The following is a 144,179-nucleotide window of genomic DNA, read 5'->3' as shown; positions in this document are numbered from 1 at the left end:
TGGATCGTAATATGCGCTGTAAATAATAAGGTCTGGATAAACGTCTCAACTATATCCGAATGGAACATAGTACGGATAATTATTAAATGTTCGTGCTTGTGGAAATCTGTGTCACTTGTAAAGCACTGTTTTATAATAATTTCATCTGTATTATGTTTTATTGGAGATATCAGTGGTTACCGTATCAATTGATCTTGCGTAGCCGTACTGAGATTCCTTAGGTTTATACCGGTAGCATCGGTAAAAGCACCGCCAAATCCAATAATTCTTTGATATGTCTTCTTTCTGTTTATGACTAAGGTTACATTGGAAGATGAATCGTGAGAATCACGTCCACTGAACTTCGCTGTCGACATTTTCATCCTGAGTCCCTCCTTGTTTGTTACATACCAGTAGAAAGTTCCACTTTCCGGAAGTTTGGGTTGATTGTCGTTCGGCGTATCATCGCAATAAGTTGAATTACAAATGCAAGCGACTAAGTCGTTACCGACAAAATAAGGTGCGCACTCTTTCGTGTTACCTATAATTCACAAAGTTGCTGTAGAACATGTAGATTTTGTATACGCAGATGGAACAGAATTATTTACCTTTGCCGAGAAAAAAGGCAACAACAAGGAACGGTATCCACATGCTTGAAACGTTCGGTGTTCAAAGTTGAATCGATTCGATGGCTAACTTGTTATATAGCTCCGACAACGTGAGTTTTAGAATGAGGCAAGGGTATTTCGACGGTTCGTTGTCACTTTTATCACAGATATCTACTATGTCACGATCGTGTCAAGTGCAAAATGTTTAACTTGTGTCTAACATATTGTTAGATTACCGTTTACATTTCAAGACTAATTCCATTGTTTTCGATTGAGATTCTTCAAACGGATATTTTAGTTCAAATGTTTATAAAGTAAATGTCATAATGAACTACGTGTTTAAAAAGGTTCACACGCACACGCACACGCACACGCACACGCACACGCACACGCACACGCACACGCACACGCACACGCACACGCACACGCACACACACACACACACACACACACACACTGTATTGTGTAAAAGTATAGATTTATGTAATGACAGAGGCCTATAAATGGTTGATTCATACTTGTCAAGATAACTCCTAGTAAATTACAGTAAATATATGACGACTAAAGTGTTATACGTTTCTGGTTGTATATTCATAACAAGTGTTCATAATGGTCAACAGGAAACATGTTCGTTTGCCAAGTTTTCGAACTCGTTTAAATATTTGCGGATGTACTGCACTGTGCTTGAACACGCGAAGAAATAATTACATATGTATACCTATTTGTAAATGTTTCTTCGGATCTCTATCTGTTGATAACTAAATTGACTCCGTGTTTAATATTACGAATTTAAGCTTTGTGAATCATGCCCGACCAGGGTTCTCGATAGCGGTTGTTTATACACACATGTTCTTGTATTATGCAACAAAGGTAAAAAATTGTGTCGTGAATGCCTTGTTATAGCAAACTACGAATTGCTTTGGCAAACACTTTTATCTGCAGAAAGTTTTTATGCTTGGAGAGAAATGAAGGAATATCTTTCTGCTTGATCCCATGGGCATGAAAGAACTTTCGGATATTCCAAGACGAAGTATATTGTATTATGATTTACCGATCACCTCATATTATTATAAACATGATGAACAAAAGAATACAAAATTTTCTTTTAACGATAGTAAAAAATAATAACGACTAAAAGACATTTATGTTGTATATAGTAAGTATGGGGTAAAGCCGGGTACCCGGTTGTGCCCCACATGAGGTAATTTACTAAACATTACATATTTACATTTCAGCATGCGATAAAATGACGGGTAAAACGTCAAAATACTGCGCAAAGACTGTAGAATATAATTCGGCACTTACCGTCACAGATTCTTCAAATGTAAGTGGAATAACAAAGCCAATTCACCAGTACAACATTGAAACGTTTCTAGTCGAAATTTTTCAATTCCTCTAAATGTAAAATTACGACGACGTACTTTGCTCTATGGTTGATCTCATAATGTAGTGAGGTCCACCCGAGTCTAACACCATACGCCATACGTCGGCTGGATCTCGTAGTTTTTATTTTAGAAAAACAAACGTACCCGGTTTTACTTGCTGCACACGTCTGATTTATTGTTACAGGTGACGTTATAGCTTCGTGGATTATATAATACATGGGTATTTTATAGTCAGTATACGAAGGTGTTCATCGATTGCGGGGACAATTCCAGGCTAAGGGTATCTTTGTTATCCTTCTGTACGTCCCTCAAAAGCACTTTATGTGCAACCTTATCTCTGTAATGAAAGATGAAATTTTAATCGCGAGAGAAATTAACGGGATACTGTAATATAAACATCTCCACGTAATAAATCCTACATACTTGTTGTACAGCACGATAGTAGTCTTATTCGAAGGTGCGACGAATGCTACGCCGTGGATAGAGTCGGTGGTACCGCCGATGTCAACGCGGTAAGAACCCGTATCCACGAATCCACTGACATGATTGAGAGCATAATACATAGGTTGCTTGTAAAATTCATCCGTGTCCGCATTGACAAGAATAGGTGAATCAACGTTATTCCCAATCCAAGTTGGTCCACCTTTTAGGTCAAGAGCTAGATTCCAGTCGTTCCATCCGACATACCAGTTGTTCATATACTTAAATTAAAGTATTTTTTTTTATTAGCGATTGTTTATTTAATATTGTCGCGAAGGTAAACAAGGTAATTTAATTTACTTCTATTATGCTCAGCATATATATTTCTCCTCGCTCCCACGACCCTGGATCAACCTTTATCAAACTTTGGCTACCTGTACGAATGTACATCGTTTTTGTTATTGAAATCGATAAGAAATGCGGTGAAAAGTATAAGTGTTCAATCGAAACTTACTCCCGAAAAAATAACAAAACTTTAACGAATCAATCGAATTATGGCTGTTTACTACAAACTTAAATGTACGTGAGTGTGAGTTATGAAGATTCATCTCTCGAAACGCTTACCTATGCATGCTTCTGTCATCAGGAGAAATTTATCCGCTCCTGCTGTGTACTCCCTTGCCTTTTCATTTAAAAACACTAAGTATATATACCACGGTATATAAATTCTTTGATCATCCAATGCCAAAATTATTGTATCTTTATGGTCCGATTTGGCTAGAGTTGGTCCCAAGTAGTCAGCAATGAATATGGCCATACTCTCAGGAGACCATCCCATATTGTTCAGGGGGTCAAACGGTACTAAAGCATCGGCTGGTTCGTTACCCGTCGAAACAGCCCAAATCTTGAGACCGTACTTCTTATATGCATCCAAAAATTTCAACAGATAATCGCAATAGAGTTGGTAGTATTGCTTTTTCAAGAAACCTAATCAAACATTAAACATTACAAGAATTTTTGCCTACAGAAGGACTTGGTGCCACTAAATGATTGTGTGGAATGTATTGCAACTGATCGTGAGTTGGTCTGATCATTGGATACCGCACTTTAATACAGATTTACCACCAAATCCGTTGAGTTTGTTGTCCGTTTTCATCCACGCTGGAGCTGACCAAGCAGCACTGAACAATTTTACGGAAGGATTTAATTCGAGAGCTTTCTTCACGAAAGGTATTTTATATTGGTAATCCTCTGGCGCGAGTGCGAAGTGTTCTAATGAAGTGTCGTTCGAAGTGTCGTCGTACGTGTAAGGTCTCGTTGAGAAATCAGTTCCTCCGATTGGTATCCGACCCAAAGTATACCCACTTCCTGTCTTTGGATCGTAATACGTCCTGTAAGTATGACAATCCCTTAACTAAGCATTATTTTATGTAAACTAAGATATTGTAAACTTAAAAATGATTATGTTCTGTAGAAATTTTACATAAACACATCGGAATCGTTGCGCTGTGTCATGAAACTTATTATTGTTAATCAGCTGATTCGGAATATCTTTGAGATATTTGGTACATACGACAATCACGTTGTTGAAACGTAACGATTCTTACTCTAGAATACTATCGATTACCTCATCAAATTCTCTTGAGCACCCGGGCTGAGCTTCTTTATGTTTATACCAGTAGAATCGGTAAAGGCGCCTCCAAAGCCAAGAATCTGTTGATACTTTTTAGTACTGTTGACGACTATGGTTATATTGCATGCCGGATTCTCTTTATAATTTTGAAACTCTACCGTTGCCCTCTTCAGTCTGAACCCCTCTTTGTTTGAAATATACCAGTTTGAAGACCCATCTGTAGGGACTTCGGAATGATTTTCCGGTAAACCATCGCAGTACGTTGCGTTACAAACGCATACGATTCTGTCGGGTCCTAAACTACGAGGTACGCAATCGTTGGCATTGCCTGTGAACAACGACAACTTTTATGACATCTGCAAGGTACGTCCATGACTCGAGAGTCATTCAGAAGAATTGTAATGAGAACATTCAAATTTACTTTCGATGACAAACAAGGTTACAACAAGAAATGCCCGCCACATGTTCCAAAAGTTCTTCGTTGGTACCGTTCGTTAACTGTGCAACCAGTTTACCGGAGGAAGTTATATAGACGGATATCTGTGTACTTTGGTCGATAGTAGGACTACATAATTCATACATGATTGTTGATAAGGCTTCCATTGCATTTGAAATTAGTTTCATCCTTTACCCATTCGGAAAAACCTTGGTTGTAAAGGGGACGCTAAAGCTGCCTTGCTAGGAAAAAGGCTTTGTCACCATATTGATAATGAATTAATTGGTATAAAGATGCAAACTAGAACATGAACGTCACGTATAGTTATGTTTCGTTGTGCGTAGATACGACGCGTCTTCTAACGAGTGTTATATCAGAATTAGCGTATCGAAACTAAACCGATTGATACGTCGACGATACAATTTACCGACCAAAACCGATCAAATACTCCAACTTCTGATGTGATTATATGTACATATTCTCTGATGACGATTTAAATTCTATAGTCCAGTTGAATTAGACTTCAAAACCCCCATTTTAAAAAGTAACTCTAATTAGTAATGTGTTTACGTGAAATTGTTCGCAAGGTCATTAGAAATGAAATGTATACGTTGAGACTCGTGAATTGTCGGGGAACATTGTTAACAAAATTCGAAAAGGTTCGAAAAACACGTTTTTCACGTGCAGAAGAAAACGTAATGATTTTCGAGAAAAAAAGGTCAAATAGAAAATGTAGGTATTAGAAATACTTATAAAGTGAGATATAGTACGTTAAAATCGATCCACATGTTAAGTTGCAAAAGAATTTAAACTATCTAAGCAGCATATATGCTTAATAAACCAAATACATAAATTAAAAACATAAAAAATCAAAAAAGTAAACATTTCGGGTTTACGTTAACTTTTTCTACAAATTTGGTCACGTTATTTGTTAATACTTTGTCGAGGTATTCCAAATTTAAAAAAATCATCGCTCTACGTTCATGTATTTCAGAGAAATCCTAAGTTTTTACAATTCCACCAGATATAATGCGCAAGGTCAATTTCAGGGTCTCGAGCTCGTTCACACGGCGAGCATTCCCCATTCCACTCTTGCGCGTTGCCTCATTCGCATACCGAAATTTTGTTGATCTTTATCCGAAAAGTCTCTAAATGGATTAATTCGAAAATTAATGAATAGCTAATTCAACTCTTCATCCAGACTTCGTCCAAATTTCTACTTTTAATGTTAAAAATTGACGCTACAGTGATTTTTCAAAGAAGAAAAATTATCTCACTTCTTAGTTAACTCCTCGGAGATCGTACGTTCGTCGCAATCGCATATGCGGTCGTTAAGGACACTGTCGTATATCGATCAAAGCACACGTCCGTTATTTCACCGCAAAATTTTCATTTAATTCAATTCAAATTTTCAAGCACATTGCAAAAAACGAAAGTGTGTAGCGGGCCTTATCGACCTAGTTAACGGACCATTGGTCATTTGTTCTTTCACGATCTGTTTGTCAGCTCTCGATCCAAACAAAGCATTTAACGTTCACGCACACGATACGTGCCTATATCTGGTGACTCGAGCGACGACCTCTTGAAAGTTGTTGCACTTATTCTTTCTTACATTTATTATCCATTCCTAAACAATTGAAATCCAAAATAAGGTGTTCGATTGCAGGTTTATCTGCGGTTGCCTTTTAATTAAGCGAAACGAAGGAATTGCGTAATTAGGATTTATTATTAAAATCTATACTAGACTATTCTAGTATAGATATTATCCCCACATCGCGAGGAACATTCTCAGTTTTTATAAAGTATAGTATTCATAGATTGTGCAGGTAATTCCACGTGAAAAGAACCCTTCTTCAAATCCTGGATTATCACATTCGTCGATATATTCCTCCTGCGGCAAAAAAATAAAGTGCAATTGAAAAGATCTGCGTATGCAGTGAAGTAACTTTTAAAAAGATTAAATATTAGCATAAGAGACCCATAAGAGATTCTAAGAATGCGAGAGCCTCTACTTTCAATAAGCGACAATTAATGCGATCAATAAAGTCTTTTATACGTAGTAATTGAATGTGATAAGCATTACTTGTTGTAAAGAACGACAACGATTTCGTTCGACGGTGTTATGAAAGCGTTGGCTTTAATATCGTTGTCATCGGTGATACAAATCCTGGTAGAGCCTCGGTGAATGAATCTACCGAAATGTTTCAAGGCGTGATACATGGGTTGCTTATAAAACTCATCAGTTTCTGCGTTCACAATAATGGGCGAGTCAACAGCATTATTAATCCAGTTTGGTCCTCCAGTTTTGTCTAGAGCTATGTTCCAATCGATCCATCCGACAGTCCAATGCCTTGTGTACTGAGGAAAGAGTATCATTTACTTTCAGTTGTACGCGTAATGTAATATAATTATTCTATAATCGGAAGGGTGGATAGGCAAGGCAGTGTTACCGTACTTCTATTATGCTTAAAAAGTACTTTTCTCCTCGAGGCCACGATCCTACGTCAACTCGTGGGGGGTCATCCGGGGTTCCTGTATAAATCAAGTGAAAGCGTTACTTGATCGATTTTATTCAAGTGTGTACGTATTTGTTTGAGTTTATATGGATACAGGATAAAGTTTCTGTTTCTTTTCAAAGACAGCGTAGACTCGACGTACAAACCAAACTTCCTATATTTCTCTCACGAAGCAAAGTTTAGAAACACGTTGCATCGCTTCGTTTGTAAGTAATATATATCGATATTATAGAAGCAACAAAGATTTTCGCCAAGCATACCTGTACATGCCTCGGTCATGAGAATGAATTTGTCTGGAAATGCATCGTGGGTTTCATCTAATACCTTTGCCGGTGCTATCGCATCGGTGTACCAATGTACAGTCGTGCCCGTGATGTATTTTTTCGCCTGTTCATTAGAAAACAACTCTTTGACGTACCACGGAAAGTAAACCCTTTGGTCCTCAACACCTAGAATCATTGTATTGTTATGCTTCGATGCGGCCAAACTAGGACCAAGGAATTTCGCAACCCAATTTGCCACAGTTCCAGGCGTCCATGCCATGGAGTTAACAGGGTCTTGAGGATCGATGGCATTTCCTGGCTCGTTGCCAGTTGAAATCGCCCACATATCAAGACCATTCTTTTCATACTCATTCAGGAATTTCAGGATATAATTCGTATAAACTTGATAGTATTCGTTTTTCAAGAAACCTAATGGATTGTCGGAAGAACGTTAAAAATAATTTCGGTTAGAGTGGACAAGTTGTACTTAACGATGTAATATTGTAGATATATATTATATTTACCACATCCATTGAATTTGTCGTCAGTCCTCATCCATGGCGGTGCAGTCCAGGGGACACCAAACAATTTCAATTCAGGATTAAATTCAAGAGCTTTACGTATGTACGGTATCTTATAATCGTAATCTTCTTTCGCGAGTGAAAAGTGTTCTAGCGATACGTCGTTTTCTACATCGTCATACGTGTACGGTCTCGTTGAAAAATCAGTGCCGCCGATTGGTACGCGACCTAACGTGTATCCGCTTCCTCTTTTCGGATGGAAATACGCTCTACGATAAATAGAATCTCCTTACTCGTGTGACCTTAAGTACTCTGGTTATGCACGTACGTTATACATAGGTAGGATCTCTGTTACTGTTTGCGATATAATTACCGAATTAGTTGATCCTGAGTAGGCTTGCTGAGCTTGCTTATCTGGATGCCAGCAGAATCGGTAAAGGCACCACCGAAACCGAAGATCGTTTGATATTTTTTCGTGCTATTTACGGTCAAAGTCACGGAGGAGGCGAAGGGGGAACGTCTATTCTCACTGAACTGCCCTTCTGTCATGTTCAATCGTAGTCCGGTTTTCGTTGAGACATACCAATAAAAATTCCCTTCTGGCGGCACTTTCGGGTCATTGTCGAGTGTTTCGTCGCAATGGGTAGCATTGCAGACGCATACGAATTTGTCGGTTCCGAAGCTGCGAAGAACGCAACCGTTGGCATTACCTGTGAACAACGATAACTGTAGTGACATCAGCAAGTTACATCGATGACTCGAGAGTCATTCAGAAGAACTTTAATCTTTTCACTGCGGCGCACTCTCGCACGGAATCATCAATATTGTATACGGTCCGATATGCGCACGTCAGTCGTTAAAAAAAAAGACCTAAATTCTATGTTAGATCAGTTTAGGAAAACGGTAAATGTGTTGTAGTAAGAAAAATTTTGATGTCGTATATGTATACATATGTATACGCCTTTCGTATACAGGTTGTCCCAAAACCATGGGGCAATCCGTAACACGGATATTCTTAATACAAATACAAATTGAAAATTTTTTACCGTTTTGTAATCTGAACCTCTATGTTCGAGATATTAGCAGTTAAACGAACACGACTTAGCCGTTAACGAAAAGTCAAGAAGCAGAGGCCAATGACTTGGGTCGTGCGCTTCTTGACTGTGTCTATGCGTACCTGCGAGTTTGTTTAACTGCTGATATTTCGAAAATGGAGATTCAGATCACAAAATGGTAAAGGACTCTGTGATTTGTATTTTTTGACATTGATAAATCAGCGAGGGCGTATACATATATGTATATACATGTATACGCATTTCGTAGTCGAAGGGTTAATGAGAACAATAAAATTTACTTTTGACGACAAACAAGGTAACAACAAGAAATGCCAGCCACATGTTCCAAATGTCCTTCGTTAACTGCACCACCGGTAACTGTACAACAGTTTACCGATGGAAAATATATAGACGGATATCTGTCTACTTTAGACAAGGGCAGGGATAACATAATTGATACTTTGGTACATGATTAACGGTAAGGCTTAACGTTGTATTTGAAATGAGTTTCATCCTTTCCTCATTCTGTAGACGTGGTGAATATCATACGAATAACGCCAGGCGAATCTTTTAAATTCCTCTGATTCTGAGTGACGGGAAAGCTTTGGTTGTAAAGGGGTCGCTAAAGCTGCCTTGCTGACAAAAAGGTTTTTAACTATGTTCAGAATAAATTAACCAGTATAAAGATGCGAACTAAAACATGAACGTCACGTATAGTTATGTTTCACTTTGTATAGATACGATGTGTCTTCTAATAAGTTTTATATCAGTATCAGCGAATCGAAACTAAACCGATTGATATAATATGCCGACCAAAACCGATCAAACACCCTAAAGTCTGATGTAATTCTATAAGATCCTAAATTCCTAAAAAGTACATGTTCGTCAATGCAAATTGGGTTGCTTAGACAGGACCTAGTATAGACTGGTTTAATGTACCCAAGTTAGCCCATCGTGAATTTCCGAAATTACGTATCTTGAAAGACGAGGCCACACGTAATATCACGGTGTCTATGCAATCGATACAACAAGTAAATATATTAGAATTTGTTGTAAATAATGAATATTAATTTGTTAAGATTACATACTAAATATACTTAATAAGTGTGTAAACGTAAAAATAAATATTCATTATTTGCAACCTGGCAGCAGGGCGTGGTTCCCGCTGACCTATAATAGAGTGATAGAATTACAATAACAGTAGACTCACGTTAAGGTAGCGCCCGTTAAAATAGCGTTAGGAACAGGTGTATTAACCAAAGATGTATTTAAACCAAGTCATTACTCCTGTATTAACAAGCTGAGTATACAAACAACAGATACGATTCGATGTGAAAGACTTTGCAACAAGGGAGAGTTGTTGATGGAATGTTGTCTCGAGCAGAAAAGGAAAACCTGATAACGAGGCGGTGACGCTGGGAGCACGATTCATTACTAATATCGATCACACATCTTTTGTGTTACGTTTTAGATATGTTTAGACATGCGAGAAGTAATTACACTATTTTACATTTATACAATTATTATAATTAATATGTACTCTTAGCAAATAGGTATTCATAATTTGCAACAGAATTGATTTAGATTAATTTACGATTATTACCAACAAATATATATTTTTGAGACCATGACATTAACATTATAAAAAATTATATTTTTACCAACATGCTCTACTAAACGTTAATTGATTCAAAAGTGTTCTAATTAGATGCTAAAAAGCTTTCACGTGGAACATATTGTCCAAGTTGGGTGATTTTATTACCAATGCATCGATCTATTGCAATGTTGTAGCGCGACCCTTTTGCACGAATGATAAATATATTTCTTCATTCTATACGCATATTAGTGCTGCATACCATTGACATTCGAAACAAGGTTGAAGCTTATCGGGGGTGGATTTTCAATTAAGCGAAACAGAACAATTGCCTAATTGGAATTTATTATTGAAATCTATACTGCAAGTTATACGAAGTAAAATTGTACACATTGAACTGTTGGTGCATTGCAATGAACAGTTTTAATTTTTATAAATTATAGTATTCATAGATTGTGCAGGTAATTCCACGCGAAGAGAACCCTTCTTTGGATCCTGAATATTCACGTTCGTCGATATACGTCTCCTGCGGCAAAAAAATAAAAAGTGCAATTGAAAAGATCTGCGTATGCAGTGAAGTAACTTTTAAAAAGATTAAACGTTAGCATAAGAGACCCATAAGAGATTCTAAGAATGCGAGAGTCTCTACTTTCAATAAACGACAATTAATGCGATCAATAAAGTCTTTTATACGTAATAATTGAATGTGATAAGCATTACTTGTTGTAAAGAACGACAACGATTTCGTTCGACGGTGTTATGAAAGCGTTGGCTTTAACATTGTTGTCATCGGTGATAAAAATCCTGCTAGAGCCTCGGTCAATGAATCTACTGAAATGTTTCAAGGCGTGATACATGGGTTGCTTATAAAATTCATCAGTTTCTGCGTTCACAATAATGGGCGAGTCAACGAAATTTTTAATCCAATTTGGTCCTCCAGTGCTGTCTAGAGCTATGTTCCAATCGATCCATCCGACCGTCCAATGCCTTGTGTACTGAGGAAAGAGCATCATTTACTTTTAGTTCTACGCGCAAGATAATTATTCTATAATCGGAAGGGTGGATTAGCAAAGCAGTGTTACCGTACTTCTATTATGCTTAAAAAGTACTTTTCTCCTCTAGGCCACGATCCTTTATCAACTCGTGGGGGGTCCAGTTGGGTTCCTGTATAAACCAAATGAAAGCGTTACTGCGAGGTCGATTTTGTTCAAGCGTGCACGCATTTATTTGAGCCTGCATGAATACAGGATAAGGTTCCTGTTTTCATGAATCTAAAGAAAGATTTTCGTCGAGCGTACCTGTACATGCCTCGGTCATGAGAATGAATTTGTCTGGAAACGCATCGTGTGTTTCATCCAATACCTTTGCCGGGGATATGAAGTCAGTATACCAATGTACAGCTGTGCCCGCGATGTATTTTTTCGCCTGTTCATTGGACAACACATGTTTGACGAACCACGGTAAGAAAATCCTTTGGTCGTCGAGAGTTAGAATCTTTGTATTATTGTGCTCCGATGCGGCCAAACTGGGACCAAGGAATTTTGCAACCCAATTTGCCACAGTTCCGGACGTCCATCCCAGGGTGTTAAGATGATCGAAAGGTAAGTAGGCATTTATTGGCTCGTTGCCAGTTGAAATCGCCCATATATCAATACCGTTCTTTTTATATTCATCCAGGAATTTCAAGATATAATTCGCATAAAGTTGATAGTATTCCTTTTTCAAGAAACCTAACGGATTGTCGGAAGAACGTTAAAAATTATTTCGGTTAGAGGGAATACGTTTTGCTTAACGAGGTACTATTGTGGGTATTATATTTACCAAATCCATTGATTTTGTCGTTAGTCTTCATCCATGTCGGAGGTGACCAGGCGGCGCTGACCAATTTCAATTCAGGATTAAATTCAAGAGCTTTACGTATGTACGGTATCTTATAATCGTAATCATCTTTCGCGAGTGAAAAGTGTTCTAGCGATACGTCGTTTTCTTCATCGTCGTACGTGTACGGTCTTGTTGAAAAATCAGTGCCCCCGATTGGTACGCGACCTAACGTGTATCCGCTTCCGCTTTTCGGATGGAAATACGCTCTACGATAAATAGAATCTCCTTATTCGTGTGACCTTGAGTACTTTGGTTATGCATGTAAGTTGTAGGTTGGATGTCTGTTACTGTTTGTGATATAATTACCGAATTAGTTGATCCTGAGTAGGCTTGCTGAGCTTGCTTATCTGGATGCCAGCAGAATCCGTAAAGGCACCACCGAAACCGAAGATCGTTTGATACTTTTTCGTGCTATTTACGGTCAAAGTCACGGTGGTAGCGAAGGGGGGACGTGTATTCTCGCTGAACTGCCCTTCCGTCATGCTCAATCGTAGTCCGGTTTTCGTTGAGACATACCAATAAAAATGCCCTTCTGGCGGCACTTTCGGGTCATTGTCGAGTGTTTCGTCGCAATAGGTAGCATTGCAAACGCATACGATTTTGTCGGTTCCGAAGCTGCGAGGAACGCAGTCCTTCGCCTGACCTGCAAGTAACACAAAACGTTATTATTTTTGAATGTTACATTTGTCAATTAATTTGTAACTTATTTTGTCTGTGTTACCATTACCTGCAGCTGTAAAGAGGCCAATTACCAGCAGCGCCTTCCACATAATCCGACAGCTCATCAGTCGTAGCTGTAATTAAACTTACAATTAGTCGTATCAGATTGATTGGTATCAAGACATAGCTTATATGTGGATCCATATTGTGTACTTTGTGATATCGCATAGTAAACAACATGTGTCGTTAAGCACCGTTCGGAGTAGTGACGCTTTTCATTCGTAATGTATCAGTGATATATACTATACATACATAAGGTTTATTGATTATTTCAACAGAGTAGCTGATTCTCAACCGTTATACTCATTTGTGTGTAAAGAATTGACAATAGTTAAATCATCTGCAGTACAGTATTTACGGTACTGTCATTTAGTTTCTCGCTATTCTTGTAAGAGTATTATTAAACCTGAAACCTCACCCGAGTGTGATTTTTGAGACTCGAAACTCTTACACGATTTATATGTCAAAGTAACGCGTCAATGTTCTCAGTCCAGTATTCGAGATACATTTTAACTCAGTCTTACTTATTCGGTGATACACCAAGCACGTTTTTCAGTGGATATTTTTGTACCTGGAAAATGCTTTCCCGAGTTCCTTTCTACATTTATATTCTCTGCTCCGAATCGTGTACGAGTCAAGCGCTATTTTAAGTTGAAACAGACGATGATATTATGATGCAAAGATGTACCGGTGGAAGATGGCAGTGTGGTATTAAATACGCTATCTATTCCCACCTCAATGACACAACGCAATGCAACGCCCAATAATTTTGCAGATGCATGTTTACACCACTCCAAACTGCTTTGTTAATTGTATTGCATTGATGTGATCGAGATGTTAATGAACAACACTAGTCAACATTGTCCCATTTATTGAATTAGCAACAAGAAGAGACTCGCCCGAACCTAGTTATCGAATGCGTACAATGATAGTCAGGATCGAAAGAAATTTTGAGAAATTCGGAGAAGACGCATAGGCCGGAACTTGTAAAGTAATGGGACAGATTGGAAAAATAAGAGTTGCAAAAACATAATGAAATGGATGGAATGAACGTGGTAGCAGTTTTGTAGCCGCTATAACATAATTATACACTTTTTGGCACTTTCACTTTGCTAAGTAGATATTTACGAAAATATTCAGCGACGTCATTTTTCAACTGAATTATTTAACCTTCGTTGCCAGGAAGACACGATAAGTAACTAATTAGAAACAGGTCTATCTGCATATCTTGAATAACAGCTGCCAATGTATAACTTGTATTATATAAATTGGGTACACGGTTAAACGTTTCGCTCCAAGGTTACGTTTCGAACGAGATGAAACCGATATAGCGCGGTAAACGTCGAAACGAACGACGACGCCTCGACCATGACGAGAAAAAGGAAGATATTGATGATCGAAATTTCTCGAGTACCGTTGATAATCCGATCTGACTTATTGTTAGTAGCCGTAACTTTAGTAGCGTTCACGCGAACCGTCGGAAGTCGCGACAAGTGAATACGAAAGGGAAACATTTTAAATGGGATGACGCCACGGGTAAGGCTGTCAAGCTGACAAACAGGCTGTAAGATGCTACTAAAGTATCCGTACGCAAACAGGTTTCGCATCGCACACCTGTATATCCCTTCGAAAAGTAACGATTATTTCGTAACAACGCTTCACATATTAAGTATTCTATAGCATTTTCGAAAATGACCTTCCGATGCACACAACAAATTACTTTTACGAACATACTGAAGATTTCGATGCGAGTAATATGGAATGGGAACATAAGGCCGACAAGGTAATACCTGCGCTTGAGCATCTGTGCACTCGACAGTTATTCTCGATTTTCGGACTTTTTCATTCGCGAACTATGTATCAGTTGGCAAGTTAATATCTTTTATGTGACCACAATCAATGCTGTCTCTGCAGCTTTTTCTCTCGAATGACGCTATCCTATCAATTCTGTCCACGTCAATTGTTTCGATTTCCATAATAGTCAACGGGATGAAGCTCGAATAAAAGGGGGTCGTTGAGTAGGAGTTTCGTTTTAGAAGCAGTTTTAACGATTTTCAGTAAATCTCGCCTTATACACGAACAGTATGCCGTGCCAGTCCTTTGTTTGGAAGAGCAATGCGATAGAAATATGTATAATATAGAGTACCTACGGAATACTGGTATATTGAAAGGAAATAAGAATAGGTCGCAAATCGGACGGATTATCGTCTCGTTTTCTTTATACAATACATGACACGACCATTTGACATTCATAACTTCTTTCTCTGTAAAAGGAGATGAAAACCATCCCGAATTAATTAAAATAGTAGAGAGACGAAACCGCATAATTGCATCGGTAAGTATATTTTATTTAGTCATTTGACGGTCGCGGTGAACGATATTATGGTCGGCGCGAAGATGTTTCATGTAAGTCGCAGATGGAATGAACGATACGTACGCAAGTTAGGCAGCTGCGTTTAAAGATACGATCGATTTAAATAGCGTCATAAAATTTACATTTCGTCGCAAGTATCGACAAAATTATCGAGACTCAAACAATATTCTCGAATAACAGCAAGGGCAACGAGTCTTGCAGTATTTTCGTCGGCAGTTAGTCGTGGCATGTGTTTTTAATTGTTTTCGTTACCTATATGTATAATATTTCAATAGTTCAGTCTATCCATTCCAATTCCCCCGAGTCAAACACGTATAAATTATTGCGGAAAGCGTCGCTTGTATTTGAATTTTCAAATATTTAAATTCGACTGATTAGAATGTTTGGTTTATCTGGTTAGCAACAAGGATGATAAGTATGCAAAATTAATTTGGATTATGCATTCAGTTTTTTCTTTGTTTTTAACCGCGAGACCGTCTCGTTGAAAATCCATAACTTCTTCAGTTAAAAAACCTGTAAAGTCGTCTAATTGTAAGACGCAAGGAAATATCCTTTCCATCGAATCGAGAAAATAGTTTGTTTTTCGCGTCGATAGGTATTATTGGTTGAATTTAACGAGTCGTGGCTAAGGAAACGTAGGTAGTGTGGCGACTAGGATGTGGTCTGTATCGTTAGATAAATCGGGGAGCAAGATCGCGAGGACAGTCCAGCAGGGTGACTCGTTCCCTCTCGGAAGCGGTGGCGTGAACGGACAGAAAAATCCCGTCGAAATTACTTGCCTCGGGGTCCGAGAAAGTGGTAGGGAGCTTTTATGCGCGCGTTAAACAGATTGTTCCGGGATGCGGACAGTTCGATAAGTGGATACGATACGAACACGGAGGATCCGTGGGCTTTAATAAATCAAAGAGAGTCACTCTCCGATGTGCGAGTACAGGACAGAGGGGCGTTACGAGTTAGGTACGAATCGAGTGATATGATGCGTGAAAAAGGCCGAATTTCCGGGATTGCTGCTGCCCTCGTCGAGAAAAAACGGATCGTCGTTCGACGTAGTGCGCGTAAACACTACCGATAAAATTATTCCTTGCGAAACTGGCTACAGGTTACGAACCGAGAGAAAATTTCGTTCTCGCTCTGCATTAATTCCGGTCGAGTCTCTCTATTTTCTGTACGTTGTGATTCTACCAAATAAAAAGACTGAACGAGGTGGTGAAGTCTATTCGTTGAGAAGAAACGCGTTGAATGTGTATCAAGATTCCGGGCGAACGAACAAACAGAAAAATCTAACATGGATCGACTGCAAACACGCAGAGAACTTCTCGTCGAAATGTGAATCAGAAAAGTCCGCGTGGCATTCGACTGTCAATGGCACGTCGAGTCATTTGTTCACCTAGCTGGCACCGTCGAAGAATCGTGTTGACGTTCTATTAAATCCTACGTGCCCGATAAAAATGCATAGAGTTTAAAGGGAACTTGGAACACGCGCCTGGTCGTCATAGGTGAATGTAACGTCACGGAACGGACTAGCTTTTATTCCGGTGAAATTTCGGTGAAAACATCATCGTTTCGTCTCGTCTACATATACGTATGTAGGTACCTACCTGCTAAAAGGAACTGTTGCAATTGATCATTCGTTTTAATACAACGAGTGTACATTTCACTTATATTTGTTCCTTCGAAAAATTCACATTTCTCGATTTTTTATGCATTTAAAGAAAAAATAATTCTTTGAATGCACATTGATTTGTTTAACGGTTATTATCCGATTATTACTCCAGTCTTTGGCCACCAGAAATCGTTCGTACCGTTCTGATTGTTCACATGTACATATATACCTATCTATGTATGTACATGTATACTCTTTACGAAATGTTAAATATAACGGATAACTCGAAAGGCATAAAGACCGGCATTTGTATATTCTTGACACTGGCTAAACTATTTCTTTGGACATTTCATTCTTTGCGTATGGTCTTTTTGTAAGTTTCTGTTTTGATTTGTTTTCGTTTACCCCTTTTTATCGTTATCGATAACATCGAAATGATATAAAAAATATGGTTTTCCATGCACATACATCTCATTAATTCGTCGCGATAAGCGATAAAGACAGATCGTGAAAAGGAAAGTTTAATCTCGTATAGTTTGTCGCACGGTGTGCCAGACAACATCGTGTAGTTATGTAAATCGATGACGAAACTTTTTAATGAAAATTTGTAATCTCGAATTTTCTAAGAACTTTAAACTTTCGTGATGCGATGAAAATGTTAATCGGACGATGTCTCAGCGTTCCAGTGAAACGTCGAGTATCTAATGCGGTTGTCGTTTGCATTCGAATGTTCCTTTTCCTTTTCATCGTCTCGCTTTAGTTTTAACGTACGATATCCGTCTGTCCAGAAGCTGGATAATCAGATGTATTTATTTTCTGCCGTCTTGGAATACATTTTTAAGTCGATATGCAAATCGAAAACTTACTACCCTTCCTTGTAAATTGTGCAGTCACCAACCTAGTAAACGTAATTTTGTAATGTTCCGAATCTCCTAATAGGTATTTAATTTTAATCGCAAAATAAAAACGAAGGGACTGATGAACAGCAAATGTGGTCAGGCCATGTGTTATGAACTATCCGCGATATGTAGATGAAAGATCGCCGGTGTTCGTAAGAATAAGTGATACTATTTAGCTGGACCAAATTAAATTCAACCAAGATAAATGACGGTGTTACGCTAGCCTTGCTGCTGCAAGCGTGTGAAATGTAAATTATTTGAAATTAAGGTGCAGACCGGCGGTCAGGTTTCCGTTAAATGTATAAATACGCGCGGTCGGGTTCCAGCGCGAGTAATTCTCTCTTCAATGTCGTGTTGCTCGTCACGGTGGTATTTTTCATTAACTATCATCGCGCTAACAATTTTTCTTATTGATTGACCAATCACTATTAAGATTATGAAATTTTTATTTTTCGATCATTTTTTTAGTTGATCGATATAGTACAGGAAAGTAAGGAGAGGGACAGGCCACACAAATTATTATTAGATTTAGGACAGAGATCCCGCGCTTCGTAAGTTCAACGGGAAAAGTGTATTCCGCTGTTTGTTAATGTGGCATACGACGATCTCTCATTTGCTGCAATGATAAGAATGATTTAGTAGCAGTTTTCGCAAAACGTATAACAGTTGTGCTAAGAACAGAACAGCCAACTGTATTACGCAAAGGAACAAAATGAAAAACCAAAAAGGAAAGGAAATTCAGTTCTTATATTTGAAATACCCAATGTAGGCTAAAACTTGAGTCGCCAAGTTAATATAAAGCGAATCTCGAGTCACCGGGTCTGTAGAAAGTGTATCGTGTAAACGCGTATTCGGGTTTAATATACCTAAAAAAAAATGCTGGCTGCTGGAAACTATGCGCTATTCTCTGAACTGTTCCTTCGTTGTAGTCGGAACAGTTCTTTTTATTAAGTAAAGTTCGGCACACTGGAGGAACTCATTATCCGTGTAACCCGCGGCGTCGAAGGAGAATTTAATTTTGAGATCGTTATCCTTAGCAATTTACTCGGAACACTAAAAAATCTCGTTGTTGCCGCGTGTTCTGGTCATTTCGAACGAGACTCTATTCGAACGGATTTGCATAGTTTTATGAACGAAGCTAATGGGTTCAGCCTCGTAATTCATCCATTCGTTCAACGTTCATCCGCATATTGATTTTGCACGACACACACACACTCACATATACACATATTACACGCATAGTGGCCGGTTTTTCCCATTAATTTACTCGTTATGCAGAAAACAGATCCTATCCATCAATTTCATTTCATTCGCTTTTATATGACATACTTCGGAATTAATCGAGTTTTATAAAAATCCTCTGTTGCATTCTTTATTACGGTCGATTATTCGGCAAGTTTATCGAGTACCTGTAAGGTTTTATATAAATAATGCGCTCATCACTAGCTTGTAATACTTCTAAATTAGTATACATACCTATATTATATATATACACACACATATACCTAAATACATATGTAGATATATGCCATCGAATTCCACTGCCATCCGGTGGGTTTCCGTAGAGCTTTGTAATATTTTCTAGTCACGCGCGCGATATCCATGAACTTTAAAAAGTGGCGGCCTCGTGCTTACGGAATATTAAACCCATTCATATTTACCCTGTGACTAGATACAGTAGGCACGTAATAACGCACTGTCCCTTTTTTCCCCTCCCGGCCAGAAGTTATCGTCCCTTCCTGTTCGTTTCGCGTATTCAAAGTAAGACGGCATTATTTCACGACTTCCGATATTCGGATTCATTGCCGGCTGGCCCGTACTACGGCCATTTTTGATTCGGACTTATGAATATGAATTGCATCAATTACAAGGAACGTGGCTCAAGCTATTGCCCATGGGATCTGTTTAAAAAGCAATGTGCATGCGATATGTATTACGTTGTAGACGCGATCATTCGGTAATACCACTTGAAAAACCTTATTATATCTTGGTTAGATTTTTGAAACGCCCAAAGAATACTCTCGATGATTATACGGTCGGATCATTCTCACCGGCTTGCGTAGATTTTAATAATATTACATATTCAAATTAGATAAGATCGATAGTATCGCGTTCGAGGTTACGTGTTACATGGGAAATCGATACTCGACGCGTGAGTAATGCATCAGCTTCATTCCGTTCGGTCTTGTCAGGAAGCGTTAAAGCTCCTTAGACACTTTGAGTGCCTCTTTCTCCGAGTTCTCCGAGTTTACATCCGAACTCACTTTGGAACCGTTCGACGTCTCTAACGCGTCCTTTTCGTTCAGCTTTAGCATGCACCAACTTCCGCTACCTACGCGACTCTATTAAACTTGTTCGGCCGGAACTTTATAAATATCGATGCATCGTAGGATGGGTTTCCTTAGTTGCTTCGATCCCCTGGATCTTCTGGAAGATTTAAAAACTGGTCTCTGGACTCGTCACTCGTGTTCGAACGAGGAGACAATTGAAATGTGGAAATTATCAAGAATGCAAATACGTGCGAAGCAGAACTTAGTAAAAGATGTTTTTAGACACTGAAAATTATTCTGGATCGTAGTCGTAAGCCAGTTTTGACTGGTTTGGATCGGTGAAAATGAACTTCTCTTTTTCTCAATTCCCGTTACGCGTTCTGCATCTATTTTTCCTGCATCTATCTATTATTTATCTAGCGAATCGAAGATAAACATTTCTTGCGCGTCTCTAGCGAAGCGTAATAAAAACCAATCTCTGTTATTCTGATTTTCGTTTCAGCAAGCGACCAAACAAAGTTTATCGCCGAGTGAAATTTATCAATAGCTGTTCGAATCGCGATAACACAAGAAATTTACCATCGCTATACAAAATGATAATTGTGCCGGTGATTATGAAAGTGGTGGAAAGTTATATATTTTTTCGTTCTAAAGATTCTTTCATAAGATTGAAGTATAATCGATGTAATATGAAATGACAGAAATTAATATTTTTGCTGTTTTGACTTAAACCACTTTCATAATCACCGGTACAATTGACGTGTGATTTACCATGTTTATAAATTTTATGTTCCGAATGTATATAGAAGATCTTGGAGTGTAATCGGAGATCGTTTCTGGATGGATATCAATTGGAACTAGTAGAAAAATGTAATGTAACATTTTGTAGCGACGACCAGTATATTATCTCGAAGGCGGATAAGAGGGACGTAATGTACCTCGGTATACACGCGTGTATGTACGTATGTACAGTGTATGTATGTAGGACCAGGGAACGGTATCAACAGCTATGTACCGTTCTACCTCTCGATCTCTCTGCTCCAACTTTTCGTAATGGATGCAGGACGCATCTATCATCCCTCGTCATCAACGTCAAAATCCAGAATTCTGGCCAAACAGAGCAGCCATTGGTTCGCCACTGAATACCGACTACCGAATACAAAAGAGCAGCCAACGAATAGCAGATATGTAGTATGTTCAACTGCTTGCCGTGCCTTTATATTCATGGGATCCGCGTGCCCATACGCGTGCACGCCCTCGTATCAACACACTCCATCGTGACCGCGAATTTTCATTTTCCGGATTTCTACGTTAATTAATGTAGGATAGGGTGGTTGTGCGTGCCTGCAGTCTCTAGAATAAGTTGAATGTTTTGTATGAACGATGAATGCCTGGAATTGAGCGGATGTTTAGACTAATAGATATCGATGTTGGCGCCGAATGTCTGTAGACTGCGTCGTGAGAATTTGGGCGCCTCGCACTCTGGGTGTCTGTGTGTGTGACTGTGGGTAACCTTTGTGAGGGATATGGTTGGGAGGCAGTCGTTGGAGAAGAGTCGTTGGAGAAAAGTCGAGTTGAGAGAACGCACTTAGAGAGTCGACCGGTGAGATTGAGAGCAGAGAGTAGCGTGGAAAATAATTTGTTGCGTTAAACTATTAGTATTGTGTGTGTTGTTTTATTTCATTTTACCGTTCTTTTATCTTATTTAATAAACCATATATATTTCTACTGGAAATCCCATTTAATTTTCTACATTAACCATTGATATACTAGTGTGCAATCTTTTAATAAACACTCATACAAGGTCGGAAATACGATAACAACATTTTATACGCTATGAGAACGCTCGCATTGTCGTCGGACTTTAAACTTAGGAAATTTTTCTTGTTTTTGTAATATTTTGTACAGGACAAGAACGCATTTTTCACACGTTCTGCGATTTAGTCGATTTCCCGAGAACAATCCGTTCGTTACAGGCCGACGCGTTTCTTGCATCTATTCCGCCACAGCCTACGTACAAGTTTTGTAAAATAGTGGAAAATATACATTGACGATTTCACACGTCGACGAACGAATTTTTGCGGAATTTTATCGCAATGTCCACGAGGTATGCGCAAAAATACAGCATGCAAATCAGGCACGTTGGAGGCATTCGCATTAGCTAATTAACTAAAAAAAAAAATTCCTCTTTTGAAGTTTCTCGAGTTTTGAATTTGCCAGCAACTAATTCATGAACTTTTTCAATTAGGATGTTAAAACAGCAAAGAAACGTTGCATCGTGAAATCGAAAGTATGGGAAACGATTTTGTTTGTTCCCATCAATTCTAATTCAGTTTAAGACGCAGAAAAGTAAGTATTCCAGAGTAGTTTAGCTATCTGGTTCGCAACCGACGATAGACCCTGCGAGTCGTATGTTGCCAAAAGTTTGAGTACTTCGGCGAATATCTGAAATTATATTTAATTTTATCGAACGAGTATAATTTCTCTTCCTGTACAGTATGAACCACATAACTCATGAGTATTTACTACTTTTGTTTTTATCATTGATGAACTTGTCGCATTTTTTGAGATGGTAAACGATGTATAGAATGTGCAGAAAGTCATTTAAACTAATAACGTCAAAAAATATTTAATTATTTTTTTAACCGTGAAAGTGTTGTTAATAGGCGCGAATAAGTTATGTGGTTTTCTTTGTACAGTAAAAAGTCAATTTCTAGAATGCGTACGTTTGAAAAGTCGAGCGGAGTCTGTGGTGATGCCGTAACAGCTGTTGAACCACGGTTCGATTGGGGGGCTGCTTCATTGCTCGTCAGCTACTCCATCGCGTTGCAGTTAACCAGAGTATCAGTAAGCGAGGGAGACGCATAAAAAGCACGAAGAATAGAAATTTGTCATGAACATATTTTTACCGAAACAATTAGTCAAATCGTGGTAGAATAATTATTGCATGTATTTAAATAGTATCTATAGAATGGCGAAGCAAAGCATTCCTTGAAACAAGCAAACGTACCGAACTATGTGTGTTTCGGTAAAAATGTATTGAATATCGACAAGAATGTTCGATTTAGTGTATTAAGATACCTACCGTTGTGACTGTGACGAAACACAGAAGTATGATGATCGTGAGACATCGCTGTTGCATTTTTCTACGTAACTTGCTGCAATTCTTCAGTCGACTCGTATGCCTTTTACGGTGATTATTACCGGTGGGTATTTGTCTTTTATAGAGAGTCCGTTATCTAGCTTCCAACATTATCGCTGGTAATTGGAGTGTGCGAAGGTAATACGTAACGAGAACTTTGTGCCACTAATCGAAAAAGAATGGAAAGGTAAGGTTTGCGTATGCAAAAGCGTTATCTACAAGCGCATCGTTCAATGCCTCCGGTAATGGTGGTAATTGTGTTAATTTGCTGACAGGTCATTGACGCAATCCGACGAAAGGATATCTTCAACCAAGACGTGCGTTCGACACAATTTTTTGGAGCGATCTTGATCCTCTCGGCGGATCCGTTAATTAGTCTTTTTTGTCTCGTAAATTTTTTATTGCTTTTCTCTACCCAAATAATAGTAATACCAACACATCCGTTTTATATCGTAACACGCATGGCGTAAAAGCACGTAGCGGTCTGTCGAGACTTGCGAGAAATCTGTCGAGAGTAATGAACCAGCGTGAAACGAACGAACGTTTCGACGAAAAACTCTTATCCCGACTCGACCGAAAAGACTGTGAAAACGTTTTACTCTAGAGAGTGTATCGTTTCGCGGTTTCCCTGTAAGTCGAAAATAAAGCGCGAGATCGAGACGGATGAGAAGAAGATATATTCTCGTAATCGGTTGGGAGTAATTATCGCAAAGTAATTGGATTACCTTTGGAAAGGTTGGTCCGGCGGGCGTGTAACTGGGGCGTACAGAGGAAACGTATTGGCGTAAGTGGCGTAATGCCGGGGGTAGGACGGCTGGCGCGCGTGAAAACAAACCACCGGTAATGATCGAAGTTTGTCGCGAGGCCACTCGAGGTAATGGCGAGTGGTTAGACGAGCGCGTGGTCAAACGCAACCCTTTGCCTCGGCAACCCTCGGCAACCATCGGGATTACATCGAGATCCGAATGGTATGGAAAGCAAATTGTTGAAGCGGACGCTACATTTGACTCTCCTTCAAACTTCCTCGCGCGAGAATGGAATATCCTTCGGGTCTCCCGATTGTTTCCCTCTTAATTCCCGACCTCTTATTTTATCGACCAGTCTTCGTAACTTCTCCATAATTCACCGTTTATCAAACCACTCAGAAAAAGCTCGATCAAAATCGACGATCGAATCGGTCCGTGGAGATTGAAATACGTTTTTCAATTGTGAGAGTGTATAATGTGGTTAGATCGGTCGCTAGTTTGCAGATACAATTGGGGACAAAGTAAAGAAATGCTTGTGAATACGTGATGTGGCACGCATCGGTGAGTAGATATACATATGTACATACATATATGTATTATACATATGTATGTATAACGTAGAAGCCGGTTTAGCGTTATAAGAGGGATGCAATATTTTAGGAATTTCAATACGGCACTCATCTCTTAAAGTGCAAAGTTTCACTTGCCAGTGTCAGTCAACAGAGAACTCTGCCGTGTTGTCTCTGCAGTCTGCATGCATTTTGTATTTACAGTGTTACTCGATGAGCAACGTGTCGCAAGATCGTTTCACATACATGGAGTGTTCTAGAGATCGATAAGTTCGTATATCCTGGAAAATACGTTTAATTGGACAAACTTAACGTGTAAAAGTTAAAAAGGATCGAGGAAAGTATTAAAATTAGTTTAGTACTCCCGTGCTTTTATTTTCTGTAAAAAAACTCGCCATTAAATGTATGCCGATTAAAAACTTGTTTGGAAAATGAACGAGTAACGGTATTGTAGTTTGTCCCGCGAACGAGAACAATCGAACCACCGCGAATAATTAATAAACGTAATACGAACGGGCAAGACGAATATAGGTATTGTGCGAGAGACTTGTACTTTACTACCAAGTTTTACGGCTTAATTTGCCTTCGTTGCCGCAAGGAGAGATAATAAGAGTAATGTTCCTTGATTATAGAGCGCGCTGTGGTATCGCTTTGTTACCGTCTCGCAAGGGTAACATGAAAACTCTAGTCCGCTTCCTGCGTAACTTATCGAAATCAAGGTGGTCATACTTCCACTGGAAGAACACTTAATGCAGTTCTAATCTGTAAGGTATATTTTTTGAAGTGTGGGCCACTGGCACAGGCCTACTTAAGATCGAAGACAACGCGTAGAAGTCGTTGATTTATCAGTCTTTTCGACTACCATTTTTCAGTCTTGCTTTCTCTATGTTATTGCAAATGAATTTGTTTCGATGGCTCTTCGCGTATTCCACAGAATGTTGTTCCATTTTCATCCAAATTTAACACGAATTTTTCTCCCGAAAGTCGTCCGAATTGGAAGATGCAGTTTCGCGTTCAAGTGAAATATTATGCACATATTTATGTATAAGAGAAATGTTAATGAGCTAATGAGCGACTCGCGGAATCGAATGTTACTAGTGTTTCGGAAAATTTATGCGGGCAGTTGAGAAATTGGTAATGCGCCCGCGAAACTTTGTTCGGTATTGCTGCTTTAGTTCTAGTTTCGCATAATCGAAGCCAAAAAATTCGTAGAACATAGTTTTCAAGCGTTTGACTCACGTTTATTGTAAAAATAAAATATTCTAGTCGGACGATATCACTGTGCGATGGTATCGTAGTTAAATTGAAGATGAGTAGTAAAAGTAACGTTCCTCAATTGCTTCACGACAGACGGATCTGTACAGTAATAGAATATTAACGAGTCTAATCATCGTATCGTGGGTTGCGATATGAAGTCAGCGCGACGATAACGTTTTACAGCGAACTGGAAAATTACATATCCGTGAGATTTACATAAAAACGGTGTTCTCCGTAAACGTAAGCTTTTCAGGGTACGGCGTAGTTGCTTGCAATGTCGCGAATATAAAGGCTTCTGCGTGAAACAACATTGAGGGCTGAAAACATGTCGCAAGTCGAATACGTGGCCAGTGTTAATTAAATTCTCGTTAGACAGATATCTTTGCGCAGTACAGTTTTTTAGTCCAGGCTGGTTAGCTAGATTCAAGCCATGATATGTCATGGATAATAAATTACCGAATAAGAGGGTTGCTCTGTCGCGTGGTTTTTTTCTAATGTAGCAATAAGTGTTGATTTTTATATTCGTACTGACAGGAATATTCTACCTCATAGTAATAGCGATATCTTTTTATGTGCACAATTATCGTCATGAGTCATAACTGATGACGTAGATACGACGCTCATACCAAATAGTTATGTACATGTAGGTACATATTGTATTTATATAGAGTAGTTTAAAGGAAAACGAAATGCGTCGATACGGTTCCTACCAGCGGTAAAAACTAGTTACCGTACAAAGATAAATTCCAATATCTGCAATCAAATATGATATACAGATTTGGAAGTGGTGACTAAGCAGGCCACTTGGTAGGTGCAATAAATTACAACAATATCTCGAAAGCTAATATTTGTATACGCTTAAATATGGATGCATCAAAACTGATGGAAAATATCGAAAGTTGGAAATCGAATTTGAATAATGAAATAACGCATATTATAGGTAATTACGCGAAGGTATTGACTTGCAAGAACGCCATACTAATTACACCATTGATTTGCCTTGGCACTAGAAGCGGATCGTCCACAGACGAAGTAGAGAGAGACGCGTTGCTTTGGCGAAATTTGCGTTTTCCTCTGGATTCTATTGTTCGTTAAAAGTCATTGAATAGCTATTCAGTTAACCAAATTGTCGGATGTTACGCTGCCTGGGAACCGGTAAAAAAGCTTTTGCTCGCCGCATGTTATTTTATTATACTCGTTGAATGGCGCTTGATTGATCGCCTTGTCGCGTCGCGTCGTGTCGCGTGGCGTGGTGTGGCATGGTGTAGTATGGTGTGTTTTCCCCACACACTCTTTTTGAAGTAGCGACTGACACGCGTGCCATGACATGTCTCCCTGAAGCAATTGGATCTTTCGGTTGTTCGGGACTTTAGTTTTGCCATGACCAAAATTTGCCGTTAACCACCGCTGCGAATGAAAACTTGCTGTTTAACCGTTGTTAAAGAGAACAGATGTGTAGCAGGACATGATAGACGGAAATGGTTGTATTAGGAGATCAAAGACTGAGCGTGTAGACTATGCTTCGGTTAAATGTACAAAGCTTTTCTCGGCAGGTGAACAACAAATGGGTTGTCGTAAGGGCACGGTGGCGTTAAAAGAGTCAGGTTGCAGAGTTTCGTCGTTTCGATGTCGTGCACGAAGCACGAAGAAATCCCGGAAGAAGGTTTGTCGGACGGAAGGTTCGATCCTCGGCCAGACAGTTTATAAGCTTGTAACAATCGGCACCGAGGGATTTGAAGTTTGCCCGTTTCGTAGGTAATGGCCGGTCCGACGCGTTCTTACCCTCGCACATTTCCCCTTCGGGAGGGTTATCGTCTCGACAGAGTTTCTTTTTTATTTTCTTCACTAGTATGCACAAAATATCGTAGTATTCGCACGGAACGTTTCAACTACCTTACGAACAAAGGATTCATTGAGCGTGTACCGAACGTATTTATGCGTTAACAGTGAGATTTTCTTGTAATTATCTATTGACGGATTAACTTTATACATTTTATGAGTTACACACAGTTTAAAATATGATGATCTCTACGCGTAATATATTTCACCTAGTACAGTTTATCAAAAATATTAGTGTGGGAACCAAAATTAATATTCGATTTGAAAGTAATAGAAACAATGTTTACAAGGGTTCTTCGAATCAAACTTTTATTTTTATTAGTACATTGTTTTCATATCATCGTTATCCTTTGTTATCGTGTGATTAAGTTTTTAATAAAATACCATAGTGAAAAATCAATTTTTCTGCGACCTTTCCTACATAAATGTCACCGATGTATAAAATTCGACGAAACGACTATAAGCTCGATGGTGATAATAATGAAAAGTGTCAGTACGATAAAAAAATAATGCAAAAATAGAAATATGAATAAAAAGTAACGAGGGTAGGTAATAATGGGAATAACAATATACGAGAAATGAAACGAAACGAAACGAAACGAAACGAAATGGTGTGTGTCGATATGTTTTTGGTAAATTCTCTTTTTTATTGCAGCCATTACTTAATATTTCATTGACGTTTCCCATTGCAAGCAATTTTGGCATTTTCTATTATATTTGTTGAAAAGGAAAGAGAGTTTTTTGTGAGAATATTTTGGTATACGTATGATGCGACATATGTAGTACTTGTACACAAAAACAAATATAATATAACTATTCTACATGTGCACCACTAAAACGTGACCACATGACCACATGTTTTCGTGTATTGAAGGGGAATCGTAGGATGTAAAATGCATCCACGCTGGCAAATAGTACGATACTGTCTCACAGTAAACTTTAGTTACTATAAATGCATTTTATGATGCGGACATGCAGATTTTCTTGCTACGTGGAAAAAAGAGGACAAACCAATCATGAAAACGGAAGGAAGGAATGTCGCTTTTCATTCATCACCGACCAGTGTGTTAATTTTGCGAGGTCGTATGCCATTGTGTATTTCATAATTCGCTTAGCTTGTATAGAGTATCTTACATTATATCAGAATGACGATAACATCGTTTGCCTTTTAGAACTTGAATCGGGTAGCACATTCATTATTATTTTTACGATATAAATTACGATCAAGATTCATTTAATTTGCATCACCCTCGATTTGTAGCTGTTCCTGGATCAAAAAGGATCGCAAAGGCTATGTTACGTATCAGAGATACGTAAATAATAATCCAAACGGCGCTCAAAGATCGCAAGGCACTTGCTTTAGTTTGCGTGAAAGAGAGCATTCGATGCGGTAACCGAAAGACGTTCGAAAATTTCTTGGATAAAGTTTCAGGCGACGCAGCGTTAACTGTATCGTAGGGTTAGTCGAATCTTCGAACATTCGAATTCAGAGACACGGTGTGGACTGGAGGATTCCGCTAAACTTGACCCGAACGATCCATTTTAATCGAAGTACTCGGTACTGGGGTGAAAATAACTGTTCTTTTCGAGACAAGTTACTTCGCTTCTATTCCTCTCATCTTCTTCGGCCCCCTTCCCTCTTTCTTCCTGTTTCTAATTGAAAGACGGAACGCGGCCATTGATTACGACGACATTCAGGTTTCGTGTGTTCGAAGAGTTACGGTCACCAGTGCGCCCAGCTGTAAATTTTCCCTCGGAATTGAATTTTCGTTCGCGTTCAATGATTCGATTTAGTCCGATGAATTTTAATTTTTTCGTTAAAGCTGCATAAGAATATATCCCGCAGTAGAAACAGGTAATGTAAGACAACAGGCTGTCCTTTTTTGAACCGAATAATAATTCCTGTGACATATCCGCAAACAACAACACAGGTTGCAAAAGTTAATGGAATCGCATTGTCAAAGTGAATCGGCTAACGACAGATTTTTATGACACTTGCATCCAGAGACGAATCGGCAGGAAATTGATTTGACAATAACGCCGGCTATCTCTGTCGTTGACGTGGAAGTAGAATCGCGATCTGGGAATTGAAATCGTCAGAGGAGCAGGGAAAAAGAATCGTACCAGACTATCGAGGAATCGGTGGTGTCGAATGGTGGAAGACATTCGTTCGCGGAGTCGTCTGCTATCGCCATTCCGCAGATCGGGACATTCGTCTTCGGTCCGTGTTGGAGGACGTTTCTATTTCCTCGGCAACTACAACCCCTTGGGTAGCTACTACATCGTGGCGTTGCTCGTTGTCTCGCGCGCGCTCTTTTCAACCTATTTACATTCTATCTACACAAGCTTTCTATCTCTCTCGCGTAACAGCTGAAATCTTCTTTGCCGCGAGAAATTGTAAAAAAAATCGTAAGCATGGTAACTGGATCAAGTGGGTACAGTTAGGAATTTTGACGACAAGACTGGAGGGAACGAGTTCGCTCTTGCGTTCACCAGCCTAATAACTTTACCTTTTTCCGTTGCTGGTCACGTTGGAGATTCGCGAGGAAAGTTACTGGGAAGCGAGGAGAATTTTCGCGCGTACGAGTTAAATCTTGTTGGTAGCGAGGTTAGGATTCGATGACGCGTTGAGTCTAAAGGATGGCCGGTCGAGAGGTTTCCCGTAGGGCCGCACGGCCCTAGAGCCGTTAAAACAACTGGACGGCACATAACGGGGGAGTTAGGTGAAGGTAGGCCTGATCCACCGAGGAAAAAAAATCTCGTCACCGAACTCTGCCACGTCTGCTTGTACGCCGAGCACGTTTTTCACCTTCTACGGGACGAGAGTGAGTTTCGCGGATCCCGAGTGCTCCGATTCATAAAAATTTATGAGAAAAATGAATTGCTCGACAGTCCCATTCCGGAATTCCGTAACGGATATTTATAAGAATCCCTCTAGGTTCTCGCTAATAATAATCTTTCTTATCGTAGTTTCCGTCGACAATAAATATGTCACGAAGCCGATTCTACGTGAGATGTATAAATCTATTCGTAAGACGAAAGTGAAAATAAATGTTATTCGTGCCCGTATTGTGGGGAAACTCCATCTCTGATACGATAATCTAACCAGTTTTACCTATGTATGTATTACAAACGATTTTATTTAAAAATTAATAACGGTCGGCAGTACGAAAAGGGAAATTATTCCTGCCATCTTTTATTAGGTTCCACTATTAGATGGATGGATTAGTGTGTTTTGCAACTATGTACCATCTTGGATACTTCTTCCCCATAATCCATTCCAACGAGTCTCAAAAACACCCTGACGTAAATCTTGTGGAATTATTCGTAGCTTTGCTTCCAGTTTTTACGTCTTCCAACGTAATACGGAGCTCAAGTAATGGAACTCCTACATATTCCACCATTCGTATTTTATCGTTTAAAAATCGGTGGATACTCTTTTACAAAATTTGTTCATTGGAATTGCTATCGGGGAATCCCACCATGTTTCAATTTGATCTATCTACCTACAATGGATATCGTTTCCACCGACAACGATGAAAAAGAATTATAAAAGAACCATTGCGTTGCTATGGCGTAGGTTCTTCGCTTCATTTAAAGGTATGTACCTACTTGAAAATGTTGATTCGCTCGTTTCAGATGTATGAATCCATACATTTATCACTGCTCAATGAAATCCCGTGTAAGTATAAAGCGAGTTGGGGTGGTTCGACATGATCCGATCAGATTCGACGTTGTTTGAGAATTTTATGATCCGTGAGATATTCGAGGTTCAATCTTTTCTAATAATGTCTGCTTTTTCATTCGTTATCCATGAATTTATTATTAGGATTCTCGTGTTCATGCGAGATCACCGATTCCAGTAACTTTTTCGTATCGCCTTCATTTCCAAAGTTATTCGGACCCATTCTTTTTTGGTCGGTGGATCGGGCTGGTATCCCGGCGTCGTCAAATAGACCATCTGACGGTTTTTACAGTCTCCAGACTAGTTACAGAAGCGACGAAGCGCTGCCACGGAAAATTTATGTCACGGCTAGTGTAGCTCCGCCGTCTCCGCTTGTGAAATATTCATGCGCCTAGGTGAGAAGGTTTAACACTTGACTGCCGAAAAAGTATTCTTGCGTTTTTGGGTAGACGCAAATTCATCCGCTATAAACACGTGTCACTAATCGACGGATATGTTTGTTGACAAATGATAAGGTGTGTGCTCTCTTTTGTACGTATACAATTCGGACGTAATAATAAATTCAATCAAAAACGCATGAATTAAATCGCAATGAATATCTTCGGAATTGTGTTATTCGGTATTGCAAATATCAGTGATATCGATCTGTACTGAATTACTTCGGGAAAGAGGGGATCTAATTAGCAAGATGTCGTTGTAAATACGTAGAACTTGTCTACTTAGTGTTCAGCGAGAGGCCAGCTTACGTATTCTGTTGACCTACATATATGTATGTGCATGTACGTCCATAGCTGTTTTGGCACGTTCGGTATCGCTTCGTGTAATGCACTTTAAGCGTCCTGCACCTGATGTTTCAACGTCTCCTTACCCACAGTCAACGTAAATATCTCTGTACCATTAATAGTATCCGCATCCAGAGCGGAATAGGAATTACTCCCCTGTATTTCACATTTGATTCGGTTTTTTCTTTTTCATTGATCGCAAATAAATCGTAAATTACATTCAGTTAAAATTCGATTACTTTTTATATCTCGATGAAACTTGTCGTTTCCGCCGTAAGAACGATAACGCGACAAAGCGAGGCAGTTCTATACGGGCAATTGTATGGAGCAAGGATTGTATTGATTCCTGATAATGCGTGGAGCGAGTGAAACGTTTCCAACGGTCATAGTCTGCTTAAAGAAAGACGTTAATTAAAATGCAAACTGTATGAAAAAGCCCTATCGGTATGATCAGGCTTTCGTTCATTTTGATAAATTTGATTTCGCAATAAAACTGAGTGCAGTTCCGGTTTTCGAACTCTATTTCAAATATTAATCCATGGCTGGTCTCTGTGGTATACTGGTTTTAAGATATATGACAAACGCATCCTCGTATCAACTTTTATCGAAATTAAATGGGATTTTATTTGCAGAAGTAACGTCGTGTCGGGAATAAATTTTCAATGCATTTCCATAAATGTAAATATTGTGGAATGATTAAGAATAATCCGATGGTAACAAAGACAATTGAAAATGTATGCTGCAGCGAATGCGAAACATCGTCTGGTTCTTATGCAGGTACTCTCTTTATTCCGGTAAAAGAAAATTGAGCAAAGCTCACCTCTTCGCAACTGTATATATAGTATATATCTAGCTAGCTTATACCAGCGTCCGTTTTACCGAGTAACCGGGCGTACTTCATAAATTTTGTTCCTTTTTAGACGAGCAAGTTCCTTGATCTTACGAGTCGTAGGGACGAGCTTTATTGTAGGACCGTGTGATGTATGTATAGGCTTCCGATATCAGGGCCGACTGACTGTAGAGACTGTACTGCTCCTCAGAAACTTTCGAGATTGTTAAACGAAAGTATCATCAAATTTACGGGCTTACCCCGCGTTCCTAAATTTGTCATTCATTTAGATTCTGTAGAAATTTGCGGTTTCATTGCTCAACGTTCTGGAACGTGATTCGAAAAACTTTGTTGTTTAATTGAAATATTTCTAATGCTTGTAATATCCATCAAGTTGCTTTCTATCATCGGTAGGAGGACTGGCCGTCTCGTTTTGAATCGGTAAAAGAGGGCAGAGAGAAAGGGAGGGGATAATAAAAAAGCGATTGCCGAAAGTTCGACGAGCGAAATCTATCACGCGCGGAACAATGGTCGTCAAATGAGATGGCGAGGGCAATTGACCGAATCCTGATGGTTTGTGCATCCTGCTCTCGTTGTCTGTCTTTCTCCGCCTCTAGGTTTGTCTCTTTCTCTATTTACTCTAACCTACGTGATCTCTGCAACGCAAACTGCATAGAATGCACAAACTCGCTAGAAAATAGGCACTGTCGTCAAACGGTCAAACGGACCACCAAAACCCTTTTTTTTCCTCTTCCCTGTTCGCCAATGGGATTTCCGATTGACACTTTCCATTCGCTGCGCGGTACATTGAATGTAGAAAAGTTTTACCCGATATGGTCAAGCATAGGTCCATTACGTTGCTGCTTCTGTTTATGTTTTGCGATTGTGTAACATTGTGTACGATTTCATGGCATATCGTCAGTTTTGTTTCGATGTTCAGTCTGTTTATATAGATTCTGATGCGAGAATTAAAGTCGTCCAACCAAGGGAGAGAGAGAGAGAGAGGGAGGAACGTAAGGGAGATAAATCAAGTTTCGTTTGGATGGACAACTGGAAGTTTTCGGCTCGGCTACTGAGTACAGTTATTTCCTGTGTCCGTGGCGAACGACGTCGTACGACAAAGCTGTTACTGCACGGTACCTACAGCAATACCGTAAATACGATACTAGCTTGGACAACCGTTCGAATCTCAAGCAATTCTCCCTTTGGCATTCTCCCGATGCAGCTTTTACGGTCATCTGATGGCAATCTCATCATAATTGGGTCATACAGTGTCCTTCTTGCGCCATTCGAATCATTGTCGTTCACCTTACACCGATACTACGTTACGATCGGTTATCCGAAAATTTGAAAACGTGTCATACCTACAACTGATACGGCGTTACCATTGGAAGCGGCGAGTGTGTCCTCAGGAATGCGCAGCTGGTTCCACGGTGTGGGAACGTGAGTACGCAGCGAGACCGCGAGAGCATATAAAATTCTGCGCGGAGAAAAGTACGATCCTCCGCTTTTTTCCGTGAAATTATTCTCGCGGCGGAGCAGCTGATTTATTGGGACATAAATTACGTTAATGCATACTTTTTCGTTTCACGGGGAAAATTTAAGTAAATGAGGGAGTTTCGCTGCCAAGGAGGGGCAAGGAGATAAAGAACTGAACGAAATTAACGTCGACGAGTATCAGTTGCGACGACGAAGATGGATTCGAACGTTTCACAGAATACGTGTATCATTTCGTATATTCTGTATCTACGCGTGGCAATTCAATTCGTAGGAAATAACAACCAGCGAGTTTAAAGCGAATTACTTGGTTGGCTTTCCACGAAGGAAATCATCCAATAATTACAGAACATTTAATTGTCATCTATGTAGAATTTAATACAACAATGATTCACGAATGAGTACAATTGCAAAATACAAAATTCACGAGTAACAGTAAAAATATGCCCGTGGAAAGTACCTACACACATATACGCGACAACGCAGCAGTACGTTAAGTATGCTAATGAGTTTCAACGCATAGGCTACCAATAGTCATCAATTATTCTGAATAATGACATGCAAATAGGACGAGGCGGAGGCAATTAATGTCACTATTTGCACAGGCTTATCCTTGGTGCATAGAACGCAATAGCACAGAGCGGCTCTACATGTATATTTGTCGATCATAGGTAACTATAAGCGGCCGACAAACGTGTGATACTGATCCTCTGTTTATAATGTAGTTTGTATGGTTGCATTATACTCCGTGTCGTTCCAAACATCCTCGTTTGTGGTTCAATGGAAATTCGTTATTCACTGACGATTGACGCGCTCATTGTAATTATTGACAGTGCATCCTGTAAAGGAATATCGCTCCAATCATTTGCACACGTATTTTCTAAAGGACAGTAAGCACCCTGCACATGTACGCGTGAGACATTTCTTCTTTGAAATTTTGGAATGAAGGTAAATAGAATTTTTACATGGATTAATATTATATAATTTTGATTTAGTTGACTGCTAAATGTCTCTAGAATCGTATATACATACTATGATATCTATAGCGTACTCCAACCTACTTATTTGTATTGCAGTGTACGATAGTCGCATAATCGCAGAAGACGAGCGTTCCGTTTGATGACTTCCACGTGTAATATTAGGTGACTCAAGTCCCTGGTTCGAAGCTACGGAAATTTTCGTTATCAATTTCAATACCGACACTTACTTGTACAATAATCGTCGATACACGAATTTATTATACTCTGCATCGGCTAATTTGAATATTTACTATTGTTTCCATTTCATGTTCCCCCAACGCGATCACACAGCTATTACACTTTTAGATACATTTTCAGTTTTGTACTTCGATGTTCTAAATTAACCGAATGTAGCGCAACTTAAGGTTGTGGCGCTACTAGATAGGACTATTATAAGTCGAAGTTTAAGGTGTTCTTTGATGAAAATTTTACGAGTTACACAGAATATTCGACTCTGTTCGCGAAATTGTTATCGAGGAGTGCAGTTGAGCAGATATTTTAAACGAGTACCGTCCCTACGCCCTTAAAAGTTCTTTTGACCACTTGTTAACGAACTTCCCGATAGGTAGCACGATATATGGGTGGCGTAGGTACATATACAGCAGACATATAGATCCGTACGTATGCTTGGCGCATATAATAGCCTACCTAATCAAAAGTTTTCACGATGCACGAGGGCAATGGCAGGTATCCGGGAACGGTGTAAGATCTCGCAACCCATTGTCAGTCGATTCGCTTCCCTGATCTCGTTTGTTCGCAGCTGGAAAAACTCTTTCAATTTCAATCGTGAATTACGGCCGGCCGCATTCGGTACGTGCTTGCGATTCCGTAATGTGGCAACCTCGGAGAATGTAACTAAAGAACCGATCGAACACGGAACTTTACCCTTCACCGCTGCTGAAATTGAATTATACGGGTAATCGGAAAGTTAGAACTCCGCGGTCCACTTTCTGGCATAACAACCAGATCGAATATTTTTTGCTATTTAAGTCGATTCGAAGGTTCCTCCATAATTACTTGTTTACTGATATATATTGTATATATATATATATATATATAATTATGTATACTACTATATCTAATTAGTTGTACCGATATATATTGTATATGTATGTATGCAGGGCAGATTGGAATCCGCAGTACCTTGACGGAGGCAATGCCATCTCCGATCTACAACGTCATAGAATCAACATCGACGAAGGGGAGTACGATGTAATAAAGTAGTTCCGGTTCGACAGAAACGTTGGATGCATCCGTTTGCCGCGGGATGCAGGTGTGTACATGTATTCCGACCGTATGTATCCGTGTATCTCAGACTACTCGTTGCTAATGAAAAAACTTTCTTTCGCAAAAAAATCTGCGCCGAAGGGACTCACGGAACGAAGCGTGTCCATTTATTTCGTGCCAAGGGTGTTATGTGGCCGGGCCGGAACTTGTGCCGCGAAACACATCCGCCGAGCACCCGTGTACGGGTGGCTTTTTTAATATTTGGACCACCAGCCACTTGGATTTCAAACGATGACCGACGCGGTAGGCCATTTTCAACCCGAATCTAGGATAGGCCGCGTAAAAAAGTCCGAAAGTTTTAACACCTCGCCGAAAAGGAAGAACTTCCCGCGTAAAACAAGTGACCTGGTTTTCGGTGGCTAATTACGCGCTGGATTCGGTATGACGTTTCGCCGATAGACTTCCCGAACCTCGTCATCTATTATTTTCATGTGATTTTCTCATCCGGTTTCGAGTCATTGCGCGTCAAAATGTGTCGTTTTACAATTAATATCGATGCCCCTTATTTAGCAGGAATTTCTGTGCGTTTCCTGTTTCATTTAAACGAGCCTAACTGTGGCAGCCTGATGCCTAACCATAATCTAAGCAATGGAAAGTCTGAGTGTTGGAGGAAGCGTAATTCAGGGGAGCTCAGAAACTCGTTGTTATTATGCATACGGATCTCGTGTCAGGATTTTAAGGACCGTGGCAAGCTCGTGCTCCCGCTATGCATTCTGTTCCCCCTTGGAATTTGCCGCAGCCACCCTTCTTACGTGTCGGCCGACGCGACGCGATCTAGGTAGGTACCTACATACACGACGACACAAACAACCACGCCAGCCACCATACGATAAATACACGTCTTCCCGCTTTTGCACATTTCATTCCAGTCTAACATTCTCTCTGATTACTAATGAGACTAGGTTTATCGTGTCGAGAGACTATTTCAGTTCTAGCATCTCATTCTTGACATCGACCAATGTTTCTTCGACCGACAAATCAATTACCTATACATTGAGGAGAGGCAGAAATCGTTAATGTAATAAAACAAACGCAATTACTTTGCCGAAATGTGGTAAGAGATTTCTGCGGTAGGTACACGAGAAAGGGCTTTTCGACGACACTCGGAGGATACGCAGGTGTCGGTACAGTCTTTCTATGAGTGCACTTCATTCGTTTCTCGAGTGTTTTCGTACTCGCGTGTAATCCTTAATTGGGGACGCATGCCGATGCAAAAACTCCACGGCACCTGCCATTCCGTTAGGGGGATTCTGTGACGATGTTCCCTTGAGCGATGTCGTCTGTCTTGTTTCCTGGGGAACCTAACCCAGACCTATGAATTCGTTAAAAAGTGATACTCGAAAGAGGCCGACTTCGTTAGACCGAAACAGAGTACCTATGCTTAAAAAACCGTGACTCATTACAGCGCGTGGAAGTTATGTAAACGTATATATGTATACCTATACTTATGTATAGGTACGTAGGTACGCATGTAGACTCGTAGAAGCTACGTGAAGATAAAACAATACGATAATAAAGAACGATATGGAATTTCCATGTAGGTAAAATAATACAGGTGGTAATTAAGAGTAACATATACATTTTCCTACTCTGCAGGTAATGCCGTAATTTCTGAGGATAGAATGTAATGCGGCGGAAGGAAAGACGACAGAAAAGTGACACACGTCTAAAACGGACACTAGCTCCTTGGAGTAAAGCTGAAAAGATTCGTGCTGCGAACAAAGTTAATAACCCCAAATTATCGGACATGTATGTACACATTACAAAGTCACGACACGAAGTTCCCTCTGTTTAACGCCCGTTAACGAAACTATCCGAAAAAATTGCTGTGCAGAGAATCGTATAAATAACGCCGAATGGCCCAATATTTTTCAAACTTTTATGGAATAAAGACTTTTTCTTTGGACTGAAACTGAACGTAACTTCATAAATTGTATGCTCGTTGGGAGAAAAATGGACGTACTTTATTACAACGACGAAAGAACCTTTTATAGTGTAAGATTGGCTTCGGTGAATGAGGTTTCATCCTTGCAGTGAATTTTCCTCGAATCTGCGTGATCGAGACCGATGATTTAAATTTCACTGTAATTGAAAGGAACTGGACTTTCCTAGGAGGCAAAAATTTTGCATTTAAATTCTGCTTATGTACGCGGGAAGACCGATAGAATTTCGACCGCGGTTAAATAAATTTCAAAGGAATTTCATTTGCGATTCGGTTAAGAATTTTTACGTATAACCTTATCAGATATCCGTTGCGGAGAACTCTTGAATTGAATTTAAAATGTATCGCGTACCTACGTCTCTGTTCACACTATCGGTTCGTTGAATTTACTCGTCGTTCATATAGGTATGTATACATGTAATTCCTTTTTAAATACGTAGGTATTACGCGTGCATTAAGGTCCCTTTTTACTACTGCAATGTTTGCCGAGTAGACTTGACGCTTGTAGTCATTATAATCATTAGTTGCATTCGTATTCTTCACAAATTACGACCATTTTGAAATAGCTCGTATATTATTAAGGTAATTAGAGAGCATTAAGTTGCGACGTATTGTTTCTGATGAAACTTTCTTTGCAAGATTTAATTCACAAGTGTTAATGTTGTTCCCTTATCACCGACTTTAATACGTCATTAATATAACTAAATGACATCGTTATCCAATCATTATACGCTTGAGTTTTCATTGGCGATAAATAGCGGTACCGTTGCAGTAGTTGACGTACCTCAAAAGTCAGACACGCGTTTTGGTCTCTTTCCGTCGTTGATCTTCATCTCGAAAAGTATTTGTTCTTTTTCATTGGTTAGTGAGAATTTTTATCGGCTCTCGATTATGCAAGAAATACTTGAAAACCTCTTCTCTCTTTGAGACCTGTATTCGAAAACGTTTCCCGTAAAATGCTCATGAAACATTTAACAACACAACGACCCCTCCGTTACGTTTGCCGTTAGAGAAGGGACGAGCTACAAAGTCAAGAATGAAAAATGAAGGCACTTGAAACTTTCATGATCAGAATGATAGGTATACGGTGATGACGGTTCCAATTTTTAAAAAAACTAGATCGATTTAGGATCCGAAAATAACTAGTTTCTGTGCAGTGGGGAATATAGCAAGTCCAATTAACCGTTTTACTGTGGCAGCAGGTAAAATAGTGAAATTACATTAGCTAGTTATTTATTATGAATTTCTTTCTCCTCGTTTTTCCATCCAGGCTAAAGTCCTCCCAAATGTAAAGCATTCTTTTGTTCCAGGTAGTAAAAGAGAGGCTGAAGCTTTTCCTCGTTCTCGGGAGAATTGAATGTCGTCGTGATACCGACCTTTTAATTCCTCGATCAAGCTTAGACGAAAGAGCAGTCGTTAAAAGGGCGCCCGCTTTTGATGCCTGCAAAGAATTGCTCCACCATATAAAATACCCGCACACATTATGGTTGGATATTAAACGCGAATCGAAGCAAAAAGATGCTGTTTTTGTACTTCGTAATCGATTTCCAATTTATGTCCTGTTTAACTTCGATGGTGACTCAATAAGTATACCTACTAACCCAACATTCTCATTGTCAGTTGGTTACTCGGTTTTCTCGTTTCCTTTGCTACATCGGTAAATTAAATTAATGTAATGGTTATATACACAAAAGACTATGAACTTGGAGAAAATGATGAGAAATGTAGTTAGTGGGCTGATAGTTAGGTTCTCGGAGGCGAAGTGTGGAAGACATAATGAAAGAAGTAAAAACGGAAGACACACGATCTCGATAATGGGAAAACCGCAAAAAATGGTTTCAGTGGTAGTTTCAGGTGGTGGTTGTCTCGTTGAGCGAGACATGTCCCCTGCATATGCCAGAGGCTTGCACGACTCTGTAATTAGAGAGCAGAAATCTCGACGAAAATCGTTGACGTTGACGTGCCAGTCATTTTGTTATCTCTATCCTGAATCACTATCTTCATCTTTCTATACATATATCTCTTGTGTACGAATTGTCAGAATTCGGTTTTTCTATTCTGCTTAGAACATATCAATGGTCTGATTCGATGACGAAGACAGAGAATCGAATTACCGTCGGATGAACGTTAACGTATATCACGGGCGGAAGGATTAACGAACGGTGGACAGGATGGACGCGAAGGTTCGGAAGAAACGCAATCTCGAGAGCATAAGATACATGGCATTTATTCGCGTCAGTTAGTGGATGCAATAGCTGATCTGACGTAAACTGCGCCCATGTCCCGTTAACCACGGTTGGTCGAACAACCCGCAACGATCGGTCTTTGGACGCACACCACCGCACGCAAACGGACACGGAACATTGACAATTTTCGTGTACGTGCCCCTTCGACATTTGTCAAGAATGATCCCTCCAGACGTATTATCCGAACAACGCACAAACCAACTTTGTCGATACACCTAGTCTTTTTTTTTTTGTTTCTCCACATTCAATCCTTTTCTAAATTGCTTGCAGTTTTTATAGGAATCAAAGGATAAGAAGTTTTATTGGGGCAGAAGAGTGATCGATCGTCGAAAGAAAGTAGAGAATGAAGATGCAGGATAAAGTATTACAAAAGTATTTTTACGCAAGGATAAAAGTAATAAAATAGATTGTTCGAAATCAAAAGAACTCTACGGTACATTTAATCTTTAATTATTCGCACCCAGTTTTGTTCAAAATTACTCGAATATGATCTTGTAGGAACCCAATATATGTTTCTTTACTCTCATAAAGAAGATCTAATTAGGAAGCTATACGGACAGATTACGATAATGGGTAGGTAGGAATCACACATTTATGAAGGTATCGAAATTATAATGACGCCATGCGAGTAACTAAAGGATAATAATCTGTACATACAATCGTAGAGTCTTGTAGGGTTGCGTGATATAATTTTCCATGTGATATTTCTTTCATTCGAGTTTAACTATGAAAGAAGGTCTGAAACCTCGAATAAATCTTCGGAGCGCTTTAAAACCCAAAGACTGTTTCATTCTGTTCCCAGTTCTGCCATGTCTTCTTCGTTTTTCTCTGTACATCGTGGATTCAGCTTCGATTCTGTGGAGTCTAATCCCGTGGGATCGATATCATATCGAACTTTCGGAACAGCCCGACATCCATGCATTTTAACGTTTCCTTGACACTTTGCAATCCACCGCAGACGAAAATTGCATTTGTGTTTCTCTACTCTTATTTCCCGACAGGCGATAACGGTGTTCCTACGAAAACGTGCATGCAAGATTTTTTCAACGATACGGAGTAACGATTAAAAGAATTTATGATTGTCGGCGAAATGACTTTCTTTCAGTTACATACATATTGTACATCGGCGATTTGTTCCATTGCGCGTCGAGCGGTTTGAGTCTAATTTCGAACAAGGATTTGGGCCGCCACACAGGACGACACGGTCCCCGGTTGAAACTTATATCATAAATTTAATTTTAGTTCGATCGCGCCGTGCCATGAATTCCGATGATGTGCACCATTGCGCTTTTTAAAGTGTAACGCATCGATGGGGATTGAATCTCGCGAGACCTTGCGAGCGTTGAATCGCAATTGGTATGTTGCTTCTAGAATTACAATTTCCTTGTCAATTTCTTACTTACCGAACAATCAATATATGTGTTCACTTTTGACAGGACTTCGTTCGATATAATCAAACACGTCAACCAAGAATATATAGGTACACCAAAGCAGGTTAGAAAACTTTTTTAAAGATATATTCTTTTTTAAACCTGGTTATTAAATGTCGGTGAATTTTCTGCGAGTAATACCCGTTTTGGGAATAGATTCTGCGGCAACGAGGAGTATGCAATCAGACCACAGATAATGCAAGGTCTGTGGAAGGAAACGGATAGCAAAATACAACAAGCTAAAAATCACAATTTCTGCTTCATTCATTATGCCCGCTTCGAGAGGAGACCCTGGCAATGGTCCTGGATCGATTCGTTTGGGAAGCCGACTGATCCGTCGACTCGGAAGCCAGGCCTTCTTTACCAGTGCGCATCGAATTACCTTTTACATAATACGAGCAGCTGCCTTTCTCCTTTGGCCAAGTCACGGAAACGACAGACACCTTTGACGTGCTACGGACGCTACGGTACATCGGAAATGATGCGGTTTCCTCTAGGCCGACGTCGTTTGCAATCTTAGACCATCTTCCAGCCTTCGCTTTTGACGATTCTTTCCCGACATTCGCGGAATCGTCGTATTCTTTCGCGAATCAGAAAATCGTTCACAAAAGTTGTCTTTGAAAAATCTTATTATACACATATCCGTGAATTTTCAAACAACAGCGGGATGATCCTTTGATATCCAACCGAGACACACGATTCGTTAATCGACGAAGTTGGCATCAAAATGTACTACACGTCTTGTCCCTGCATGTGTGTAAAAGTTCGCCATACGCGTAGCCGCGAGACAGACTGGAGAGTTCGGGATTTGTGGTCTACTGCATTGAGTTCGTGTTACGTGTTTCGCGTCGAATGAAAATGTATGTAAAGTGTCAATGGGTAACCGCAAATTCATCGTAGATTCGTGCATGCAGTATACTCAAACGGAACTTATTCGTGTTCATTTAACAGAAAATCTCACTAGTTTCACTTTAATGCTCGAATGTTTCCTTCATATCCCGCATTCTTTGCATAAAAGCATAATGTATGCAAAGTCTGGTCACCGAGCTTCGAAAAGTAACATCATACGGTTTTTTTGTTCAACAGCCCAATACCATAGTCGCGCGAGCATTTTATGCACACGTAATAGATCTTCTTGAGACACCAAGCGCGCGAAAAATTCCGGAACTCCTTTTGCATCTTACGCGTGTTGGCTTACTTGTGTTACAAGTTGACGAGCACCGATTTACAGTTAAATGGATTTTGAGTCGTTCGCCGTCGCTTGCTTCGGAACAGCATCTACCGTTTCCAACGCGGTTCCCATACTCCTTCTATTCGAAAACGGACAACAAAAAGCAGCCGCATATCTTGAGAATCGTCGGGACTGAAAGCTACTCGGTTTCCTCGTGTACGACTGCTACAAGACGTGGCTTTCGATGAAAAGCTTTCCGTACTACTTATTCTTCCGAAGACGAAGAAGAAGAAAAAGTGGGAGAGGAAGAAGGAGTAGAAGGAGAAGAAGGAGAAGAAGAAGAAGAAAGGGAACAATAAGAAGAAGTCCTCTCGTTTCTCTTCCCTTGGTCTTCAAAGGACCAAGTTAGACGAAATACTTTAATAGAGCCACGTGACGCTACTCCGAGAGAAACGACGAAAAGGGAAGCTCGGTGCTTTATGCCGATTATTACGAGGAAGCTATTAGACTCCTAACGCCCGAGGGAGTGCACCACTTTCGAGGCCCATACTGGCCATTGTCTGCGTGTCAGCAACGCCGAGCGGAAAATCAAATTTGCTAGCGAAAATTCAGCAGCTCGTTGTTAACACGCGGTACAAAGTTCCTTTTAAAACTTGTACCTACGTTACGGATGCAGCCGTTTTCACTTTATTCTCCTTAGTCTTTTACGTTCTAACGTTTCATGAAAATGTCGTCGTTAGAACAATTGTTACAGAGATCGTTGAATTCAAGCAGCGCATTGAATTTTCCATAATTGCGAATATATATGTAGGTATTCGATTTAATTACCGTAGGAGCTATTTCTAAATTCCGAAATACATTGGCATACACGGTGTATAGTTCGTATGTTCTAAGCAATTTTAACCATGAAAGTTAGCCATCGGAGCGTGCATTGTTCGGCTTTATCCGAGGAAGTCGAGCGGTCTAACGTAAATGGTCGATGTTAAAGTTTCCATCGATAGATTGGTATTTATAGCTGACCCGTATTTCATTTAACCGAAACTGGCAGCGCTTTGTCGACAGAGCGACGGCTCAATGAAGTCTCATCTGGATACCTTTGTTCCTACCGGAAGGCAATAGCGTAAGGCGTAAGGGGTATAAAGAGACACGACGAGCGAACGATGTCCGAGATAATCTCTTAATTGCTTTCTACTCCCAATTATATTCTTGAAACAAACCGTGTCATACATCTTTATCGCCTTCTTCGCAGTTACATCCTTGTTAGCAGCTGCTTGTTAAGTAGTTGTAATGTACCGCTAATTGGTCCCTTGATGTCGTTGGTGATAATTGCGATTATTAATTGTAGCTAATCGCAGAAATTGACATCGATACCAATAGCCGCCTAAAATTATCCCGGTTAGTCCGTCATTAGTTCGCTGCTTATAATCGTTAAAAGAATTCAATCTTGAAATAAGAATACTTAGTTTATTCTTTTAAAGGTTTTTTCTTTACCGTGATGGAGTTCAGACGCAGTTGTGAGAGTGTCATAGTTAAGCGAGGAATGTAGGGTTCGCGAAGAGGAGCAGGAAGAAGCAAAGTGAAAGGTAATTTATAAACTCGAATGAGTTCGCGAGCGAGACCGGTGAGTTTATTTATTCGTTGTTGCAAAAGTGCGAGAACCGAATGGTAAGCGCAGCGTTAGCTGTGAACTTCGTCACTGCGTAACATCAGCTTCTTCTGCTCGCGCCCCGATTATTTATGAAGCTACCAGCAGTTGGAAAGTTAACGACTTGCGGAATGAAAGGCTGGGATGACGAAGAAAAATTCAAATCTTCGGAATTTGTTGGAAAATCCGGTGCTTGAGCATAATTTATAATGGAAGATAGATGGTGCGCTGTAGATGGTGCGCTTTTTAATTACATTTTAATACGGTGTCGAATAAATGGGAAGGTGTTCCCGCTTATGCAAAGTAGTGCGAATATCATTAAAGAGATGCATTGTTTAGAGATTTTGCTCGATCGATGCCAAAGAAACAGGGAAGCAGTTTTTACAGAACAAACGCAATTATAATTCTTTCCTGTCCCAGTTTTTCGAAGGTATAAAAAGAAAGAAGCCTTTGCATCTGCCTCGTCGTTCTAAGTTCGTCTCTGTCAATGAAGCTCACAATCGGTAAAATTCATCATACGATTAGAATTATCAGTTGTACATCGCTTGCGACGCCTTGCTAGAGTTCTATAGACAGCATAGAAATGATCGTTAGTTGAAAACAACATTCTTCATTGAAATTGAATTGAACTATTCAACATAGGATCATCGATTCACAATAGTATTGATCTCCTCCGATGCTTATGCAGCGTATACATATATCTTGTATACCGCGGCAATATTGTGCAGCTGTCTCGCGGAAGATTAGAGCAGCAAACTCGAAGGAAGATGCATGTGTATGGGCGTCGTAACCGGACACAACTATGCGTGCAAACTTCCGAGGCACAATGTCCAGCTAACTATGCATCGAATGACGCGAACTGTGCAATGTTTGCTCCAATATAGCGACAGCAGCAATTGCGAACTGCAAATCGTCGTCGACGAAATCAGATTAGAAGAGGGGTTTGCTCCGAGTGCTGGAATCTAGCGATTCAACTTCCGAAGTAATCGGAACGTTGCGTTGCTGCGAACATCTACATATGTATATTCACAATATTTCTCTAATTGTGAAACTGTCATTTCGCCATAGGTGCTTCAACACGTAACTAATGAATTATACATGTATACTTTTTCAGACTACAAACGACGTATAATAAAACATTGTGGAATTCATTCTTCCCAATAAGAAGAAGGACATTAAATTTATGAATCCCTTAAAAGTCTCGTCAGTTTCCGTAACATACATATTACCCCTTGCATCTATGAATAGCTGTATCGAATGTGGGATTGAAATTCGATTAATGGCGTGTTACAGGGAAAATCTATAAAACACGAGAAAGGAACACGAGCACCGAGTAATGAAAAGTGAAGGGATTTATGAAGGTTCCAAGGTACGTGGTTACACAGAGGGTGCAGTGCTAGATTATGTAAGTATGGATGATGTTTTTAAAGAAAATTGTTAAATACGTTCGTGGCTAGTGATTAAGAAACTGGGTGTGTGCAGAAATATCGGCACTGGAAATGAGAATGATCGCAGCGAGGCAGATCTCTGGACGTAAAGGGTCACATTCCGCAGCGGGGCATCTCTTTGTTTCGTTAATCTCACCCGTGGACCGTAGATAAAGCCGAGGTCGGTAGTTCTAAACTCGCCCGCTGCTTGGTGCTCGGGGCCGTTATGTCAAACCGTAGCGACAAGAGAGAGGAGAGAGTTATATTGTACTTATTGTTACATAGTTGTCGTATACGTGTAGTAACGAGAGAGGTGTGGTGAGGTGAGGTGAGACGAGGCGTGGTGAGGCATGACGAAGCGAGGCGAGGCGTGATGAGGGGAAGCATACAAGCTTAGGACCTTGTTACGCCCTCGGCAACCTATTCAAACTTCTCACCCCTTTCGACGAACGTGCGAGCTCGGCCGCGCACCAATCATCAGTTGCCGCTCTTTTTCTTTTCTCCACAGCCAAGACTCACCTTCTTTGTCGTGGATTTGACTTTGACTTTAGCCGTCTTATTAAGCCTGTTCGGACATCCTGTGCCGTACTCGTGCGACCTCCTCGAGCTACCATAAAAGTTACGTCATGTTTCAACGCATTCCCTTCCTCATTTTCTGCTCTGCCCCTTTCCGCGAGCTTCGTTATGAACCTATTTACACAGCTATCTCAGTCTCGTTACAACCGTTTCTTTAGCTTCTAGTGGTCGTAACTTCATTACAATGGTGGTATGTATTAATATTGTTAATGTCTGGCAGCTTGTAAGTTGCAATTGTAACTTTGAAGAGGAAAGAGTTCTTCTACTGGAATAACTTGTCGCGTACAATGGTTGTTAATCAGTGATCTTGATGGATCTGAACAAAAGTGTATACGTAATAGGTGTATCTTCGTGTTATGTGAATCAGTTGTGTCTTCCGTGTAAAAGGTTTTCCTACATCTCGATATGCAACAATTTGTGCAACTAGGACAGTAGTACGTTCGTAAGTACAATCAGCAAAAGCAATGGCGATGTTATCCCGTCTTTCAAAATGAACAAAGGCACCTTGATAGAAATTCTTTTAAAGTTACCGATAAGGCATAAAACAGATGTGTGTTGTCGTTTAATTATGTGTTTCTATACTGCTTTCGTTAACCGATAAAAATTGAGGTTGATCCATCTTCGCGTTCTTTAATCGGTATAAGAATACATATAGTTAAATGCTGAATATTAGTCAAGATGCATTAGGTATAATTTGTATATTGTATGAAAAATCGTTCACGTTCCTATTGTAAACGACTCGATTTATTGCTGTTCTACGTTACTATTAGTTCACTCTGGTTGCGTAGGAAGAGCAATTTCCTTCTTACAGTTAGCCGGGTTTCAAGTCGATAGATAGTCGCGCCCGCTCGGTCGTAACTTCGTTTCGAGGGAAATATCTGGATAAAACTGTCGGGGAGAAACTTCGTAGTGCTTTTGCATGCTTCAGGAGCCTCTTAATGGTCGCTAAGAAGAGCTTATTGAAAGAAAGTTACCTCGTTTAAATCCAATCCCTTTAGTTCGCCGCATTCATCGCGCATGCATGAACCTACCTTCAATGAAATTCGTCGCCGACTTACTATTACCGGTAGTCCGGTTACCAAAAGCTGTATATTTTAGTTGTCCTGCAACTCGCATCACTTCCACATGTTTTTGTTCCCGAAACTGATTCTTTTTGTATCGCTGACCGAATTCGATGAATAGCTGAAGAAATAGCTCGTTATAGGAATGGGAATGCACTGTATGTACAAAATTAGCTAATTAAATCGATCGGTAAATACTTGGAAAGTAGAATTCAAACGTCGAGTGACATTCGATTTGATAAAAGGATCAAAGTATACGGTAAACTTTGGATCAGTTCGAGAAAAGATTCTAAATCTCTCTCAATATTTATCCTGTCATAGTTGTAGAACATACGTATATGACTAAGTAGAAGAGAATATATAACTAATGCCTCGAGAGACGGACATAGACGCCCAGCGGAGGTAATTTATTCAGCAAACATTTACACTCGACGTACAGTGCCTTAAATCTCGGTGCGTAGCTGGCAAATCCCACTTTCATTTATTTACGTGTCTCCTATCGGATTGAATAAATCATACGAACTTTATCTATGTTGCATAAATTCCACGAAAATCCCTCTATTCTATTGAATTGATATATTAATGTCACCATTCATCGAAGTGTTTGCATTGAGTGAATCGGACAAAATATATTTTTAAATAAGCATATTTGGAGATGAGACATCGAGTGTAAAGTAAGTATAATTCGAAAACGTCGACGGACTGATGATACTTTTAATGAATATAAATTGTGAAATTGAAATTGCGCCAGTACAGTTTCGTAAAGTATATCTCAGTTCAGTCGGCAGAGATGAAACAGCGTATACATATAGGCATCTACTTCAAACAGCTCTCATACAATTTGGGATTATTATTGAGGATCGCAGACTCAGATATTTCACATTTAAAACGAATAGGATGTCGTTCCTCGCGAATCGTTTTATTCTCCGCATTTCCTTGATTAATTTAGCGGCAGTTACCGTCACTAAGTATTCTGTATTCTTTGGGAAAGCAAGGCAGAAACGTTGCAAACACGACGAAAAGGAAAAGTAAGGAGGGAAGTTTGTTCCTTCGGTTGTTTGCCGAAAACGTCGGTCTCTCCATGAATTGAATTGTGAAAGTTACGTTTCAAACAGTCGTAGAGATATGTAAACGTACCCACGACAACAGCCGTTTTCAGAATTATCTTATTTGAAAAGTCAAACACGATACGGTAAAAGTTTTCCGCAAAATGGTAATGCAAACGCCTCGTTTTAAACAACTGTTTATATCTTTTATCTACACCGGATGCTTATGCGGAGTTCTAATCGTTATTTTCTACGTATATTTCGTCCATGGCCGTCAACAGAGATAATATATCGTCAGAAATCTCACATTCATGATAACGGATAAGCTCGCCGTTAAAAGTAACAGAGCGAATGAAGAGTTCATCGATTCCACGTCGTAATCCAGTACTTAACCAGGGATGCTCGTTGCACGATGGAAAAACGATGCTGCGTTCCGTGTCACGGAGACCATTACGCGGAAAGTGTATTCGAAGGTAGCTAATAGATCAAGGGAAATGGGTTAAAGCGGCGAAAAAGAATAGAGTGGTATCCGGCGTCAATGCCCGGGGGCTCACGGTCGATAGATCACGCATCTAAGTGTACTAAATGTCTCTTTCTCCCGTTCGTTGGTTATTATGCGGCAAATTGCAGCCGGTTTTTCGTCCAGGACACATTTATCAAGTCCGACGTCATGGCCAGCAGGCATGTACATAGCGCGTCACGCTTGGAGAACAGAGATGGTCACATTTGAGCTCTCGTGCGCGTGCGCGCACGCGTTATTGTTTCCGTGCCGAAATATGTGTATACCTAGTTCGGCTTGTTTTCCATCGACGAGCAAATCCCATCGAGGTAGTGCTATTCGTACCTCAGTGAGGCCAGGTATAACATCGCACATGCGCTTGTGCTTGACGCGATTAGGTTTATTCTTACCATCGTTAACGTTTCACCTATTGCTAGATTACTTTCAAGGCGAATAGTTCTTACATAAAATCAAGCTCATAACACGATTGATAAAAGATTAAGTAATAGTCAACAACACGAAAAGAAGATATCGCTAATAATAACTTGATACTTTAAATCAATAGTACTAGGAATGTTTCTCTTTTTAATTAAATCAGATAAATGGGAACACTTATGCTTTCGCAGAGAAGGGAACATAAATTTGTTTAAGGCATACGGACGTAACTGCTTTACAGCAGCTATTTAAATAAAAAGTATTGGATCCCAATTTTGTGGTAACAACACACAGTCCAAGTAAATATTCAACGAATGATTGCAATTACTTACCTTCGAGGTGTAGGAATCTTGCTCCATGGCCTATGGATTACTCGTGCTGGTAAAATACACAAAAATAGCAGCTCGATGGACTTTTGAACACTGATACGATAGCGTCTCCAGTGATTGATAACTAACGGTGCACTTAATAAGAATGTAATCGTACATTCTATTTTTTATGAGGTAGTTCAGGAATATATCGGGAACAGAACTGACTTCCTTGTCATACTTGAATTCAGCTTTGCGCACCGTACTGCGCAGATAAAGTTCCAAGAGGTCAGAGTTCTGTGCTGAATGTTCTGTATACATATAAGGCTTGGTCCACACTTGAATGCAAGTACATACATATGTACACTGGATGGGAATGGAAGACGCATCCACATGTGCGTTCACGATCTTACTCAACGTATACATACTTAAACTTCGATACTTATATAGAAATTGATGTTTGAAGTGATTCAAGTAAATTTGAAGCATGAAAACTTAAATTCCTTTTATTTTTGATCCTGGGCTCCGTCCCGGTTTTTCTTGAACCGAAAAGATATTTGGAAAGAAGAATTCGGAAAGATACATGTATTCAAATACATGTATTTAAATTCAACATTCGCTTTAATCGGAATTCGTCCTACGAACACAGTGACCCTTCCGGGAGAGACAGAGAATTTTATATTACTTAAGGAACTCGAGCACGCTTCTCTTAAATATTTTCTCCGAAGACGGTACTAATGAGAGGAACAGTTACATTCCTTGGCGTGTAGTCTGGGATACAGAATAGTACCTATACCGTCTTGTTTTTGTCTTTTCCCCGTTAACAGAAGTGACACGAGGAAATCTCGTGAGACGCTGGCTTAACGATAGAGAAAGTTGTCTGAAACACGTGATACTGGCGATTCAAAGTGAAACAGAAAAGGTACAGCTACAAGAATAATTGCCATCTCGTTTGTTTTCTCGGTTCTTAAAATGGGATCATTACAAAGTAGTGCTTACTTTCGTGGCGAAGAACGAGGAGAAGAAGACTGGAGGGTAAAGACGGGGAAGGGGAGGTGGAGAGTATGTTTTTCTCACGTAATTAGCCACTTCGAGTAAGAACCGGCTCTGGATACGAAAGGAAATGGTTCTGTTGGGAACATGAAAAAGATGATTTTGCTGAAAAAGGCATAATAATTAATCTTACCGTTTTTTGCCCACACAGACAATTTTTGTTTTCGAAAATCTTACTTCTGGTTCAACAATCACGGCGAAAGAAACGCAATAGATTGGATAGGAGAAGCATTGCAATGCAACTCACTAATTTTCCTATTGTGTCATCTAAATGGAATAAGGTTCATCTTTGTTGCAATTAGCGTGCAAAGCAGATTATTAATTCGATAAAAATACCGATGCATCGAAAGAAAGTGACTTATAATCTACACAATATGTAGCAACGAATGGTGCTGTGTATGTACTATATGTATACGGGCAAAAACGTTCGAAAGTTTTCAACTATGAACGTTGGTTCCGGAAACTCTCATTACCACGGTACCGATGAACTGATCACGTGTTTCAAATACGTGACCACAATTTAAACTCTGTAACGTCGAAACTTTGTCGAATCGGACAAATCTGAGGAATTTACCCAAGAACTCTATACCCGTCCTATGTATAACTGCAGAGGGGAACGAAATTACCGGGCTGGACCTTGATTAGCGATTCGTATTCTTGGCATCCGCATTCATCGATAGTAAAATTTTATGTTTCAATTTTGATGTCCATGTATTCAAAGCTTAGGAACGCTTACATACATCAAAGTTTAAAATTTTCCACTTCGAATTATGCCAATGACTTCTCATCCTGTAATTGTTGAAATCTAATTCAATCGGAATAGAAACATAGAAAAATTAGAGCGAAGCTAGTAAAACGATGGAATTGTTTTCAATAGAAATTATTCTGAAATGTTGCCTCTCTTGAACTCACAAAAGATTTTGCGTTCCGTTCGACAAGGTAAATGTTAACCCAACAATTTATAAGGAGCAAATATGAAAAAAAAAGGGACATAAAATATCATTGTACCTGCGACAATGCAGACATCACGCGAGATGGAAACTTTACCAGACGGGTTTGAATTCGTGTACGTTAGGTGGAAGTAGAGCAACAGAGCACGAAGTAGAGCAGTTCCCCCAGAAAAATAGTTCTCAAAGAAGAATCTACGTAATACATGACTTTGCTTTAAATTGCACAAAGGTCCCTTTAGCGATATAACATTTGGCGCGGGTACGGTGTTCTCTTCGGCGCTGCAATCTGTAATACAGTACGTTTCTCTTTGAAAAATACCTACAAAGGGGGCACATCTGAATAAAATTTTTGGCCGTGAGCACGACAATACGTGACATTCTGCACCACTGATTACACGTGTACAACCTGCAACAAGGATACACAAATGTCACATAAAAAATTACGTTTTGTCATACATACATATATCTCAAATAAATGCAATAACTCGATGTCATTTAGCGAGAAAAGTATTACGAGGATAAAAGCGTTCATACTGAAATGAGAAAATGAAATATAATTTAGTTTACTGTTCTTGATTCTAATGTCACTGAAAATCTTGGACTGATTGCAGCGCATAGTTATTAACCAACTTGCAAATTGCTTCTATCCAGTTTCCGACGTGTATTGGACGGCGATACACGCGAGTAAATTATTATTCAGATGCGATTATATGTACAGTAAAGTGCTCTATACCGAACGGCGATCGTTTCCTCAAACAGACGAGAGGATAATTCCATTACACATACAGCATACTAACGCCATAAAGTTTCGCTCTACAATGCTATCGATAAAAATTATTCTCGACTATGTGCTTATCTTTTATTTACGGCCTATATATGTATTATATATCCTTGTTGCCCCCAAAATGTCGATGGAGGTGTTCATTTTGAATCAGTAGGTACACTCTATGAATTCTTCGACATTTTATGAATGTCAGAGTTTGGGAATCCTCTCGCGAAGCAACTGCGAATGGATATTTTGGTCGCATGCGGTTCACGACGAAAGTGATATTCGAAAGCGTTCGACGGAGAAGGGAGAAACGAAGAGAGCACTTGAAGCGAAGCATAGAGAAACGAGGCTGCGCCACTTTTCGCAACACCATGAACTTAACCGAGAAACTTCGTAACTTGTTTCTTCGTTGAGAATGCATCGTGCAAGATCCAGAAACCCCGGCATACAAGGTACGAAAGTACTGCAACGTTTCCAAACAAGATTACCTTGTAATAAGATTTATACAGCTGTGCGTCTATTCCTGTTACATATACAGCGCAATGCGCCGCAGTTACTTTCGTGTGGGAGCCCGGCGAATTTCCATAATACGGTGCATCGCGTAACGTTTTTCTTTTCGGTGTTAATTGCATCGCGCTAATGAATTCATGCGAATCGCGCGACGACATCGCATCAACGGCCGTTTCCCGTTTCTCGTTTACACGTTACGATGAGTAGGTCGGTCCGTCTGAACTTTCAGCTTCGCGAATCTAGTTTACAGGGTAAACTCTGTCGCAAACTTCCTAACTCATTTCTTCTTCGAGAGCACGTGATTGGGTAACAGGTTTACGGAAGGCAGAACAAGAACGCACGACATTCTAATAAATATTGTGTTTGCTCGTAGGTATCGAGTACTTTGGAAAACACTTTAAATCGGATTAATTAACTTTGAAGCCATCAACGCAAACGTCGTGCTTACGGGACGTGTAATGTTTGATTCGACTAAACATAGTTCAATCCATGTTGAAATTGCTTTTTCTGAAACAAGGCATAGGGTTTTTATACGAATGGGGATATCTCGTAGTTTGGATAGTCGGTTAAAAGGATGATCGAACGCAGGCAGATTACCATTAGAAAAATGAAATAGCCACATCGAACATTATCCTATTTTCGTTACCGTTAAAAATTTCGTGCATTGAGAAAATTCGTAGGATCGCGAAAGTTTTCATGGTGAACACGAATTATTCGTAATCATGAACGTTCTTTCAAGAATCGATTTATCATCAGCACGCAGATACTTTTTAACTTTCTTGTCAACCGTATCTATTTTCTAATCATTTTAAGTATTTCAGATAAAAAAGAATATATTCGCTGATATTTCTACGCTCTTTCCCAAGTAAAATTTTCGAATAATAAACGGATTAATGTCTTCGGTATAATAAAAACTTAAAAGAGAAAATTAATTAAAACCGAATGTAGTGTTCATGAAAGCAGTAAAATATCGGTCTCTAGAGAATATACATCATTCGTACAGGTAGACGGACTTGACTTTTGAAGTTATAGCGTTCAGTTCACCTACCTTTAATCGATGCATACATTTCAAACAGTACCTTCATAATTAGAATAATGAAAGCCTTAATAGGAACCTCTATGCGAAGAAAGATGTAATTGTGGATGGAAAGTTTAAAAGCATTCCCGGTGCCTTTGATGATTAGAGGGCGCAGTGGGCGCGGTTACTTACAATTAGGTAGTTAACTCGTTCGTTCCAGTAGCAAGGTGGATCGAGAGCACGATTCGCTGACACACAATTTCTCTTCACTGTCGTAGTCTCATGATTTTGCTTAAATACAACAATTGCACGCGTCAACGTTCGATTGAAATATTCGAGTACAGTAAAAATTCTTCATGTGTCGAAAACTTTGTGTAATGTCAGACAAATTATTTGTCAAAAGTGCAGTATACTATACAGTATACAGAGAGGATAGGACGTTGTAAAAGGTAGTAGCTCGATATTAGAGATGTCGTACTGCAGACAACTCGGGATTACTACATTTTTCTTGTAGTTACGATATCACTGTATCGAAAATATCAGAATTCATAGATATCGTTTTCCTATTATGTGAGTACTTACATACATATACCGATATCTTGCCAATTGTGGAATTCAATACATATATGTATCTATTTATACGGAGAGGTGTTTCACCGTTGGTGTAGATTTTGTATTTGCTCCATATGAGCCGAGTTTTCTGCTTTTTATTTTCAGTTCTTTTATCGTAATTTCGGCAACGTAGTCGAGGTTGGTAAACTGCAAGCAAACAACGCAGTGTTTCTTAATGGTTTGTGGCGAGTGGTCGCCGACACAGAGGAGAAAAAGTAGAGGATCGTGGAAAAGCAACATGTCCGTCCAACGAAACGTCAAGGAAAATTCGTAAATTTCGGAAATCTAATACATTCGGAGTATAGTAACCATGAAATAAATTTTGGGGTTAAAGCGTATGTCTTGGGCTATCGTGAAAGGCTTTCACCAATCTCCAGGAATCACGGTAACCCGACATCAATGAAGAAGCCTCTGATCAAACCTTGCAGACAGACAAAACTTCGGTAAAACGTTCGCTGTAGAAACTTGTAAAAGTGTATGACCAGACAAATTCTCGCAAGTTTCCGCGAAACATTTCCATCCACGGCAGAAAAGTCTCAGATGCCGCTGTTTTATGAACGATGAAATCAAGTTCGTATTTTCAGAACTGTTCACCGCTACAACTATGGCAAGTATTTATCTGAATGTTTTTTAGGAAACAGCCTGATTACTTGTTCTTACGGAAACGGATAAACTAACATATTCTCCAGAAATGAGAAAAGTTAAATTTTAAAACCAGACTTACTTACTCCATCTAAAAGTTCAGAAACATATTAAACGTACATCTGTGCATGAAATTCTACGTTTGCATAGACACTAATATTTCTGTTTTAGCGGGGATCCAATATGATAGAATATGATATGGAACTGAATGAAAGTGAAACCATTATTATCCTGTTCCGTGACACATAACAGTTGCTTTGACAAATTCTGTACATCGATTTAATCATGAATGTTGTTCATGAATGAAAGGTCGTACAAATTTTTTCGTCATATTAATCTGATCCTTTTTATCATCGATAAACATGAGTTTTCTCAAAGTTCGTTACATAAAAGGTTAATTACTCAGGAGATTAAGCTTGTCAGACAATAAGGCGAGTAGGTTAAACAAGCGGGTTGATCGATTTAGCTTTTCCTGGTTCATCCATTAGGCGTTCAAAGTGTAAGAACATCGATAAATATTTGCATCGTCCAAAGTGTCTCGTCTAATCCATGTTCGCTTTTGTGTACACGTTTCTCTTCTGAAAAACGTTACATCAATTTCCTCATTTCTCATTTGTTCATTCTACGCGCAGGCAGTCCCGTCTGAATATTTTTAACATTATTTTGAACATAGATACATTGTGTACCTGTGTTTTTTTTCTTTCTGGTCTATAGACGCGAAGCAAATAATTCTAAGCAATTAAGGTCGATCTTGTCATTTATCCAGGAATTGACGTAAGACACTTCGACGAAGTCGACAAATTACTGTATATTTCGTGCGGGTCAACTGAAATCTAACTATGGATTCACCGCACGATCCAAGGTACGTGTACACGAATGAGTAAAATGTAATTCTCGGAATAGATTACGCGAAGCGCTGTGATTCTCGATCGCTGTGTGCTCGCCGTATGATCGAGTGTTCGCCGCTCAGAAACAAGAACAAAACTTCATAGGTATCGGGTAATAAATTCGAACGTTTCATCTTCATCGGTCAAGGGACATTAAGACCGCGAGGGATCCAATGACAACGGATACCACGAATGAAGATAAAACCAACCGATCCTGCTGCAAAATGACTCCTTTGATGAGCCTGGAGAAAAAGGAGAGCCCCGTGAATCCGTACAATCGATCCGAATGGGCGAAAATAAACTCGAAATGGCCACTCCCGGATACGGATGACAATGAGATCAGCGCTGTTAATAGTCTGCCCCAACTCGACTGCGGTGCATTCCCCAAATCGTACATGGACACGTGTAGCTGTTGCCCTCACGAGACCTTTGACAAGCACGGCACAGACACTATCATCAACTACAGAAACATTGTCCTCAAGGACGAAGGTTGTTGCAAAGCACATTGGTTGAGGAAAGAATGTTATCAAAGAATTAAGACCAGGGTGAACAAAGCGGTTAAGGTACAGCGAGAGTTCTGTTTCGTATTCTACAGAAAAATCAAACATCTTTCAGACATTTTAAATGCTTCAAAGAACGTACTAACGCTTTTCAGAGACACAAAATTTTTTTAATACGCGGCGAGTTACCGAAATTGAAAGAAGCTTTGGAGAGGAGAGGTTGGGTACAGAAATATGAAGCCACAAAAACAAGAACTCTGCCTTACGGTTAGTTTCCTTACCGCCTTTAATTAAATTTCTCTCTCTTCCTGGGTCTCTTTTTAATTAAACATTAACCGCGTGAACACCGGTAAAATGTCTAAATAAAATGAAGCTTCTCACCGCCATGAACTTTTATAATAATGTAAAAACCGACATTTTTTCGAAACTTTGAACTGGCCGCTAGAAATGCCGTCTGTAGTTTCTTTTACGAACCTCTGTTCGATGTTTAGGTAGTGTGGCCAGCTTAGAGGCAAGATCATTGGGCGATCTGACCCTAGCGGATGGAACTTTAAACGAGAAAGCGGTGATTTTCGCTTTATTACGTCACAAATCGCCAGATTTTATATGGGACTGCCGAAACGACTTTGTCGACTGGCACCGTGGCCTGAGTAGTAATACCCTCCTGAACAGATACCAAAAACCGTCCGTTTACACTTCCAAGGTTAACGCTCTTTATGCTCTTCTAAAGATAGAATAAGAAATCGAAGCACGAACAAAAAAAGAAAAGTTACTGTAAAATGCACGATTGAAATTGCTGGGTATTCCATAATTTGTGGTGATATCGTTGCTTTATGTTTCGAGTGTTCGTTAATTGTAATCGGTGAAAGGTAGGTAATGCGATCGCGATTACGAATAATTGTAGTTAGGAATGGCCCGTGTACTGGAAGAAGCGCACTGGTTGTACGAGAGTGACGTGGCGAGCGTGTTGTTCCCTCGGAGTTACAACCTCAGCAGAGAGCCGAAAGCTTTTCTCGAGGATTTTCGACTAACCGCTGCTGCTGGCCTGTTGAAGTGGTTCGTACAAAGAATGCAAGATGACCAGGAGACGGGGGACCTGGGACAACGTACGATTCCAATGAGTCGACTGGAATTCGCTATAAAACGCTGCGAGGAATTTACTGCCTGCGCGAACCACCAAAACATAGATGAAGACTTTGTCGCCGAGCTTCCGGACGAAGAATGGAATTCCTTTTTAGACGATTACACGACAGCAGTTCACGACGGTGGTGGAATCGAGTACACGTCGGAGAAAACTCTAGAACATTTACAAGTATGTTTACGAGTAGCACTCTTTTCCTTTTCCGAATGAAACTTTGAAAAGCGCGTTTCTCTTTTCCGATGGGTGTTGCCTTCTTTACAATCGCGAATGTACTAATTCGATCAATAGCGTAACATAGCTGCTTTTGTCGGGTACGATTCTATTTTGTAGAGGTATTACGAAATAGCAACGTCAACATTGTTGAAGCTGAAGGAAGTCGATCCGCAGTACGAGTTGAATGGAATGCGAAACATGTGGATCCTGAAACCGAGCGAACTCTGTTGCGGTACCGGGATAAGCATATCCCACAGCTTAAAGGACATATTCCGGAAGGTAAAAGGCAGACCGAAGGATTACTTTATCGTCCAGAAATATATCGGTATGTGTTTTGAAATTTCAACTATTTCATTGCGAATCAGTCCTTTTCGATTAACGTCAATACAGCGTTCTTTCCTATTCAGAGCGTCCTTTATTGATTCACGATACAAAGTTCGACATAAGGCAATGGTATTTGGTCACCAGCACGTTCCCGTTGACGATATGGTTGTTCAAGTTAGTTTTATTCTACCTACAGGGAATCACGTTGTCACCGCGCGGTGAACTTTGAAAAATCGGAGAAATACTTGCAGCTTCGGTAACGAAACAAAACCAGAGGAAATTGAGATAAAAATAATCCGTTTAGGGATAAATATGACGAAAAAGCGTGTAGATATATCGGTGTTCGCAAAGTGATTCTTTTAAAAGCAATTCACCGTGGAAATACGCTTTCGAATTTTTCCCGAAAGTATTTCTTCGGTAGAGATTCGGCTAGATTCCATCAGAGAATTTCCTTGATCCTTTTTCATCCTTTTCCATCAGGGAGGGTCTACTTCGGTTCAGCTCGAAGCCCTACACTTTCTCAACTTATCACGAAGCGATTCATATCTGCAATACCGCTATTCAGGAGAAGTACGACGAGGAGAGGAGAAGAAGGAGGAAACGTGGGTATTCGGAGGAAGTCGTAAAATCGGTTCGCGATCAAGGATGGGACTGCGAGAAGCTGAACGAATATTTAAAGTAATCGCTCGACCGGTCTGCTCGTTATATGAGAAGTTTCGGTTATCCGTTCGTTACACTCGATAGCCCATGGGGATGAATCTCAAGATTGATAGGTCCGGTGCGCAAATATGCTCAGGATCCGTGAGCTTCCTCCTCGGTTGCTGTCTACCATTCCCTCCACTATATTTTCAACATCGATAACAGATTTTTCTTACCTGTTCTTCCCTCCGCGTGTCATTTAAATGTGCAGATTTCTCTGGGACAACACTGTATATGTATACAATTATTGTCTCATATTATCGTATACGTATACCGTATTTATGATGTTCGCGAGAATGCGTTTGCAACGATCTACGTCGCAATCTTCCATTTTTTCTAGACAAATCGGCCTCGAGGGTGAACCGTATTACGATCTGATCTACCCGAAAATGGCAGAAGCGATAGTTTTAACGATGCTGGCTTCCCAGGAACACATGGACAGAAGACGGTGTAGTTTCGAGCTATACGGAGCTGATTTTGTCGTGATGGAGGACCTTTCCGTTTGGTTGATCGAGATCAACACGAATCCCCGGATGCACCCGCCCAGCTCGAGAATTACCAAGCGCCTCTATTCCAGTGTCCTCCAGAGCTTGGTTAAAGGTTAGCAAACTACGGTCTATAGGGAATCACAGACAGAAGGAAGTTATCAGGAACCGCGACTGCGGGAGAAAGTTTCGGGGTGAATAGAGGTCGGGACAAGACAACGAATAGTACGTTCTGTAATGTTTCCTTCGGAATATTCGAACAAGCTTTTGAGATCGTCTAGTATCGACTGCTGTGGCTTTCCGGTCTCTGATTAAACAACTTTGCTGGCTGGCAATACGAATCGAGCGGGCAACCTTCGACTCTTTCGGTCGGGACACTCCCACCGAAATGACCTTAATTTCCTTTGATCGAATCTAGGTCGAATGGGATGCTTTCGCGGTCTCTTCTTATCATTAGACACATAGGGACGTTACTTTTACCGTACACGAATCGTACGAAATCGTTCAGTCATCAGTCATATATATTTTATTGATCCTTCACAGATATTGTTCCGTAAACAAAACAAAAAGCAAATACATGTACGTACACGTAAATTCTCGTATAGGACTGCCAATCACGGTAACTCTTTAATAATAGTTGATAATAGTTGAAGGGAAAAGAGAAACGGAGCAAATCTTACGTTATTGGTGCTTCGATTTTCAATTTCTTCCAGTGGTAATGGACGTGCCGATGAACTCGGCAGCCGATACAGGTGGATTCAGTCTCGTATACAAGCAAAGTATACCCGACTTTCGACCTTACCTTGGCCCTTGCCTCTTCGTGTTCGGCAAGTCGATAACGCTGCAAGAATATCCACGAAAACGGGAGAAAAAGAAGGGCAAGGTGAACAGTTGGACCAAACCGCAACAGCAACAGCAACAAAAGCAACAGCAACAGCAACAGCAGCAGGTGCAGCAGCAACAGCAGCAACAGCAACATCGTGCTTGGACTGCTCCACCTATGATTCCACGCTTGAGAGAGCCACAAATAGTTGATTTCATCGACTACTTGAATACCGCCCGTTGCACCGCAGCTAACTGATGCGCGAGCGCACGACCTCTTGTTACCGTCGGTGCAATCAATCAACCAGTGCCGGTCGATAGTTGGTAAACTAAAATGCGGTGATTCGATAAAACGTACTCAGTCGAGCTGATACGCACGAGACCATTGCGCTTTAGTCGGTAAACAACGAGCAAATAGCAAACATAATTTGCACACCTCTGAACACTGAAAAGACTCCATTCTCCCACGGTCTTGATTCTCGGAAGCTGTTTCAACTGGACGATCTCTTCCGTACAATCGCAAGTAATTGAGAAAGAAAAGAAAAAAACAAACGGATGTCCTTCCTTGCTGCAGGTAACAGAGCTCCGCGATCCGTATTACATATTTTCAATTCGGTAATCGTCTGTTCGCGCTCTGTTGAAGAATGGAAAATTTTGTTTCAACCCGACCGAGTTTGTTACGGTTCAAGAATATCCGGGTTCGCATTTTCGCGCGAGTTTAGTGGTTCCCACAGGTCGGCGTAGCGAGCACGTAGCTATCCAGGAAAAGTCAGTTGCACCGTGGCGTAATTAATGGCCGCTAGATAGACAAAGTAATTAACGTTGTCATTAGCCGGTGCCGTCGCTGCGTCGACGCTTCTTTCGGTAACTTCCTGCCAGAAATACTAGCTGAATGTGCTCGCGACAGTTGAAGAAGAGAATCCACTTTTCGCGCAGAGTCTTTTATCCCGTTCTTGACACGACGGGAGCAAATGGTGCATCGAGGTAAACCGTTATGTATATGAACCGTGGTAAATTTTCAAGGGGGAACAGTAAAATCTTTTTTTTTTCTCGCGAACTCGTATTTTGGGTAAAATATTCTGTCGCTCGAAGCTCGCGGTATTTTCTTGCCAAAAAGTGCAGTGGAAGTCGACGACATAATATTCTCTCCTAAAAAATTCAAACAGATTTGTTGTTGTACACAGAATTTACAGATGAATTGAAATAGAACGGCGTGAATGTAAAGAAAATATAATATAAATATAAATGAAAGTCTAAAAACTTTGTTTAGAGAAAAATAGTACAACACTGATTGTGAAACAAACAAAAAAAGACCCCAAAGATAAAGACAATCGTTTTATTGATATGTACATACAATAAATTTATTTACAAATAATACAATAAATTTAGACGTCATAAGTTATTCGTTCTTGATAATATATCTTAACAAAATACTACGCTCTTATCGATTATTGTGCCGTGCTGATATTCGAAAACTCTTTTGGTCACGGAAATTCAATGTAAATGTAGGTAATATTCGGTTTTACCCTGCACAAATATTTACCCAAAGAACGTTAACGATCATTGGCGATGCGATCGTTTAAAATCGCCTTGCAATATCGTGTCGGGTATGTACGTGTCCTTTCTTTTTCTGTCTTCTTTTTTTCTTGCGAGCTTTTCTTTTTTTTCCCCTTATATAAATATTACGTTTAATATTATTAAAATTATAAAACAGATCGGCCATGCTCTGGCGTACGACGAACTTCCGTCCCCATGATGCATCGCAGCCGGATGTTCCTCTGTAACAGAAATTGTTCACCTCGAATCGTGTACATATAAGTACAAATTTTTCGATCGATAGAGGTCGCCCGATTTGTCTGTGCCGTACGGTGTTCGGTTGGCGGTATCGCGAGAGTGGAGGTAGGACCATGGCGATTCGAACAATTAAGAGAAAGAACGTGCAAACAGACGTTACCGAGCGGATCAGTCAGGTCGATGACGGTGATAAATTACCGGCGTGCACGACGTGTCGCATCGATCTGCATTCGCGTCAACTAAGGCCGTACACGCCATTGTACCGGGCAATTAACGCTTGAAGTTGATAAATAACATACCGGAAACTCGGCTTAACTTATTTCAAATTATCGTGAAATCCACGCGTCCGCTTTCAGTCCGTGATAACGTGTCAACGTGTGCACTCTGATAATTTACAGGCTAAGGACGAAACAATTATTTCGACGGTAGTTAGGTAGGTGGTTGTTTGCTCCTTTCGGTGTAGGACACGAACAAAGCCGAGCTTATCCGAAACAACGTTATTCTAGAAGTTACTTGGTGTAACGTCATCCCTACGCTGTAGTCTTTTCATTTTCAAAAAGTTCCCACGAACGGGTACCTACTGCGCGAATTCGAAACGAAAATGATGAATTCGCGGTTACATCGTGACTGAAACGATCATTAAATTACACGCTGATTTACCGTTCGCCGAAACGATGTCGCCTCGCTATTGAAAGTGGTAAACCGTGTCAAACTGAAGTTTGCCCGACGTTGGCTTTCAACGAATTGATATACACGCGGGACGAGTAGATCGATTCGAACCGACACGACGTCGCATCGCACCTGTACTCGTGCGCGTTCCTCGCCAAGAAGGATGCTTGCAAAGTATTTATCGAGAAGTCAATTAATGCAATGGACGTTGGCACGCTCCTATTCGATAAACGATAGGTAAACGAAGAAATGTCTGCGAAATATGTCACGACACTGACCGTTAACAACGTGCACCTTGATGCTGCTGGGATTCGCGTTGCTTGGCTCGCATGTGTAGATCCCAGAGTCGCTCGGTACGGCTTTCTGGATCATTAACCGGCTAGTCGTTTCGGGTCCTTTCTCCGTCACCAAGCTGATACCGCCGCGTGGCGAGTCAAAATTAATTACCTGGATGAACAGATAAAATTACTTTTACACATTTGCGTTCGCTGAATTCAAGCTCGGAGCGACCACTAACGTTATTCATCCTTACAAAAAGAAGTGCAGGATTCGCGATGGTTGGTTACACGAAACGCATTAGAGACACCGTTTGGTCTCAAAGAAACTAAGTCCTCGAATTATTCGCTCGTTCGAAGCAAAAGATATTTACGAACGTAGGTACACTCTTGTACCTCTTACTTCGTCAAGATAAACGACACGTAATCGACGATCATTCTAAAAAATCTAAGAACCGAAGGCATCGAGAGGAACAGATTCCAAATGGTTTCAATTTATTTTCCAGATTACGTCTGGATTGCTTTTACGCTTCTCGAAAGAATTGCATTTGCTTTTCGCTTACAAATTGCAATCGCACTTTGCAGGAAAAACTTCGAAACCGAGATAAAACTGGACTATCTTCTCTTCTTAATTGAGCGCGCGCATTCTTCGACGTTGAGATATTGTTATTCGACCAGCAAAAAGAGAATGAAATTTGTGACGGGAAGAGTTACAAGGAAAAGTATTTTAAGGGGGTTGGAATCCAAGAGCTTTGTAAAAGGCGATTCTTCTATTCTTATGCCTTTCAGTCGAAACTCTTGTGTATTCCGTCGAATACCTGTGGCATGCGTGTACAGTTATAAAGCAAAATATTGGATCTACAACTACGTCACACATTTCGGATCGCAATCACTCCCCCAGAAGGCACCACACGGCTGCTTTCTCATATTCTCGTGGAAACCGTGCACTCGTTGTTGCTTCGTGCGAAGACAAAAGGTATTTTGCTTGAAGGTTCGCAAGAAGAATGGTAAAAAGACAGGTGTAGTGTATGCGAGCCGTATATTCCCTTTGAACGGGCACAGAGAAACTTTCAGAGAACGTAAAATGAACGGCGAATAGCCAGCCAGCCAGCCAGCTTGCCGTGCTAACTCGGACATTAACTGCGCACTACATATTATACTCACCTACGTATTATCGAGTTACGTCCTTTTCTCTTTGAAAAATTCTGAACGCACGACGACGGGAGATTGGAAACGGTGTAAAAATGATTTTACAATTCTATTATACGATCGAGCGTTCGACTTACTCGAACCTATTAACCATCGAGTTACCACTTACAATTAGAGAACGTCCGATTTATGGAAGCATTTACCTCTGTGTTGTGACTCCATATCATCATGGGCGGTGGTTCTGGAGCATACTTCACCACGCAAGTCAGGTTAATGGTGCTACCCTTGTTGACGAACAGATCGGGAGCTCCAATAATAATAGTAATTGGCTCTAAAACAGGGAATTTGAAATACATAAGTACATATCAATTCGTACTTCGTTTCGTTCACGACACTTTCTGTATCATGCATACTTTTATATGCTCGAGCGATTTATCGTTTAATTCTGTTTAATTAATTGTATACACTTTTGTTCTCATTTTTGCAAAGGTGTCCATCTTGCTTCCAATACATTCCAATCGAGAATTAACATTTTGACTGTACGTTGTATAATGCGTCAGGTCGCAACGAGAATGTAATATGTATGTAGAATGTAGTAGGGGACCGACATGATATTAACAATACTATTTAAATGGCTGATATTTTTATCGCGCGGCGAAATATGGAAGCAAGCGTTGGCTAAAGTTTTCAGGTCAAGTCAGTACGATAAGATCCTCTCATTTAATAGTGTGGCCCGGTTAGGATATCACAGCAGTCATTAACGGTATACCTACCTGCCAGGATATACGAGCTCGCAGTACCTGGCCTGGTTTCACCTGGTTTGTATACCCACATGAAATCTTTCTACGGATTTCATACGTATCCTCGATTAACCTTTTTCACGCAGCACTACGAGACATCCCGAAATATGCATGTCTTGAACTGAATTTCATACACACTGATCAGAAATGTGCTAGCAAACGTTTCGCTCACTTTTTCCTCTTTCTTGACGATCGTTTCAAACGCTTCTCCCAAAACTAACTGGTTCCAGAATATATTATCTATCGATAAGTATCTTGTCATGAGATAGAATATCGTTTAGTTTACCAGGTACAAGGTACATATATTACCATTTGACATGAATAATTTAGAGTATATAGTAACAGACTAACGTATCAGAATTGCCGAAATAATTGACCTATATACTTCACAGTTCATTAAATCGGCCAGATATTGGCGTTAAATGTGTGCCCGGATATATCGCGGTACTTTGACATTTATGATGCCTCCGAGGTGCATGTCAACTTTCCAAGTGAATAATGATACTCATCCTATCGAAACAAATTCTCTTGTGATTTATCGTTCAATTTCCAGAGGAATTGGTCGGCGGATCAATGAAAAGAATAATTCAATAAACGGCAATGAAATCAAGCAGCGACTACGTTGTGAAATAAACAGATAAATTTGCAATGAAACGATACTTGGTTGTCGTGCAAAACGAAACTTGTATATTTAGCTTGTACGCTATACTTACCGACTATCGTTAGATAAACAGGATGGCCGATAGGCGGTGTTGTTGATATTTGGCACTCATAAATCCCGGAGTCTTTGCGCTGAGGATAACGTATCCTCAGCGTCCACTCTTCGGTGTGTGGAAAGTGCTGAGCTTCGAAACGTTGGTCGCTCGTGTACGTGTAACGACCAACCGTTAGTAAGTGTATGTCTCGGTGCCTTACCCAGGAAACCTACGGCAAAACACGAACGTTGCTTAGATTTTCTCGAAACGGGAATCCACATGACTCGAAAAAACTACATACATACATATGTATATCATACATCTATCGTATTGGCTTAAATCTGCCAGAATTCGGTTTTCTTTCTCAACATTGTACCGGTGTTGAAACGGATAAATTGTATCGCATTGCATAAATCGATAACTTCAACAGCATCTCAAATAATTATCCAAGTACGATGGTTCAACAATCTCTGTCGTGAATTTTAGCAGACGATTCGCAGTCAAAATAAAAATTCACCACGGGGCGTGTTATCTCGTCTCCGTTTTATTCGCGGATTTTGGAGCACGGTGGCAAAAGTAGGTCGGTTTCATTGGTCGTGGCAATTTTTGCGGTTACTCGATCGGACAAATGCCTCTCGATAGAATCGATGAAAAACTTGATACCCGAATCGCGCGCACCGCGCACCCCGCGTGTCGAGTTAATTCCGAGGCCAACAGGCTGAGCCCTCGTACGTATTTAAATCAATAATCTACTGACAATATCAATGAACCGAGAACGTAATTCTGTGGAGTGCATTCGCTTCGAGTTACATTTACATCCGATTGACCTTAATTGTCGTTTAAAGAACGATCAGGACGCTGCTGGGATGATAATCGGGAAAATCGCGCACGATTTTATATATGTACCTTTTATTCGTTTATCGGAGTGATATGAAAGAACAGGGATTGAAAATCGAGAGCCACTTTGGATCAAAAACTAATTCGTTCGGCGTAATGAGTAGATGGGAAATGTGGAACGTATTTCGTTTGGTAATACAAATGAATTGTACGTTAGGTTAACAAACGTTTAAAATTTTTTTGAAGACGTTACCTATAGTAACACGGCGAAAGAGAAGTTGCGAGTGTCCTCGAAACGGACACTCGTCTTGTAGCAGGAACAAGGGATCAACGCGGTAGAAAAAGTGTTCTGTATGTAATGTACATATTTCGTTTCACGGGTGGTTTGTTCCGTCGCGAACCAATTTCCTGTAACGCGGACTGCACTTCGGGCGAGACAAGAGTGACGTCACCATGGAGATTCGGTATTGTCCCGGTTCGGCCGCGAACCTGGCATCTGCGGCAACCTGCAGTTCTCGAGATGACACCGACGTGTCATCGGCATTAGTCTCGGCATTGTTTGCTGAAATCCAACCGAAACCTATGCTGTTCGCGTGATCGTGCGAGCCGTTTTCCATGCACAGTGTGGTTCGTCTCATTGCGTCGCGTCGAGTCGAGTCGCGGCGTCGCATTTACTCGCGAGTAAAACCAACTCGGGCGAACGAGCGAGCGACTAAAAGCGGACAGGCCAAGTGTCCACGAATGGTGCCGAGCGAATTTCGTGGTTTCCTCGTTCTCCGAATTACTCGCCTCTATCTACACCCGCACAATCTCCCTTTATTGTCATTTAATTTCGCTGGAATTACCGAGCATGCGTTGAATAGCTCGTACACCGAGATTTATTTACAAGTGTTTTCGGAGTTGTGGAAGGTTCGCGGGAATGAATGCGACGCGGTGTGCCCTAATCCTGTTTCAAGCGAAAGTCAAACACATATGTTTCCAGGAGGTAGGTATATTGGCATTAATGAGATCCCTCGCGATAATAATGCACCTATTTGTTCCGTAGTCTTCTAATAATAAGTCTGAAACGATGGATGGAACGGTGAACAGATCCATGGAGATGCATTTATCGTGGTCGTTTTTTACGTGGCTTTCCCGAAGAATACCGGCGTTCGACGTTTGTTCCACGACTTTTGCTTTCATTGACGCTTGCTGGGATCACAGGCTCTCGTCGTGAAAGCATACGGGAGGAAAAATCGGATCGGCAAAGAAGGCGGAGGGCAGATCTCGAGAAAATAAGGACTCGCCGATCTTTGTCCGGATAAAAGCGACCCGGCCACGCCGCGAGTCTGTCTCCATCGCGTTCCTGTATGCTGCATTTCCTGCCGTACGAGGAAAAGCGCGGAACAGTGTAATGATGTCGAACGCTTTGTTCCTGGTTATTGTAGCTCCGTTGCAGCTTGAAAAATGAGAATCCTTTGGACTCTTTCTCTTTATACGATGTAACGGGGACTGGCGAACGCAAGAAATTGCGGGCAAGTATGTACTGCCCTACTGCAGCTGTTCGAACTCTCGATGAGATGAGGGTTAATGAATTCTTTGATATTATAAATATTACGTAAAATTTTACGAAAACTTTGTACACGTTTATTTTATGCTTGGCGTGCAATCTTGTCCACTGCTATGGACGTGAGATTAAAATTGCGAAGCGAACAAATACAAAGAAGTAGAAAGACAAAAGCACATTAGAGAAAGAACGAAAGAGGGAGATCAGATATTTTAATAAGATTTTATGGAAACTGTAGAGTTTAATGTACATGAAAGTGTTTTTAGTAGTAGCTAACGAACGCGTAAGAATTTTATTTTTCTAAATACCCCGAACACTCAGAGCTTTTGCAGTACTAACCGCAAGAACAAGACAGAGTCGGGACCATTGTAATTACTTCCATCGAGAAGCTCTAAACCAAACTGAAATTGCTCTTGATTAGCTTGCGGTCTCTCTATGCCTACTAATGAAGACCGCTATTATCGTCCTCGGTGTATTAACAGCGTGTTCTTAGCTGTTCTAGCTAAACACACTTTGACTATGTGTCGTCGCCTTTGAAAGCCGTCGACTGTTTCAGCATCCAACGACCGCTTATAATGGTGACACTGCGCGCAATAACGGATCAAGGATTGTGTTTGCATTTGACACCTAAATAGAGGATCGCTGGTGCGTTGCATCCAGCGGAAATCTAGAAATAAAGATTTTTAGGAAACCTGGCCGGCAAACACGCCTATTAAAATTCATTTGCTATCGAGTTTCCCTTTGAAACGCGAATAATTTTATCGACGAGTAAACGGATTTTCGTTGTAAATATTCAGGAAACATCGAGAGATCAATATCACGTAGCCTGTTGCTCCTGGGGGAAAATTTAAAAACTGCCTGTTTCCCGTTCTCGTGCAAGATTCCAATACCCGTACATAGTATTATATCGGCGATGAACGAAGAATATTTATTTCGCCGTCTTGAAACTGTAACTGTTGTTCGACGGTGATGGCATGTTTTGAAACTCACCGTTCGATTTCCAAGGTTTTTTACTTTGCACACCAGATGCACAGTTTTCCCCACCAATCCGGTGAAGTTCGATTGCATGGAGGTATCGAAATGGGGTCCCGTTCCAGGGGTTGGCCACTCCTCCAAAAAGTCGGTTCGAAAATTTCTTAGACATGATGCTATACCACCTGAAAATCAAACAAATGGACCATTACTCTTTTTTCCACAATTCGGGCACACAAACGAATTTACGATTGTCTATTCAATCTTCCACATTTATCGAAGAAAATATGTATCATGGTGCAACTTCTTTGCCGTTCCCTGCGCTTTGATTATTTTTAAACAACTGTAGGTGTTGAGTACACTTGAATGCATATTCGATTTTTATGCCTATTTTAATGCTACAGTTTGTGTACTTCCACTCTTGAAAGCTACACAACTTTGCTACTCTGTATTCTTTTTTATTTTTCTTATGTACTTTCCCGGTGCACCCTCTGCATTTAATCTGGCCAACACGAAGCTTACGAGACAAAAATAGAGAGAATGAAGTCTTGCTGAAGAGAGGAAAGCGGGGTTAGGAATTAAATAATCTCAAGCTAACTGGCTGCTATTCGGTTAAGCGATCTCTCGAGAGCTTACGTAAAGTCGGTAATTACCTATGGGACGCAAGACACTTTGAAAAGCTATGAACTTTCACAGAAATTAATATACGTCGTCTCGCGGACATTTTCTCGATGATAGAACAAATTTATTGTTGACGTTTCCATAAACTTCTCTCGTTGTGCCGCGTCGCACCTAGATGAGATTAGATTACAGGATGGACGTTGTTGTTTCAACTTTCGTGTACATTACTGTACATTCTTGAAACCAACATAGGATCATTATATTCGGAAACACGTTTTGTGAATCGATTAAATCTCAATTCAACAGATTCAACGCAATCTGTTTTGCCGTTTTTCGTTTATTTTGGATTTCGTTAGCTTTCGCGATAGAACGATCTTTCATCAACTGCAATTTTCCACTTGGGCACAGCGTAACAACATAAAACTGGCAGGATATCGCACGTAGAATATTGAATACGCCCATAACGAGTATGAACCGCGTGCACTCTCTGTTTTTTTGTTGCTTTTCACGATCGACCACTGTCGGCGCAAGATGCATAATCGCGTTCCCAGATACGCGTGTATCTGTAAAAAATATGGTGGAACTGTTACGCGTACATTCGACAAATTACTCGGTCCGAAATCGTTGTAATTTAGTAACGATATCTATATGCATGTTCGAACGGTTCACTGTTTTTCTACCAAAGTGTATGGCAATACTCGATTCTCGTTGTGAGAAGAATGCAATTTCTATTTTCACGAAACATTTAGCAAGACGATGTTGAAATATCAAATACGTTCGCTTAAATTACATGCGATTTCATTCCAAAATAAATAAAATTAATAAACGATTCACAGTACGTTCACGTAAATGTGTATAGCATAACAGTTAAAAGTATAGCTGGCATCAATCGTCGAGGAAATCGTTGACGGAAACGCGGTATCAATGAAAAAAAAAAACATTTCCGGTCCGTTTTGCTGGCAGTGAAACACGCAGCGACGGTCGATCGCGAGTTAAGAGGAGTTGGGGGCAGTTCCACGAGGGCAACAGCGTGTAACCGGACCGACAGTTTGGGGACTATCGAGCTATTTTGCTCCTATTCTACCGGAATAACATCCATAGAGTGCCATTGTTCACGAATGATCGACTCGCCTTCCGTCTCCCCATGCCATTCTCCACGGTCGATTTGTTCACTCTTTAAATTATGCAACGGAAAACGCAAGCAATCGCTTTGTACGCATTTTATTATTGCGCCTCGGAACCACGACCGTATACAATATATTTGCGAGTATTTTACAAGCAATCGCCGTTCGGAAAGTCGGTTGAATTTTGCAAACTCCTTATTATCCTATCGAAAAAAAGAACGAAGCGGTGGCAGTAAACGAAATCCTCGAATGTTCTATAAGAAATTGTAAAATAGAATTTTCTTCCTAGAATATTCTTACGAAGCATGCCAGTGGGCTAGAAGCTAGATCGTTTTTCGAACGAACGCGTTTAATCGATAGAAACGAGCGAACAGAAATTTAAATAAACCGAAGTGGGATTTAGGTAGGGCAAGTGGCGTGGCGGTTCGCAGGATGCAGAATCGCAACAGCGATCGGGCTCGGACTCGGGCTCGCGCGAATTCACCAGGGATCCATTTGTTTTTCGGGGAAAGAACAGGCGGCGTAATCGCGGATTCGATCGGCGAAATCCGATCAAAGGGCCAAAGCGGAAATCGAGAGGCGCGTTCAAATCCTGGGATCAGCGGAAGAGGGGTTGGGGTCGAAGTTGAAACGCGGACAAGAATGCCGGCGAGCTTTTCTTTGCGACTGCTCTTCGGAATCATCCGCGTGCAGAGAGGCACTTTCGCGGCAGAAAATTCTCTTTCGTTAGTTTACTAGACCATGCGCTCGTAGACTACGGTTCGGAGCGTTCCAGTCCGGAAGTGGTTAAGACGAGTTCGCCGTAAGCACCGCCCAAGGTACACGTCCACTCTACTCATGCTCCCCAGCCATTGATTCCGCCGAAGATGCACGTGTGCGGTACGTTCCTCCTCCTTTCTCTTGAGCTGCTGTTTTACGGTATCGCTTTACCATTTCTCCACAAGTTCGATCGCAGGGTACAATAATACAAACAAAACGGTATCGACAGTCGGTCGTTTTGTGCCCCGATTTCAATTTTCAACGTGAATGCGTACTAGATCTGCAAATTTATCAAGCAATCATTGAAAATAATCCCTGCTAAACCGCGCGAGAAACAATTTCTACGGGAACATACAACGATCAGGCAGTTGTCAAACACAAGTCAACGACCGAATAAACGCGACGCTTAAACTCTAATGTCGAATAAAAAATAAACGCCTTGTTACTCCAGTGAAAGAAATGTAATCCAATTTTGAAAGACATCGTCCGGTTGTGGTGGAAAAATGGCTTTTATTCGAAAATCGCAAGCCATCGGAACAATAGCAGGCTTGCGAAGGGAATGGGTGAATCAGACGCTAAAACCACTGCTTCTCCTAAAAAAGACAATACCCGATACGTATGTACGTGGTATTCATTTCCACAAAGTATTATTCCGTTTACAAATTACCCTTGAGTATTTACAAAATATTTACTAATTTTCGAATTTGTAAAGATAGTAATTGTGAAGTATGCGACATTTCCAATGTCAACATTGATTTTAAATCGTAGTAGATTACCAGTGAAATCCATAACGCTAGTGAGATATTTCTTTTGTTTCTATTCGTGAAACAATCGATCGTAGGTGGATACTTGCTGGAATACACATATGTATGTAGTAAGATGTAAGTGAGGAATACATACAATGGAAATTCTTGGAGGATGCAATGCTTCTCGGCGCGCTGCTTCATGGTTATTAAAATCTAGCTTGCAAGCAATTTCACCATGCCGGAAACGAATTCTCCGGATGCGTTTTGGAACGCATGTTACGCGTGGAAGAAACGTTTCCAGAACGAACTTGTTCCTCGTGGGAAAATTTAAAGATCTCCGGTGCTCTGAACCCTTAAACTCTCGAGCGGGCATGCGAGAGTTAAGACGAGTCGGCTAAGAGCACCGCGAGTAACAAAACCACTACGCCGCCAGTTGTACTTCGACGAAAATTAATTTTGTCCCGGCACACCATGGTTGAATTTTCGTTGGCGACGTGTCTCGACTTTTCACGAAATTCACTGCGACTCCGTGAAGTGACAAAATTGCACGGGCGATGTCTAGAAAATATCTTTCCCGACATTCTATCCACTCGGCGGTCACGGTTCCCTTTTCGTCGACCGATCTACTTGGATCTTTGGGGAGCTTCATTTCGCGGCTTTTCGATCGCAACTCGGATTAAATGTGGAAACACCGAGCGACGCGATAATCCGAGTTCTCGCGTTTTCATGAATTAATTTCACGCCGGATTTCGCAAGCACGAACTTTTCCGCTATCCGTTTACGTTTCCAATGCATTTCGCCAAACGCAAAATGGAGAGCTGATACTACATATATGTATGTGTAGTTCTGTATAGCATTTTATAAGGTATTCTGTAACGTTTAATTAAGTACGACAAATATACAAACGCTTTGATTAAAAAGGAGAAATTTGCTAAACTCCGAACGAGCGGACAATGAAACTATAATGATCTTTGCAATTAATCACCAATCCTAATTTGAAATGTTTAGAGATGTTTATTTCCTTTTTGCGAGTTGAAAACGACGTTCATTTCCGCTAAAGAGATGCTTTTATATCGTCAGATTTTTCTTCGTTTTGCAACCAAAAGTTCGTCTACAGGGGCTGCATTCTGCAGCTTTTTCCGGCGAAAGGGGGTCAAATAAGTTCGCTCTGTGTATCGGATAATCTATGAGGCAGCGACTGGTCCGGAAATTAATTTTGCGCCTGAATCTACAGTTTCATCTTTCTAAAATTTTATCCGGAGTTTTAACGAAACACTTCCGCAGTAACCATAATTAACTTGGTGGAACAGTATTTAAACTGTACAGTTCAATGTACAATATAGGTAATGACGAATACAAGAAGATTTACATTCGCAAGTAAGGAAAGAACTTTTGATTCTTCCGAATTTTTGCTCAGAATTTACATCGACCGAAAATATTTGGTGGCGCAATATAGCTGAACTGGTATAGAGCCAGAGAAGTTCCCGTGAGACCAAGTTTCTTGGAAGACGGTGACGCGGATTTTCTCTTCGCCACCACATAAGATGTCACATCCCTGTCATCCTTGTCTTAGAAGTTTCGAAGAACCTTCGGAACGTACCCTGGCATAGTGGATGACTTTGCAATAGCCTTATAATTATTTGAACGGTCGGTGGCTGCCGCTTGTCCGTCACAGCTAACTACCGTAGGAGCACTCCCCGCGACAATGAAGGCCACCGGTTGGTTTGGTTGCTCGCCGCAAAATCCTATTTCGTCCCATTCCGCTCTGCCCTCGTTTCCATTATCCCTTCTATCCGAGTGCAACTTTTACGAGTGGCTAAGATAAATTCCATCCGCTTCAATTTCTCCATTTTTCGCTGCTGTTCTATCATCGAGTTCAATGCACCTATTGACCTTAAAAATATTTCTTTGACGTCGACATCGATCCTACTGTTCTTCGACAAAATTGATGTTTCGATGACACTAGAAATGGAAACTTTTCGGCGGTATTTAAATTGTTATGGGTTTGTAGACACCTCGATAAAGGGATCGTTGACGATCCCCTCGGGAACCGTTTGAAATTCGATGATACTTTAAACATCGCAACGATCCCGACGATGTACATTCGAGGGTCCAAGTTCGAAAAGTTTTCCCCTAGATAGCGTTCGGTACACGTAGATTCCACGGTTTGATTCTGGATATAAGATAAGGAGTGGATATCGTCGGTGTTTTTGAAAACTTTCGTAACAAGGAACGAGAGTAATTGAAATCTATCGAAAGGACAGGGAGGATCGAGGAACCACTTAATCCTTGTGTTCGTGCAAACGGGAAGCCTATGAATGAAGTATAACATCCGATTTTGGAAATGAACGGGAATCGACAAATGTAACAATTTAAACGTGCCGTGATTAATTGAACAGCCAGTAAAATGCAGTTATTTGGATAAAACTCGTGACATTCGAGAACTCGACCAGAAACATGAAAAAAAAATGCGCACTGAACATGTATTAGGTAAGTAATTAATGTTCACTTTCTATAATTGACTTCTCGAAAAAAAGCGAAGCGATTAAATTATTGTATTATAGGTATCTACTAGTATCTTGCGTTTTGCGCCGTCTCCGAAAAGCCACGCTTCATCGACTGTATTTGAAAACACTTGCCTCGCGTCGAGTTTACATCCATTTTCCATGGCTCGTTTTACATCAGTCAGGACGTATATAAATCGAATTTCTTGTGCCTCGAAGGAAAATGCGTTCCACGTTTCCTTGAAAGCCTCCTCTGTCTTCTTGCGCCGCGAGTCGGAAAATATTTCTGCATTACTATGCGCGCAATAATACCCTCTAACAACATATTCTCGTTTGCTAAGGGAAGCCCCCGATATTTTCTACATATTTTCTAGGTAAACTTTCTTGCTCCAGCAATATTTCATAAAGGTCGGCAACACCCCTTGTGCACGAGTCATCTAGCGCACCGAGATGTACGTTAATTAACAGTTTCATCATTGTTACGGTACAAAAGATACGAAGGCTTATCGAATCGAACGGATACTCGTGTACATATGTATACGAGCGTGCACAACGATGTCGTACTTGAGAAACGTATTTGTATTTCGCGATAACGCAAATTGAAACTGTATCGTCGAGTGCGTTCATACTGTGTCACAACCATCACGTATAATTCAACTAATAAAGATATTTACTCATTCGACGAGGAAACGGTGATAAGATGTTACTTTCCCTGTACACGGTAAGCATCGAGAAGCAATAACTTATCGCAAAAAATTCAGTGGATTTAATGTTGCTTCTAAATTATCGCGAATCTGGATAGGAGGGAAACGAGAATTACTTAAAACGGCGGCGGAGCTTCCTAGGTTGCTGGCAACGAACAACTCCCACGGCGAGTAATGAAAAGCAAACGAACGGTTGAATCGACTCGGGTGTTCGTTGAAGAAGGTTACTACCAATGGGGCTTGGCACGGCGGCACAGACTGGTCGGACAGTAGGAAATCGACTTCATGACAGTACCTTCGCCAATCGCCGCCGCGCCGTGAGGAAATTATTTCAAGAGAATGGTCTAATTCCGTTGTCACGGGTGGTGTACGGAACTCGTAAATCAATAGGTGACGTTTCGATTCATCATCTAGCTTTTGCATCGTATAGGAATGGCGTAAAAGCTCGTTACTTTCGTTATCGCGCTACATACATTATCCGGTTGAATCTTGGAGTAGTTGGGACAGATGATCAACTGTAACTGCAAAAGCCGCCGTTGAACCGACACGAGGCGACGCAGAATCGAGGTGCTAGAATTAGGTGCGTCGTTTCACAGCGCAACGTCATAAACGTGAACGCTACGTTGAACGGTCTCGATCGCCGAATAAACGGCTCGTAGTCTGGCTTGTATCGGCAATTCAGTGCCTACGATTCGTTCTATGCCTGGTCGATCAAAGTGAATTCGTGAGCTCGATTTCACTGTCCCCCCGTAATCCGGCTGGATTAAACAAGATGACTCGTGCACTTCGAATCACCGCCACGTCATACGCGAATTACGCGTGACATTTCCAAATTCACAATCATTCCGTGCTCCTGAATATTTTCGACGGTTTCCTGACTACCTGAGTATTCAACGAATTTTCAGATGTTTCCATTGCAGAAATTCTCAGACTCTTTGAATGTTTATTTTCGTTCTTGTTTTTTTTTTTTTAATGGAAAACGGCAAATTTATTCTTGTGAAATTCGTTCTCCCTCGATTTTTATACATTTGTATTTAATTGAAAATTTAGATGACAGCGTTACGCGGAACAGTATCGACATCGACATTTCGCTTGCAGGAGTGATTCGTGCAGCTCCGATGTAAACGAGTGCGATTCAAAACGGACGAATAAATCGGGCAAACAAACGGAGCAACTGGTTAACACTAAACAGTATATTGTAGATCAGGGTACGAAAGAAACTTGTTCTCTCTTAACGAGGTCCTCTTTTCGGGTTTCGGTTGAATTACATTGAATCACGTTAGAACGAGGGACCGAGTAGCCGACTCGATTCTAGACGCGACGCGATGGTTCAGCGCGAGTCACAGTACGCGAGTAAAGATCGAATCAACAATAGGTATTCTGCTTCGGATTGGATGCGTCTTATCTGCGAAACAAACACAGTTCCGAAGACTTTTGGTGTACGATATTCGACTCGGTGGCCGCAAGAAAGCAAAACGCGATCATTTCGGGATCTACTGGCGAATATACATAGACGACCACTGGCGTCGGCAAAATGTAAATGGTGCACATGGAAACGCATCGCGAGCAAGCGTCCCGTACTCTGCCAACTAATTTTTTCACGATACACTGCATATCGAAAACCTCGAGACAAGTAGCCTCCGAATTTCGGGTCACGGCTATTCGATGGAACGGTCGATTCGACTTGATGCAAACAAGTTCGATGCGGTTCAAACATATCACGCGTGTTTTTCTCTAATATGGTTCCTCTGATTTAAAAATGTGAAGATTTTAAGAAGATTTAAAGATGTGGTGATGAGAAATCGTTTAAAGGGACGACATACAAGAATTATCGTGAATGGAAGAGGGAATTTAAAGGAAGAACGGAACGTAGAAGGAAAAAATTGTCGAGTAACGTGATAGAGAAAAGAAGGTGTGAAACAATCGCGTGAAATCGGGTTTCTAAGGCGTGCTTTCCTACGTTCGAAACAATCATAGCCAGTTTCACGGGAAAAACTATTCTAACTTTTCACGAGACCAGCTCTCCAGAGGGAATCTCGACACCAGGTGCGCGAAGAAAAGAGGGCGCTGTTAAAGACGGACGAGAAATTATTTGTGCGTTAAATCGTACTGGTGTCGTTCTTCTGTCTCTCCTTGATACAGAGTGCACCAGTTCCTTTACACGGGACGTTCTGGACAATTGCATAAAACTGTACTGCGATGAACGTAAACGATAAACGGAAGCATTCTTAAACAGAATATTCTATTTTGAAGTGTTTACGGAAAATATGTCGAGAGAACAACGAACATTCTTTTCTTCTTTTAATTGGAAAATACGTGGAACTAGTATCTCCTTCTTTGTCGGAGATAAAAGGAAACGGGAAAAAGTTCTCGTAAACAGAGCAAAATGTTACAGCAACGTTATTACTTTATATTTTAACAAATATTCAACAGTTGACTCTCATCAGAGAAAGATATTAATGCGAACGATAAGAGTATTTGGTAAATTAGGTTGGAATTTGAGTACGTAGACTGTTGGTTCGAGGGGTGGTTGTAGCCGAGGAACAAATCCGAGGGTAGTTTTTCGTCTCCCTATCTTCGGGGCAGGGTTCATCAAATTCAATCGAGCCGAAAGATATAGGGGCTCCGCCCTGCTATATAAATAGCTTGCGTGGGGTAAAATGTTGTATCAAAGTGTGGCTACAATTGAGCGCAATGTCATGAATAATACAAGTACCGTTACGGTCGAGAGTTAAACGCTCGATTTGCAATTCAAAGGAAAAGAATCTCCTCCGCGGAAAGAATTACTTATCCATTTGAGCTCGTCGGGACTGTTTAACAATTAGCAACTACGGAATTAAGAAAACAGAGGATGTAAACGGTAGAACTGTTTAAGTTTTTAATGTGCTCGTTTACGCGATTCAAATCCGGGCGTAAACTTTCTTGGCGAAACCGTTTCGTAAACAAGAACACATATTTCGCGGTACTTACTACCGAGGCAAGATATGCGATGATTAATTCGGTATCCGAAGAAATTCGCTCGAGTGCACCGCGTGTACAAAGGTTTCACCCATTCGTCAAAGTTACGAAACGCCTGTTCAGACGACGAGAGAAACGTTGAACTGTGTGCGGTAACAGTACGAAACTTGCGAACTCTTGCGACTTACCAAAAGAAATGATAAAACAGACGAGTACGGGAAGAGAAGTAGACATCGCTTTTCCTCGGCGAGGCTCCTTCACATATTGATATACTATCTCGCACGCATTTCACGACGCGACGTATTGTCGAATCGGGTGTCAAGACCGGATAAAAGTTTGCTAACGTTTCTTCCAGTTGCTCGATCGACGTGGCATTTCACGGGACTCTTTCTCTGGATCCACTGAATTCGCTCTTACACGATTTCCGGGGTTAGTTCTTGTTAACGGCACAACGACACTGTATCACTATTTTCATTAAAAAAAAATAACCAAACTTCCTACGCGCACATCAGACGTTTTCGATGGGTCAACTCGACAAGCCTTGGTTACTTTTTCCTTGTTTTTCCTTATTGAGAAGAGCTGGTGATTTTCGGCAGAAGTAATATGTACGGGCTGATTGCACTCCCGGCAATCGTGGAAGAAAGTAAGCGACGTAACGCGGTCTTGGTTGCCGCGCGAGTCGCTAATGAACGCAATTAACGGCAGGAGGGTATTTCGTTGACGTTAGTACGGGGTTCGCTCCTGTTGACCTAAGCTTCGAGAAAGGAAAAGACAGAGAGCGTGGGAGATAGGGAAAGGGTGGTCGTGGATGCTTTTATGCCGTTGGTCGCACTGACGACCGCAAAGTCGTTCGCGATGCATTAGGTGGGACTCGTTAAAGTAATTTCCTCGACGTGCTAGACGTTCCATCGATCATTCTTTCTCGCATTTTCTCGGTGTGCATCGCACCGGGTCGCTGCATTCTCCTGAACTCCGCGCCGCTTCCTTGCTCTTCGAGACCTTATTCACGGTCTAATCGTTGAACCGTATAATGCATCGTAATGTCTTGCTGGCCGGCTCCACTGCAATCGATTGTGTCCCTTCGATCGAGCACGACCACTTTTCACGGTTTTAATTGCACATTTCCGACATCGATGACGCCAATTATCCTTCCGATCACTTTCAACGTGTGTTTCCGGTTTTGTTCTCGCGCAGGGCGCAGCGGGATGCGGCACTACGAGCGTCACGAGCACCGATCCCAGCTTTCGCCAGGAAAATGATTTAACGCGTGCACGGACTGGGGGTGGGGGGTGGACACGAGGTCAGAGATTTGTCACGGCGTTGTTCCACCAAAGCACACAGAGACACCATAGGATCGGGTAAACAGAGATCGAGGATCACTTTGATCCACCAACACCGTTCGACACCGACATCCTATGAAATTCGGAAGCTTCCTTGCTCGTGCACTTGAACCTTTAGTCGCGCACTTTTTCACCCCTTAATCGCGGACGTTCAATCGTAGGTGTCTTGCGTATGCAAGTATGTTGTCCCTAAACGCGATGTTCATCGTTAAACACTGTGTACACTGTGTTCGGTTCCGTATATTAAAGTTGAACACCAAAGTTCAACGTTGCGGACATTATTTCTTCTGTTTGGAAACGAGTTGAGTTACTACAAAGTTCTTAGAGCTTTTCACCCTATTACGGTTACGACGTCGTATAAGGGAAGCTTTCCTTCTTTCTCGACTTCTGGTCTGTCGTGCCGTCGCCTCGTTCCCGGATACAGAGAACAGATTCTTCTTTGGCCGAGGAAAAGTACATTTAGTTGTACCGAGCTGTACGTTTCACTCGGTGCTCCATTGAAAGGAAATCGCGACGAAGGGAAGTTCGTGCCAAGTTCGATCGGCTCGCGAGCGATAACCGTAGCTCACCCAGTTCAGTTCGCGAACCACCGCCGGCAGTGTTACGAGCCTTTTATGCGCACCACTCGATCTTTCGGCAGAAGTTCGACTTCGGTCTCGGCCAGAAATTGGTAGCCGAGTTGGACTACGCGCCAGAAAACCGCGACCGGTTTCCAACGTACTTTAAAAATTCGTGATCGCGCTGTCTGTACAGCTGCGATAACGTTTTAATATCCCGAGGGTTGGCAACGGGGCGCGTCACTGCCGTAAATTGGCCACCTCGTAAATCCTGACCGCAAGCCGTGTACCCCTTTCGGATCGAACGTGCTTCCTCCGAATGATATCTGGATTTCGCGGGGTGGTTGTCCTTGGTGAACGCTAGCGGTTCGAAGCAATCGTTTCGTGGTCACCGGGTTCGCCACGGAATCGAGTCGATGCGAACGGGGGTACGATTTACGGCGGTAGAATACAGCACCCGAAACAGAAGACGACTCGGTTAAGCCACAGTGTCCGCGGCAGGATCGCATCCATGTCCCATCGATCGGTCGCAAACGAGATCACAGTTGTTCACCAGTTACGTCACTGCAACACATCGCGGGGATCGATGTAGTTATCGTCGTAACGCGATACGGTTTTTCACGTTGGCGGTTGCGGTGGGTTCTACGATCCGACGACGCGACGACGCGAGATTTTCTCCGTGCGCTATCGAAATAACTGAGACAGAAAATTCGTTTGGAACAAGGTGATCCTTGATATGTCACCGGCCACGCGGTCTGTCCACCGATATTCACCGGTTCCGGAGGGAATTACCCGATCTCACGGAGCGTGTCAGTCCTTGGACGTTTCCACGGAACGCGCGCGACGGGAGGAGGTCGCGGCTCTTTCGAAACGGCGATGCTCCCGCGTCAAGGATAGCCGAGGGACTACATTGCGCGAGCGCCGCTCGGGTTTCGAGCACGCAGCCGCCCCGTGCAGCCTCTCCGAACTCCGCTCCTATCCGCTATACAACCCTCGTCCGTGTCTCCTTTCTCTACAAGTGTGCGTTTGCACGCGTGCGCGCTTACCTGTGCCCCGCGTGTCTATACCTTGCTTTTACCTATATATATGTATATGAGCCCGTTCACCCACCCTTGCAAAACCCGCCACCCTTCTTCCTCTTTCTCCACCTTCTTCTCCATCTCCTTTTCCTTCCTCTCCTTTCGCCCTATTCTTGTCTTTCTTTCTCTTTATTCACTCTTTCCTTCCTCCCCTACTACTGTGCATTCAACCTTGCTCCTTGTTTCTCATTCTTCGATTCTTCGTCCGCTTTTTTCGCCTATTTCTTTTCGGCTTTTTCTTCTTGTTCTTGGTGCTTTGGATCTTCTCATAGTTGGGATGCTTTCGCTTCTACTCTTCGCGATGTTTCCCTATCTTCAGCTCGAAGCGGTAATAGCGATAGCAATTCTACGAAGAATAACAATAATTCGATAAGAACGCGAAACAGCGCAAGTCAGATTGTAACCGATGACAGACATTATTATTAGATTGATACACGCTGGGTTAGAGATCGTTCTTTTTTTTCTCAACTTTGGTCTTTGGCTGTTGTTCGAGAAAAATTACGAGCGAACGTCGAACGATCGCTGCCTTGATTTATTTTTCCTATCGCAGTATTCGCCGTAATAAATCAAACTGATCGAAACTCGATGCTTTATGACAACTAAAATATGACGTAGTTGGGTACCGTAAACAAGAATTCATAACAAAACTTAATAGAAAGGATTTCTCTGTCATCGATGCACGCGTCAACGGTGTAAATGAATATAGGATCGAGCAGGAAGCGCAATTGTGCGTTCACGAATGGCAACACTGATTCAATTTTGTACGCGTTCCAGGAATTTCGAGTATATCTTCCACTGTCCCGTGGAAAGTTCATTCTTCTATCAACGAATACTCCCTGACCGACTCAAGTTCCACTGGACGGAATATATATATACATATACGTTTTAAAGACGCGTGTATACTCGATATCGACACGTATATTCACAAATGCCGACGGGAATTCGGTGCTCGTTGGTGGTTGAATACTAATTCAGTCGGTTATGTTCATGTTCGGAATCGTGCTATCGATACACGCTTAAAACTCGATACTTTCAAATCCATTCTGGAACCAACGGTAAATTTGATTGTATTCACGGTATCGAAATATATTTCGACGGTGATATTGCGATCACGTTCGAGCACGTCAAAAGTATTTCGCTTTGCCAAAGTACGAGATTATTTATGAACGCGTGTTGCTTCTGGCGTACGTTATTTATGTTCGCATTGTGTTGAGGGGGGAGGGAGTCGAAATCGGTGGATCGAGATGCGTGATAACCGTTACCGTGGCAGAAGAGAATCATTTGTAACCGTTGGGGGTCGTGTACAGGAAGCACAGATCTACTTACCACAGTGGCGAGAGTGGTCTGGCACGGACTGTTCGGAGAAACCGATGGGCATAATTTCGCATCCTATGTAAAACTGCTGCTTCAATGTTCTACCCGATCTATGCTTATCCACGGACGAAAGGATCAGCGAATCCTCGACGAACTCGTGAATTACAATCCGCGGCTGTGTGCCAACACGAGGAGAAGCTTCTCAGACTCTTTGCGAGCTCAACAATTACGAGTGAAAGAAGAAATACGCAAAGAACTTATTCTCTCTTAGGTACAGCTGTTACGCCATACGATTCTATTTCGTTCGTCTTTCTTGGTCAGCGACGCGTTCAAAGTATCTACCTACTGAAATATTTTTCTTTCGATTCGATACGATTGTACAAACGAACCGAACGCATCGATTTCGATGAAATTTGTATATACTTGACGGCTTTAGCGAAGGTCCTCGAGCATTTGTCAGCTTTGCTATTACGCGGTCGCATCCATTTGTGAGCGGAAGCACTTACGCTAGTTCCAAAACTAGCGAAGCAATTTCGTCGATACAGCAATCTCGCTGGCGGGTAATCGTAAACTTCATCTATATTAAATCAGCACGCGTTTCGGGTATTCCCTATTCGAAAATAGAATACGCATTTCCGCCAAGGTATCTACGTTTCCGTTCGCACGTCTCTCGATGAAATTTCTCGATGAAACATCTAGATTCAGGAAAGTGATAGGGTTGTTAATTCACGAATTTAATTCGTGAAATTTATGCTATATCGCTTATCCCTTATCGTTAAATGTTCTTTTTTTTTTATAAAAATTCCCCCTCGCAGGAGAATACGATTCGCGAGACTACAATAAATAACCGAGTCGTCAAATCCAAAGAAAATTGAAAAGATTCGAGGATATGATCTTTAATGTTTTTCACGATAGTCGACCGTAAAACGATGACATTCCGGAGCTCCATCATTCGTCGTTCATCACAGTGGATGAGCGAATAGGAGAGATATGCTCGAGCGGAGAGCTACAGAGAGTAAAGGTGGGATAAAAAGGGAGAGATCAATAGATATACGTATTCAGGTGTTCTAGTTTCTGACCAAGTACTTGCACCTTTCACCGAGTTATGAGCACAGCATGGTGTTGATGTCTGACGAAGTGTTCTCGCTTTGACAAAAATCATCGTGACTCGGTTCCAAACGTTCCCTTTTTTGCTTTATGGTCGATGCTTACCCAGACAACTTTTCGGAACCACTGGAATTTTCGGCTTACCGAAACACAATGATTTCCCAAACATCCTTCGTTCGCAGGAGAAGTAGTCCTATTACTCGTAAAAAGAACATTCATCGGAAGCTTCGAACTGTCGTGCTTTTATTGGGAAAGTAACTAAAATATTTGCGAATAATCTCATTGTATGTATCTCGGAAAATATCTGGGAAACGTTGTCTCCAGAGCATAGGAACGTGTTTCCAAAATTTTTACAACAATTTCATGCCTTCGCGAACTGTAAGGAAACAAAAATGGAAACAAGGTTTTGATGACAGCCGTTTTGAAGAAGGTACCTGGAATGAAATCTAACAATAAGTGGCGCGAAGTACGTACATAATCACCGAAACCGCCATCGATCCAGCTGCTTCGATATCGAGGAAGGATTGCAACAGAGTGACACGGTGAACCACTTTATATAGAACGACGGATTCTCTTCTCGAACTAAACACAATAGTGCGGACGGCGGATTTTCTTGCAGGACATATAAAAATCTTCTCCTTTCTCTCTCGAAGAATTTTGCCTCTCATCGTCGCGTCGTTCTTCGCCAATCACTTCGAGACACTATTGTCTGTCGGCAATTCACGTAGTTAATGGAATTCATTAATTCCGCCTGCCAGAATGGCTACTTCGTTATTCTTATTTAAAGATGGATTGTTCGAATGTCCGCTAGACACGGCATCCATTAACGCCGACGGAAGGCTGCTCGAGCCTTTTTAGTTCGAACTTCACTTCAAGAATTTCTGTTAACGTTTCTGCGCACTTACAGCCGTGCTACACTTTTTTGTGCCTCGAGGATCGACGGGAACCGGTTGCTGAAATAATCCGTTTTAAACTACGAAACGATAGGGCGAGAAAAAAGAAAATATTCCCGCGAGGAGTACTTCGAACGTCCAAGAAGCAGCAAATGATGCTGCTTTATATGCCGAGGGATTCAAAGCTTAATCATAAAGTATGCACGATTTCCAGCATTTAATTACAAGACACGCAGTACCTACGATGGACAAAATTACTCTACCTTCCGGTTTAATCTTGCCCATCTAATTTTCGGACCCCTCGTCGCTTAACAATACCTGTTCTCATAGTTCGCGGGTGTTCTTAGGTTCGGATCAGTTAATTAATTCATTACTGAAGCCTCGTTCTATTATAGGGGGTAAGGCTAATTACCCGACGAAAGAGAAGTTTAAGAGGCCTCCAGTGGCTCGACACGCGCATCACCGAACGTCTTCACGAGTTTGTCAGCTCCGTCTGCGTCTCGCTGAAGCATCTTTGAACCCATCTCGGTGTTTGCTAACTCGCTAAAACTAACAGCTCGCCTTGTAAGTGCGAAATTTTCACATAATTTACGTTGGTTAGGACTTTTTCCTCAAATAACTTTCATTTAAAAGTTATTCACATTTCTAAAGCGAGTCAACGCTTCATGGATAGAATTTCGCTGCTTCGCGACGCAACACGTTGAGCAGATTCTCTTTGCCAAAGAATCGGTAGAATGGAAAAGGATAAGCCAATCGAACCAATTCAGACGATTGGAAAGGTTAGTTTATCGTTTCAACTCGTTTTCTCTTCGATAAGAAAATAGATGTTATTATATCATGATGGTAACGCTATATCTGATCAAGCATACACCAATACCACTTAACGCTAACTCATTGTACGAAGGCGATGTTTACACGATATTATTTTCAAATTACGTTAACGTTATCGATAACTCACTGTGCATATAAAAGTCGTAGAAAAAAAACAGGCTTGGCGGGTGTTCGACTCGTGACCGTTTTAGTTACTAACAGTGAGGTATCTATCGTAAAGTGGTTGACTTTTACTACTATTCATATAATACTTTGACGCATTTGGGCATCTAGAACAGTAAGTCGTGCGAAGAGAAATATTTTTATCGTGTGGCATGTACTTGAAGCGAGCATGCTATCCTTATAACTGATTGCATGATTCGGTTACGACGGTAAGCTATGTAAATCCTGCTTTGAATGCTGCTAGAATCATAGTCATGTATGCCTGCGCGTGACTACCTTTGTCTCTGTATACGCTGCTTTCGATCTAAATTGCGAGATAAGGATTACCCGGAGCCGTCTGTTTGCGAATTAGATTTCGAAAACAAATTGATCCGTGTAACTGATACATGCGGCAATTTAAACGGCTTCGCAGGGATATTAATTTGAACCCGTACAAACGCTAGCCTGTAAAAGTCAAACGAATTTGGAATATCGCCGAATTAACGATGGGAAAATTTGAATTGCGGATACGCCGGTAGATTAAATTTCCATTTCAAAGCCCTCGTCTCTATCCGTATCCCTCGATATTATCCTTCCACGAAACTGTAACCAGAAATTTCCAAGTGTCTGTTCCTTGCTCCGCGTTCTTTGTAACTTCCTTTATTCCGCAGCGTTACTTACCAGGTTCTTCCAATTCCAACGCCGCTACATTGTACATAGCCCATATATTTCGACACGGAATTTTTCCTGGACGTTGGATAAATCGTATTTTCTTTGCCGTCTCAGGTACTTGCTCTTAAGTTACATGTATCTTAACCATCGGAATAGTAGAACGTACTTTATGATGTTGAATAGAATCAAACTTAAAAACGTATCTAGAAGATTAATATAGTACACCTATCACATACTTCAAGGAAATTCTGGGCGATATAAAATAAGGTCTTGAAACATTGTAAAGTTGAAAGATTCAACTCGATAATTATGTAATTTTACCTGATGTCGCATCGAAACAGGCGTACGATATGTTCGTTACAACGAAGTCGCAACAATAGTTCTTAATGATTATTGAAACCATGAAACAGGGTAGAAATTCAAAGTACTTATATAGAGACAATGTACGTGTCGCATATAGACGGATAAATGGTTGAGAGCAACCATGCAGGGCAAAAGTCGGTGTACAGGGGCTAGTATGAAGTTCGCAACGTCGAGGAAAAGGAAGCACCTTATCCAACGGAAAATGGGCGGCACGGTTAAGTTCGAGGCTTGAAGTTCGCCTATTACCGTATATAATAAAGAGCCGTTATTCCGTGGTGCTCTTATCTCTAAGGTAGCCGTGAAATAAAGAGACGTAGTCTAAGCGACGAAGGTGGTGGAAAGACTGCAAGAAGAGGATTTTCCGCTCGTCCCGACTCGAATCGGCTAGTCTCGTGTTCGTGTCGGAGCACCGTTGCGGGACCACCAGAAGCCCACAGGCTTCTGCAAACATTGCACGGAGAGAGAAGGACGGACAAGGAAAAAACGCGACAAAAAGGGAGAAAATCAATTTTTATTTCATCGAAACAATGGCCTATGGAACGTATTATACGTGGCCACGGACGAATTGGCTTCTCCTTTGTTATCGGATTTCGTCGGGATCGGATAAGAAGCCTGCGAGAAATATTGATGTAACGTTAAACGGCAGACATTGGTAAACGCGCCTCGAGCTATTTTCAACAGCGTGCCGTTCCTGTTTACAAACATTTGTTCGGAAAGTTAGATTATCAATGATTTTTCAAATTTTTCGTAATAATAAAAAAAACGAGGGTGACGTTACTTTCGATCGACAACAAAAGCTTCTGGATATAAATATGTAAAGGAACGTGGTGTTTCGATTTCATGTGAACTCGAAGCGAAAATATTATATCCCCAACAAAACAGAATACACCAATGTGTCCTTTAAAGTGCTTCCACGCTGCAATAGGTATGTCTGTTGCAAATGTTTTTAATTGCATGGACGCTCGTTCAGGAAATTAAAGCAGTGCATCAAAGCAAACCATGTAAAAAAATAAAATCGTAAAAAGATACGCGTGTTGTCTCCTTCTGGGGTACATTAAATTTGGTGAAATGAATTCCAAGCTTCACGATAAAAATGATGTTACTTTAGAGAAGTACTTCTTTACTGAATAATTGCTTTTCAAACGCAAATTGTTACTTGTCGTCATTACTGCGATAGAAAAATTAATACTACCGTATTACAATTTATCCTACGGAAGTGTCTGACAAAGCATAGACCTGTATCACGTGATTGGGACTTACAAGATTCTGAAGAGCCTCATTTTCCGAACAAGTTTCAATTCGAACGTATTGTTTATTCTTGTAATGCTTCGACTCGAAATTAGTGTAGGTACTTCGTGTCGACGATATCCTTAAACATACAAGAATTGTTAAAGATTTTCCGAACGATCAAAGTGTAGCCGGTTTCGCGAGCTTGCGCGAGAAATGATTTAAAACTATTGAGATTGCTTCCCGGTTGGTACAATAGAGACAAGATGCTCTAGAAAGCATTCAAGCCACTGGAGTCCCGCCAACTCATCAGTAACTGCGGGAGGCGACGTTAAATCAAAAACCATAGCTCTTCCAACTTAGGGTTGTAAAAAATCTCGCCGGGTCGAGTACGTGCTGAATTTCAATTCACCGTCAAATCACCTCGACTACGACGTTAAACAGGGAGCTAGCAACTTGCTTCTTACTCGTGGCAAAGTTTCGAGTTCCGAAAAAACTTTCCATTCTTCACTTTTTTGAAAGAACGATTCAGCGTTGCTAATTTTTGATATACCGAAAATCACATTTCTTCAGAATCAGCTAACCGCTCATTAACAGATATCGTTTCTTTAAAAACAGTGTCTGTGGCGTTTAGAAGATAAATACAATTCCGTTACCAAATCTGTGACGTTAATATGTAGTAGGTAGGAGGAACGTTCGACCAGCAAGAAGCTTGGGGTTGGTGTAGATATCGCGATGTCTGTGCAACCTTGGTCCTCGCAAGCGAAATCCCTCGTTTGTCGACGGGTAAGAGCGGTAAAACCGCGATAAGAGGTGCTATTATGGGTCGATGTATTTACGAAGGTGGATAGGTAAGTTTTATTTGCGGCCGCGTCAGCACGCAGTTGGATTTCTGCTGGTTCCGTTTTCACCTAGCTGGTCGCACTCTGGCGATACGAATACGAACTGACCCGAGAACAAAGCCGGCAAAAAATTTTCCACGGGTGATAAGTACAGACGCGTCGTGTCGCGGTGTTACAGTAGCTACGGACTCTTCGACGCGACGGTTGACTTTGTAATTTTGGCGATTCGCTTTCTGTCTCTTGGTCGAAAGAAATATTCGTTTCGTAGAGTCTGTTCCACCCTGATTAGTGACGAGTGGGTGTCATTTATGCGTGTCACGTCGCGCCGTCCGAAATTTCACGCTTCCGCTTCATCGTTCCACGAATTTCTGCCGCTTCGTTTGCGTACGAATCCCAAGATTTCAGAGGTTTCTCCAAGCACCATCATTCTCGCGCTAAGTTACTTAATTAACACGTTCAGTGCCATGCGTCCCGTTTTTGGTTTGTGCTGAACTCCATCTCCACACCAACTGATATCTACGTACGTTATTAATAGACAATTTACAGTAAAATAATTTGTTTGTTTTTTCGAACATTGTTACGTGACAGTTACCCTCTTCGATAAGGTACATTTCATTCGTTTTATAATAAGCTATAGTTTTTTTAAATGTGTTTCGTTTTACTATACATCATCTTTATCATCGTTCAAGTTTTTAGTTTCATAATGAACTTAGTTCTTTGCACTTTTATAATATAGAAATTTCCAATTAAAGAGCTGCCATAGATTAAATAATTATAACACATTTATCGTGCTCCGGAACGTATAGGTGCCTATCGTTTTAGGTATACGTGGCGTGAATAGAAAGTCGCGTAAAAGCGGTCTGACATGGAAAGTATTAACAATCAAGAGCACACTCTGGCTTTGCCAGGTAATTCGGTATGACCCTCCGTTTTACAAACCCGAGGACAAGCTTTTACGAAAATTCAGAATATCCATGAATCAGGAGAGAGCACAGTATTACTCGTTCATTGAAAATTTTGCCTCATTTTTCATAGCTTTTGAATACCGACGCTCGTTGATACTTCCCTTATCTTTACGCGAAACTCGTAATGTACAACACAGTCGGATTACCTTATCAAATGAATATTCTTTTGCTTCAGCTTATTCATTTCAGAAGTTTTCGACCGGAACTGATGTTCCGTTTTCTCCGAGTTTGATTGAAAATTCTTCACGAAGAGAAGACTTTAAAATTAAAGTTGTATGGTTGTTTTTATATTCTTCTTTATTATTTATTAAGGTTCCGTTGGCAGGTGGTTATGGTCCGATGTGGCGCAACCTCGTCAACAGTAGAATCTGTCAAGCTGCTTCGAGGAAAATGACAGGTATAACCAGAAATTCGGATACGAAGCAAAGAGGTCGAACATGTTCTCTTTTTTTGCATATTTGAAACTCGCATCTTCGTAACGACAGCTCGCTCGAAGCTTCACGACCTTGTTTTATTACCGTTGCAATTCCGAAGGTTATTTTGCGTCTAATCCGTGAGATTGGACAACAGACTTTTGTCATTTTTGTTGTCGCGTATTTTTCGAGACGTTGGCGACGTTTGATTACATTGATTACAGTTCAATCGTAAATACCTGTTAACCAGTAGCGGCGGTTACTCTAAACGGAATACTCTACTCAAGGGAACATCGGAACCTTTCGAAAAGAGAAGTCGTTTCACTAAAGAGGAGTTCATAGACTGACGGAACGAGACGACGAAGCGGCTGGGAAGGAGCGAAACTGAACCGAAGTGGAAAGAAAAGGGGATACAGATCGCGTTTAAGGAAGGTTTGACATTCAAGATTCGAGTGTTTCCTTTCATCACCCTTTTCGGATAATGTCTTTCTTCGGAAAGAAGTAACGCTCGAAGAATGAGTAATGAAAAGCAATTGCAAACATTTCTATTTCTTCTTTGGTTTACATATAAGAGTACCTTATCTAGGCATATATATTCGTCGCTGGCTGTGCATGTTAATTGCGAAAAACAAGTCAGGTGCCAATACAGAATTATTCGTTGAAATCGCTTTTGTGTTACTTCGACTATGATTGTTGACAGGACCAGTCGACGTAACAACGGTTCGTATCTTAACTATTCATTGTTCATGTAATTGTTTGCAGTATACTCGTGTAACGAACAAAAACCAGCCAGACAATCCCATTTGTAACAGCTGCGTGTAGCAATCTACCGAAAAAAATTACGTCTTTACGAAGATGGTCGGACAGAATGTGTTTTACCGTAGGTACGGGTTACATTTATCGTTTTTCACTGTGGGTCCGCGTTTTATGGAAAGTACACGCATTCTAGGGAAAAAAAAAACGTCTTCGAATTTTCTTTTTTACGGCGAACCTTTTTGGGTACTCTCCGAAAGGTTAGACCTTATAGTTTAGACCGTGTAAATCATTTCAGGATCCCGCGTATCTTAAATGTTCCTCTAAAATTCTGAATAGAATCATCGCGTTGGAATAACTTTTACCTTTCATCGAAGCATTATCGTTTATCGATAGTAAAAAATTCAAAACTTTTTTTAATACATATTAATTTCTATTGTCTCCTTTTCACTTTGAGTCGCGAAGAGAGATTCCGAGTCCGTATCAGAGTGTCCATTTCATGTCAGTGTTAACAGTTTGTATCTGAAATATCGATGCTAGTAAGTTTCCGTAAATCTATCGTCTATTTGCCTGTTGACAGGAGAATTATCCTTTTTTTGTGTACTGCATATTTCAGAAATACAGAACGATCACGTTATTTACTGGAGAAGTGCAACCGATGGACTTACTTCGATTTTGCTGCACATGTTTCGATAGCTAAACAAATATAAATGAAGACAAACTCGCGCAACAGCTTATTTGAACGGCAAATAGAACGGAACAAAAACGATGGCGCATGGGTGAAAATTTGACGAATGGCTCATGGTGGAAGTTCGACAGAATAAAAGTTTCGAGACGATCGATTTGACGGTTGCTTCTGTGCTTCCGTGGGTATGTATATTTTCTGACGAAACACCGAAGATGGAACGTTTTGCTTCATTGTTCGATTCGAATGAAATACTTACTTCTGATCGATTAAAAATGTTCTCGGGTTTCGTAAGCATTCGAATCGCAGAAACAGTTTCGTAACAGGAGAATGTGTATTTTCTGTTGGAACGCGCGAGCTTCCATATTCTATAAAAATCGTAAAGACCGGCTTCTTTACGGCACATTCGCGACACGCCACTGAAGGATACAAATGCGTTGGGCCATTAAAGCGTACATACTGTATACCAGCGTAATGGCTTCATAGATTACTCGTTCCAAAGAGAGCAAATTTACGTGTCTTTTTCCCAAGCAAAGGACAAGCAGACAACCTTAAGAGACTCAGCGAAGGGGAAACACGCTTTCGTGCTGCTAAAATATTATTATTCGGGTTACGTGCTCATACAAATAAACACTCTCCCTTTTATACCGGGATTGACTTTGGGGTCGCATTTGCTTTTGCATTCATTGTGCGATTTCGTTTGCCGGCTTACGAGCACACGTTCTTTATTAACGCAGCGATCACGGTATAAAGTAGACGGTTAACGAGGATCGCAGAGAATAAGGAGAAGGGTGAACAATAGAAAATCGTTAATAAACGGTGAAAGCCAGCGTTGGATGGGTCTAGCCGCCATACTGGGAGTCAGCATATTTCTTTCACCAGGGCTGTATTTACGCACGAGCTCTCACTTTCGCGATGGGTGTTTCGCGGGAACCGTCCTACCCGTATGATTAATGTACCGTCCCATGGCACTAATCGATTCCGAGTAATTTTCCCGAGTCTCTCCATCGGCGGTTTCCCCGGTGCAAACCGGAAGAAAGAGTCTCGAAGAAAAATATATACACCCTCGCGGGACGAATGTTCTTTCGAGTTGAAATTCATGAGAATAACAGTCGACCGAAGTATTTTAGAATTTATAATACGCTGTGATAATTTATCCTTTCCGGCGATGAACCGACAGGAGAATACAAGCAACGGTAAAGATTGAAAATTGCACATTATAGGCAGTGATTCGTCAACAGTTGTTTCGCGGGAAGCGGTTTAATTAATAGAAGACGGAGTTAGGCGTGTCCCGGAATGGTTGTATTCGGGCGAAACTAGAATATACGGTTTGCTCGGTGGTAATGTGAAAATCGTAGATTTTTACTTGGCGCGTGTTCGATGGGGACGCAACGTTTCGTCGTAACTACGAGACGAAAAAGATGCGCGGCCTGGGTCGGGGCAGGTTCTACGAGAGTCGAGGCAAGTTTACCACCGATATACTCTGGAATAAAGTTCCGTAAGAGCAAAACTTACGGTGTACAACCATGCATCGCCTCACCCTATACGGTCAGACCGAAACTTGCCACGGGTTACGGGTTATGGAATATATACGGTTACCGTTGTACTTCTACGGCTATATCAAACCGAACGATCGTTCCTACCGAAAAGCGAAAACGCGGAAAACCTCGGAAATCGAGCGATAAACGGGATACGATGCATCGTGAAACGGTCAGGGAAGAACGCAATATGTGGTAATTCCATAAGCAATGTCGTTTTCATGTGTAACTTTTACACATTAAGAACCGAAACGTTATCGCGTTTATTAACCAATAATACAGGATACCCCGACTAAGTATCGTTTCGTATAATATCTCGTCCAGAGACTTTATGAAAGAATGCTACGAACAAAGTTTATTCTCGTGCTCGCAGTTGGATTTGTAGCGCGGTACACTTACATACGGTCGATGTGATTCTTTTAAAGGGAATATTTAAGTCTCGAGAACTCGCATCGCCTGGAACGACGCCGATCGAAGTCTTTGTCAAATTTTCGAGTGGGTTGGGTAAAGAGGAACTGCCGACGAACTCAACGCAACGCGCGGTTCAAACCCGGCTACGGATTGTTATTTATGGTAGACGAATTTGCGTCTAGTCACGGTGATATTTCAAGGAAATTGGTATCCCGGGAACGGAGGGTGCGCCCGTGAAAACCGATGGCGTCTATTCTCAGAGCCAGCGAATCTTTCGGCTTACCTCGCTCGTTCTCAGGGTGCAACGTACCGCCTTAGGTCGGCTCCCCTGTCCAGCGGGACCGATTACATCGATCGTTTTATGGAACTGGCCTTGTTACACGATCCCGCAGGAACGTCGAAACCTTTTCCTTCCGACCTACCTACGTCCGCAGAATATACGTTTGCGCAAAGAATAGGCGCGAGTATGTAGTGCGACCCTTCGTGCGATCCTGTCGTTAACTTTATTGCATTTCGCAAACATGTGCCCCTTTCTGTTTTTAAATGTTTCACTACCGATATCCGTGAATGATAAACAAGAAATTTACGCCAATAACGATTAAACGATTCAAGGTGCACGAAATGTTATCTCGTACGTGTATGAACAAAGCCCTTCGAACACATCATGTACATGTGTATGTATACATACTAGGGTGTATATACTACTTTGTGTTGCTATACCGACACCTCTTGAGTATCCGATTATTCGCATGTTAACGTGTATCTACTTACTGCTTTATTTCACTGGTATAAAATTATCTTGCAATTAAGGATCCTCTATCATACCACTGCTGTCCAGTCTGTTTCGTCAGAATTGCTCCGTTTGGAGGGCAAAGCCATCGTATCGGTACGGTACCATATCGTGAAATCGTTCGAAATATCTAGTTTCTTTGCGGATGCATTTAATACTCCGTGTCGATTGAACCCTCCTTTGGGGACGATTAAGTCGATCGCTTTATGGAGCTCAACCTTACCTCGACATCTCGCAGGGACCTTCGAGAATGATCTGCTTCTAGATTTTTTAAGCGTTGTATTTTCTTCGATCGGAAAACGAGCTTGTAAAATATTTGGTGCATCGATATGGAATTTGCGAGGGATAACATTTTCAAAAATAACAGTTACTTAATAGAAGATGAAAAAAGAATGAAACGGTTCCATGCCAGGCTCTCGCTCACGGCGGATATCCTCGATGGGAAATGTTTAATCGATCGTTTCGCATTACCCGTTTATAGATCCCCGGAGAAACAACGGATACATCGTTTCGTGTTCGCTTCAATACCCATCAAACATGACATTGTGTTGGTTAATCTCCCGCATCGTATTTACAGGTGAACAATGAAGAGAGGCTTTAGTGGCCAGAGACGAGTGTTACAAGATCCTTTGTAGTTTACGAGTATTGCGAAATCCTTTGTGGTTTGATTGACCGCGTGGATTACCAGTGGGTTGGATAAACTGGTTTTAAAACGAACGTCACCGATTTGTCGTGTCGACTGTTGATGAACATTATGACAAAAAATTCCGACGTAATTATCGATCGTGCAACAGATACAATAATTATTATCGAAGTTCCACCTAACCTCCGTTCCAATCAATGACGTTCGTTTCCCCGATCCGACTTCGACCCGGCAATAGCTCGGAATATTCTCGCGGGCCAGGATAGCCGATTCCAGCGATGATCGAGTGCCCTCCCTCGAAAATGGAAATTACAAATCTTCGTATTTAAATGATTTCCGTGAAAAATGGGAGAGGCCGTTCGTCCGTAAGCGTGCAAAAAGTTCTGCGTAATGCGAGTGAACGATCGGAATTCGATACGAGGGCGGTAAGTACATCGGGCCCGTCACTTGCAACCGGTCACACGCTTCGTCCGACTTTCGCGTGGCGTTATTCGTTTTCGTCGCGCGGACCACCGAAATTGTCCGGGTTATTCGAAAAATTGGCCCGCTATCAGACGAGGACTGCGTGGTTCGTTTCAATTGATTCCGAACTACGTAGCGCATCGCGTCTAATTATTTTCAAACAAATGTCAGATTATATGGGAACCTTGGCAGCACCGGGACATATGTACACATGTACCTATACGCTCCCTCTTTGAGTTTGAATCGGGGACGATCATGGTGAACGACCAAATCGGTTTTCAGTCCGTTAAAAAATGATACGCGATCACTTTCGGTCGGTTGATCATTCACGCGAATACCATTTTCCTCGCGATTATTTCTATGAGATATTCAGAGGCGAAGGTCTCCTCGGAAGACGAAATTTCAGAGGCAGATCGCCGCATATTCGCATTCATTATCGGAGAAGTCCCGAGTTAACGATCAATTAAGCGATCGCGGGGTAATAGGGAATGCCAGGCACGTAGTAATGGCCGTGCAACGATCTCCGCTCGAAGGAGAGCCAGTGGCTCCAACGAAGCGACGCTCCAGCCTTTGTACTCGAAACCATCCATTATTCGAGATTCGATGTTACGCAGGAGGAAAGTCGATGGCCCTCGCCTCCGCAAATCGGTGTTCCGTCGACCGATTAGACACGCATTTTGCGGTTCGCTTCCGTCGAAATTCGTCACACGTTCGTCGTCCATTTTTTTTTTTTTTCGAAACAGCTTCTCGACAGCGTTTCGATTCGAAAGTAGTACTTCCAAGAGAAACTAGTTGAAGTGGATCTTCTTGAGTAGAATATTAACGGATCCTATGAATCGGAAATTACAGTTGTGTCCCTGTACCTGGAAACCTATAAAAGCAACGTGATCCGAATAACATTTCCAGTCATGTTTGGTACTTCATAATAAAGTGACCAACAAACAGCTTCAGCTGCGAGCAAACTCTTCTTTCCGCGTTAAACATTTTCACCGTGCAGGCCAGCTGGAAACTATGAAGCGGAACGAGCGGCACGCGTTGCATATTTTTTATCCCTTCGACCACGCGATCGAAAACATATGGCGCAGCTTCATTAGTTTTTGCCTTTATACGAGGCCTTTCATGGAACGCGGGCAGTTGCTCGACCAACGTAAACTCTGCAAAACGTAGGTACCTTGTACCGAACTTATAAAAAACATAGTTGTCCCAAAAGTGATCATTCTCTTCGTAACCGTCGCAGCATATACAACGTATGTATAGGGAGTAAATTGTGAACATTGTCGTTTGTCCCACGTTTACTCACCATTAATCGATTTTACCGCATTTTCTGAAAGGATCGCTGTATTCTTCGTTACAGCATAACTCTCGATCTTATCTGTATTTACAGTATAAACTGCGTGCATCGTCGAGGCAAGCTTTTAAAGTCGATAAACAAAGTGTCAAGCGATTGTTGTCAGAGGTGCGATAGTTATCGATGATCGAGGTGTGTGTTTGTGTATATGAATGCGTGTCTATGTAGATCCTTTCTTTCGAACGCGGTATCGAAACATCGCGATGGAGTCTAAAGAGGAAATACTTCGCAATATCGAGTCGAGTGTTCACCTTATTTCAATCAGATCGTATCTATGCAAATACATCGCCGTACAACCTGACCTGACCTGAGACACCAGTATCCGATAAGCACTGCAACTGCATCCGATTTGAAATGGAAATCAATACCGAAACAAGCCTCGTATCGATCCGTTCCGGCTCGGTTTCCCTTCCGGTTCGAACATTCATCACTTTACTTTGGTATTGTAATAGATTTCCCGAATCCGAACATACCTCCAACGAGTGCTGATCCCGGCTTTGCATAACCAAGATTATGAAACAATACGGATCATCTGCAGGATTGATTTCCCCTCCCAGGCCAACTTCTTTGTACTTTATTACCCTATAACTCGAATGTCGTGGTGATTTTTGATAACAGATTGTCATTTGTTTCGATCGAAATACTCAAGTTAGCGAAGAAGTATTTTTCATATGTTTTAGCATACAGAAATGTTAGGCAACTCTTGGACTTTGAAAGAGGCAGTCATCGAGAAAAGATTAGATACTTTTTCAGTAGTTTAAAATTATGGCCAGTGTCAGGTACATATGTCGGTTATCATGAATTCGAATTTGCTTTTCGCATTAGTGACGCGGCGCGCAGCTTCCGGTGGCGTGGCAACATTTGCATAATCCTCCCCATTTGTCCTGAAAGTTTAATTGTGTTCCTTCGGTAGTTGGATCGCGTGCCGATACTAAAGCGAAATAACTCACGATCAGGGTAAACACTTTTCCATCGACTACCACACGCGAGTAATTGGGTAGCAAACATAATATTTGGTGTGCCTTGTTTACCAACTTATTACGACAAATATCGATTTCCCGCGAACGGCGAACAATCGTTACAGGCACAAGCTGTTGGCGACGCGACGCGATCGTGCATACTACCTACTTCCCTATACATTATCGTATCAGCCAATTTCCTTGTAAATTTAAACGACTCACTTCTCCTATAATTTCACGAAGAAAATTGTCTACTTTCAAAAAGGTTTTTTATTCAAAGTTGCAGAAGTAGCGTTTTTAAGATAAGAAGGAAGTCTCAGAAATATCAATTGTTTGGCAAATTGTAGCCGCGAGACAGATACGTTTGAACATTTTCGGATAACGATTCTAAATAGATAGTTACGCGATGTCCCTTCATTCATGATTCGACCAAAGGCCTACTCCAAAGTAGCTTTTAGCGTAGAAGCTTCGACGATTCGAATCCATTTATGGTCGAGATTAGACCGAAGGGTGTACACATATACACGCTCTCCATTTCGAGTCGGCTTCATTTCATTTTGTATTTGTAGTAGTAGTGTTTACTTAACGTAATATCGTGTATCCGCCGACGAAGGGAGACACACAGCTTCAAAGACAAATAAACTGCGGTGGATGTGGATCTCAGCGGTATAGCCGGAAGGTAAAATTCTCCCCTTTTCTTTGGGTCCAAACAGAGAAAGAACGAGAACGGTAAAGGGTGGAGAAGGTGAGGGTTAGGGAGCGAGAGGAAAGGTCGGCTCCGGGACTATTCAATTTCATAATCCGATTTGCCGTACGATTGCGGCAAGCAGAAAACTTTCGATTTATGGCACGCTTAGGACAAAATCCTGAGGATCCCGACCCTTTCAGTGTATTCCACGGGATGACTGGGAACGCAATTTCATCGAGAGGGACATACTCGTCGGATCGAGTCGCTTCCTTCTCTATTCATACGACAATTACAGAAAAATTGGGTTATCGATTGCCACCACATTTTATCCTGAAAGGTTCTTTCCAGCAGTTTTTTCACAATGTAGAAGTATACATGTATATGTACCTGGATATCAGATGTTAATATAAATTACGAGACGCCCCGGAGAAGAAATGGAACAGCAGCTGAAAGATCATTCAAACGGTCGAGACACGAAATCTTAAGGTTGCTCGTCGCACGACACTGACACTTTAATTAAAATTACGGAAACTTCTCAGAACATTGCGCGAGATTGAAACAACAGGATTATTTAATTGCCCCCTGTGTATTAATCTTCGAAACGAGGGAACTAGTTTTCACGGTCCGAAGGACACAGCATGACGACGAACTCGCCCGATCTGAATAAAGCGTGACCGTCTTTCTTTTCGAACAATAGCGTTCATTTCGGAGTGAATACCAGCGGGCCAGTAATTGAAACTTTATTCGGCGTCACTGCATGCTGTTTATATCGGCAAGGAACGTTTCTCAATAGGCCCTCGCAGAACTTGGACGATTTATCTTTGATGTTTGTTGCCGTCTGCTATGGACACCAAGTAAACTCTAATGTTGGCCCCAAAACCGACCAGTATTATGCTCTACACACGCATGTAATTATACCGAGTTGCACCGAATCCGTTCCTTACTACGTTACATCTATTTGCTTGTCCTTGGGATAATCAATTAACTTCTCATTTAAGCGCAATTTCTGACTGACCTGCATCAGTGTCCGAGGCCTGTTTTTTATATGTAAATATCTATACTACTATTACGAGGTATGTAGGCTAACTCTTTTGGGCTGCGTTCACATTATTTCTCGGCGATCGATGCACAACAGCAATAGTTATCTTGTATTCGACGATCGATAGGTACTGAACTATGGATACGTATAGACGACGAAAATTAGAATATTATGATACAAAGAAATTATATTCGAGAATGAATAATTGCATCCACGTTTCGCGTTATTTAATCGAAGGGTTGAGCGTCTTGCTTAGGTGATGCTCTTTGGTAAATTATAGCCAGCCACAAAAGGTTACGTGAGAATACGCGCAATGATACCGTTAATTTACAGGCGGTCAAATCGCACAATTACTCGATTGTGGAATTCCACTGGGGTCTGTTGTTACGTACGGTCGTGTATAGATATTTAAATGAGAGCGCGGGCAGAAACTTAGTAGCGTTGACCGCGAAACAGGATCAAGGGGTAAAGTTCTCAAAGAGAAACTGTGGCCGGTATGCGCGAGCGTTGCACTTGTATACGTTACATCGGAAGTTTCAGTTTCGGGCTAAGATATTCTCTTGTATGACGGTTCTCTCAGAACGTTAAATCTCTGTGAATTATGATCCTAGGTGTGTTTTACAACGGTATAACGTAACAATCGGGACTAGGTTGAATCGATGTTACTGCTACAATTTCATATGTATGTATGTATATCCAAGCGATATTGGAAGGAAGACTTCTTTCGATGATATACCGAAGTACATACTTTGTTTCGTTAAATGACGCGCGCATCGACACAACCTACCGTCATCGCCAAAGGGAAATGGAAGGTCTAGTCGATTAAAACTCAGCTTTAAGGATTGCGTTTGACGGTTTGCAGAGAAGGATGTTTATCCGTAAGGTCGTCGATTTATTCGCTTCTGCGTTTACTTTCAAACTCGATTTCCGATCGGGAACGTATTTACGTTCTTTGCTCGACGCTTTGCGTCCGGTTGAAGCATCTGGTCTGACGGAAGGTAATATTCTCGAGCAGCGTATTAGACATTCGTGTTCGCCTTCAGCACCGACGAGACTGTTTGTTGTTTAACTTGGCAAGAGACTGCGAAAGATTCGTAGGAGGCTCTTGAATTATCTCCCGAGTACCCCCTGTTAACGTTAAATCGTTTGCTCTCTTGCAATTTTATCGAAACTCCATCGGATGTCTGCATACAGGAAACGTGAACCTTTCGTACAAACGATTTTTGCAATTCCAACTTGTTCCGCGCGCTCGAATTTTCCCTCTGTGGCAAATAAATTTGTCATTTAAATGAAGAATTGGCGTTACGACGTGGCCAGGTTCATAAATTCGCACGTGTATTTTGCTATGGGGCGAGCTCACGTTCGATTGAACTTGCTTGCTTGCGCGTTGGGCGCAACGCGAGGCGACGTTCTGTGAAGGATGAGCATGAATTCTAGCAGATTTCGACGGCCGTTGGAGATTTCTCGCGACAAGAACTGTCGATCGTTCGTAAGAGATTTGGACGTCATTTAAACTGAAATCGCCGTCGAAACGAGACTGCATTAGCGTACGCGGGAAATTCGCGACGCGCTAATAACGGCGAACAGGACCGACGCCGTTAGATAAATATGTATGACGTGGCAAGGCTCCATTCATAAACAAATCGCTTTGGCCTCCGTTTGTTTGGATTTGCAACACAATGGCGGACAATAAACTACAATGCTGCACGTCATCTGCACTTTAGTCCGTTCGCGCGCGCGTAACTCCTGCATTTATCGATACGCCTCGACAATACGTTGCGTTCTACACGTTCGGTTTTACAAAATTCTAGAACAGCCTGATTTTCCGGGGAACATTTAACAAAACCGTGGCTATTTTTCGAGTCGTATTAGCCATCTGTGGAAGCGGTGGACGCTTTCGGCGTGTACACGTGGCAGCATTCCGATTGCGTTACCGTAACACGAACGCTCGAAAATTAATCCGTTAACGTCGGAAACGTCAACGAAGATATTATTACGTGAGAAACGAGTAGAAGGTTTAGAGAGGAAGGGACGAAGAGTTGTTAATAAGTTTGTTAATAGTTAATAAGAGTTGTTAATAGTTGCGAAGTTAAATACATACATTTTTCCTCCGTCAACGTTAAGTACGAAACATACAATACCATCATACTTTCAATTGTGGTAGGTTGATTTTTATTTAGAAACGGTTCGTCTTTGTGACACGTTGCTTGGTAGCCACGGAATCGCGCGTTCGTCTAAATTTTCAACGTCACGGAACAATAAAGTTTCGTCGAATAACGAAATCCACGATCCACGTTGCAGCGAATTGAAGCGGTCGTTTAATTCGTTTTAGATGTCCCCAATGTTTGGATCATTTGCGTTGTTGATGCACGGGGCATTCGGCATGGGCGGTAGGTACGTAATTTTACACGGGCGATCATTTCCATTGGCGAGCGTACGCGTTCACTGTCAATTTATCATTCCCGAATAGAGGATCGCCGCAATGCACCGCTCCTGCGGGACCGGGTATCATGATGAGACGCTAAACACGCGATTATGTGCCTCCATTATTATGCTGCACAACACAGGAACTCGACGCGAGGCGACGCGTCGCGCTTTTGTGCGTTTGCTTACGTTCAAGCTTTGCTGCCAGTTCGCCCCTTTTCTCGCCTCTTTGTTCTTCTTTCTCTACTGCCTCGTCACTCGAACCATTCAATGCGGGACATCACGAGAATGAAAGGATGCTTTCCTTTCCCTATTATCCCTATTGTCCTACCTTAATGTACGTTTAATCATTGGGATATTCAAATTTCCATTTGTCGCGAATTCCAACGATAACGGCGCAAATAATAGAATGGAAATTACATTACTAGACAATTGCAAGATTTGCCGAGAAAACACAATTTCTATCGTAAACAGTTTTTATTAAATACCATCTACTTGATATTTGTTTTTCTCAATCTGGCTCCTATGTTCCGCGCATCGGTTGTCTGGTGCACGTTTACGCGCGGGCGTGATGGATTCCACGAGATGGTCCATTGTCAGCGATCGAGTTATTTCAAGCTGCGAAACACAAAGTGTTGCGCCATGATGTTCACGCGATCACCCGGGGGCTGGATCATCGGCTCGCGTTATTATTCATCGTTCCCGAAACTTTGCGAAGTCGTTGTTAGGAATGGAAAAAGTTTGTCGATTCGATCGGCGCATCCTACGCCGTTACTAATCTATTACCCCGCGATTATCCGATATCGTACGCTCGAAACTCGATAGTTGGCTATACTAATTCCGTAGGTAGTTCCGATAAAATCGATTTTAAGCCGAGGAGAGACGAGGCGAGGTTCACGGTGAAGAGTATGATCTATGCACGATAGTCTTTAGAGTTTGATACGATAGAAGGGCGGGTTAATCCGGGGCCCGGTTTATCTCCCGGCGAGTACGGAGCGAAGACTTAAAAGTGTGGATGCTGAAATTCGGGTTAAAGCAGCCTATTCGTCAGTCTCGCAAAATGATATTTTCACGTAGAACGGAGCTCTAATATGCCCGTTGTGCATTGGAACAGGCATTCGTGGGACTGACATTCCGACGTTTCCCGTAACGTAATTTCTCTAGGAGATTCTTCTTCCGCATCCGATTCGGTCGACCTCGTTTTCACAGCCGGTAAGTATCGATCGTTCTTCCTCCCTCGAGACAATTAAAGATCTTATCACTGATAAGTCTACCGGCATAAAACGTTTCGCTTAAGTGTTTCGAAAACTGCTTCCCCAGGTAGATGAGAATTCTTTTTTCTTCGCTGCAATAAGTAGTATTGAATGACCATTGGTCAGACACCGTTGTAGGTGACGGAGTAGCACGACTACTCGTCGATGCTAACACTACTGCCTGCTATCATCATTATTTAACATCTATTACTATAGGTGACAGATCTGGTGGACCAAATATATTCTTTGTAGAATAAAAACAGATCGACAATTATTGATCACTTCGTTGCTTTACAAAACAGTTAAATATTCTTGAGAGCTAATGATCTTGTTAAAGGTATCGTAAAGAATACCGTAGATGATCGATAATCTTTGGGAAGTCAGATGATTTAGCTTATTGGTGCAATTACACTTCTAAATTATTATTACGAGTGAATATTAAAACGACCCGCCAAGCAAAATGTTTCCGCTAATACGAAAAATAAGAATAAAACATTTGGAAATAGTTTTGAAATTGTTCCGAAAGAAAATATTCTGATACAGTTATCGTACTGAGTAACCATTGTCGGCAGACTGCTTCGGAAGCTTCGGGAAAATATTTCGAGGTTTTTATACTTCGTTGAGCTTCTTTCCGCGTCTAAAATTTCCAAAACGGACCGCCTTATGGAAATTTTCCTCGAACGGGCAGAAGTCGTTTCGTCGAGCTGCTGCTTCCAGCAATTTTTAGCGCGGAAAAATTTAGCGACTTCTCGTTTCCCTTCGCCCAGGTATTTCTCTCTTTCTCTTCCCTCGGATTTCGTCCTCTCCTCGACGTTCCTCGATTCCGCCTTAATAGAGAGTCGTCAAGGTTTCGCGTATCGCTGCTCGGAAAGCCAGAACGGTGGTCCGTTTCTGCAGGATATATTCCACTTCTACATTTTCCTTTCTTCCGTCTCCTTTCGCCAATTACTCGCCGCGGCGCCGGCTTGATTATAGACCACTCACGCTCTGCTCTGCGCCACGATTACCGTGAGGACCATCTGACAGAAACCATCTTATTGCTTACACTTTCGTCACCTGATTCCGATTCTCTCTGTACAGGCTATTCGGTTACCGATGTTAAAAATTTCAAGGGTTGATTCTAAATGTCAAACCGCATCGAAAATCAACAATGACGAAATTATGTTGGAGGCTACATTTTCAAATTATTAACAATGAAAGATTGCGGTCAGAAATGTCTGAAATGAGGCAATCTACGTACAAATTTTTTTTACTTTGAGAGCGAAATTCAAGTAACATCGTGAAAATACTTTCCTTTGAAGGGCATTAAAAAATCAACGCCCTCGATTCTACCAGGAAACGAGATCGCTCACAGTAAGACGTTCCACGACTAATTATTCCGGTTCGGTCACGAAAATGCGAGGAATTTCACGAAGCGTCGGTAAAACGTTAAAATAGATCTGCTCGGTGGAAATGTTGAAACGTTCAACGGCGACGTTGACGATGCGGCGCACAAGTCGGGCCACCTTCCTGCTGCTGTTGTATCGCGAATTTTGATTTAAACTTCGAGACAACAGAGTTGCGAGATGTACTGCCACTATGTTTCCCTCGAATGTAGTTACGGAACAGAATATACGTTACATAGTCGAGCTTCGGTAAAGTTACTATTTTCGGTGCGAGTAAGTCCTTTAATTTTCTTCTTGCAGTTTCCTCGATTCTAAATGCCAAGTGTCGAACGTCGATACGGAAACATTTTTGAACTTAATAAACTTTATATACTCGGTTTCATTCCGTTATATATTTCATACACCACCTTGAACGAGTCATTGGTTTCACACAACTTATTTTTTCGCACGTCGAAGGTATCGTCTGAGTACCGTAACTCAGTAGGGATCTCGTAATTTCAGTTGAAAAGATGCACCAAGAGCACTTCAGGTACCTTCGTTTCGGCTGTATTCGCCTATAAAACGGCAACGATATTTATGCATTCGCGTGCATAAATTCGTATAAGAGCCTCTTCGGTAGGTACGTGTATGTATAGTATACAGCTAGGAGTCGTAAAGTGAAATGTGTGCTTCCAGATTTTACCGCTCTCAATTCTGTCTTCTATGTTCGCTATGATTGCCAAAGGTGTCTTAATGTCCACAGTAATGTCAGGTTCACAGATAGGTCAGCAATCAAAAACCTGACCGAATCGTTCGTCCATGACAACGGATTCTCTGCGACTCTACTAAAACTTTTACTCTACTTAGGATTCATGGCGACTCGATCGCTGCCGGGTGTGGTTTTTCCCTTCGATGCTCGGTAAACTTCTTTCAATTCGCGGGACACTTTGGACACGCGACGGAAGCGCATTTTCTTGATTTAATTTCCGTTAAAAGCGTTACCTTGATGCAGGATAGAATCTACTTTAAAAATCAGTGTCTTGAAAAACTGACCATAACCGTGCAACTCGTATAAAAGCGGCCGCGTTTGGTTCGCGCGACCAGAAATCGTGGAGAGAGAGAGAGAATCGCAGCCATCGAAGTGAACTGTGATATTAATTTCGTTACAAACGTTCGACTATCATTCCATTATTTCTCGATTCGGTGCCATCGATTTTATAGCCGCTTTAGTCCGAAATGGGATTACCGGGGACTGCTAAAGGAAAAATAAAAAACTATCCGAAAAATTAACCGTAGCCAATCTACGAACGGCTCCGTTGGCCGTGGAAATCGATCGCGGCTGTGAGATCGTTAGCGAGCGGATGAAAGAGAAAGGACTAAGCGTTCTCTTTTCCTTCGGGAAAAGCATCGTCGAATTCACCGATCGGAGAACAAACGAACAATTCGAACGGGCTTTACGGCTTTCACGCCAATCTCCCTAGCTGTCTATGCCGCTGATAGTTCTCAACGACAAGCCTGCTCCGTATCCCACGTTGTACTTTTTTTTTTACCGCTATTCACAGCTGAATACCAGATGTTCGAGGCTCCGACTGGATCTTTCAAACGGAGATTTAGATGCTTCTTTCGGCGTCGAGGATCATTTTTATTTCCCATTCTATACTTTGTCTCTTTATTCGAGTCGCTCAACAAGTATGATCGAAGATTCGACGTGCTGTTCTCTCGTAAACATTTCTCTGGTAAACGTCGTTTAAACGCCTAAAATTCTGAAGCATTTACTGTGATGGTGCGTAAGTTTTTAATAGATGCCTACCTACTGGTACGGTTGTGAAGTACATAAGCCACGAAAAGTATGCATCCCATCTTTTCCTGTGATCAGATTGCGTTCGTATCGACTCTTAACAGTAGGTAATAAATGTTTCCGCTCGGTTTTCACGAATAGCGACGAAAGGAGAGATTCGAATTTTTTATAACGAGAAAGCAAGATCCCCCGATGGTCGTTACAGCGAACGTACGCGAACGGCCGTTACGTCGATAGGAAGCGGCCCTCGCATGCTGGCTCTGTTAAACTTTTACGCCGGGAGTTTGATAACCATGCACGATAAAACTATCCACCGTGTTTTTCTCTCCTCCGAAATTTCACCGAAGTCGCGAGAACCGTATTGGCCGGAGCAAGTTAGAACAGCCAGTCTTTCTTCGAGGAGGAGATCCAAAATAAGTTTAGAAGCGGCGTTTAAAGAACTCGAGCGACGAGTTATTTCGCTTCCGCAGCGTCGCTCTGTCAGCAAACCTTTTACCAGCTCACCTTTCCGTTCAACGAGTCGAATCCACGAGTCGCCATCGCTGCTCGTTCCAAGTACACGATAATTTCTCCACTCAAGATGTTATTCTCGCGATTTTGATTTTCCTTCTAATCGGTACTCGACCAGACCACCGTCTCCAATACTTGAAGTGGTTCCGCTGTTTGTCCCGACACCTTCGACGGTTCCGTCTTAGTTTCTAATATTCTGCGTTCGGTATTGTACAGTTATCGACACTTACTTTTTGTTTTTTAAAGACCCAGTAAGATAGAAGATGGAAACGATGAAATTCAAAGGACGAAGGAAGAACAACGGTTCGAGTGCAGCTCGTAAAGTTCACTGCTATAAAATTCTACCTGTTTCCTAGTAGGTCGGCATAAATAAATCATGCGGTCATGGAAATCAGGCAAGACCAACGCGTTCCCGCTAGTAAGCGTAGGTATTCTTCCCGCGCGAACCGATCGCGTGTACTTTTACCGATATAATCCGTGAATCGACTACGCATGAGCTTCTAAAGCGTCCACGGAAGAGCAGAAAAATCATATACAAGAAGACGTTCGTTAAACTTTCCGCATCTCGAGATGGGAACGCTTGCTACCGGGAATACTAAAATCAACTCCGCGTATAAATATTAGCTTCTCGTTCGTGTAACATCAGAACTTTGTATAAGTTGAACAATTTTCACTGTTAAAAGCTACTTGCTTCGCGTCTAGTATGAAACTGGAATACATGTAAGGAAGTTCTCGTTGGTTTTTGGAATTTAATTTAATTTTATTAACGGCTATTCACCCTTTGTAATACAGTTAAATAGATACAGTTAGGAGTACATCTATTGGAATTGGCTACTTTCAGAGGAAAGTTCAGATCGCGTCTATAAAATGATACTAATATATAAAAGGGTATCGGTGGACATAAATGAAGATTCTTGTCTGCAATTGAAGGTTCTGTTGTATCAAGCAATATCTACGACACGGGGGTGCGGATTTATCGGCATAGCCTAGGTTACTACTTTCAGGCTAGAGGATATTTTTTTAGTATTATGGGTCAAGACGTTACGTTTTATTATATCCGTATCTCGTTCCTGGACGTTTACTCGTTTGGCATCCGGAAGATTAATGTGTCATCCGCTAGATTAAATATTAGATTTGAACAGCAACTGTCGAATTCCTCGTTTGCGTATAGATGATTATCAGCTGTTCGATTATACGAGTTTCTAATAGAAACAGAAAAATGTCTTACTGGCAAAAGCGAATTGGTGAATGCAAAATTGGGACTTCGTCCTCATCAACGTTCCAGAGGCTGTCTCTTGAATAGAACCATTTCAAAAGATGATTTACGGTAATAAAGTCGAAAATTAAACGGTATTGAAGTCTGTATTATGATCATTAGGCAAGAATCTACAAAGATTGTTCCATCGACCAGGTTCATCGCCGCGTATCGTAAAAGGGATAAACTTGTTCGTCGTTTTCGCGCTTATCGGCTAATATCAATGGATATAGGTCACCGATAAGAGAATAAAACGTAACGAGAGGACGGGCGATGTCGCGAACGCTTCGTCCAAATATCCCTAACAATTGATAACATCTCGGAACGATGGTGAATATCCTAGAGAGAAAAACCCTAATTTAACTGTCCGATTTGGAATTTTCACGAGGCTGATTCGAGGAATTATTTCCGATATATTACGATCGGATTAAAGTTGCAAAGTGCCGCAAAGTGCGAGCGTCCTAAATTAAAATTTAACGCGAACGTGGCATTCGAGCGACCCCAATAAAAAATTGAGCTTCCGTAAGTTGCCCGTATGACGTATAACCTATGCGCGTAACCTGGTTTCTCGGTTCCTCCGTACACGTGTACGCCAAGAGTCGGAAACGAACGCGCAGAAATTGAAAACATCGAAGAAATAAATTATGCAACACATTTTTCCTACGGACGGAAGTTTATGCGTTGAAAGAAGATTGAAAAGTGGAATAGCAAGATTGTCATGGAGCGTGTTGCAGTAAATACGATGAATATTCGAAGTCCAGGCTGTACTGTGTCCCTTGTAATCGGTCGCCGCGCAAGACCTGGCAAAACAGTCTGTCAAGAACACGCAACGGAGTCCGCGCAGCAAGATATTAACGTGGAACGTGCGAACAACATGACAAACTCGCGTTATCGACAAAGACCTCCCGTGATTGGTATTCACAGTCGTCTGGTAGTAACGCTCGCGACTTCTTCTCGAAGAATATGAACCAAACGTGAAATGGAAAATATTGCTCCGACAGCCTCAGGCGCAAGAACTGTGCAGCGTGAATAAATTATTTACAGGTGACCGTGCAGGCTAAAATTTCGGTAATATTGTCGGAAAGTCACGCGTTGAACTTTTTAAAGCTGTTCACGAAAGTTTATAAAAATAGCTCGCGAAAGTAATTTACCCTGCATGTCAGAATTTCTATACAGTAATCGAGGAAGTTTCCGGTGAAGTTGCCTTAACATAAATGCTCGAGCAAAGCGACGGGCGAACTTATTTTCAAGAATAAACTATCCAGGGAGACCAAATTTAATACGCTCCGTTATGGAGATGGCACTTAACTTCAAATGAAGTTCGTGTACATACGTGTTGCCGTGCTACGGAATAACGTCTATCAATCTTTCTCACATACGGATGAAAGTACGAGATACGTAAGTGTCCTCGATATCGTCAAAGAAATCAAACACCGATGCTTTTTTTCTTATGGATCGAATAGAACACGGAAGTTTTTTACAGCTTCGGTTGAACTAAACGCACCGATCGTCTACGCGTTATCCAAGATATTGGAATCCGTGATTGCCGATCAAACGCGAACTGTGTTCAGCGGGTACCTCGATCCCTTTAAGTCAAGTTATCGAGAACGTCGCGCAAAAAGCAAAGCAATCGATCTGCACTTCCTCAGAAGGCTCCGTCGTAATCAATTCCTCGGACAGCTCCTTTTGTACCTCGTTGCGAGACACAATCAATACAAATTTCCTTTTATTTGCCCGCGCGTTTCGATTTCCCTTCATCCTCGTTGGTTGCCTTCACGCGGAGAAACTAGCACACTGGAAATCTTTGAAACGAGCGTTAATTAAGGTTACGGTATCCTTTGTAACTACGGGTGCTGTATTTCCAACCGTTACATCCATTAAGTACTTGTTGACATAAAGAATCTGAATATTAGTTACATAATCGAGCAAAGAAATGAAACTTTCTTTTAAGATGAATAATTTTCTGGTGCAATATAAACGTATAGACGTAGTTTCTATGTATACATGTACAGCTTAGCTACACTAAAGGAAAACTAAGCATTATCGGATGTCAACATGTGTACATATTGAAACTGTACGGTATACTGTGCATCGATATTTTCAATGGCGTACCGTTACTCGATACACATATATCAGAGCTTTCGAGTATTTCGGTCGCGAAAAACACTAGATGAACTTGAGTTCTTCGGGGTAATCCGAAATTCGGTATGTACCATCTTCGAGGAATACGTTGGAGAATATCGGGTAGTGGTATTGGGTAGCAACCACGGTACCAGCGATCGATTTGCGTCCCCTTGGAACGTTTCAGCGCGATCTAAGGGTGCGTTGCCCTCCTTTAACGCTTCTCGACCTTTATCGTACGAAAGGTGTTGTACGGGTCTTGAAATGACTCTCGACTTCTCGATGGTCGTCGATCCGCTGTAATTTTCCACTCGTTCTAACCCCGTCGTACCTGCTTCGTCCATTCCAGTCAACGTTATTTCAATATAGATTTTCTCTTTGCCTAAACGGTCGTAGAATTTTATACTTAATTGGACTGTTCGATGCAGATGTATTTTTTTAGACGAACGAACACCTGTACCTTTCTTCTCTAGTTTATTTTTCCGTATCGTCATCGTAGAACCGCACGTACGGCTGACGTGTACAAAGGTATAATTTTTAGGATTACGCGAGTGTTTCAGAGTGGTCGACTTTCAACTGTAACAGAGGGTGTCCGCACCTGTAAGAGTTATTGCTTTAGTGGCTGCAATATGACAACACCGAGGAAGACTAGAATGATAAGAAAAATTCTTTTAACGTAAAAATTTCATTTACTATGCAACGAACAAGAGAAAATTGAGTTCCTAGCTTTCCCAAGTTCACCTGTGTGTTCTTTAGAAACACGGTTTTGGCAGGATCATGCGTTATCATCGCACTCATATTATTAGATTTTCCGTGGAAACTCGTGCACCGGTGACACGAAGAAAGGATGCATCGAGTCACGAGACGTTAGCCCCTCCGTGCTAGAATATTTCGTTGCAGAGTATCTGATCCGTAGGTACCTACGCGACGAATTCAACGTTTCGAGGGAAACTTCAACGTCGTGCAACGAACTTCCGTAATTTGCTCTCTTGCCGTATTTCTCTCGGGGACCCTCCGCGGAGGGATCCTCGAGAAAGAGACTGGGAACTGCCACGACTCCCCAGTTACTACCCTGATTTCATTTACGAAACGCGTATCAAATATCTATAGAGGCAGCTGTCGGTGTCTGTGAAGCACGACGCCCTAACTTTGTGTTACGCTCCGATACTATTTTAACAGGTATCACGTTGCTCTCGAGATTTCGAGTTTCCTTCCACGTGGCATTTGGTAAATGCGTGTCGGTAACTTTCTTTTTCCGGTTAACGGAACGGAAGCCGCTTACGTAGATCCGTATTAGTTCTACCTGACTAAGATGTCTTAATTCTTTTCAAAGTAACTGGTTTCAAAAGAAGATATTTCACGATTTCTTCTCGTTCTCGGTTCCCTCGGTTATTCGCGTGTTTCTTCACCGTGTCGGTCGAAATTTGGATAATAACGTTCGATCGACTTTTAAGAGGTGCCGTGAACGTTTCGAAACTTGCCATGCGTTCGATGGATGCGTAATTAAATAGCAAAACCTGGAGATCGGGTGAAGGCATAGATTCGTTTTTGGGTTAAGAAAGTCGGCGATGCAGTGTAGAGAAGACTCTGTCCAAGTCGCGTGAATTCGAGCAAGCAGAAGCTCGTGTGCAAAGAGCGCACGGCAAGGAAACAGGTAATGCATACTAGGTACAGGAAGTAAAATTTCATCCAATGAATTAATTATAAACTATGCTCAACATCTCCCGCTCGACTCAAGCAATTACCATGAATATGAAGTACGCCCTATCGTACTCTCGGGAGGTGGTGGCGGCGTTGGCGGCGGTGGTTCTCTTTCCGGGCGATAATATCGGTAATTTCATTTCGGAATGCAGCATTGTACAACGTTGTTCGCTTAACGTATCAGTTCGTTTCTACGAGTAATGCGGTTTTTTAATGGCGCGTAAACCTCCAAATAATTCAAACGAAAAACTTCTCTGTATCGTATGTTTTCCGATACGATAATAAACGTGTAATCGTTGTTCTATTGTAATTACTTTATTTCCGTGACTATATGGATAGTCGCGAAAACTATCATCGCGTATCGTTCTATTAACGCGAAAACTGATGTCAGGTATTCGTTGTTCGTCGCAAGAAGCTTGTTGCCGCATTGCGAACCAAGAAGACCGAGGAACGCCGCGCCGGTGAACGTCGAGAAACGTCCGTTTCGAGAACATGAGTTCGGCCTTCTTTATTCATTCGGCTAGTTCAACGGGCAAAGCCGTTCTTCGCGCGAGTTTTGCCGGTAATTGCATTAAGTGCACCACCGGAAGCGGCCCTGATGCGGGCTAATAACCCCTTTCCCTTTAACTCGAGGCTAAAGTTCCGCGAACCGGTATCGAATCCGAGAGGCGTGTTAGGTCTATATGTGTACATTTAGGGTCAGAATTACGGGGCAAACGCTGGAACGGCACTTTCGGAAAACGGTTATGTTGGACACGAAACTACTCGAGTGGTCGCATAATCGGAGATATCCTCCGTCCTCGACGTTGAATCCTGCTCATACGAGTTCTCTTCCTTGTCTTCGTCTTCTGCTTCTTATTCGAACGTTTACGCATACATACAGACGGCGAATACCGAAAGTATTTCTACACTCCAGTATCTTATAATAAATATATTGCGGGTAACAAAAAATATACAACAATAAGATAAATGTTTAAATTAAATCTGAAAACTGGTGGAGTACAATTACGTGTTGACTTTAGTGTCGAAAAGAACTTTAACACTCGGAAGTTTACAGTCTTGTACAAGACGTTCATTCACGTTCAGGATTATTGAGTATCTTCGGGAGTATACTTAACATCTGGTCACGATATTATTTTGCACGCGTTGTATCGGTTACTTACTTCCTGGTGGAGAAACACGCGGAGCCAGTAGTACAAGTAAATCATTAATCACTGTCGACGTTTGAAACTTCAATGGAAGCTGTCGAAAGAGACGTTTGAACGACTCACCCCGATATTTCAGTGCACTTGTTACATTTTGTTTTTTTTAAATAATTTCAAATTTGCACCTAGAAAGAGATTGGAAATTACATTTAACTGAATACACAATCTGGCAATGATTGCGACGATTTATCGGTTTTCATGTATTTCCAAGGCCTCGAGTGCAATCGTTTTCCATTAATATGACCCCGTGAATTGTATTGCAGTTCAGGGAAATTACTGCGATAGTGTATTGCTCAATTTGTTTGGTTAATATTTCAGTCGTTATGCTTCTGTATACAATCAACGATATCGCGTGTAATCGTAGGAATCAGCCAAGTTTGTATCACCGTAAAACGACTTGGTCGAGCTTGTTTTTGTAATTCTGTGCATATATGGTGTTTCGTTCAGGATAACTGTTTACTATAGGAATGTATACGATCGACCTAAATTTGCAAACTTCCGAATAGAATTCGGTAAACAACAAACTGAACGACCGTAGTTAATTCGGTAAAAACAGGTGCGAGTGATTAAAGTCGATAAAAAGCAATATACATACTTTCGTCCGTGGAAAACATCGAACAACAAAATTAACGTTATCCGGGAATACGATGAAAGTTTCCGCACGTTTTCCAGAACAATGTTCGGATCCTCTGTCTTCGCGCACGTTTTGAACAACATATAACGATCGGGGAGCATTTTCTGCCTGAATAAACTGTAGTTTACCTTGGTACAGGAGCAGGAACCATCTACTAGAGTCATATGCGTGACTTTTGGGACGTATTCGCGATGTACATACATATGTTTACCGACACATTACACACAGCTCTACTTGCGTATAACTTTGTCCGCGAATCACGTGTTTGTGTGTCTTCGGTGTTATTTGTTCAGGGCTCATAGTGCTTTTCGTGACATACATATCATATTTGTGCACGCCTAACATCGATGTACATCGATCTGTCTACGTTTGTGTTACGCGGTACGCTGGAATGGTGATATCGCAAAATGATGTTGGACCGGTGCTCGAAAGAATTCTCTCGGCTCGCACATTATTAAATTCACGTTCGTTCCAAGAAGCGGTTGTTTCGAATATGATCTGGTAATCCGGAAGAGGTAACGTTAAAAACATCGTGTTGCACCTTAATGCAGCCTTGCGCAGCTCGCGTAACTGCCGTATAGCACGTAAAGCGGCGGCGTGGGGCTAAAAATAAGGCTCCGTTTAAATCGTCCAGTGTCCTATACAGGGTGTCTCTGAAGAAGATATACATATAGTCGTAGCACCTGTTAAAACGAATTAAATCTCGTTGAATATAGAAGTGGTAGGAGCAAATATTACACAATACAAATACAGATAAAACAAAGAGTATGGTTGTCTTATTGGTGGAAATTCAAGCGAGTTCTTTGTTCGCGTACGAAACTCGCGTACTCGTACCGAAGACGATACAAGAAACGTCGAGAACGGAAATGGAAAGATACGAAGAGGCCGCGCAGTGGAAAGACCAACCGAGCCCTAAAACGCGGACCGAAAGTATGAATATTCCAGCGCGCAGTCACCGTGTATGCCGCGTCCTGTACGCGAATAGGTAGCTCGTGCTCCGTATCGTTTGCATAGGTTGGCGGGCGCGATCTTTCTAGACGGTTGCTCGTGTATAGGGGTCGCCGTTTAGCCCGGGGTGCGGAATATCTCCGTGTAATTGCAGCTTTCGTGTTACGTGCGCGACGCGACGCCGAGCCACTTTGCTCCGCTCCGCGCGAATCGCATGCCGTAAATCGCTAGCCCGCCACCAATTTCAATGCGCTCCTACGAGCATACCGACATATGCTCGATACTATCTCTAATTGAGAAGGAGCAGCCGTGTCGTCTACCCATTTCGAAAGTAATCTACCACTTGCCGATCTTCGGATTTCCTCCCCGGATTAGATGGGCCGCTTCTCTCGCCGACGAACCGTTGTCGTACTTTCTTTAAAAAGAAGTTGCGTACGACCCGAAAACAGTGTCGTCGATTACAGTTGATGGACCAGCTTAATTATTACCGGAAGTTTTTTTGTGACAATAAATTATTCTTCCTTCTTTCACCCCCACAAATTAGAAGTTTTATTTTAGATGTTTTATTTTATTTCCCAAACCACTCCTGCTCTACCTGGCTATCGTTATATTCGCTAACAGTCTGGGTTAGGTCAACAAACCGTAATAAATGGGATTCCTGGATACCTGCACATCACGCGTCAAAACATTCGCACTGTCCCAAGAATAGTTTGTTGTTATATTTCGAAGCTGACTTCCAGGAATCCCAGAAAACATTACGTATACCAAGCCCCCCACTTTTTCCACCTTATACCTACCAAAATTCTACATTTTTCACTAGTCGTTGCGCGGAAACAAGCGTCTGTGCACACAACCATCGGTCAGAACACGTTCAACCGTGAACAAGAACACATCTCTCACTCAGAACACATCCACATACACATACATCACATTGTTATCTTTGCGTTAAAGTTTAAGTGTATTGTAAAATAGTGTTAAATTATTCAAATCACACCGTCACACCATCTTTCTAACAAGCTCCGCGGTATTAATTTACGAACCAACAGTGGGGAATCGCGAGTTTATCGTGAGTACGGCGCATCACTTACTGGACTGGACTGTTCGTATCGTGCGTGTCATACTTCGGTTAGTTCGGTAAGTATAAGCTTACCATGGTTAGAGATAGATTGCGTTCAACAATATGTGAAAGATTTCATGGTGCATGATTGCAAGTACTAATAATCATTTTCATTATTTATTCGCTGTTACATGCATTACATCCAAATGTTGTTCGGTACTGTTCGGTATTAAAATTTGAAAATCGGTCCTCGAAGAACAGTTCTGACACGCGGTATCGTCCGACTTAATCGCGAACGTCGTTGGAAGAGCGAATACGTGACCGGGCGAAATTAGTTCCCGTACAAAATTCTAAATATTCCAAGTACCTTCGGCCGGATGGAGCCAATATCGGCGAAGACAAGAACACGGCAATAGCGCAGATGTCGGCAGGCGGCAGGTGTACCCACCATTGTACAGTGTGCTTCATAAGTGCTACGTAAAAGTAATGCCGGTATAGTTGGTTGGAACTTTTTCTCGTCTACTCGGGCCACGATGTCTCGTATTTTTCCTCGGGCGTTAATGAAATATTTCCTTAAATCGTCGTATATTTGACGAGATTGCCGCGATAATACAAAGGGTAGGGCTTCTTTAAGGACTGAGACACGCATACAGTGCTATCGTTCGTTCACGCGCAAAGACAACGATGGACCACCATCGAGAAAATTGACAATGAAAAATAACGATGACGCTCGATCTCTCCTAATCATTGTTCGATGACAGACAGGAAAGGCGTGGCGTTTCTTAACCGTGCGTTTCCCTGTATGATTTATGAGACGGGCCGCGAAGAGACACGGTCATTCAAATAGGTATACCGGAAATTTTATGGCGTGCCGAGGGTCGGGACACAGCTGTGCGCGGTTCCGCGAAGCGCCAGGAACGCTACATCATTCTCAGATGCATAAGCGTGAGCGATTATGGCTATCAGAAATGGCTAATAACGCCCATGGGTTGCGTCAAAGATCAGTCATCCGGCTGCAACGAGCGCGTGAACCGGGGAAGCGACCGATTAAATAAACGTCGGTGTCTTTTTCGCGGGACCCGACGCAAACGTCGGTTATTTGGCTGAAAAGAATTTCGCGAGACGGCACGACACCGTTTTCAGGCGAAACGACGAAATATCTCAGTCCGGATACTAAGAAACGTTTCGAAACGAAATAAACAGCAGTTTTTGTTATCGCGCGAAAAATTCCTGGTAATTTCGGTATAGGACGTCAGTTTGTTTAATCTTTATGGACGAATGTTTCGCTAAACAATTAACACGTTGAGCGCCATGTCAGCCATCGGTGGCTGACACTAGACTTTCCGTTTAGGTCGCGTCACCCATCGGTGGCTGACAGCGTGTAACATGAGAACTATAAAATTTTACACTATTTTACGGAATTACAGAAAATTTATTTAAAATTTACTTAATTTGGTATCATTACAGGATTAATGGGATTCATTGTAACATGGCAAACATAAAAATGGTTTTCCTTCACAAGTATTACAAAATGTTACAACACGCTTGGTCTTTCTCCTTGCCATCACTCTACCATCTTTTCTTACATTTTTGTCATAACATAATTTACAGTACTTTCGAACTTCAGAGACTTTTCCCGATTTTCTTTCGAGTTTGTGTTTTTTTCCGGATCTTCTTGCAATTCTTCAATACCAGCGCTTCAATCGAAGCGGCGCGCGTGGCCTGAACGGGATTGTCTTAGAAATACGCGTGGCGCTCAACGTGTTAAGCAATTCTATAGTAGTGAGAAAACTTTTATTTTTTGACTGAAAAAGTTGGTAGGTCTAGCCGAATAATTTTTCGTTCCTGTTTTCATTAATCCGTCCACCTCAGAAGCATGCTTATGTCTTTGCGTTCCTCGTTTGAAGCCCCTGTTCAATTAATGCACAGTTCGCGCAACGAGCTTTTTCTTCGGCAGCAAAAGAAGAGTTCAAAACGAATTGGAATTACTTTGTCGATAACGTCGGTGTTATTAATTCCGGTGTTATCGCGGATTCTCCAAAGAGGCGGTAGTACAGAAATTATCGTTGGTGCTTGTGCATGCCGCGTAAACCGTAATATCGATCTTACGGATTCGACGAGTGTTCGTTAGCCGGATTTCCAGGCAACAAAGCCCAGCGTCTGTCGAATCTGTGCGTGACTGGATTGACGAACGTGGATGTCGCGTAGAGCGACGAAATTTCTTGCGGGCTGAAATTTCAGACCGCACCTCCTGTAACGAACCGCTATTATCAAGATCGCTGCTATTCAATCAAGCCCCGATGATAATACGAGTTAAGACGAGAGCCGCGCGCACGTTCCATAAACGATGGACTCGACGAAATTCCGTGACCAACTGTACTCTGTTTGCTTAATGCTAAGCCGTACCGTGAGTCCTGAAATCTAAACCCTATTTATCCCGAAAACAATGTCACGAAATAACTGCCAGTTGCTTATTGTTAGAATTCTACGAATCTTGAAACAGCTTGAGTTTCTTTTGCAAAAGTATTGTATAGATACACCTGGCGAATACGAATGGGAGTGCCCCTCGAATACTTCGACATCAGTTGGTGTACTTTAGTATTCCGTTGTTATTAATTTAACCGTTGAATCAGATAAATTCATCTTAGAATGTGACGTTGATGTTGCTTTTGAGTCCGCTCACGAGGATGGTTTCACCAGCCTCAAGAGCTTCATGTCGTCCGAGCGCATTCATCGCGGCGGAATTTCTTGAAATCTGGACCTGATAATTAAAGTCTTTTCAGGCACGGGTGTTCTGGACACTAGTCGCTTTAATTCCTCAGTCAAAAGCCAGTAATGACCATTTACATTGTAACCCCGTCATACGGTCGTGTTACTCTACTATTAGTCTGAAGTCTCCATTAATTATCTCTGGTGAAATAGTACGCCCCTGCAGCCGGTCTGACCTCGGCCAGCACGGTACGTTCTATGAAATACATCCAGGTATTTAGGCATTTCGAATAATTAACCGCACGATCAACCTGCTCCCGATTCGCCCGATTGCGTAGTCCATAGTTTAGTTCGAGCAGCTTCGAATCTACGATGATTTACAAATATTGTCATCGAATCGTTCGGTAACCCATCTCTATCTAGTGTTTCGATTGCAAACACTTCATCTCCATAAAGCATTCTGCCTCTGGTGCGCGGAAAATCTCCCAATTTCAAGGGAGACTTTGCAAGCTGCTCCGGCTAATTTTATCGAACGTTTCGCGATGTTGTCGGAATAATTTTCATTAAAAATAAACTCGTTACTTTTCGATAGTTCGTCGATCAACGTGATACAGGATGGGAAATAAACCGAGTAATAGAATATGAATGACAATAATCGTGCTGTACAGAAATTATTCAGGTATACGTTCAATTGTAAATTAAATTACGCAATCGATGCAATTGGTCGTTGCTATACTATGCCATATTCTGTAAATACGTCAAATACATGCCATGCAAAAATAAATAGCAGCTTCGAGACTGGACTCTCAGCCATGCACATACACGCGTATCCCAAAGAACCCATGGGGTGCGTGGTCTCCCTGGGGAGATCGCGAATTATCACGATACCAGCGAGTACCTTTCTTCCCTGTGTTCGGTTGATCCTGCATTTATGAATTTTAAAAACGCGCCAATTCTATCATCGAGTTTAACGAGGTTCTACGAACCACGGTTGAAACATTTACTGGACTACAGTGGCTTTTATGTTAATTTTTTGCATATACTTTGATATTTATACGCGTCGTGCAGGACCCACTCTGCGTTCGTACGAAAAAACATTTAATTGAATCGCGTAACAACCTCGTCGACGACGCTATATTTTGTTATCATTTCAATTACACTGCACAAATATTTTCGAAGTTAATTGCGATTTACTTCTCGTGAAAATACGAGAAGATGACTCGCGCAGATTGTTTTCTACTTTGGGAAGAGAATCTCCATTCTACGTTCTTCGTAATTTCACTTTTTTCAACGCTTTGTTAGGGTCGATACCGCGGTTGAAACTAGGCTAATTGTCAACTTCTCGTTACGTCGAAATTTCCATTAGATTACAATTGAATTCGATTTTGTTCGCGCGTTAAATAACACCAGGGATCGGTTACGATAGCTGGATTACACGATTCACCCGAAACACGTATATAAATATTCGGACGGAGATAACGCCCGAAAAGTACCGTTCAACGACAACTTCGATTTTACGCGATAATAAAGGAGATTATGGAAATGTCGGGCATAACAGTCAAATTTATCGAACCTCAAAACGTGGTAATTCGGCTGTACCGTTCTACAAATCCCGATTAACTTAATTACCGGACATAAATTATCAACTGCAACATTTAATACCAATTGGAATTTCATTTTCCTGTTGAAAAAATATCACGGATAATCCCATTGGCCGATCGCGGTAATAAAGATCGAGGAACAATATTAATCGTGATACGAAATGAATACGAGTCAAGTGTTCGATCGCGGACCTGCCTATAATTCCATTATTTGCGATCGATTAACAGTTTTCGCATCATTTCGAGACTGTCGCATGAAATAATTAAATATCCTTGATTGCCAGCTGTTTATTTGTGAGCAGATATATCGATTACCATAAAAGGATTATGTATTAATTTTAGTAAACGGGATGGTTAAGCAGTCCTCAGAGTGTGTTATGCCTGTGTCTATACGTGTTGTTTTTCCTAGGCGATCAATTAAAAGTTAGATTACATCTCACAATTTGACGAAGGTGTGCTGTGTCAAGCCCACCGCGACCCGTTCACGGAAAACAGGACGCATGTAAAGTAGTTTCTATCGTTGCAGCTATGCCGATTCCGTTTCAGAGGAAAAAAGGATCAAAGCGTTGGATCCATTGAAAAAAGGGCATATGGTCGATATTCGACTCGAGGACGGTCTCACGGTTGCAACTTTTGGTCGCGAAAAATAACGGGTCAGTGCGCGTTCCCCACCTTTGCTTCTCCCTTGGTATTCCTGACAACTTTCGGCTGGTTTTCGGTTCGCGAAACGGAGGGGTTGCGTAATTTTTAAACGCACAAGAGGAGATCCCTCTGGGAGCGTACCGGGACTATTCTACGGGAGCTCATCGAGAGTAAAACCCTTTCGGAGCTTAATCATGTCCTTTGCCGGAATGTTCGAAACTTTAAATTAAATAGCCGTGAAGAGCAGTTTCTAGGTGATTAAACGGGAAACGCTGCGTTTCTCTTTTTTCCGGGGCGTTCGATTAATAAGTTTTCATGGGAACGTAATTGTATCGATCGTTCGGGAAACTTCGAGAACCGGCCGACGCAAATTATTTTCAGAACAGAAGACGACTCTTTCTCTCTCTCCCTCCCCCTCTGAAAAACAATGATGATTATAAAAAGCACACGTGAGAACGGACAATTATCTGCAGTCGAAAATTTTTTACCAATTTGTGTTCCATGACCAAACATCCAAGCTAGAATTACACAGAAATTACCCTTAAAATTTTAACTGTACGACGCTAAACACTATGTTAAACAAAAAAGCATGGTATAGAGAGAAGCAGCTGAGGATTATTAGTACCTAACATGCTCAGTAAAAAACTAATACCATTTCTAGAAGCATACCCCACCAGTCACCACAGGAGCGAAGGCAATGTGATCTCTCTGTATTACTTTAAATTATAGGTATCTTTTTAGTTGCTCGTGATCGATTCTCAATATGAAATGAATGCGATCGAAGTGTCTGTGTACGTATATAATAAGTGGTTGCGCGGCAAGTTGATTCCGAAGGAGGTTGAATGTTCGGCGGACGGTTCCTCCCCTTTTAAGATCCCTCGTTATGAGAAAACGCGATAACGAGTCCCTGAATGAGACTTGATCGATTTATTGGCGTTTAAAGCCGCCTCTGGCTTTACACGTTGGACAGCTCTATCCACGGGAGAAGAAGTATTGCGAGCCGCGCATCTTCCCTTGAAAATTGCGTTCCGTTAATCGATTGCATCTTAATTCTCGTAATTATCGACCGACCGTTGAAGGGCCATCGGTCAATCTTGATTCGAGAGAGATTGTTAAATCTTCGCGGCGATGTAGTTACGAGGCGTAATTACCGGCTCTTTCCAGACTCTGGGTTCAATCCATTTGCGCCGCGGCCGCAACCACGTTTTCCGCGCCCGGTGGCTTGATACACTGTGAAATTGATTATTGTATCGCGCTCCCTGTCTTTCCCTTCTGTCTCTTCCCGTCTACTCTGCACGCTGCCTTACTTTTGTAAATTTCGTGCTTGTTTATTTCAGAGTTTACTGGATCCACGCAATTCAATGATTACAGTAAGGCACATTAGATTCACGTTTTTCATATTGCACTATGTTTGTTGGCTGTACTTTTTAATTTCACGAAAACAAGAATGAAATGTTGAAACAGATACACTCAAACATCAGTTCTCAATCTGTGTCGTTAACGGATAGAGTACTGGGATTTTACACTGGTTATCGCGTCGCGTTATCGATTAAATGCAGAACAGTAGTCTCGAAATTTACTAAACTGTTTTCTTTTTAATTTATATGGGATCGAGCGCGAGTACTACCAGCGTTTTCCGTAAAAGAAAAAAAACTCACGAGTATAATCGGTCTGTTGGAAGGAAGTATTGGTAATTACCATTTATCTTCGAAATAGATGCATCCAAGCGTACACAATTAAAGTGCATTATTTCGTTCAATGTCCGGTAGAATTATATGTATTCATGGTCGATTAAACCTGTACATGAGTATCGGGAATTAATGAGGACATTCCGTGTTAAGAAACATCATCTGCGATGAGTAATGTTGATACTGTTTTTCGTATCTGGCCCTGTCAAACTGCGTCGATTTTAATATAGCTACAGGATTCAGAATTCGATGATTCGAACGATTCGAACCAGATTGTGTTCGTAAAATCGTATAGAGGGACGGCGGAAAGCGGTCGTCGGGAACTTTCCACATAAGTTAGGGCATGTCTTAAAAATGTTCTCTGCCAGCAGGCCGAGAAGTTCGGAACGTGACGAGAAATCACGACCGCTTTCGTCCCATCGATCACTCCGTCGAAAAATAGTTACGCGCAATTCCGCGACCAGGGATTCCGCGTTCAAGTAAATTGTACTTTCGAATAGACCAATTTCATCGTGAAGGCGAGAGTAGCGTGATTTAGTATTCCAGGTCACGAAACTGGTGCCATTTTTGCGTTCAGATTTATTAGTACGATTTCAACGCGTCCGTGTAATCAATTACCAGTAATATCGATTTACAGTGTGTTACGTAGACGATAGAATACATCGAGCACCGGAAGATTCATCGCGTGCATTTTACCGAGGCGCGATATTCAGAAAACACCGAAGAAATAATTTATCGTATAAAGCGATAAAACTTACGATCATTTGAGTCGATTAAATCGGAACACGTGTTTCGACGCCTACGATACGTGTTCAAAGTAAGATCACCCATTTAGATTTCCTTCTTGTTAAAAATATACATCGACGAATCTCGACGTTTTCGCGTTGAACGAAACAAATGTCGCGAATGGCGTTGAACGAGAATACAGGCGGTCGTGTCAGGGCATGAACGCGTGCAAATGAAAAATATCATCGAATCTCTCGAAAGGAGAAACGCGTGTTAGTTCGAAGCTAGCTAGTGGCGGTAATTTGCATATAAACCGTATTTTAGCGTGGCTACAGGCGTCACTCGTCGTTCGGTATTGTTTTAATACAAGAGGTGTCATCCGGAGCGGCGTGACATAACGAAACCCGCTCGCGTACAAAACAGATGGCCCTGCCGAGCCGCGCGCGCGTTGCAACTGCACCGACTGCAATTGCAACCAAGAAAATAGCACGGCCGATGAAACGTCTGCCTGCCCCAGCCCCTGGACTCATCCGCAGACTGGTTCGATTTAATTCCTTATAGCATCGTACAACACGCCCGAGGAAAAATAATGCTCCTGTCTGTGCATCATCTATCTATCCTCGCGAAGCATTTCACGCGCGAGATTCCACCGGCGTTTGTCGGTTTGATAAAGATACGTGCCGCGATCTACGAGGCATTCCCGTCCCTCAAACGGGCTTGCCCTCGCAGTTTTCAGGTTCTCTCCTTTGTTTTTATCGTATCGATGTTTCTTCGTATTCGTGCTATAAGGCTACACCTTTTATTCGAGGCGCGCGTGCCAGGAAAATAAATACAGACGTGAGCGCCTCTTGCCTTTTACACGGACCACTGGGAAAGCTATACGTACGTATGTAATGTACCTATGGATGTATAATTTCAAACAACTATAGTTAGCTAATGTTACGGATTACGATTAAAAATTTCTGGTTATTTTTCATCTCCTTCATCGGTCTCGAACTCTTTCGGTTCGTGAACAGGTAGCTTTCCTGGGAAGCGTCTCGTTCTCGAACGATATACATATAGGTGAGAAACAAATCGAATGTTTCTCGATCCTAGTCGGCCGACGGAACACGAATGCGAACCGGCGGATGATAAATTTGCCGAAAAATGTAGCAAACCAGGGAACGAAGGCGATCCGAGAGCCGGGGATAGCGTGAATCATCGTTTAGACTCCATTACCAGCCGGTCTAGATAGTTCCTTGGCAGGTTAAAGAAAAGTACAGCTCGCAGCACGTTCCCTTGGTCGTTGATAAATTGAAGCGACGCGAAGCGTCTGCCGTGACTGGGCTGGCACCGCTCTGCCACCTTTTATTTATGCAACCCCTTTACACCGAGATGTATTATTTCGCGACAACGTCAACCGTTGAGTTCCTCTTTCTTCTCGCACGATTTATTCTCCGCTGATGCTAAGAAGCTTGCGACACCCCCCGGAACGCCGGATTTCCCGTGGCGCGAAACGACGCGAGGCGACGCGTCAGGGCGATTCTTTCTTGCTACCAGATGCTCTGGCATTCTCCGAATAAGCTATTTCATGTTACGGTGTTCTATTTAACCTGCTTTTCCTGTCCCTGCGTGGTTGCATACCCCTGCTACCCGTTATTTTCACGCGTTCAAATAGAAAGAAGTCGTTCTGTAGGATAAACGTAATTGTCGAAAGCGTACATTACACTATTCGACGGATTCCGTAGTTGCAACAGTTTTCAACAGTATGGCGGATAGATAAAATGTATGCGCGTATAGGTATGTCATCAGGCGTTGACGTTTCAGTTTGATGAAAATGGAATGACGCGAAATGTCGCCCCGTGGAAGTTTTGACAATGTCGACCTATTCCGAGCTGATTAGCGGTTGCACCGTCCGTTATCTGTACGCACACCGATCACCGCCCGTTCGAACTTTCCCATCTTCTCATTTTTCCGATAAACTCTCCCTTTATTGCTACCTTTCCATCTGTAACTCGACCCGTAACAGTTATCGCTCGCGATAGAGGCAATCAGGCAGCCTTGAGCGCACTTAACTGACATTTATCAACGTTATAGACCGATCGTTCCGCTTGATCGGCATCTCTTTCTATATTGTATGCCTTTAAAGTTTATTTCGTGCGAACGATTAGTTTCCGTCCGAATTACTTCTTTTGAAAGACAAGTTCACTGTCTGCGTTGTACTTGACACACGCGAAATATCCAACGGATTGCGTAATCCGTAACAATGTATTAGCATTGAAGTAGCGTGGAAGCGCCACGCTGAATCCGAAATTTATTGGATCCCTTTGCCTGGTAAATTCAAAGCGCATCGTTAATTAAGAGAAATACACGTCTGCCTGAACTTTCTGTATGCTGGCTGATTAAAATAATTCGCGGCTAGATTTTGCTACCGCGAATACTGTCTGTTCCCCGGGTCATCGTTGTACGCGTTACATTTAAATGGTCAATAGATTCCTTATCGCAAGGCGCAATATTCCATAAATGTCTGTTCATAATATATTTGAAAGCTGAAAGTACCGTCGATGTATTCTGAAAGCAAGTTCCCGATTGACAGTGTAAAGCTAGGTTCTTTACATTTATTATGGTATGGTCTGGAGCTCGGCACCACTTCGCGGAGATTAATGCCTCGGGGATGTAATTGAAGGAGATGTAGAAAATTGAGGTTGCAGCTTTGACCTCGTCCGGCCCACGACTTTGGTTAACAATCTTGTAATTTTCCTTTTACCTCGCGTCCGTGGTTGCCTAATGAATTTCATTCCTTTAAAGAAAAAACCGCAGGCTGTTTCGTGGATTCAAACGGGGGTCGCAATCGACAAATTACTACCTCGCTAAAAAGCCGAATGTTTATCACGGGTAATCCGGTGTTAAAAGAATATTGAAAGCGTACTTGATATCCTTTGTTCGCGTTACTCCTCGAAACAGACGATTGTTCTGAATAATGCGAAAAGTGATATTACCACGGCGGTTGTTTAATTATGCGGAATTATAATAGTGATTGAACAAGAATTGGATGTCTTTTAAACTGTTCTTATTTAAACAAATCGTCTTCTCTTTCTACATTCACACTTATAAAGATATATTTAAAATAGTTTATAAGACATATCGCCCAAGAGAAAAAAAAATGCGGTGAACGTTTCTAAAACACAAACTTAAAGGTTACGCAGCAAGAGATTTACAATGACGGATTGATGACTGGTTCTAATCTTCTTGGCTACGACTCATTTGAATAGAGAAAACTTTAGTCATATTCGGATTCATTTTCGAGTTCAAGCCAGTGGAAGCAAAGCAAGCACAGTTTCTCACTTAATTCTCTCGTCGTACAACCTCGCTGGAAAAAATTCGTACAGTCGATGAAAGATTAATGTTCCTATACGCGGTTGGCGTTGCATAAAACGAACATTCTGTGCGCACGATAACGAGTAGTCCGCAAAAACTCGCGGCTTTTTCTTGTTATTGCTTGAATACAAATGGGAGAGCGTTGTACCATGAAGCATCGATTACTGCCGTTTTTCTTCTACCCTCTTTTCCTCGGTGAAATTATGTTTACTCTCGGTCACTTTTTCTTCGTTCGATCAGTAGCTTTACTTAAAGGGTGTCGCTAGAAAGTTTCTCTAAACTTCAGAAAGATATTCATCTTGCACCGAAGCGGAACAGAATTATAGAAATTTGAATCGCGAATTGTACCCTTTTTCTGAATTATTGTTCACCAACTTTTTATTTATGCAAGAATATTATTGTTGCGGTCATCGAAATGGTCTTCAGACTTTGGTATTCAGTCTGAAGTGTGAAAACCGTATATTTCGGTATTACGGACAAAGTTTCCTCTATCGGATATCACGTAGTTTCAAGTATTCGAATTAATAAAGCTATTGTACATATAACACATCCGGGTATTCTTTGGGTCTCTTCGTATGTTGCATTTTATAGTTGCTTTTATAGCATCGTTCTCCAGGTAAAACTAATGAAATGTGTTGATTTGACATTATCTAGCTTATAGGTATCTACGATGAAAGTACTTGTCGGAACTTTTAATATTATCTCTACGATCGCTTTAGATGAACATTTTGGCGCTCGGGAAGTTTCGACCGAGTTTCGTTGTACCAGCTAAAAAGCCTCGGTGGTAATATAAAAATTATTTAGATAGTTAAACAGAGAGCAGTTGCTTGTGTTATTTTTCTGCATCTGTGGTTTTCGAAACATACTCTGAAATATTTGAAGTGAATAATGGATAGAAACTATTGTTGCAGTGTGCGACCATAAAATAATTTACACGGTAACTGAAATTGTTAGTACGAATATTTCAAAATTTCCAGAATTGATAACTGAATTGATTTACGGTAACGACAATATTTATTGGTGCAACCAAGAGTCACACGAATCGCAGTTTCTGTCAGGCAACGTTTAATGCATTCTAATTTATTATAAGTATACAATAGGTACACGAAAACAATTGGAAAATTTGTATTTCTAAAATTCTGACTCCGTAACTCTGATACGACGATTAATGGCAATTAGTTAGCAGTACCTATTAAGTTGCGATTTTAGTAACGCGAAACATTTCTGTCGAAATGGGATTAACGCAGAGCATTACCGAGATTGTATTAGCTTTGGATACGACGTTACCGAGTGCGTTAGTGTTATACCAACGGTGAGCAGACCGACACGAAAAAGTGAGCATATTCTCCTCATTGATTCGTATTTACCAAGTTTCCACGAAAACGTCAACGCGACATTTTGGTGGTCGTAAAACTACACGACTCATGGAAAGGGTGTAGTGCTCGGCCGCGAGTTATTGAACAGGTTTGCAACGGATTCACGATAGCTTTCGCTCTTCGGAGACTTGTAAGTAAAAACGAGCAGGATATCATTCACAGAGAAAAATTTCTTGAACCGTTTTGTACGTTATGTTTCTTATCGAAACATACTTTTCATAAGATTTGCTCGAAGCGTTCTTTTATTACTGGAGGTAGAACATGTATTTATATCGACACAAGCCTCTTCCGACACTTTAGCTTATTGTTGGACCACATGCAAGTTAATCTGTATCCCCTTTGTACATACGTATATATGTATTTCATTGTGTTTCGCATAGCTGTTGCGATTACGAGCTCTGCCCGGGAACTCGCGAACTACCATTTGACAATGATTTTTCCGAGCGATGTCGCAGTCCACCAGTGAGTTTCGAGTTGACGATAAACGAGCGTTTGGTGCCTCGGTCTCGACATTTGCGCGAACTTTTGAATACCCTCGAGGAGAGAAATCCGCGCATTATTCGTTCCAGTTTACCGGACTGTATTCGCGCAGGGCACCCGGAGCTAGCCGGTGCGAATCGAGTCGAGTCGCCGAGTCGTCGGGTCGCCGCCGCATATGTATATACGTACACATACATATACATAGGTACGGGTGTGAATGTACGTGAGTCAGCGACGCGGTTGTCTCGGGAGACCCCGCAATGAACAATATCCTCTGACAGCCTCTATTGACCGAGCTGCTGAAACTCTACAAGACCGGAATATTCGTCCAAGTCCCGTCGTTTCTCACACGGCACGAAATTCGCGTATCTCAGAAGCCTCGGATGGATAACATACCAACACCGACCGATAAGAAATGACCACGTGCCGGCGTCCCACACGTTTCGAGGAATGCTCTCTCTGGATTTAATCCGTAAAATGACTCGACGGTTTTTTTTTCCAATCTCCATTTTTCCCGTATTCGATACGTTTCATCGATATGGAGGAACGTATTATTCACGACGTGGTGATGCCGTGCAAATATTCAGAAGACTACTGTGCGTTTAAGTAAATTATTCTCCTCGGATCCACAATGTGCAACAATTATGTACGCAAATATAGTACGTAGAAGAGACAAAAATTAAAATCATGACTTTGTAATGTTCAGATGTTTATTTGAAATCATTATTTTGCGTGAAGACGATAGAACCTTTCTTTAGGATAAAAATATCTGCGAACGTGGCTTTTTCGACACTTCGATGACTTTTTCCCCTTTTTCCAATTGTGGTTATTGAGTTGGTATCGTTTGAAAGTAAGAGGACAATACATAGTAGATATGACGTAAATGGCTGTGTTACGCTGACGGTCATAATTCAGACGTTATCGCGGCAAAGTTGAAAAACAGATACCATTTTATATGTTAAGTACGCAAAATGCGGCCGCCTGTCGGGGTATGCATCTTTGGGATAAGCTTCTTTCCTTGTACGGCGGAACATAACCCGGGGACATCGGTGCTTGAAACGTTCTAGAAATTCCCCGATGTTTCCGCGTGCCGTATTTTCTATCGCGATACTGAAATAGAAGCGCAAGGTTCGTACGGAATCCACGGCTTAATTTTTCAAGATGAATAATACGAGAGCCATGCGTCAGGATACGTTCTTCTAAACCAAACACATGTCTGAATAGCGCAAATAGAAAATGTTTACCGATCCGTTGAACTTTTCTGTTACGTGCGCAACTACTCTTGCTGGATAACAATCGCTGAAACCAGAGTTTGCTCTTGATTCCCTTTGCGCAAGATACCGCGGGTCCAATAGCATTTATTACCAAAGGTTCGAAAGTCGTTGAAACTCGATAAACCGCGCATTATCAACCTCTGTTTTTATTTGCGAATTCCCGCAGGCTACTACGCTCCAAGGCAACCATTCTTCGACATAGAACGGATACGTCTGTCTATCGGCGAACACGCGAATAACTCTGGCCCACTTCCGCGTGAAATTAATTTTAATTGTTGGCTAATTAGTTTCTAGTCGAACTATGCGATGGGATGGGCAAGTAACTTTGATCGTGGGCACGGGGACATCGATTCGTACTGCCTCGACCTATGTTTCCAATTTCTGCTGTACCGTGAGCATAACAATTCGAAGGAAGAGTCGAGGTAATTCGATACTAATCTAGTTGAAGAAAATTGGGGAATAATATTTAAAAAATGTCGCAATAACCGAACCGATTCCGTCGTGTTTCGATGGTTACGGTAGAACCTTATACGTGAAAGGTTTCACGTAGAAGGAAGACGGACAAAAGAATCGTAGGAGGCGGGCATTTTTTAAAAGACAGAAGAGAAGGATCGAAGATTTCAGGAATTCGTAAAGTCACGAGTTGAGAGTGTGTATCGTCGTAATCGATTAAATGATCGGCTCGCTTCTCTTTGGTATCGAATGCTCCTCGACAGAAGTTTCCTGGCCGTTCAATTCGGGCCAATCTCGGCGGAAGGCGACGAGTCAAAGGAAACTCGGATGGATCGAGGTCGAAATTAAGTTTCGACCCGATTGATGTTTGGGCAACGGTCGGTGCTCGACTTTATCGACGAACCAATTATATTCCTCCTTATGCTCGTTCCGTGCTCCCTTTTATTTTCTTTCGGTGGTGCGCACGTGAACGCGACGCCACGCTGAATCGAGTGAAGCCGAACGGAATCCGGAAATAATAGCACTCTCGTTTCTCCTCGATTTTCGTGACCGGGTTGTTCGCCGGCATTGATTTTGGATAATGTCCAATCTGTTTGTTATTTATGGGGAACGAGGTAACTCTGTTCTTCCCTTTCGCTCCCGTGCTTTCACCGTTTCGCTCCGACGTGCCTGCACCCGGCAACCGATTTCCCGTCTTTCTTCGCCGTCCTTGCACCCGGTTCTACCACTCTCTCACTCCCTCTCTCTCTCTCTCTCTCTCTCTCTCTCTCGACTCTGAAAGGAGCGACCGCGTACACCACGCTGGGAAATCAATTTTCAGGAACAACGAAATGTCCGCCCTTTTCAGGCGTGCCGCGTCACACTGCTGCATCGACGCGGTATCATTCGGAACGCGGCCACGTCGCGTCACCCGCGTTTCATAAAACCTATGTACAAATATCGGTCAGAGTTTCGTAATTACCATTTCGATTGACCATTGCGGAGACGCGAACAAACATTCCATCGTCAAAGAGGAAATCGTACAGTTTTAGGGCGTTTCAACTTTGGATATTTCGATGCATCAGTTATGTTTATTGATTTCAATAATTACGATCGAGCCAGCCTTTAGAAAAAGTATTTAGTGTTTGTTGCATTCTCTTCGATTAACCGTTTCGATTGCAACGGCTGTAACTATACATTGACACGGTGTCGTCGGTGATTTTCGCACGCTGTTGACATTCGATTTGCCACTGCTAGGGATTAAATATTCATGAGCCGTGTACACGAGGGTTGCTGGAGATGTTACACGAAACTCGAACCCCTTAGGTGATATCGAAAGTTTTATTGCAACGACCGGTTCTCTCGTACACTTCCGTGTACCATTTTCCAGCAAATCCGTGGTCCAGCTGTGATATCCTTACAAGCTTACGTAAGACTCGCAAGTTCGTTTCCCATCAAAATACAAAGTTCCGTAGTGAAAGCAGATTCTGCGTTTTTAAATATTTTAGTAATACATATAAATACTGTACTTATATAATTTAATTACCAATATCACATTAGACACTCCGAAAAACTTCCTGAATTGAAGCAACTAATCGGACGTATTAATTGTATAAGCTGCGTTTGCGATAATGCTACAAGAATGCTAATTCGAAACATGATAGATCGGAAGTTCTCACAGAATATTCGAAAGAGTGTACTATAAGGTCTCAATAAGACGCGATTAAAGAAGACAATTATGTTCGAAACTAACAATTCTACATAACAGTCACGTCGCGTTCCACCTAACTTTTATCGATTAAAAGATACAAATTGGAAACATAATTTTGCCGGAAAGAACAGGTCTTACCTACACCTGGACAGTATCTATACTATACACGTATCATTTGAAAGCCCTAACTTGGTTATTACGAGTCGTTATTGCCGAGGTTGATGTTCCAGTGGAACTCCATACAGATCCATTTGCGGAAGAATTTCATTTTCGAACGGTTCATCTTATCGATACAATATCTTTTTACACGAGTGTACCTCACTTCATTGTACTCACACCCTCCCTTTCCGAGAACGAATAAACCATCGATTAGCGTAAAATGTTTCGTACCGTGAATGCCTGTGAGAAACTCGAAACGTTTCAATTTCCTTCGAAAAGTGTCCGGCACATAAAACCAGAATGTTTCACCGGCGACTTCGTTTAGCGTTTACCGTTGAGTGGTCTCCCCTTTGACTCCTTTCCTGCTATATGGGGTGTACGCAATACGCGAATAAAAAAATCGAACGACTTTCTTCGATGGAATGGGAGGAAACGACGAAATTTTTATCTTATAGTATGAAGCTCCGTTTTAAAAAAAGTGTACTGGACAAACAGATCTGATTCTGAGATCTACTTAAGTATCGAAGCGCAGATACATAGGTATCCATATAGGACAGACACGTACTTCAACACCGAAATACTGTACTTAACATCTTTATCGATCTTAGTTAAGAAAATGCGATACTTCCCTATAGATGTATCGTTGCTTGTCTGCAAGAATTTATCGGATCTCTTTGAGTTATTCTGCGATAGAGGTTCACCCCATCCTCTGTGCTAGCCTGAGCCTTTGCTCGAAGATAACCCTCTACTCTCTTACACGACCTTCCTTGACCCGCTATAAAATTTGTTGCTTTTATGTAGCATCTTAATCGAGTGCATGAATGCTACATCGACTCTCAAAATTGATTTCTTGGGCAGAGCACCCAACGGGAAAGATTTATTCCACCCTTTCGATTTACTTTGTTTAGAGAGGTCATCCTATACCTATATGTATAATGTTCCTGCACGATCCTCGATCGTACAGCTGCACATAAAACATTCTTCATTACGATCTCCATTTACCAGTTTCACGACCGACCTCGTATTCGTAGTAAAACTATTCGATAGATTGATTCCGAAACATCCCGGAAGTAATATCCTTTCCTACGCACCGGGTCAGTTCGGAAGTGCCAAGATAAAAAGGGACTACGAATGACCACGGTGAAATTGTCTTTTATGGGATTCTGTAATATTCTTCCTGGAGTTCACGAGAGTTTATTCCCTCTGCGTATCTTTCCAATATTCCGAACAAGTTGCGAATAGTTTTCGTTTAACGTAAATGTTGTTTGCGACTACAATTGCCTTCTACAAACAACGCGAACAGTTTTGTTCTTTCGTTGGTATAACGGCCATTCAAGTTTTACAATTTCTATTAACGGTTCGCGATGCGATGTAGAGATTAAAAGCGAAAGTATGTATAAACCAAATTTTTCTATTTTTCCCTGCTGAATTTTCACCGTAAATCTCCTAGGAATTTTACGATCCCGTTCGATCGGAACCAATGTCCGTATCCGCTAATAAATTACAAAACCAAAGGCTAAACCCGTCTAAGTTTAAACGTTCGCGAACTTGTAGAGCGATTCATTGAACGAGAAATACGCAGCTGTTCGCGGCGCGTCGGAGATCTCGAAAAATGTGTTCTGTCCTATTATTAAATTACAAGCGATTAATTAAGCCAGGGGCGTATTTATCCAATGTGCGGCGGCCGTCCATAAAATCGATTCTCCGCCGTCATCCGAGGCAGAGAAACTACGCGAACCTCTGACGTATAGCTTCTTCGTCGTCGTCGTCTTGCGCGTAATACGATGCACCTCCGCTCTCAGCGTTTCGCTATCTATGTCGGTGTACGCGTATTAACGCAATAACCGTGAAAATTACGACGGCATAGATGGCAGCGAGGGCATTGTCGCAGAAAACGTTCTCGGGAAGCTGTCGTTTAATCGCGCGATCCCGGGTAATGGCCGAGATTCAGTGGCCGCGAAAGACGACACCGCACACCACCACCCAGAGCGATGGATTCCCATGATTAAGATTTTCATTAATTTACCTGGTTTTCACGAGGTCTATGGGCCATCTCATCTACCACGATTCTGCCTTCAAATTGAATCGAACGTAGGAGAACGCTAGAAACTGCGCTCACCTGCATGTCGCTCACGTATCTATGCATCTATTGTACTATACGTACCTATATGTAGAACGCTCGATCTATCGGTAATATTCATGTCCGTGAGTATACAGATGTCCAGCGCACGAATATAAAAGACGGAGCACGACTTGAATGCTCAGTCTCGGGTATCCTAACTCGGGACTAGGTTTCCAGAGAACCGAATACGTTCTGTCGTGAATGAAACAACCACAGTCGAATACGTTCTCTATCGATTAAATTTCTTCAACGTCATTCATTGCTTAAGCCGATCTTCGTCGTTACTCCGGTAACGAAAAAACTCGTACGACCAAGGATACTAAACAGTTTCCTCGAGTGAAAGTTACGTTGAATCTGTAACGATAGTTCAATCTCTGCAGGCAAACGATGTACGTCACGGAAGAACGAGACACGAAAGATAGATCGTTAAAATGTTAATCAGGACTATAAATTCTTTGTCGCTCCTATCGTACTTTATATACCTGGCGTGGACGGTTTTTCGCAGGCGAAAATATCTACCAAGATAAGACCAGGGACGAAGTTCGGGTCGTAAATCAGAAAACGGGGCGGTCAGTCGTGCCGCTGAGCTTCATCTCGTGTATGGACGTGATTTATACGGTCATCGTGTAGGTATAGTCGAAACTGCAGTTCCAGCAGCCTTCTCGGTCACCTTAGAGACTCGACTTCCTTTTATTGAGTCACGCTTCGGTCAAAGGGTAAGTCGGATCGTATTGAAAATGTTTTTAATATTTTCGCGTGGACATTGTAACCGTAACGAACTAAAGAACTTGATCTAAAGAATTCTTCTTCCTACTTTTTAATGGAAATAGACAAATGCACGTGTACCTTTTGTCGAGTTGACGATGTAACATTTAAGTCCTACGCAATGGACGCTGCCATTGGCAATCAATGTTGGACTAAAATATTTACATAGGTGTTCGTTATACTCAATGTTAATGCCGACGTTTCAATGCAGTTCTTATTTGCTTCGGGTTAATAAAACGCCTTACCAGAGTCGCATCTACGCAAAGCGTAACCTACATTTTACTGCTTACTTTTTCCTCATATTTCACGGTATGCACAAAATCCGGATTGGACGCTCTAAAGTAAACAGTTTCATCTGGTCGTGCGTGGACGTCCGTATTGAAACTGATAATCAAGCTCCTGGACATTTTTTTCTATCGAATTTGCCGGCAACTGAAAATCTAAATAAGCGAAAGACCAACTTGAAAGGAAAATTCGCGTGGGAAAATGTGGAAAATTCAAGCGAAACGAGATTCCAAAGTTTATTAGAACGAATTGAATTGGTTCCACATCGTGTTCTAAATATTACGGCCCCCTGCAATTCTCTTAACGAATAAACAAAATTTCAACGCTCTCTTCACAAGTAATTAGATTGTGTAGTGTCCTTCGTGAAATATAATCAAACGAAGTAAGCTCGATTTTCAAGCTCCCTTCGCGACACTCGACGTTAATAGAATTCGTCGATTATACGTCGGAGGGCACTTAAATGTAAGTGGTAAAGCAAATTACTTGGTGGTGCCATCAGCATCCGTCTTCGTGAAACATCGCTCGAATATTATTATGTTAATCATTTTTACGAGCCTTTCATACACGTAAACATTGTTGAATATAATTGTCCTCGGCAGGATCTCGCTCGCAAAGGTGTCGATAAAACTAAATCCTTATACCTACCTATATTCTAGCGATACGTCAAACTTTTGATTCGATCAAGTTAAATTGGCATCCGCCGCGTAGGCGTGAAATTTATGATAGTTCGTTTCTTTCATTTCCTCGATGTCCAGCAAACTATGGTTCAATTTATCATATCTACATGTGAAAGTGCTCGTTCCTTACGAAACCATGACACGTTGAGCGTACGTGCAACGATAAGTCTACCTTTAGTGTTGTATCGAAATTGTTAGGTTCTTGGTCGAAGCAAAGCTTCGGTAGTAACAGTAGAATTTCATTGCTGGACAATGGTCGATGGTTCGGACGGGTATCACGGAAACAGTTGGGCAAAGTGCAACGGCTACGAATGCCAAGCAATGGTCGCGTGCGTGTAGTTTTCTGAGTGGTCACGCGGATGACAATAATCATTCGCTATAAATTTTATCGTATCGCTGAAAATAAAACCTCTGCGATACCCTTTGTCGTAGCAATTTTGTTATGGTCTCGCTATCGTCACGGACGTGCGGGGAAATTCGATCGCGTATCTGCTCGCGAAACATGCGAGAAGCAATAGGTGATCGTCGCTCGTTTACTGCACTGTACAACGGTTACTCATTTTATAACACTTGTTCGCCTTGTTTCCTTCCCTTTGCCGTTGTGTTTTCTGTGTTTTTGTTTAAAGATCGTTCGCGTACTCGTCAATTATCGGTGGTATTGATATTTTCCGGGTGATCTGTCAGCGGTGCTTTTTCGACGTGTTCAATTCGAGGAAACTGGCGCGGCAAATGGGCTCGTGTCTGCCGCGGTATCTTTATTCGACAAAAAATAGTCAGGAAAAGACAAATAGCCACGAAGTCGGGGAGATTGCGCGGCGTAGTGTGGCGAATCAGGGGTTTGGACCGGGAAGAGGAGAGAGAAGAGAACGACGCATGGAGAAAACGACGAGAAGAGGAAGCGACGCCAATGTTCGCCACGAACAATCGTATTACTCGGTTAACACGTTTGCATCCACGGGTGAATTTATCGGGGATGCGCGACAAATTTCGCATGCCGTCGCGAAACGGACGCGAGACAGAGACGAAGATAACGCGAGAAAGAGGCCGGAGAAAGAAGCAACAAATACCAACACCCGGAATAAAACGGAGAGGAATTTGACGGAAAAAATATCAATCCTAGATCCCCCGATAATGTCCAATGCACGCATTAGAAATCTTTGAATATTCTTATTGTTCCTTGAGATTTTCGAACGCAATGAAAAACAGATATGGACAGAAGCAAACGACAGAACGGAGAAAAAGCGTGACGGAAAAAAGGAATGTGCAGGTGCAGCGAACCGGAATAGAAAATTGATGTGCGGAAACAGGTACGCGTACGCGATTGTGATTCAACGAGACAGAAACCAGACAGAAAGAAACGATCGAAAAAAAAATACAGGTATTGAGGCATTGGTAACGGAGGGATGCAGAGTGACGAAGTCTGTCGCAATATCCTGTAACGAAAGCCAATAAATAAAGGACAGCTTTGCCGTGGAATTAAAACACATACATCACGATGGTGGCTGGTAGGCGTCTCCGCGCTTCCGGTTCTCGTCAGCTCTCGCTCCCTCTGGTTCGGTCGACGATGGTTTCTCTGTTTCCGCGAGCGACGGTGGGTGTAGTTCTGGGTTGCGGTCGAACTTCGAACCTCGAATTAATCTTGATCGGGCACTGATTGCGAAATAATTTTGCGATCGGACCGACGAATGACGCAAGATGCGAAACGCAGTTCGGTAATACATACGTAGATGTACACATATGTATCTTTAAACGCTCGATACTTCCCCATGGAATCTTGCTACAGGTAAATCTCTTGATTTACGGTCGCAATTCGTTCTACCGGAATCGATCGTTTTCGCGTTTAACGCTACATTCTGTTCAGGCTATCGCCTCACCGGTAAACACTATGTTTCGATAATGAATTCGCTCGCCTCTGTTAGCCTTTCGGTAGTTGCTCGAGCAGGCGTGCAAGCGAAAGCAATTCTTTCGTGAAATTCACCTTCGAGAACGCTAACATTGACGTTTCGCGCTTCTATGTACGTCCGAATGTGAAGTTTAACGATTGCCTCGCGAAACGCATCGAACGAGACGTCTAGAATTTATTCATGAAATGAAAGATACGCTATCGAATCTTTTTGAATATTTCACGTTCCAATTGGACACTTACTCGTGATTTAGCTTGCCAGAAAAGCATAACCCAATGGCAGGTGTGAATGATTTGTGTTCCAATTAACGTACTCCTTACTGTTAATAGTGAACGGTAGTTTTATCGTAATGCAAGAATGTAATCCGATTTGTTAATTGCAACATAGGTATATTGCGAGTCGGATGAATATGAAAAACAAATTCAGATGTAGTCTGGTTTATATTCGTAGAAATTCGTGCGGGCATATGCTACTTAAGTAATACCTGCACTTACAATTAGATCAGATATGAATTAGGTTTACCTAATATTCACGCAAGCATCCTATGTGTTACCTATGTCTAAGTGACGTATGGGTTAGGTCTATCTAGGTTTACCTAAGTGTTCTATGTATTCTAGACGTTCTACGTATTCCCTGATCTTTCGACCCGTTCAACGGTCGATAGTGCAAAGGTTATTCCGTGCTCAGCGATGAGGCGATTAATCGTTGTCTTAGACGAATAAATGATAACAATATCATAACAATAATATAACAAGGAATTTTCAGGCGAACGAACTGGACTCGAATCATTGTTCAAAGCGATTTGACTTTGGAGCCTTAAGGACTGTATACCCCGAATTCTACTTCGTCAGAAAACGCCATTAGTACCCACCAGTCTGCAAAATTCCTCGCACCCTTCGCGTAAAGTACGAGAAAACAGAGGATCCAGCTATTTCTTCGCGTTCTTTTCAAGGCTTATTCAGGATAAAAGGAGGTCGGGACTCCGTTTCGCATCCACCCATTCCGTGCTCATGGTTTCCGACCGGTCGCAGGTCATCCCTTGCTCCTGTTCCTCGCTTGTTTCCGAAGAAAAGAATCTTTCCGTCCCAGATTCTTACCGAAATCACTAAGGCAAGCGACTACCATGTCGGGCATTTCTTGCCGCATTATGACGACATTGTTCCGTGCCATTTCGTTCAGTCGCTCTTTCCAGAACGTAGAGATTCGTATTTTCAACACTGCTAAAGCAAAGCAACAATGCATACGCGTACATGATGAATTTGGAAACGGAAAGATTTTTGGTAACTTATAGGTAATAAGCTCGCGTAGTTTAGTAGGATTCGTAGCTAGAATCTGGATCCCTTCCTCGATTCAGTCAACGCTAAAAGACCATTCTATTGCTATAAAGTCACGATTCAGCAGGGGAAAAATGTGTGTGCCGCGTTATAGAGTCGGAAGAGTTTGGTAAGGAGAAGGCACAGGAGAGACAGGAAACGAGTGGAGTTGCCAATCGCGTCCGGTATTCCACGGATGGTAGTCGGGACGGAGGGTTTCATAGGGGAGACGTTTCCGCAGCCATCAAAGGCACGACGGGGTGAGGCGTGCAGTTGCCAGCCTGGGAAGGTGGAGGAGATGTAAATGGTGCGCTTCATTAACGTGAGTTACCGTCGCATCCATTATTCGCGGTAACCGAGCTGACAAGCACGATTCCAGCTTGTCCAGGGTATTACCGCGAAGCGCTCCTTCCTGGACAGCCAAATTGGAACGGGGCGGCCTGATGCCGTCGTCCTGGAAAACGTTTCTCGCGACAGCCCCGCGTAATCACGATCCCGTTTAATAGGAGCGTTCCTTGCCTTTTCTTTGCGTTCCGTTCCTTTCCTGTCCCTTCTACCGCGAACGACCGACTTCCGGGCTAACCGAGCTTTTCGCGATTAAGACTTTCGTCGGTCCTGTCGACCCGCGTACCCGCACCTTCGCCCGGATGAACGTGTTATTTTGCCCCGGAAAGTAACACGACGCCTGCTTTCAGGGAACGTGACTTTTGCAACGAAGCGACGAGTTTCCGCGTCTTCGTCCGACTGAAGCTGGTAGTTGTCTCGTTTGTGCGGAGAAAGATACTCATTTACAGCAACATCGTACTATAATCGGATCAACGCGAAGCGTTCCTCCGAATAACACGGAAATTTCAAGCGATTTCGTACGCGAGTAATTACAAGTTTGGGATTCCGAAGATGTACGTCGCGTTTTATGTCTGCAAACGAACAAGAACATTCGTAAGGATGAAACTTCTTTACGCAGTATGGTTTCGCGGAAGACTCTAGATTCCAGGTCTAGGTATGCAGATTGATTCACCGCACCGCGTCGATTCGTTGTACAGGGTCGAATCACCGAAAAGTCGACGGGTCGAGAAAGTGGAGTCGATACACCGATCGGTACCCAGCAAACAAAGGAATCGTTCGTCATATTGGAATTACGAAATTGTTAAGCGTGGTATTCCATAGATATTAATTGGAGTTGGAATTAATTCTCGTACCCCACCCACCCCATTACGAATCACCTGAAAACCTGATTAGTATTCCCCAGAGCTACGCCAACACGCTGACGGTGAATTTCTGCGAATAGTTGGAAATCGTAGTAGATATAGGAAACTTGGTCGTCGTTTACGAACCCGGCAGTGCAACGGAGATTCCACTCACCAACTTCCATTTGTTATGCGTCGAGTAAATGAAACGAACGTTTCATCGAGCCTTATTCTATACATACACAGTTTCGGCATGGAGGAACCACGCTTGTCATCGTTCGTGTTGGTCTCCAAATGCCGTGTGTTTGAACCATCGATGAACCGAGCTGTACAGACACCCGACAAACGTCTTTTGATTCTCGAACCTTGAATTCGTCCCTTGTTGAAGTTTTTTACGAAACTGGTTACGATATCAAGGCCGTGATATACATGTACGTATATGCAGCGTAACATGCTGTAGCGATAATTTCGTTACAATCACGAGGCAAATGTTATGCTAAATTGGAAATTGACAGCACCCTTCAACAGTTAGGATACGATGATTGAATCCTTAGGGAGCAGGTTTGCAAGGGGAATTCACTGAAGAGACGATAATGATGCTCGGGGGGTTCGTTGCAAGTTCCACCATTGTAATTATTCAATTAAAATGGAATCCAAGCACCGGTAATCTGCATCTATTTATCCGCTTTCTCTGTCGAGGTCATTTCCCATGATTCCGAGCTATGCTCGAGTAATCGATGTTTCGTTGGACACTGGGAAAAAACGTTTCAGCGAGACGCACGGGTGAATAATTTAAGCGAAGCCACCGTTTTCGCACGATGTCCGCGTAAAAAAGAAAACTCGATTTATCATTGAGATATCGATCGAAGCTAACGATGTAGTTTCGGCTACTTGAAAATTAATACCGTATCGCGTGACGGGTGTGTGGCACACGACGCGGAAAGGTAATTATATCGTTAATCATCTCCGTCATCGGTGTAGCCAACGTATCTCGCTCTTTGCTTTTATATCGTCCAAGCGGTCGGTTCATCGAGCCGATGGTAAAAATTGTTGAAAACGCGTCGTTAATTATCTTTCCGTATCGACGGCTCGACGGTTCGACGTCGATGGGATGCCGCGATTAACATGCAAATCGACTCTCCACCCCCCTCACCGGTGTGGACTATTTGAGGAATCGCTGGTTGATAATTAACGGTGAAAATCTGTCGCGACGACGGGACTACGTCCCGAACAATTTCGTTTTAATATCGGAAATCCGATTGTCGTTTCAACGTTAATTAATGCGACTGCACAAAGGCCCGTGCGCTGGCGTGCGAGTATGTACGAAATACGGGAACTTTCCTTCGTCTACCTCTAATTCCATCGTTTTTCCTATTGAATATACATGCATAATGTACGTACGTAAAATGTTATCCCTGCTTGCTCGCTTGAATCTACCAACGGACGTCGGAGCCAACCAACTACTCCGTGAATTTGTTCGGTTCACTCAGCATTTCTCGGTAATTCGAATCGATAAACGGGCTTGTTTCGTTACTCGATACACGCGTAATTAGTTGGTCCGTATGATGCGCGCGTTTCACAAAGCACACGCGGTAGATCGTGCATACGTCAATTTCCATTACAGTCACGGTACGTGCGCGAGGTCTCGATAGAAATAAACGGAGAAATTCGATTCGCGTATGCGAATTTACACATTTTAAATTGACTCGTGCTTTTTCAATCGATCGAACCCGATGATCTATATTTTTTTACAATTTTCCAGGAAATTACTTTCGAGCGACATTTCTGCCAAAACTGATTCATTGGGGAAATAATAGCGATCCTTGAATGGAACCCTTAAATATGTACTTCCGTGAACAAACGTCGCAGCGTTGGTCCAATGCAGTGTACAGTTTTTATAAGCGTGAAATTTATGCACACACGGGCCTTCTATAGATAAACGTACGAGTAAATCCTGCTACTGTAACGCGAGAGGCGATCAGGAAAGATGAAAATACCTGTCGCTTTAAATCCCACGTTTTAAGTTTTTTTTTAACGGACACGACGTTAGGGATAAAACGTCTACGACACAGCGAGGGAATGGGACGCGGGTATCTCTTACGCCGACCATAAATTTTTTACCGTTGGACAAATCGCGTAAAAGAACTACGGTAAACATTTAGCTTCGTTTCTTTTGCATTTATGCCCCGTTGCATCTTTCTGCTTACAAATCCATTTGAGCACCGTAAAATCTTCTCGAGTATTGTAAAGACGTGTTTACCTAAGAGCGACATAGTGTATCTTGGGTCGTTGTATAGCAACGACATATCATAATTGATTAGAGAGCTATAAAACTCGAAGGTTTGACGGTAACGATTATTTAATTCTTTATACGCGTTAACGAGTTATCTAACAGTAGTAACGTTAACTCGCAAATAAAATGAAAATAACCTACCAGTACGGATATGAAACGCAACAATGAAAAGCGAAGAAATATGTTCATGGTGACATTTATTTTCGAACTAATGCACACGCAAAATTCCATAAACGAGTTGATAAAAAAATAAAGTGACCAGCGAACAAAAGTTAAATGAAGGTGAAATTGAATGAACGTAAAACTAATATACGACCGTGGCTGATAAAGTCACATTGAACATTAGGGATCTCGGTTCACCGATTCCTCTAGAATTACCTATTTCCCCGGAAATCGATGATATCTCTCCGTGCCGTTTAATACGCTTTCACTTAAGAGCCAAATAGATATAGTCGTTTGTGAACGCTTGCGAACTGCGCAGAGGAAATCCGCGATTCGTCCAACACCCGGTAGAGCTGGAAGTCAGAATGGCAGAAGGAGAGGTGGGCAAGCAGACTGGCTTTTCTCTTTAAAGCCCAGAGGCGGTAGTCGTGGAACGAAGGGAGTCGGGAGAATCTCCCCTATCTTTTCGCGTGCCTCCCACGACCGGCTCATTTATCAAGCCGGCTTCCATTAATATCCGACAAAATAGTACAGGGACGCGCGACATCCCATAGAAGTCATGCCTGTCCGTCGAGCGGCTGGGGCTTCTCTTCTGCATCTCTCGCGACCGGTA

General features: G+C 41.7%; 7 protein-coding genes and 1 long non-coding RNA gene across 8 annotated transcripts in view; 2 read left to right on the top strand and 6 right to left on the bottom strand.

Moving 5' to 3' along the window:
- LOC107195098 (glucosylceramidase-like) overlaps positions 1 to 630 on the bottom strand; it is a 1,620-nt gene extending 990 nt beyond the window's left edge. Inside the window, exons 1-3 of the mRNA XM_015584874.1 lie at positions 588 to 630; positions 181 to 520; positions 1 to 16 (exon numbers count right to left, since the gene is read on the bottom strand). The exon at positions 1 to 16 is cut by the window's left edge and continues 250 nt beyond it. Of these exons, the coding sequence (XP_015440360.1) occupies positions 1 to 16; positions 181 to 520; positions 588 to 630 (399 nt within the window). The remainder of the gene's footprint in view (positions 17 to 180; positions 521 to 587) is intronic.
- Positions 631 to 2,120: 1,490 nt separating this feature from the next.
- LOC107195112 (glucosylceramidase-like) lies at positions 2,121 to 4,504 on the bottom strand. Its single transcript, XM_015584890.1, has 7 exons — positions 4,447 to 4,504; positions 4,020 to 4,353; positions 3,515 to 3,783; positions 3,017 to 3,379; positions 2,753 to 2,826; positions 2,396 to 2,673; positions 2,121 to 2,309 (listed from the first exon to the last, which is right to left on the bottom strand). The coding sequence occupies exons 1-7, from the start codon at positions 4,487 to 4,489 to the stop codon at positions 2,204 to 2,206; spliced, it is 1,467 nt and encodes a 488-aa protein (XP_015440376.1). The 5' UTR covers positions 4,490 to 4,504; the 3' UTR covers positions 2,121 to 2,203.
- A 1,745-nt stretch (positions 4,505 to 6,249) lies between these two features.
- Positions 6,250 to 9,158, bottom strand: LOC107195097 (glucosylceramidase-like). The gene is made up of 7 exons (XM_015584873.1): positions 9,116 to 9,158; positions 8,135 to 8,471; positions 7,765 to 8,030; positions 7,238 to 7,669; positions 6,917 to 6,993; positions 6,545 to 6,819; positions 6,250 to 6,352 (listed from the first exon to the last, which is right to left on the bottom strand). The coding sequence occupies exons 1-7, from the start codon at positions 9,156 to 9,158 to the stop codon at positions 6,250 to 6,252; spliced, it is 1,533 nt and encodes a 510-aa protein (XP_015440359.1).
- A 1,627-nt stretch (positions 9,159 to 10,785) lies between these two features.
- Positions 10,786 to 13,068, bottom strand: LOC107195114 (glucosylceramidase-like). The gene is made up of 7 exons (XM_015584893.1): positions 13,019 to 13,068; positions 12,598 to 12,934; positions 12,232 to 12,497; positions 11,709 to 12,140; positions 11,498 to 11,574; positions 11,131 to 11,405; positions 10,786 to 10,936 (listed from the first exon to the last, which is right to left on the bottom strand). The coding sequence occupies exons 1-7, from the start codon at positions 13,059 to 13,061 to the stop codon at positions 10,834 to 10,836; spliced, it is 1,533 nt and encodes a 510-aa protein (XP_015440379.1). The 5' UTR covers positions 13,062 to 13,068; the 3' UTR covers positions 10,786 to 10,833.
- Positions 13,069 to 21,816: 8,748 nt separating this feature from the next.
- LOC107195119 lies at positions 21,817 to 23,331 on the bottom strand. The gene is made up of 3 exons (XR_001516354.1): positions 23,243 to 23,331; positions 22,884 to 22,970; positions 21,817 to 22,602 (listed from the first exon to the last, which is right to left on the bottom strand). It is a non-coding gene; the product is annotated as an uncharacterized LOC107195119 (long non-coding RNA).
- A 33,929-nt stretch (positions 23,332 to 57,260) lies between these two features.
- LOC107195095 (tubulin glycylase 3A-like) lies at positions 57,261 to 60,518 on the top strand. The gene is made up of 8 exons (XM_015584872.1): positions 57,261 to 57,599; positions 57,692 to 57,803; positions 58,028 to 58,239; positions 58,441 to 58,848; positions 59,008 to 59,215; positions 59,298 to 59,388; positions 59,695 to 59,892; positions 60,254 to 60,518. The coding sequence occupies exons 1-8, from the start codon at positions 57,261 to 57,263 to the stop codon at positions 60,516 to 60,518; spliced, it is 1,833 nt and encodes a 610-aa protein (XP_015440358.1).
- Positions 60,519 to 61,116: 598 nt separating this feature from the next.
- LOC107195122 (putative mediator of RNA polymerase II transcription subunit 21) lies at positions 61,117 to 61,479 on the top strand. Its single transcript, XM_015584899.1, has one exon. It carries the CDS (start codon positions 61,117 to 61,119, stop codon positions 61,477 to 61,479), a length of 363 nt encoding a protein of 120 aa, XP_015440385.1.
- Positions 61,480 to 62,681: 1,202 nt separating this feature from the next.
- LOC107195094 (cell adhesion molecule 4-like) lies at positions 62,682 to 139,757 on the bottom strand. The gene is made up of 6 exons (XM_015584871.1): positions 139,709 to 139,757; positions 69,976 to 70,142; positions 66,621 to 66,831; positions 65,311 to 65,438; positions 63,962 to 64,130; positions 62,682 to 62,998 (listed from the first exon to the last, which is right to left on the bottom strand). The coding sequence occupies exons 1-6, from the start codon at positions 139,755 to 139,757 to the stop codon at positions 62,892 to 62,894; spliced, it is 831 nt and encodes a 276-aa protein (XP_015440357.1). The 3' UTR covers positions 62,682 to 62,891.
- Positions 139,758 to 144,179: the final 4,422 nt, after the last annotated feature.

Source organism: Dufourea novaeangliae, unplaced genomic scaffold (genome assembly GCF_001272555.1).
Source record: "Dufourea novaeangliae isolate 0120121106 unplaced genomic scaffold, ASM127255v1 scaffold49, whole genome shotgun sequence".
NCBI classification, from domain to species: Eukaryota; Metazoa; Arthropoda; class Insecta; order Hymenoptera; family Halictidae; genus Dufourea; species Dufourea novaeangliae.
Note: the sequence above shows the minus strand (reverse complement) of the source record. Positions and strands in the feature narration are given on the sequence as shown.

What these genes read in the sequence shown, in the direction of transcription:
- LOC107195112 (XM_015584890.1), bottom strand. Translation starts at nt 4,489, where the DNA reads ATGTGGCGGGCATTTCTTGTTGTAACCTTGTTTGTCATCGAAA. An exon ending in AACCTTGTTTGTCATCGAAA is followed by an intron (nt 4,354 to 4,446) that starts GTAAATTTGAAT and finishes CGTTGTTCACAG; the next exon opens with GCAATGCCAACGATTGCGTA. An exon ending in ATATGCTGAGCATAATAGAA is followed by an intron (nt 2,674 to 2,752) that starts GTAAATTAAATT and finishes CTTTAATTTAAG; the next exon opens with TATATGAACAACTGGTATGT.
- LOC107195095 (XM_015584872.1), top strand. Translation starts at nt 57,261, where the DNA reads ATGACTCCTTTGATGAGCCTGGAGAAAAAGGAGAGCCCCGTGAATCCG. An exon ending in CGTCCGTTTACACTTCCAAG is followed by an intron (nt 58,240 to 58,440) that starts GTTAACGCTCTT and finishes GAATAATTGTAG; the next exon opens with TTAGGAATGGCCCGTGTACT. An exon ending in TATCGTCCAGAAATATATCG is followed by an intron (nt 59,216 to 59,297) that starts GTATGTGTTTTG and finishes TTTCCTATTCAG; the next exon opens with AGCGTCCTTTATTGATTCAC.
- LOC107195114 (XM_015584893.1), bottom strand. Translation starts at nt 13,061, where the DNA reads ATGTGGAAGGCGCTGCTGGTAATTGGCCTCTTTACAGCTGCAG. An exon ending in TGGCCTCTTTACAGCTGCAG is followed by an intron (nt 12,935 to 13,018) that starts GTAATGGTAACA and finishes TGTTACTTGCAG; the next exon opens with GTCAGGCGAAGGACTGCGTT. An exon ending in ACTTTTTAAGCATAATAGAA is followed by an intron (nt 11,406 to 11,497) that starts GTACGGTAACAC and finishes CTCTTTCCTCAG; the next exon opens with TACACAAGGCATTGGACGGT.
- LOC107195122 (XM_015584899.1), top strand. Translation starts at nt 61,117, where the DNA reads ATGGACGTGCCGATGAACTCGGCAGCCGATACAGGTGGATTCAGTCTC.
- LOC107195097 (XM_015584873.1), bottom strand. Translation starts at nt 9,158, where the DNA reads ATGTGGCTGGCATTTCTTGTTGTTACCTTGTTTGTCGTCAAAA. An exon ending in TACCTTGTTTGTCGTCAAAA is followed by an intron (nt 8,472 to 9,115) that starts GTAAATTTTATT and finishes CGTTGTTCACAG; the next exon opens with GTAATGCCAACGGTTGCGTT. An exon ending in GTTGTCGTTCTTTACAACAA is followed by an intron (nt 6,353 to 6,544) that starts GTAATGCTTATC and finishes TTTTTGCCGCAG; the next exon opens with GAGGAATATATCGACGAATG.
- LOC107195094 (XM_015584871.1), bottom strand. Translation starts at nt 139,757, where the DNA reads ATGCGGCAAGAAATGCCCGACATGGTAGTCGCTTGCCTTAGTGATTTC. An exon ending in CGCTTGCCTTAGTGATTTCG is followed by an intron (nt 70,143 to 139,708) that starts GTAAGAATCTGG and finishes TTTGATTTTCAG; the next exon opens with GTGGTATAGCATCATGTCTA. An exon ending in CAAGGTGCACGTTGTTAACG is followed by an intron (nt 62,999 to 63,961) that starts GTCAGTGTCGTG and finishes TTTCTGTTACAG; the next exon opens with AGGAACATCCGGCTGCGATG.